This window comes from Scomber scombrus, chromosome 14, assembly GCF_963691925.1.
Source record: "Scomber scombrus chromosome 14, fScoSco1.1, whole genome shotgun sequence".
NCBI lineage: Eukaryota > Metazoa > Chordata > Actinopteri > Scombriformes > Scombridae > Scomber > Scomber scombrus.
Window position 1 is genome coordinate 6,179,876 of NC_084983.1, and position 144,179 is coordinate 6,324,054.

The 144,179-nt window shown below is 41.1% G+C and overlaps 7 protein-coding genes across 15 annotated transcripts in view; 4 read left to right on the plus strand and 3 right to left on the minus strand.

Moving 5' to 3' along the window:
- The first annotated feature begins 842 nt into the window (after nt 1-842).
- ruvbl2 (RuvB-like AAA ATPase 2) lies at nt 843-9,523 on the plus strand. Of its 2 annotated transcripts, none has more exons than XM_062433810.1 (14): nt 843-992; nt 4,134-4,188; nt 4,356-4,411; nt 4,656-4,797; nt 4,980-5,109; nt 5,194-5,260; nt 5,575-5,681; nt 5,783-5,876; nt 6,315-6,533; nt 7,455-7,573; nt 7,779-7,898; nt 8,016-8,145; nt 8,299-8,413; nt 9,130-9,523. In XM_062433810.1, the coding sequence occupies exons 2-14, from the start codon at nt 4,134-4,136 to the stop codon at nt 9,153-9,155; spliced, it is 1,380 nt and encodes a 459-aa protein (XP_062289794.1). In that variant the 5' UTR covers nt 843-992; the 3' UTR covers nt 9,156-9,523. The 2 variants fall into 2 exon arrangements, with proteins under 2 accessions (XP_062289794.1, XP_062289793.1); XM_062433809.1 differs by lacking the exon at nt 843-992 and adding an exon at nt 2,559-2,599.
- Nucleotides 9,524-20,027: 10,504 nt separating this feature from the next.
- spns2 (SPNS lysolipid transporter 2, sphingosine-1-phosphate) lies at nt 20,028-86,970 on the minus strand. Its single transcript, XM_062433808.1, has 13 exons — nt 86,516-86,970; nt 67,140-67,205; nt 52,058-52,194; nt 47,837-47,988; nt 45,319-45,385; nt 42,260-42,402; nt 41,304-41,456; nt 40,860-41,049; nt 35,435-35,500; nt 34,774-34,872; nt 31,241-31,404; nt 28,043-28,089; nt 20,028-23,616 (listed from the first exon to the last, which is right to left on the minus strand). The coding sequence occupies exons 1-12, from the start codon at nt 86,745-86,747 to the stop codon at nt 28,047-28,049; spliced, it is 1,512 nt and encodes a 503-aa protein (XP_062289792.1). The 5' UTR covers nt 86,748-86,970; the 3' UTR covers nt 20,028-23,616; nt 28,043-28,046.
- Nucleotides 86,971-97,855: 10,885 nt separating this feature from the next.
- On the minus strand, nt 97,856-119,937 carry spns3 (SPNS lysolipid transporter 3, sphingosine-1-phosphate (putative)). Of its 7 annotated transcripts, XM_062433803.1 has the most exons (15): nt 119,857-119,937; nt 118,092-118,195; nt 106,182-106,295; nt 105,097-105,337; nt 104,924-104,989; nt 104,423-104,559; nt 103,806-103,957; nt 102,893-102,959; nt 102,662-102,804; nt 102,090-102,242; nt 101,798-101,987; nt 100,407-100,472; nt 100,214-100,312; nt 99,754-99,925; nt 97,856-98,396 (listed from the first exon to the last, which is right to left on the minus strand). In XM_062433803.1, exons 4-15 carry the CDS (start codon nt 105,314-105,316, stop codon nt 98,326-98,328), a joined length of 1,536 nt encoding a protein of 511 aa, XP_062289787.1. In that variant the 5' UTR covers nt 105,317-105,337; nt 106,182-106,295; nt 118,092-118,195; nt 119,857-119,937; the 3' UTR covers nt 97,856-98,325. The 7 variants fall into 7 exon arrangements, with proteins under 7 accessions (XP_062289787.1, XP_062289786.1, XP_062289789.1 ...); XM_062433802.1 differs by lacking the exon at nt 106,182-106,295; XM_062433805.1 differs by lacking the exon at nt 118,092-118,195 and having other exon boundaries at nt 119,857-119,902.
- ube2g1a (ubiquitin-conjugating enzyme E2G 1a (UBC7 homolog, yeast)) lies at nt 110,613-116,441 on the plus strand. The gene is made up of 6 exons (XM_062433819.1): nt 110,613-110,784; nt 113,637-113,739; nt 113,889-113,986; nt 115,060-115,238; nt 115,366-115,485; nt 116,303-116,441. The coding sequence occupies exons 1-5, from the start codon at nt 110,739-110,741 to the stop codon at nt 115,450-115,452; spliced, it is 513 nt and encodes a 170-aa protein (XP_062289803.1). The 5' UTR covers nt 110,613-110,738; the 3' UTR covers nt 115,453-115,485; nt 116,303-116,441.
- Nucleotides 119,116-133,198, plus strand: ankfy1 (ankyrin repeat and FYVE domain containing 1). The gene is made up of 25 exons (XM_062433795.1): nt 119,116-119,193; nt 121,005-121,227; nt 121,458-121,576; nt 122,051-122,186; nt 122,324-122,447; nt 123,102-123,251; nt 123,412-123,577; nt 123,896-124,100; nt 124,216-124,284; nt 124,685-124,887; nt 124,982-125,079; nt 125,647-125,848; nt 126,007-126,105; nt 126,251-126,404; nt 126,851-127,019; nt 128,259-128,377; nt 128,615-128,771; nt 128,922-129,122; nt 129,234-129,410; nt 129,541-129,688; nt 130,414-130,504; nt 130,740-130,864; nt 130,983-131,129; nt 131,243-131,333; nt 131,439-133,198. The coding sequence occupies exons 1-25, from the start codon at nt 119,184-119,186 to the stop codon at nt 131,569-131,571; spliced, it is 3,516 nt and encodes a 1,171-aa protein (XP_062289779.1). The 5' UTR covers nt 119,116-119,183; the 3' UTR covers nt 131,572-133,198.
- Nucleotides 133,199-133,214: 16 nt separating this feature from the next.
- Nucleotides 133,215-135,974, minus strand: LOC133994531 (neuferricin). 2 transcript variants are annotated; one of them, XM_062433815.1, is made up of 4 exons: nt 135,648-135,974; nt 134,296-134,436; nt 133,691-133,877; nt 133,215-133,528 (listed from the first exon to the last, which is right to left on the minus strand). In XM_062433815.1, the coding sequence occupies exons 1-4, from the start codon at nt 135,877-135,879 to the stop codon at nt 133,354-133,356; spliced, it is 735 nt and encodes a 244-aa protein (XP_062289799.1). In that variant the 5' UTR covers nt 135,880-135,974; the 3' UTR covers nt 133,215-133,353. The 2 variants fall into 2 exon arrangements, with proteins under 2 accessions (XP_062289799.1, XP_062289798.1); XM_062433814.1 differs by having other exon boundaries at nt 135,627-135,974.
- Nucleotides 135,975-136,079: 105 nt separating this feature from the next.
- The window catches only part of zzef1 (zinc finger, ZZ-type with EF hand domain 1), a 28,937-nt gene continuing 20,837 nt past the window's right edge, over nt 136,080-144,179 (plus strand). The window contains 17 exon segments of the mRNA XM_062433792.1: nt 136,080-136,607; nt 137,257-137,401; nt 137,530-137,724; nt 137,908-138,091; nt 138,211-138,410; nt 139,125-139,335; nt 139,456-139,572; nt 140,809-140,987; nt 141,208-141,306; nt 141,414-141,505; nt 141,611-141,756; nt 142,081-142,186; nt 142,482-142,700; nt 143,252-143,346; nt 143,512-143,765; nt 143,879-144,012; nt 144,099-144,169. Coding sequence (XP_062289776.1) covers nt 136,194-136,607; nt 137,257-137,401; nt 137,530-137,724; nt 137,908-138,091; nt 138,211-138,410; nt 139,125-139,335; nt 139,456-139,572; nt 140,809-140,987; nt 141,208-141,306; nt 141,414-141,505; nt 141,611-141,756; nt 142,081-142,186; nt 142,482-142,700; nt 143,252-143,346; nt 143,512-143,765; nt 143,879-144,012; nt 144,099-144,169 — 2,861 coding nt within the window. The 5' untranslated portion in view covers nt 136,080-136,193.

Genomic DNA, 144,179 nt, shown 5'->3' on the forward strand with positions numbered 1-144,179 from the left:
TCCTTAAAAAAAACAAAAAAAAAAACAGAACATTATATACCACTTTCCTTGTCGGTAGCAGCATAACCTGCAGATGAAAAATTGTCTTGCGTTACCAACTTTTTTTTTTTTGCATATAAGACAGGAAGAGAGTGAGACAATGAGTATGTGTGTTGGTTTTGTTGGAGAGGGTTGGAGAGGTTGACTGTGGCATTTGCACATGTAAAGGAGTAAGTGAAGTGTGACTGAGGGGCTCTGAGGGTTTACAGATGGCTGCAGTTTTAAATATTGCTGGTATGTTGCACTGATGTGTGGTCCAGTCTGACCTTAATGCATTTCTAAGATCTTTATCATTTTGACCAAGCATGAAAAGCAGTTATACTGTATCACACATGTACTGTAACTGACTTATACTTGTTACCACTCCAGGTAACTAAACATGCAAATCTACCTGTTTCCGTTTTTTCACCTGAATGAATTTTCTTGGCCTGTAATGAAAAATCATTGTTTTCAGTTGGACTTTGATACGTGCATTTTGTCACGAACATCTTACTAGGCTTATCATATCTGATTCTTTTCACCATAATTTAGTTACTCTAGTCGAAGTTACTGTAAAAATGATTGGAATAAAAGACCTTTTAGTGACCTTCATTTGTGATGCTTGAGTGAAGTGAGTAGAGTTTGTGGAATCTGCAGCCTTAAGGGACTTCTAGTGAAGAGAGGATATGAAAAATCCCCCAGAATTTGAGGTTACGGTCTGAGGGAGGGGTTTTCCATTGTTCAGTGATACTGCATCCTCTTGTTTTCTGATATTACAACATTCTTCTCACAATTTCGTTAAACAAGCAGACCAGACTGAAAAATGTTATATTTCACTCAAAGGTTTGTGTTAAAGACTCCAGACTTCAGACTTTGACCATATATTTGAGGGATTGGGTATTTTAGTTGTAATGGGACTCCCTGATGCTGCTTGTATTTTGGACTTTGTCTCTTCAAATGAAATCCTCTAAAAGGTTTGTGTTTTAAGTTTTTGCATGGTTTATACAAATCATTTATCATGCATTTGACCAAAAGCTTATCTATACGATAGGGATATTACATTATTATTATTTGTTAATCCTGCTATTTTACTCACAGAAAACTAGTGACAAGCGGCATATAAAAAGTCAGAGGTTAGGCCAACTGCTGATTAAGGCTCTATTTTTGTCTATGTTTATCTGGTGTACAGTTATCAGTGTCACTTTGTTGCAACTTTGGCCTGTCAGCTGCTTTGCACAGAGATTCCTAAACCTGTAAAATCCCTTGTGAGCTGTGCTACCTCTAGTGGAGAAATATATGCAGCACCAAAACTGTCATCTGTCACTTTTCACCTCATTCTGGGGAAAGCATCTCAAGTCAGAGATGATTTGTTGTTGGAGAACCTGAAACAGTGAAAGTATGCATGTGAATAAATGGTACAAAATATGTTCACTGGCTAGACAATACTGCTCCAGCTTACCTACGGTGTAGACTTTGCAAACACAGACCATACTGTCATTGTGGGATTAGTTACTTCAAACAATATGTCACAGACTACCTCCCTGAACAAATTCATCTTTATTACTGTATTTTCATACTTTGTCCATGTTTGTTTTGTAAGATCCACATTGTGTCAGTTTACGCAAGTTAAACGTAAATGTCTGTGTATTCAAGGACAGGTTGTATTCAGCTTTTAAATACCTGAGCTTACTCTTTTTTGTTAGGACAAAAGGAGCTATTTGGGAGTCATTTGTCAAAATCCTTGAATGACTAAAGTTAAAGTTCCCCTCCACTCAAAAAAGGGTTTTTCTTCTTGTTTCTACACCATACATCAGCCTCACTGTGCAGAGTGATGTATGTTCACATACATAACGTATGTTCACATTCATCTGCCAAAAGTGGAAAGTTTTCCTGTGCTCACTGAATATCTAAATTAAAGGGGCAAGACTGTCAACATGATTTGTGACCACACAAATAGTTTGGGGGCAAATCTGGTCCAATATTCAACTTACACAAGTATGGTGTAGAAATTTGAGAAATTATATATATATATATATATATATATATATATATATATATATATATATATATATATATATATATATATATATATATATATATATATATATATATATATATATATATATATATATATATTTCATATATATTTCATTTCAGAAGTTTAACTGCTCCATATATATATGGAAAAAAACACATTAGACATAAATTATTATTCAAAGTAGAGTATGTTAGGCTATATACATATTAAAACATGTCTGGAGGGAATATTTAAATATCGTTCTTTAGGACACCATGTGGGGATATTGACCAAGCATGTGATCGTTTCAAAACGTAAAAAAACGGGCAATCCCTCACCATAACTTCAGTTTTCAAACACTACAGTATGAATTTAGCTGTCATTTAATAAACAGGTTATAACGTTGTTAACTTGATCATTCTTAACCACCATGTCTATAGAGGGCAGTCAACCTAAGCTTACACATAGAAAAATCAGGACTTGTTTCCCGTCGGACATATTTATCTTGTGCACGTCCAGAAAGAAGCGCCGCATTCTCACATTTTCACAAGTGTGGCTGCACAGGTGAGTTTAGATTCAAACGATACATGTTTACACTAGTTTACACCTGCTGTTTCACACCCTGATACCATAGCATGCGTATTATCTGTCTATCTATTTACCTTAATCGGGGTGTGACAATATTACAGACGAAAACCAATGAATGGAGCTAACCTAACTGGCTAGCTCGCTAACATGACGTTAGCTGGCGTTAGCATGGTATTTCGCTGTGCTAGCCCTGTCGAGAAGATAGTAGGGGAAAGTTGTGGCATGCCATTTGACTCAAGATTGTATAACCGACCTCTGAGATGTGTGTTGTGTTATAAAACACAAATAGTGCAAATAAAAAGCCACACTAAGTTGGCTAATGCTATCGCTCTTTTTCTCTCGTGTTGTGGCATGCGTTGCAACGGTCACTATGACAACCGACTGGACAGACACACTCTGTAATTAAATTCATGTGTTCAAGCTTTGTTAACTAACTTAATATGAACAGTGAGACCGGACACATGATTACTTTTCTTATTATAAAAGGAAACCATTTTTGTAATACGAAATGTATTCATCTATCAACAGACGTGGAAAGTGTACAAGGAAGCAGCTCTCATCTAAGAGACCTTTCCCAAAACTTTTTCTAGATTTTCAGTTAGATACAGAGTTCCTGTCTTTTGGAATCTTTTACCAGATCACATCAGATAATTCCACAAGTATAAAATCATTTAAGAAATGAATCATACACTTTTGCTGGATCAATTAAGTAATGCAACAGCATAACCGCTCTCACTATCATATTCTGTGTTGGTAAATTGTAACCTTTCTTACATACTTGTAACACTTCAGTTTTATTTTTTAATGTTTTTGTTTTATGTTCAGCTGTCCTGTGCTGTGTACAGCAAAGTATACAGCGTAGCTCTTATTAATAGCAATAGACACCTCTCCGAGGTAAAGGGGGCGCTACACAGTATGAATTTGAATGTGATATGGACTGAAGTGGAGTTGGTATGCACGCAGTACCTTATCCAATCATAAGCAAAAGGTTTCCAAGCTGCTATCAGCTCAGCATGTAGAGCATTTCTCTGCCCCGCTGAAACACACACATTGTTGACTCCTGGCTGTGACTTGACACTAAGTGCACTCACCCTTCTGTTGCAAGGCCTGCATGACCCTATAGACTTTGATTATGTTGTTCATCTATTTTTATCCACATTTTTAAAATCACAGTAGAATTCTAGTTTCTGGATACCTTTGCTGTGCTAATCTGTCTGTAAGATGCTATTTCATTCTGTAGAGTTATTGCAGTCAGCATTTTCTTTGTTGTGTGTTCTGAGCTGGTTTACCTGTCATGATGGCTGCTCACTGTGCTCAGATAAATACAAATATTTGTATCTTTTAGGGCAGTCACAAATACTTGTTAATGAAATTTTGCCCATTCTGTAATTGTATCTTGATTCCATTAGTTTCCAACAGCGCCCCCTTTACCTCAGAGAGGTGTCTATTGCCATTAATAAGAGCTGTTATATTTATATTAAAGGTATTTCTGTTTTCTGACTTTTTACAGATGGCGGCTACAAAGGTCCCAGAGGTTCGTGACATCACACGGATTGAGAGAATTGGTAAGAATCCATACTTACACTGCGACCCTCTCTATTCAGCTCTTTGTGCAAATGCATGTTAATGAGTGCTAAATCTGTTTATTGTAGATAAGCTTGATGTACTTTGATGCAAGAGGTACCTTGTCTTCAAATGTGGTCACTTCTAATGTGTTTATTTTAATCTTTAGGTGCACATTCTCACATTCGTGGCCTTGGCTTGGATGATGCTTTGGAACCAAGACAGGTAGAGTTAAGACTTCATTTCATAGACTGTATCTGTGAAAACATTTAAATAATATAACCTTGTCCTGCCTTTCTCTGTCATAAATCCTGTCAAATAATTGTTGATGTTTTCAGTTATCTTCAAAAAGGATTACAGTATACAGAGATAGTATACAACACATCTGTCTCTTATATGGAGCTGCTCAGCATGCTGGAGGTTCAGCTTGAATTTGGGTTCAAGGGTACCTGTTTGTGTTCACCTGCAGGTGTCTCAGGGGATGGTTGGCCAGCTGGCCTCCCGTCGGGCAGCAGGGATCATTCTGGAGATGATCAAAGACGGCCACATTGCTGGCAGAGCAGTACTGATCGCCGGCCAACCTGGCACAGGAAAGACTGCCATCGCTATGGGTAAGGGCCACATTGGAGGCTTTCCAAAACACACTATCATTTCATCAATCTCCCCCGGAGGTGATATTGTTGCCTTACAGTGATGTAATAGGCTAAAGTTATATTTTCATTATTACAAGAGATCCTACTCCTATATTTACTAAACGAATAAAGGTTCAGCTGAGACTTTGCTTTTCATGCAGGTATCGCTCAGTCTCTTGGCCCTGACACACCCTTCACAGCGCTGGCCGGTAGTGAGATCTTCTCTCTGGAGATGAGCAAGACCGAGGCACTCAGCCAAGCTTTTAGAAAAGCCATCGGAGTGAGGATCAAGTGAGTGAACAAACACAATGATATGTGTTTGTAACTGTCATTGTTGGAAATGAATTGTTATTGATGGTTGGCTTTCTTTTGCAGAGAAGAGACAGAGATTATTGAAGGAGAAGTGGTGGAAATCCAGATTGATAGACCAGCTACTGGAACGGTAGGCTGCTACACTCTATCAGCTGCAAGAGCACCCTTAATTTATTGTCTTAACAGACCCATTCTTTATGTCTGCTCTGGGAAATATTTTATACAACACACTATTTGTGTTGTGAAAGAGCAGTCTTTACACATTTGACGTAATGTATAAATATTTGGGGGGTGACATCTCTGAATGCAAACTTTGCTTTATTCCACTTGAGCCCTAAGTCTGTATTATCAATGGAAAGATACTTTGCTTTTACAGTGTAAACAGCACACAGTCTGCTGTCATAAAGACAAACCTTTTATAGCATATTTAACTTTGTCTATCAGGGTGCCAAGGTGGGCAAGCTGACTCTGAAGACTACTGAGATGGAGACAATATATGACCTGGGCAACAAGATGATTGACAGTCTCAGTAAAGAGAAAGTTCAAGCAGGGTAAGTTAATCTCTGTTTATATATGTATACATATATGGTCTGATATCTTTATGTGTGTCAAAGCTTCAATCTCACCTGTCTTTCTCTTTGTTTTCTCCCAGTGATGTTATTACCATTGACAAAGCCACTGGAAAGATCAGCAAGTTGGGTCGCTCCTTCACCAGAGCCAGAGACTATGATGCCATGGGAGCTCAGGTATCCTCCTACTGTCACATTGCTGACACGTCACTGCTGTAGTCATTAACAACCGCAGTTTCTCAAATTAAAGAGTGCTGCAGTCTGAAACTTTTAGCAGTGAAATATATATTTTTTAAATGACTTGCGGTGCAAACAGTATTGTTATATGATTAGAAGGATATGATGGTCCTTGCTATTGTCCTTAAGTTCACAGCCATTTGCCTCCTTACAGATTTAAACAATCATTATTGAGTCAAAAACAACTTACAACACATTACAATTTTTTTCTTTTATTACAATAATATTAGTACAACATTTCAAGCCAAAAATTGCTCCTTGTGGTAAAAAGGGACCAAATAAAATATTTGTATGCCCCACAGATTCTTTGGTTGCCTTGGTTGTTATAACTTACTTTACCAACAGCTGATTTTTCAAACGTGTGTATCATCCTTGTAGACACAGTTCGTACAGTGTCCAGAGGGAGAGCTGCAGAAGAGGAAGGAAGTGGTCCATACTGTGTCCCTCCACGAGATCGACGTCATCAACAGCCGCACACAAGGCTTCCTGGCTCTCTTCTCTGGAGACACCGGGGAGATCAAGTCGGAAGTCCGCGAGCAGATTAATGCCAAAGTGTGTGAGTGGAGGGAAGAAGGCAAGGCCGAGATCATACCAGGGGTAAGTTCAACTCTGTGTGAGTGTATGTTTGGAGAGGTGTTGAAAATAATAGATTCTTAGATGAATCGCAATGCAGACGTGGAGGATTCTGCATCGATTCACAAAAGCAATTTTCTGAACATTAGTTAATAGAGTGATGTTGATGGAACAACAAAACCTTAACTGTGAGCGCAGTGCAGCAGCTGGACAATCTAAAGTGTGCACGCGCTAGAGTTAATCTTTTAGTTCATCTTAAAAAAGGAAGCAGTTGCGAGCATTTCTTTATTATCTTTGCGAGATGAACGTGAAGTATAATGTGAATTTACTACACCACCACACAGCTAACGCTAACGTTAGCAAAATGGAGTTGGGAACGTGACCAGCTGACCAACACACTGCAGTATTAAACAACATAAACCAATTGTGAGGTGAAGAAAATAAGTCGATGCTCAGTCTGTCTCACCTCAACAACGCTGCAACTACCTAGCGTGTTGGACAGTGAACTAACGATGCAGCAGAGACACTGCTCTGCACTGCTGGAGACATGATGTTAATAACACAGTGGAGCAGTCCGCCCTCAGTATGCTACTCTCATACAGGCAGGTGAGATTCACCCATACTAGGTCTATACTATTTACTTATTTTGGTTTACAACTTATTTTAATGTGATGACATTTATTTTTTAACATGTATGTTGAATGTTGACATTCAGTTCAGTTCAGTTCAGGAGTTCATATTTATCTTCTTGTATCATTTGATGAAAAATTAGCCATGCAGCAATATAGAAAACTGAGGATGTGATACGTTGAGATGCATTATAATGCATTGTAGAATTGAATTGTTAACAGGTGAATCGTAATTGAATCATGAGGACAGTGAAGATTCACACCACTACTTATTAGTGCTTTTACATGACTGGTTTTTTTATGTTTGTGGTTTCAGGTGTTATTTATTGATGAAGTTCATATGTTGGACATGGAGTGCTTTTCCTTCCTGAACCGTGCTCTGGAGAGTGACTTGTCCCCAGTTCTCATTATGGCCACCAACAGAGGCATCACTCGGTACTGTTTATATCGACCTTTTTCATGCTTAACATTTTAACGTTTATCTCAAGTAGGAATATACTAATAATGGAATTTTTAATGTCTGATAATTTGCCTACTTAAGACAGCAAAAACTGTCAAATAAATCATACCATATATGATGTGTCACTGAGTATTGAAATTACAACACTGAATATTCAATTCATTCCTTTTTTGCTTTCAGTATCCGCGGCACAAACTATCAGAGCCCTCATGGCATCCCCATCGACCTACTGGATCGACTGCTCATCATCACCACCTCCCCTTACACCGAAAAAGAAACGAGGCAGATCCTCAAGATCCGGTAAAGATCTGCGTCCATGGTCCAGCAAACATTCCTAACAATCCCATGTCAGCAAACATTTCTCCCTTCATCCCCGTGCTGTAAATGTGAAGTGATCCTGTGACATTTTAATTTTAGATGTGAGGAGGAGGACGTGGAGCTGAGCGAGGAGGCTCACACGGTTCTGACCCGCATTGGCATGGAGACGTCGCTGCGCTACGCCATCCAGCTGATCAGCACTGCTGGCTTAGTGTGTCGCAAACGCAAGGTAAGCACAGTGTGAACGAGCAGATAATGTTGCTACAGCTGTTACACAAGTTTAAAATAAGTTTTTCAGTAGTTTAATAATGATTTTCTGTAGCCTCAGTGTTTAGAGAGTGTTCAGTGCTCAGAGGTCATGTGTGTGTTTTGGCTTCTTCAGGGGACAGAAGTCCAGGTGGAGGACATTAAGAGGGTTTACTCTCTTTTCCTGGATGAGGCCAGATCCTCTCAATACATGAAGGAGTATCAGGATTCCTTCCTCTTCAATGAAACACGTGAGTTTGCTGTTTATCCTGTGTGTCTATGGTAGTGGCAGAATTCCTTTGCTTTGTATCCCACAGATCAACAAATCAGGTTCAATCAAAGTAAAACAATGCATAAAAATGCTGGAACAGGTTCTCACCCTGCTGCACGTGCTGTGCTCCCAAAATAACATCATCAGCACTCACAGATAAGTTTCAACTCTAGGCTTTCCTCAGTGTTACCGTCAGTAATGCTGAGGAAGAAATGTGTCTGTTTTATTGCTGCAGTGCATCATTAAATACGTGATGCATACTATACACTATATCTTTGAGTGCTGACACTCCATCTGTTATCTGTGGGATTTTTTTGGGTCAGCACCCATTACTTAAGAGTGTGAGGTAAGCACGCCAGTCCTTTTGTGTAAATGTGCTGTAATCTACCACAGTCATTAGAAGATTTCAGTGTTGACGGACTTAGTAAAACTGCTCTCCACAGTTCTGTTTGTTTGGTAGAGTCATAGCATAGCAGAGAAGAAAGATAATAATTAAAATATCAACTGAAAATGAACAAAAATCCAACTGCATTCGTAGGCTAAACATTCTCATCGTGTCAATTAAAATAAAATGCCTTATTATGTAACACTGATTTGTGCTTTTTAAAAAAGAAGGCAAGTGATTTTTCTAAGCAAAATATATGACTTGTACATTACCCAATGAATAAGGAAGGTAAATCTGTTCTTGTGTTTCAGAAACACCTTCAATGGATACCTCATAATGAAGATGACTGTGTTTTCTAACTGTGAAGTTTTTTTCTGTTGTCGATCCTCCTCTGCAGTTGAAGTCAGTTCAGAATTGGCTGTTATTTAAATTTGATTTCAGAAAATCCAAATTAGATTTAAGATATAATTCAAATGTGAAAAATTCACCTAATTTCCCTTCATTGTTTCATTGTTCATCTTTATCTCTACATTGTTTCAATTACAATTTATTTTCTGAAATGTTCCTTTTTTCTCAATTTGCTGTAATACTGTTCATCACTGAGGCCTTGTGGTAGGAATATCCATTCCTTTTTTGCTTTTTTTTGTTGAGTTATCTTTACATGGTTTATTTTTATGAAAATGATTAAACAGGCTTTTATAAGCACACTGTTCTTTTTCTTTTTTTCTTTTTCACTCAGTCTTTATTGCTACCAAATATTAATTAGAACATGCTTGAACTATGTATAACTCGCCAAGCCAAACTAGTTCAAACAAGCTCACTTAGTTGAGGTTCTTATCATAGTCACCTTAAATGAACCCCTGAATATTGTCATGGCCATGAAATGATCCATTCCTAATGCGATTCAAAGCAAAAGATGGGAGTGCAAAATTCACACTCCTCGTTCTGAACAAACTTTTCTATTATTTAGCTGAAGCTTTAACAGTTTGAATTAAACAAATCAAGTGGCTTACGGGCTTTTTGGTGTGATATTTCTGGACGCTATTGTTACAAGTTGGCTCTTTCTTGCAACAAAAGAGGAAAGTACACAAATGTCACCTTGATGGATTTTGTTTGGCCAAAATACAAACTCACATTAACAGTGAGCAAAACATGGTAATCAGTAGTGCCTGGAGTGTGTGGGTGAGTGTATCTTGTGTGTGTGTGTGTGTGTGTGTGTGTGTGTGTGTGTGTGTGTTTGAACACCAGATTATAACAATAAGGAAAATGCAATGAGTGCCTGCCAGAACCAGAGTAAGTCCAGCAGCCATCATAAGTATAGGTGAGTCACATCACCTCTGATGACCCTGCTCTTCACTCTGCCTCCAAAACCCTGGAACATAACCTAATGATAAAACCACTCTTAACAACAGAAGCTATTTAAATGCCTGTCTTGATGAAAAAGCTTAAATAAATATTAAGACATTCTAGATGAAGAAGTGAGCTTGAGCCTAACGTTTGTAGTAGTTTTATGTTGCTGCCACAAGGTGGAGCACTAACATCTCATACACCTAGTTTCACTAAATACACCTGAAGGTAAAAACATTGCTGAGTACAAATGCGAGCTCCTGCCATGCTTTTCAATAAGTCAGAGAGCATTGCAGACAGCCTAAATATATCTTCTCATTGCATCATTTAGTTGATTAAAGCCATCTTCCTGTATGATGGGTGTGATTTTGTACTGTAAATGACTGCAGCTAGTCCACACCTCCATCTCACACCCAGTCTGATGCACTGTAGTTGCTACCCCGCTGTGACACACACACTCACACACTGTGGAGCTTCCTCACACCTAGATTCCTCTGTCTTTAGATTATTAGATCCCATCCTGATTAGGAGTGTTATTCCATTTTATTTTGTTTAATTCATCTAAAAATGGTTCCCTCTTCATTCTTAAGTGAGAAAATGTTACAGCATTGTAGTTTGAAAATATTGCTGTTTGTATAACTGCCTCAGATGGTAATTCTCACACATCATTCTTACATATACATCAGGTAGTTATCATTGGCTGCTATATGTAATATATTCTAAAAGCAGCATTATAAAGCATGAGTATTATCGCAGTTAGTCGACGTGTCGGTAAATTTACTTGCACATATCAAAGAAACAAGTCTGTATGAGAGTCAGACAGACTTATTACAGCATGCTCCCAGACGAATATTACCTACACTCCTCTACCAAGAAGCTAGATTCCAGAAGATTAATCAATTTTACCTGCATAGAGTATGAGAACAGCGCCGACTGTCTCTTACCTGGAAATGAATATTTAATGTTTAGTGCTGGTGGGAGAGAGTTCTGTGTGGATTACCCTGCAGCCTACATCCCATAAACCCCCCCCCTCCCTTAAGTCCCACGAGACTGCTGTTGGCTGCTGCCTACTACTGCATCTGATAGATTCACTGGTTGGATTTAGGCTGGGATAAGCTTCATGAGGGTTCACTTGTGTGTATGTAAAGCAGGGTGTGCGTGCTACCTCCCTCCTGGGATGAACCATCCTTATTCTTAATATTTACAGCAGCAGTTCTCTGACTGTCCTTCCTATACATATGAAGGCAAATCATTTCATGCTGTGTGGGATTTGGAAATGTCAGATTTCAAGCAAAAAAATGTTTCCACTTCACTGTATATCTGTGTTTAATATTTGAACACACTGGAGCTGAAAACATTTCTTGTTCTTCAGTGTGATTGCGAGTCTAGAGCATTGTTTACAGATCACATTCAGTTCAGCTCCTCTGGGGTGTGAGCGGGTTCCTTGGATTGATTCCCGCTCTCGTCTACACGCCACTGTCCACAGGCTACAAGGCTGCGCAGCATGCTAACATGTTGTGGCATTTTGCCTACCGCACTAGATTTGGGTGGCCTTTTCTCCACCGCAGGCAGGTCATGCTAACATTCTGCAAATGTCCCCACCGCAGAACCCCTCCATCTCTCCATGCAAACATCTGTTATTAACAGTCAATTTAGCTCTATAGAAAAGACAGAAACAAGTGTGGATGGATCACAGAATGACGGACCTTTCAAACAGCAAGGTCTGATGTTATGTGATGATTTTCATCTGGGTCACATGACGGGAAGGAAAGCTTTTCTCACTATTGAGTATGTCAGAGGTCATTGGACATTCTGCTCTAACAAGGCTTTCAGTATGAATGTCATTATCTAAATGTATCCGTTTCAAAATCAATCCCATCATTCATGAAATGTATTGACTCATTGATCAATTGAATTGATCTGGTATATTGTCAGCGGACTAACAAATAGATTCATCTGACAAATTGTATTCAACCATAACAGTCAAACGAGAGTCGAGTCAAAGAGTCAAAGATGTTCCTGATATCTACTAGGGCTGGGTATCGATAAAACAATTATGATACCCGTACCAATCCATGTACCCTTAAAGTGATACTGATATTAATTGAGTACTTCATTTGATACCCATTCCACATTTTCTGTTTTCACTAGCTTATATCCGGTGTAACAGGCGTGAAGTGTAGCCACACTTTAGAGCATTTAGGTGGCATCTTGGTGGTGGCACCACCTCAGATGGGTTGTAGCTGCTGTGGCAGTGGGCCAATTACATGTTGCATTAAATCAAAGAACGCTTGCGTTGATTGGCTCTGATCAAGTCCATACAAATTGTCATATTTTCTATCTCTGGTTGCAAAAAGGATCGATTGCAGGTATCATTATGACGGGTTTAGTCGTCAGATTAGCAGGATTTTGAAGTGAATGCACACAATAACACACCATTGCATTATTATGTTAATTATGTGAATTAATTACACAGTCTCCAATTTGTGTCTTTGTCTAACGTTCAATCTAACCGTTCACATAAGCCTCATTCAGGTGTTTTATAATCACTTGGGATAAGATTTGAAACATAGAACCTGAATTTATCCTTTTTATAAATACAGTGGTTTTGTTGTGGTGACTGAACATGTTATTTTTATTGCTGTGACACCATGATGCGCCTCGCTGAAAAGCAACTCAGCAGGGGAACTGATTACACTGGAGCTCGTTGTGATTCACACTTGTCTCTTCTTGTATTCATTATCTATCTGGACCTTAAAGTTACACTTGACTCCACACTTGACTCAAGTACCCTTCTAGATACGAGTTCATGCAGAGGTTGACTTCTTGAAGCAGAGATGGTCAACTACACTGTGAGAGGGAGGTCAAGACCAGTTAGCTTTCAATACAAGAAGACTCTTTAGAAACACAGTAATGCACATTTAGTTTAAGAATCATGTATGTTAATATGGTATCAACCCCTTTAACATGTACCATACCTTATTGTTATTCTATTACTACATTTTATGTATGGTCTGTACTGTGTTGTCCACATGAAGCACCATTTGGAATGCGGTGCGCATGAACGGTTAGAATCTGAGTCCATTTCCTGAGGTTTCAAAGAAAAAATAAATCTTCATCCCCTTTCTCTTAGTGCCATATGTGAAAAGATGGAGCATGCGATTCCTGTGGTAAAATTAGAGAATGAGGTCACTGGAAGGGCATCATACTGTGTGTGCTTTCACAGAAGGTAGTGGGAATGGAAATGAGAGAGAGGTTTTTATGAATTTCCTTTAGTTTGACGTTAGAGTTTGTAGATTTTATGGACAGTCTTGTATCACAGATGAAACTTTAAAATGAGAAAATGTCTAGGTTGACTGAGCTGTAATAAGACTGGCAACATATTTTCCATCACTGTCTGACAGTATGCATCGATACGTCACCTACCATGACGAATAACCTATCAACCCCATTTATCGGGGTTGATATCCAGGACAGAGGCTCTCATTCATGAGTCCTTAAGGTCTTGTTAAAAGGTTTTTTTAACTAATTTACTTTCTGAAAGCAAACCAGTGATTAGTTACCCAGAGGATGTACTGTAATATATATTCACACTCAGTGTGTAGTTTCAGAACCTCGTATGGAAATGACTTTCCATATACCGGAATAAATACACATTTATGACTTATGAATATTCTAAATCATGCCATTTCTCAACGTATGATAATACATTTGGTTGTGTATTCAAACAAGACAAAGCTCTACAGCAACAGCAGATCTCTCTGAAACTGTACTTCGGCACAGTGTAGTGCTCAGGGTAGCATGCTAATAAGCTCACAATGACAATGCTATCATGCTGGTGTTTACAGTGACAATGTTTACCATCTGAATTTACCATAATAACATTTGCTATTTAACATTAAACACACATGAATAGTTGAAGCTGGAGGGGATGTCATTAAGATGCATGAAAGAGGCGGACATGAATGTTTGCAACAGATTTTTTTTCAATCCAAAATTATACGAGAGAAAAATTCAAAGACATTAAGATTCATCCTCTGGGCATTAGAGATATCTACCCCATACTTTATGACAATCTATGTGAGTGTGATGCTGTCTTGACTGAGAGGTTCTGTTGTGATGATGAATAAAACAATGTGCATTGTAGGTATTCAAATCAATTGCCTTCAGCCCAGTTGGAGAACACTTAATTACCCAGGGTAGTGCAATATTAGCTCTATGTATAATATATTCCCGGAGTGAAGCACTTTTAATTACACAGCACAAAATATCCGAGTGCCCTAGATTTCTTTAACTATCTATATTTAATGGCAGGAAATTATAAAATTAAATCACTTGACCTCTTGTTCTCCTGTAGCAGACTGGTCGCCTGTGTGCATTTTAAGTGATGTGTGTGTTCATGTGGGCTGTTTGATCTATTAGCGTGCATCGGTGTATTTATGGCCTTTTGACTGTGTGCACCTGTGTAACCTGAAAGGGAGGACTATTTGTGGTATGTATGTGTGTGTGTGTGTGTGTGTACATACTGTATGTACACCATATAACTCGCTCCTCCGCTTTCATTCACACCGAGTTGTTGCCATTCATTACCTCAGCCTGCGCTCAAGCCATTCACAAAGCTCCTTCCATGCCTCTTGCTTCACGTGTGTTCGGTGGGTCGCATGAATGCAGATGCTACCATGCACACATGGGCACATACGTAAATAGCCTTTGGCAGTTTTTTTTCGGAATCAGTTTCTGCTGCAGTAGAAACATTAGTTCTAAATATGGAATCACGCGAGCTAAAAATATCAACCAAAGCCAACCGACATCGTTCACTCTTTGCCAAGTTAAGCATAAGCTCATGTTTAATTCAGAAAAACTCTGCAATTCATAACTCACACTTGCTGCACCCGTGACCCCTGAACCCACCGCTGCACATAACAAGCACAGTTGTGGTAACACTATTCCACCGTCAATTTACATTACATCCTTATTAGTAAGCATGCAAATCAAATTAATCCCTCATCGCAGTAGGGACTTCACTGGCACAGTTTGAAATGAAGCCACTGCTGCAAGGCCTGATGGGAGATAAGGAGTGATCATTATAACTAGCTGGAGGGTAATGACGTCTTCTGCTACCGTGGCTCCGCTGACAGCAGGCCTCGCCGTTACTTGCCATTCACGTCTTCTTGAATTGTTGCAGTTGTGCCTTCATTGACATTGCCCAACCCACCATGAAGCACATCTCTTATTCCACATGGGCAGACAGAAAAGAGGAGGAGGGACATCTCATGCTTCCTGTGGAACATGTGTCGGCTTCTGTAATGACACAGTAACGCATGCAGAGCCATGCATTAATGCGGACTCTGACAGCTGAAGGTTAGTTGGCTCCTCGGGCCTGACCGTCCATTGACACATGAAAGCAGTGAAGCTCAAAGAAGTGATGCTCAACAATGGGAGGGAAAAAAGAAAAGGATGGAAATCTTTCAGCTTGTATGAGGTTCAGTGTGGGAAACTCTATGGTACAATAGATTTGTTCATATCTATTATTATTATCCATTCTCTCAGCCAATGTATTAGCTTTGTTACTGCTGTTTTTTTGTTGTTCTACCAGTCGGTGTGTCTCATTCTGCTTTCTTTCAGTCATGACCCCCTTTCCTGCTGTATGGGTGTAAATTAGTTATACCTTCTAGTAACCCATTGATCCCACAGCTGTTTAACTGACGTCCTAATAATTCCTCTCCAACAATGACGAGGCTCCTTCCTGAAACCCTCTTCCGCAACATGTGGTCTCCTTTGTAAGAAGGTGGTATTTTTAGGTGTTTGACTTTGTGACATGAATTTTAGGAGAGATTACTTTTATATTTTTGCCATTAGAAAGGATTTATTTATTATTATTTGTTAAATCTTATATTTGTGGCACCATGATATGTATTTTCTTCTTATTTTGCTCCTTATATGTTTATTTCCTTTAAGCAAATGAGAGGATACACTATACAATGAACCGCAATGTAGTTTGTTAAATTCAGTGGTGGAAGAAGTATTCAATTACTTACAAATAATGTAATATTCCTCTCTGTTTCCATCCATGTTTGCGATGGGAAGTTCGCTCAGTTGTCTTCTTGTAACGACAGTGGTTGAAAACTTGAGCACGTTCCCGCCTCTAGTCAACCTCTATAATGAAGCAAAGAGCTATTTTTGCCTTTTCCCCTCAATTGCACTAACAGGCTGAAGAGTCATTTGTTGGCTTTCGTTCCATTTATCCTTTTAATATCCCTCCAGCTCAGTCCTGTTGGTAGAAAAAGACAAATGTGCCACATAGTTTGTCGGTTTGCATCTTCGTCTTCACACATCGCGGTGTGCCAGACGCGGTTGCTCTTTTATGTTTTATTTCTGTGTAGAATACAAATATGAAGTGCCGTGCAATTTGTAAACCAAACAAATACCCCTAAAATGCCTTTTTAGGCAGAACGGATCAGCCAGTGGAAAATAGATCCTGGATGTCACATTCACACACAGATGACACCATTTCATTTTCATCGAATGAGTCTGGGAACCTGACAAACATTTCCCTAGAGGTGACTTCTGTGGTGTTTCCGCTGCACTTGCTTCAGTGAAGGTAACTGTGTGAAGGTTTCTGCGGTGTTAGGCGGGTTGGAAAAGTCGGTGGGTGCCAACAGAGTGAGGTGAGAGATTCACAGCGGAGGTGTGATGCTGCCGACTGCAGATGCTTCTGTTTCATGTGTTCTTCAACAGAAGTCTATTCTTGTTTGTCGAACACGTCTCCTTTCGACCTTTGGTTGTGCTGCGCTGGGAACTACGTTAATCATCAGATCGGTTTAATTACCGCCTGCAAACAGAAGTATGAAATAATCTGTAAATGCAGACATTCCTGCAGAGTGGCAGCCATTATCTCTGTCTGAAATCCTCTATTCCAGCTCGGGAGGGTGGCAAACCCTCAAGAAGAAACATACAAATCAAATATATCACACATCTTCAATTACACATTCAGTGTATAATGTAAGACCATAGTCAATAGTGAGAAATATGTTTCTTGACAGATGTTTATTGTAAAGCCTCGCCTTAAAGTCACAGAGTAGTTAAATATGACTGTGGTTGATACCGCAACACACTGCCACGATGAACCAGTTTCAGTCCTGATTTATGATGGAAACTGATTTCGGTCTTTAATCTAAACCTTTACATGTCTTTATTCATTTACACCCATTGACTATTTTTTACCCATTTAGATGAATAGGTCATAAAGCTTTCAAGGATTTAGTTAATTGTTGGATTACCACATGGCTTCAAAGGTGGGAAAACACCATATGACTCAGTTGCATACTCCACTGTAGACTGTAACTCTATGAAGTCATGATATCATTGAATCTATAAATACAGCTTTAAATCGATGATTTCATAATTCAGAATTTACTTAAACTGAGTTTCAAAGTCTATAAACTCTATTAACATCGATAAATCTTTTACAGGCTGAGAGGAAAAGAAATATGTTAACTGACCACATTGTCATTTGTCATATCATTTTTTTTATCAAGACAAAGTCAAACTTTAACATTATATTTCATTAAGTTCTTCAAATTATCTGAACACATTCAAGTACAAGATGTGCTTACTTTACTTTTACTTGACTTGCAAACACTGGGTCACTGTGACTCGGTCACACGGTAACATTTTTAAAATGGACGGCCCCGAACAATACTGCTTTTAAATCCAAGAACAAGCTGACATTTTGAAGCTTCACATCCACCGGCGGCTATTTTTCAACCTAAATTTACCTGTGCGTGTATCACAAAGTCTGTCCCTTCTGAGTTTAAGTGGCAAAGTGCAAATGGAAATTCCAGTGCTTGCTAGAATGGCTCCCCTTTTCCTGTCTACGCCCCAGTGTTTCCTGCCCGCTGCATGACTAGGTGTGTTGACTTTTAGATTGGAGTGTCTGACTTTGGGGTACGTCTTTGCCAGACTGTGGGAAAGGGTGTTGGTTTCTCTCGGTCATTCAACAACCGAACACTAATTCTCCACTTTGTGCTTCCTATGGCGGCTATGTAATCTTCCGCCCTTTAAACTGAGCAGAAAAACAGAAAAGAGGGATCACTTCAAAATGTAGCACTGTCTAATTAAAGGCCTCACAGCCATCATCTCTGCTCTTCTTTTGTCACAAATGCAGTGTATACTTACTCTTTGTGTTTGTGCAGCCCTGTCATAGACAAGCCCATTAGTGCTATTAGTTGCCATGTTAGCTAAGTCTGCCCCTTCTAATGAACGTCAACACACAGAAGGGCCTTCAGCTGACGATTTCCTCACTTCCTGTGAAGGTAAATATTATGTTTTCTTTTTCACTGCATCCACACACCACGGATGGAGCCCTGTGTCGTGTCTGTGATGTGTCAGTGCGCCTGTAAACCACTCCGGGGGCTGCGAGATTACTTTACAAACCAGCCTCACAGAGGCCTGCCTGAGTGCACCTGAACAATACAGCAGTTCATTCGTGGACTAACTCAAGCCTTCGCTCACTGTGATAAAAATCAAGCCTTTGTGAGCCTCTGCAAAGATGAGGAGAGGAGGAAAAACATGGGATCCTGTTCTTAAAAGTGGTCTTTATTTTACAAAGAAACAGTGCATGCATTCATGTAATACCTTTGACCTGACTCATCCTCCTCTGGACTCACTGCGATGGAGCTGAACAAGTGTATAAAGTCAGTTCTGACAACGGCAGATGACTTGGTAACAGTTTGCAATAAAATACACAAAATACTGCGTAGTTACTGAGGAGTGAGTAAAGAACAAATAGAATTACTGAATTGTGGACTTTATAGGAGATAATCATGAGTTAATTAGGAGCAGATTTTTAGATACTAGGTTAATTAGTCAATGATTAACACATAGATATAAAATGTAATATGCTGACCACTTTCCTTATGATTTTACTTACTAGAAGTACTTCAAAGTTACCTCACTATTATTTGTGCCCACACATGTAATGCAATGCATCGTCCTACACAACTAACAAGTAACTGCTGAGTTCTTACTAGGGACTCTAAAATTTCTTTCCTGAATAACATACCATGAAACATCATATGATATTAGAGCACATGTTCACATCCATAAGTCATGTACACTCCCACTAGATGATAACCAATGAGCAGTAATGTATTACTGCGATGCACATATTTCTTATTCATGAGCAGATAAGAACATTCAAAATAGCCTGCTTTCCATTAGTAATACCATAGGCAGCTGAGGTTCTTCAGTCCATCAGCTGATTTTTTTTTAAGGTGTCAGCATCATTAATGCTTCAGAGTATGACACCAGTATGGACAGCAATGTTAACAAATATACACTCTTTTCTTAAGAATCCAGCTGTTCCTGGTTTACCATTAAGGAACATGTACAGTATGTGGTGCATAGCAACGTATAATTAAATCTAAGGCTTCTCCCACTCACACTTCTGCAGTGTGATCATTTATTTTTTCAAATTATCACAGGCCAGGCTTATTTTTGCTCGAAAGTGAAGTGAGCTTAATATACAACTCTCCTAGAGTGAAGTAAAATCATTACTTCATTTCTATGAAGTTCGCTTGGATGTTGATTCCCTTAAATCGGGGATGTCCAAACTATTCCATAAAGGGCCATGTGGCTGCAGGTTTTCATTCCAACCAAACAGGAGCACACCAGGCTTGAATCAGTTAATCAACTGATCTCAGTCGGACAGTCGATTGGTGTGCTGAGCTCTTGATTGGTTGGAACAAAAACGTGCAGGCACATGGCCCTTTATAGAATAGTTTGGACTTAAATGTAATGAATTTCTGGCAAAATGAAGAGAAACACAGACAAGGCAATATGAAGTGATTAAATAGTTTTATTTGATTTACAGACATGTACATTTTCTATCAAACCCCAAGGGAGCATCACAGTTCAGTTCTACAATAATATCCTTTGACACATCTCTTGTATTGACTTGCTCTAAAAATAAAAATAACCTCTGTTTTCTGCTCAACATCAGAAATAGGTTTCTTTATACACAATTCTTGTACGACAAGAAATAGCACATTCTCAATACATCACTTCAGTGATTATTAACATAGAATTACTCAATACAACAGACCTATACTAAAGGATTGGTGCTAAAATCAACTAAATTTGGCAAAGTGAAACTCAATTCATGACCCATCTGACCAGAGCCAACGCCCCCTACTGATGATAGATGACAATGTGTCAGCACTTACTGTGAGCATGAAGTGACAGACCTCTGCGACAGAGGCCGCGATGGGATGCTAGGCTATGGTTCAAACAAATCCCTGAACATTAAGTGTGCAAAATGATTTGATCAGTTACTCTGAAAACAAAAAAAAAAACAACACATACAAGAGCTACAAAAAATGAACGCAAAAGTATTGCATCGTAAAGATGAGACCGATACGTTGTCTTCAAATTCAAAAATCACATTGCAATTCCTTTGCGAGTGTAATATGTGTGAGATGTCCAATTCATGATCACAGTAAACAGGATGAATCTTAGTGATGTAAAAAAGGTATTGTGTTGTTTCATGGTGATATAAAAGGATGAACAAACAGTCATTTCTAAACCCAAAAAGACATACAACAAACTGTATTATACTCAAACCTTAAACTTCCCTTTATAGATTATTCTTCATTATGGTAACAAATAAATACATTGCATCCAAGCCATCATTTACAATATATTAAAGTTGCTGCGTGATATAGCTATATATATATATATATATATATTTATATATATCTATTGTAGTAATAATTAAAAAAAACAACTAATTTGGTAACATTAAAAAAAAAGAATCGATAAAAGGAAGGTAAGAAGCTTAGTTCATTAAGAAGATGTAGGTGTGTAAACACGTTGGACAGAATCACATTCAGAGAGCTCCACGCAGTTGGAGAGAAGCTAAAGCTAATGATCTGGCAACAAGGACACAACCCACACAGCACCCCACACACAGCCAGTGAGTCATTCTCACACATCAATGCTACAAGAACCAACTCAACGTCTCCCTTTATTCCTCCGCTGAGGTCAATCCATCCTCCTCTTTCTGTGTTTTCTTGGAGGTGTGCAAAGTGCTTTTTTCCCCCTTTTTATGCACAAGTTTTAAAACCTTAGATTCCATTAGTGGATTAAAGGTTTCAGTAAAATTGTGTCTACTACTACAAAAAAAGGGAGCTTCTAATGACTATATGTTTGTATATACAAAACTAACTTCCTCTCTGAGTTTCTTTTTCTTCGTGGGAGATTACATTTAATTTGCATAATTGCAAATCTGATACGGTAATGAATGCATAGAGTAATCAAATCCAAGCAATCGGTCGAATTGTGGACTCGGGTTTCCTATCTAAATCTCTATGCTGTTCTCTGCTGCTATTAAATGCAGGTATTGAAGGGGACTCTGTTTTTAAGCTCCTGCTGTGACATCTGAAGATATGGCGGTTCGGTTTCAAAGTGGGGGATTCCTCGCTTATCTGTTATCAACGATAAGAGCCAGCCACCTGGGGCCGAAGGATTTCCTCTTCCTGTCTGGGATTTTGATTTCCCTCACTAATAAAACCGATGACTGTGACTCCAGCTCTTTCCAAAAGTCCAGTCTTCTAATCGTGGAATGGGATATCTACAATTGAGAGGGAAAGGTCTTTTTTCACAATGCCTGTTATTGTAACCAGCGTGGAGTGAGTTTGGAATCCATCATTAGTGGTGACTCTGTCTCTGTGTGGGTGTTGTGTCCAGAAATTCAAAACCAACCATCAGAGAACTATACCCTTTAAAGGGAAACCCAGCTCACTGATAAGGCAGTGTGGATACAAAAGGTTGGCTTCCACAAAAAAAAAAAAAGAAAAAAAAAAAGAATAGTATTGCTTCTCATCTACATAAAAAAAAAAAAACACAGGTACTATTCCATTAAAATGGCTCCAAGTCAAAAGAGTAGCATTTCATTTACATTTGGGAAAAAAGCATGTACATTATAAATTATAAAATATATAATCCAGTGTCCTCTTTAAAATTGCCCGGATTGCATCATCATTATCCTTCTGAAACAATCATACGCAGTAACCTCCAGTTTCAAATGCAATGTCACACACATTCGCACACACACACACATTCATACACACACACACAAAGAAAATAAACGAAATATCACAAGAAACCTTGTGAAAAATAATGTGCAGAAATCTCATATCTCTGTCGCGTTCTCTGGCACCATCTACACTGATTTAAGTGCTAAAAGCTAAAAGAAAATAAAATAAAATCAAAACACATGTGGGGGGGTCAAAGTAAAACAGCTGGCTAGCTCTGTTGATGTGAAAGCTCCAATTTTTTTAAGGCTGATTCACTGACCGAAATAGACAGTTACACTTTTTGGCTGTTCGTCTACGGCTATGTTTACATGCACAGCGACAAATTTGATTGTGATGCTATTATGAGAATACTGCATTCATCATGTAAACACTGTATTTATGTATGTTACTTCAATGTGTGTGTTGGTAATACTGCCATTCTGATATTAGTCACATCGTGGGGAGGCTTATTTAAACAGATAAACAAACACTTTGATACTAATTGTTTCCTGCAGCATGTTTTAGTTGCATCACTCGCTCCACATAACTTGAATTTGCAGCTACTTTCTGTTTACAGGCCTTAAAGTCGGATGAAAGGCTGAATAAATTGTGGAAAATGTGTATGGGAGCAAAAAGAGACACCGATGGAGCTCTATGGCTGCACTCTACAAATGATGCTGCTTCTACTGTCTAGCAGATATAAACAGCTCAATTGAACAAATTTCATGGCCTAGAGCTGAATTTAACTGTGCATGTAAACATAGTCAGTGATGATGTCATGAGGGGTTGTTGGTGGTCAGTGCAAAGTCTGAAGGAATGTAGTAACGCTATGGCACTTGGTGCAGATTGACAGCTGATGTAACGGACAGACAGACACGTAGAGACAGACAGGCAGACAGACAGGGCAGGTTCATGGTCAGCATTCAGTAGTATGGCATCAGGAGTCGGAGTGGTCACAGGGGACTTTGCCACCCCCACCTCCTCCCTTTTTTGAAGGGTCAGTGGATCCTCGCAGACAGAGGTGAGGAGGACACCGGCTGTCGGGGTCGGCGGGCTTTCGACACACACCGCCGTGCGCCTTCTCGCCGACCTGTGATTCTCAGAGGCGTATCGAGGAGGGGCAAGACGCTCCCTCGTTCCAGTTATGAGCAGTCTCTCCATGAGCGTGTAAAAAAAAAAAAAAGAAAAAAGGGAAGAACAGCAGGAGCCAAGCGGAGGAGGAAGAGGGAAGGAGGATGATCTGGGCGCGGTGAGGACGAGGAAGAGGACGTGGTTTTAAAGAGGTGGATCAGCTGCCCTCGCTTTTTTATCTCCATGTAGTCACCCATGTTGAGTTTGGCTGCTCCTTCAGATGTCTCCTCATACGCTTGTCACCTGACAGAGAGAGAGGTAGAGAGAGAGAGAGAGGGGTGGGGGTGATAGTGCGGTTAGAGTCTGTCCACACCACAGGACATTCTCATGTAATTAATGTTGAGGTTGAAAGCTCCTGGGCCATCTGTTAGGACCTTCCTGATAACGCCTACACACCAGGACCAGCCTGTGACCTACATATGTGCCCGCACACAGCATACCAACACATACCAGTTTGTTTAATGCAGACCAGCCCACCCTGCCCCCCTCAACAATCTGTACAAGCCATAAGCCACAGAAACGCACAATCACCGTCCTTCCAGATGTGCAGACAGGGGCTTTAAATTGAATGTTGATATTACGGTGTCACATGTTATTAAGCCTATATACACAAAGATTAATGAGGGCAAAGGCTTAATGATGTGAATTGATATTTCTGAAGCTTTCAGAACACAATAATGCAGACTGTGCATATTAAAATACTAGATGACTATACTGTAGCAGTGTGCCTCATTTTCAATCTCATTCAATATTTTGCCGCAGTTTCACCTCTTGTTTACTTGCAGTGCCATTCAGGCAGATGGCATTCATTTATTTATGCACTACAAGCCCATTAAATCTTAATATGGACTAAATAAATTGGCTGATTGATATTACTTGTTTATAACGATTCATTTAGACTCTTTAAATCTCTTCCAGATGCTGAAATGCACAGAAATAAAGCTCATACTTAGGGAAAATGTGGCGCCAGAGGGGAAAACTAAACTCCAGTTGGAGATTAGACTATTAGGCTTTCATGATGCCTTGCTTGTGATCTCTGCAGATTGGGTGAGAGAGATGGCGGTGTGTCCCGCTGTTTGTTCTGGTCTGTCATTACGGAGCCCTGGACGCTCCAGTACACAAGCTACTATTGCTGTCACAATAGGATTAGTGCAGGGAGCTCGGCGGGGCGATGTTCGGAGCTTTCTGTCTTTTGTACCCACATACACACACACACACACACACACACACACACACACGCCCAAACACTCACCCACATGCACAGAAATAGACATATATACATACACAGAGTAAAAGAACAGCTGCACATTATACAAACAAGGTTAATTAACTTAAACAGAGGATTTTAGAAAATAACACGCTGTGGTTTCTGGACACATCCTCACTGGGATGAAACATTTTTCTTCAATTATTAGCGTAGGCTGTTGCTGTGAATAGTTTATGAGCCAAACCTGCAAATTAAAAATGTTCAAATGCCAGTGTGACGATAATGAGAGTCATGAAGTCTTTGATATGTGTGAGACTGGCCTTTCCCTCACAGCTTTACTATAACTGAGCAGGGAGACTGTTGGCTTCTCAAGCAAAGGGGAGGTGTGATTGGTCTGGCGAACGGACAAAACTCTAATCGAACCCACCGGGAGGATGCAAACCGTGACCGAACATGGCTGTGCTGACGTTACTACGCATCTGACGGGCTTTGGCGTTCAAAGTCGGATGTTGAGCTGTTAATGAGCCGGTCAAATAGACCAAAGATACATCAAAGAGAGAGCACTACATCACTTCTTCCTTTACACTTATTCACCGGATTATGAAAGAGGAAGATCTTAAGTCGAGGCCCTTTCTTTCTGAATGTATTGTAAGTTGCACAAGTCCCGTCAGAGCCTGGCTGTACATGCTCTGTGTGTGTGTGTGTGTGTGTTTATGTGTGTAGCTACTGGCCTCACCGGCACCCTCAACCCACTCAGCGCTGCTGACTGAGGACTCAGCGCTTTTTGTTGAATGATAAGAGAATATGAAGAAGGAAAGTGCGTGCCTGCAGCTGTGTAAACACTTTTAACAGTTAAAGTTTGGACAGCAGCGACTAAATCACAGCTTTGCCTCACGATATGAATTTCCTCCCAGAGGTATACGGGCCTTGTGGTCACTGAACAAATGAGTGTGAATCTCACACTGTCAGGTCTCACGCTGATCTTTCGACAAACGGGGATGGCCTCTAGTTAACGCGCGAGCAGGCTCGGGGGTGAATGTGGTCAGCGGACGCCAGTTCCTCCTCTGGAGAAAGTTAATTGGATCTCAGTGTATCTGATCTCCGTCTGGGATTGCATCAGCGGAGATTAATAGCTTGCGATGTATAACAGCTTAGGCGATTACTGCTTCTCTTCATCCTCATTTATACAGCAGTCGTGTGTGTCTTTTCTCTCCTCCTCATTTTCTCCCTCTAAATTCCTCTCCTTCACTTCCACTCCTTGTCACGGCCAAACACTTTTTCTGTAATTTAAATATTATTCTTAAACCCGGCAGAGGGAATGTCTCTCTCTGTATATGTTTCTCACCTCAAGGATCAGCGATAGGTGCTGAGGGGAGTATGAAGGGTGAACTGTGAACTGTATTGATCTATTACTTCAGACCCCAAGGGAGGAAATACTGCCTGTCAATGATTGGATTATCCTCCAAAATAAATCTGTTGAAAATCAATCACTGTCATTGGTTTCACTTCAGAGGAGGAGTGATCAGTTCACATGCACATTCAACTCTGACCTCACATAGTTATAATCACTGTTCTCTATAATTAGCCCCTTTTTGACAGCAGAGAAAAAGCTTTAGATGCTTTAGCTCTGTGTGACAAAGAAGTGATGAAACCCTCTGGCTGAGAGCACAAACTACCACCGAAACCTGATACGAGTGGCAGCCTTGTGGGAGCCTTTCATGTCACCTGTCATTTGCGGTTGACGCTAATCTCACCCTGCTAATGGTAATGACGCCGCGGTGCTTACAGTAAAGGGCTATACCGCTGTATTTGCATATTGTGGATCATTATCCCATAATTGTGCACCCTTTATATTGCTGCGGAATATTTTCCCAAGCATAACAGTGTTTTTAGATTCATTTCCTGCCTTTAAGACCGGTCATTAGCGCAAAATGCTAATCTACTTGAGAAGTTATGACAGTTGCATGTGATGGTAAAGCCATCACAGTAAGCATCTTGTTGCTCATATATATACATAGGGAAAACAACCACATTTACAATGCCTTTCATAACATTAGCTTATTGTTTGTCTTTGGTAATATATGTCCAGAATTCTTATTTACAAAGTAGCTGTTAGTGCTTGTTATTTTTAAGTGTCTACATCATGCAATTGGAATACAATAAGGCAATATAGGTGAACCTTAAGTGCCATATTTTTCATCAGCTAATGCACAAATGTCAGGTGTCAAAGCGATGTTGAATGCACAAACAAGGAAACCGATAGATAGATAAATGATAAACCTAATGGTCACCCGAGAGGTAAAAATACATCTAAAAAGCTCTGTTTGAGAAGATATTCAACAATATTATTCAGAAGTATGAATGGGATCAACATGCACAAACCCGATATGGTCATCCCTCCTCCTCGCCTGCATGAATTGGCACCTTCATACAAATTTCCCCCCGATTCGACTGCTGCCCTCAAATACTACAAGTGGTTGCAATTTTGGCAGATGATCACTCTGCTTCCTGAGCTGAACTCCTACTCCTCCTGACTATCCTGGAACAAATCCTACACACCTCCATTTCCTAGTTTCTACAAGTTGGTGCAATTTTTATCATGAAACATTACTTGTCGGCGAGCTTATGATCCAGCCTTTTTTGTAGACATATCCGCCCGGTGCAAACCAAGAAATGCGGCTTTGCATCTTTGTCCGACCCTTTTCCTTTTTTCACACACACATATTCATGACCTACTGTTTTTTTTTTTTTCAACTTTGTGTACATAAAGTGTATTTTGACAAATGTTTAGAGGGCAAATAATTCCAGACAAGGTTACAAAGAAATGAATAGTGAAGGGTAAAGCCTTGACCTTTTGGCTAAACATGATAACCTTTTACAAATACTTCACAACAGATTCCTTGTCCTTCTAATCAGTGAGTCAGAGTTTAATCTTGTTATTCTTTACTGGCAACTACAGTAGCCCCCCATTGTCCTACTGTGCAGAGTTGGCTGGTATGCTGCCAATTATTGTTTCTTTTTCCCCCCCAAAGTTAATAATTAGAGAGGTTTTGCACCATGTGTGTGAGTCTGATAAAGGCAGGAAGGAGGTAAGGTAGCTCGGGTCTCGATAAGATGCCAGATAGTTGGTCAAATAACCACTCCAAGAATGCCTTGCCACTCCCTAAGTACAATGGGACGGGAAATGGATCATAGATCAATCATGTGTGTATCACCTCTAGTTAACATTGTCATTAAGCTCTGGATTGACTCAGGTCAAAGTGCCTTTTAAGTCTGGAAAATTCTTGTTTTTAGATCTCTGCGTCCCCTAATGAAAGGAGCTTTACATAATGAGAAGAGAGGGCTATAAATGTTAATGTTGCAGGGCAGTCCCTATTATCAACCACCTAAAGTGCTTGTAGAAGTGCTGATGTAAAGAGCAATGAAGTAGAAAAAGCTTCTTCAGTAGAAAAGGTAATTTACCTGGTCATACCTTGACCGCGGAGGGTGATCGTGACAGCTGGTTTAACCTGAGGAGAGAGGAACAAATATAGTTTTAGGAATTAAGAATGCAGAAAACCTTTTAGACAGATCATCTGAAACCACATGCATCATTTAATATTTTGTAAAAACGCCTCTTATCTCATCATCTTTTTTTTCCCAGCATCACTCATCACATGCTAACTATGCAACCTATGTAACCATGCAATCTGTGTCTGTGATCCCTCCAGGCTGCAGTGCTCAGCCTGTATTGACCCCCCCCCCCCCCCCCCCTCCCCTCCTCCCCAAGTAGATCTGTGCTGTGAAGGTGCAGTGGCATGGCAGATGAGACAGCTCCGTTCTCACACATCAGTAAGTGTAAATGTGGACTGGGTGAATGCATGTGTGTGTGTGTGTGTGTGTGTGTGTGTGTGTGTGTGTGTGTGTGTGTGTGTGTGAGGGGAGCATACACTGATCTCGAGCTATTAATGGAAACCCTGCAGCCAAAAAAAGCTAACAACCTAGAAATAATAAAGCAGTCTTTAAGGCTGGAAATAGACAGGCGCGCTCCAGTGAGTAACTTGTTCGGCTCCGCGCCTTTTTATAAATAGTGCAGAGTATCTGAGAACTGAAAGGAGGAAAAAAACAACAACTGCAAAGCGCTCTGTAAAGTCAGGGGGAATTTATAAATTGGGGGCTTTATAGCGTGAATGGAATCTATAAATATCACAGTTATGGAACAACCCCAGTTGTACAAAGTTGTGTATGTTGTCATCTTTCTTGGTCCCCGAGGTGCTGTTCGCAGCCGGTTACATAAGAGCTGCTGCTGTTTAAGTTAGTCTTTTTCTTCATTGTGATGTTTTGTACAAATATGTACTGTAGAGGCCTTTAGTATACAATGCAAGGTAGGTATGCAACATTGTGTTTGCTGTGCTTATATACCTGCATGTAATCCATAACGTTGGTGTATGATTAACCCTACACAGACAAGCACAGGTGGATGTGAACGGGGACAACTGTTCAGAGTTCCTTGGCAGAAACTGATGGAAACTAACTGAGTATAAGGAGGATGATGGAATTGATGTTAAATGAGGATCAAAGTGTATTTTCAGTGCCCCCATATCAAATATCATATGTGCATTTGTTCACTTGCTACTTAAATGTCATTCAAGAAAAGTGTTTTGTACCACTTTCTTATCTAAAGTATCTAGCTATCCGTTTTCATAATAGGTCACTTGGGTTGCCAGGTTGTGGCTGGTGTTAATCTTCCTCTAGCATGACACTTGATTTGTCTCAATTGAACTGTTTCATTTATGAGGAAGAATCCTCGAATATACTGTTTGACCTCTGACCTCCTGGAAAACGGCTGCGCACATCTGGGCTCAAAGGCAGCTGTTAACTTCTAAATTTAATGTACAAAGTTGCAGACTTGGACCATTTCCCTCAATCTCTCATTAATAACTTATTAGCATTAATTACTGCTTATTAGAATGTCTTGACTCTTTATCAGTAACTGTTAATGACTTCATATAAGCCAGCTGGATTTTCCACAATCTGGCAAGCCAAAAGTTTTTCTAATTACTGGCATATAATTGATTCATAAAACATTTGTAAATGACATATTAACAATTAATGAAGCTGTGTCATTAGAACTCATAAAAACTTCATGAAGTCTGACTTACTGAAAAAGAAAATGGATTTGAAAGTGTAGCTTTGGAATATAGTTGTATAAACTCTAAAACATGATTATTCAAAAGCCAACATCCACATAGATTTTACTTATCTCCATAAAGATGTGAAGGATTGTATTTGTGGAAAATGACATACAATTATGACCTTCCAGTGTTTTCAAGTGTGTCTGGTTCACATCAGAGACTTTGACTTTTTGACTCCATCTGCCGCTCCATTAGTCTTGCCCTACAGCATGTTGTGTGAAAGTCAAGTGGTTGTGGTTAGATATAGTTTGAGTGAACGTGTGCCATCTGCCCTCACTGTGCAATAATGTGGTCAGATAGCTTCATCCACATTTCAAAAACCACAAACTCGCATTTATTACTGGCACGAAGGCAAGTGTGACGTTTTTCAAAAGTCATTGTTCTGCATTTCTTCCCTTTTTTTTTCTTCTTTTTTTTTTCCCTGGATGCGACCCAACAAAAGCCACAGCCCGACTTTCTAATGGCAGCCATGAACTGCTGCCTTTGGAAAGACCCCTTTAAAACTGTATATTAACATTACACAGAGGAAATATTAACGGCCTGGATGGTAGCTGGACCCTGGGATTATAAGAAGCAGTAAATCTTAAAGTTGGCGCTTTCAACAAAATTTCCACAAAAACTACATTGATGGCATTTCTGCAAGTTTTTTTACACGATTACAAATATGCTCTCTCTGCTTACGCTACACTCAAATCTCTCTCATCTCCCTTTATGAGGAGCTTCGGCGTGGGAAAGACGAGCGACCGACTCCGCTGGGCGAAGACAAAGCGACTTGCAGACAGACGTCAGACATCAGACTGCCATCCTGTCTAAAAACGTCCTTCATCTTCGACAGGAAGGAAGTCATTTCTGAGAGCGTTGGCACCAGGGGAGTAAGTCAATGTGATAAAAAAGTAGGAAAAAATAAGCAGAAAAGAAACAAGAAGTCATGTCTCACCCTCTTGAAAGACTATGAGTGTATTTATTTTAGCCTTTTAAGGCCATGACCGGCTACTGTGCCCTTGGGGGTTCGCATTTTGGTGTTAGAAAGAGGAAAATATGAATGTATGAGTAAGAAGGGGGCGGTAGCTGGTAGAAGTGTAAGTAGGCACACTTTAACAAATTGATGGCTAGAACAGCTTGTGTCAGCTCTGGAGTACTTTTAGCTGACTGGGACTTTCTATTAGCTCTGGGGGCTTTCTGAGTCTTGCAGGGTTGGCACCATTGTTGGCATTGCTCGCCAGCTTGTCCCTGACACAAGTGTAACCCAAGCACGGGGTAAAAGACTATAGCGTTGACCCGATAGAGCCCCTGACATGTGTGTGGCATTAAAACCCACAATATCACCACTTCCTCTTGCACTCAGGTGTTATTTTGGGAATTTGTTTGGAGCTCTTACTAAGAAAGTCAGTGGAGCACATCTCAACCACGTATGAAATATTTACAAAGGAATTACTCAATAATGAATGAAATAATGAGTTATTCAAACAACGTCTAAGTCACTTACTGTTTGTCGGCCTTCTCTCTGTCATCCAGGAAAAACAGAGCGGTTACCAGGAAAAACATGCCCCCCAGGACGATGATGAAGGGGCACAGCATGAGGGCGTAACCCAGACTGAGGAACTGCCACATCGCCGATGTCGCGTAGCTCTGCTGAAGGCCGTCCGAGATCTGCACCCAGGCACACACAGACAAAAAACAGACACATTAGAAAAGAGATTTTGTTCAAACTAATCATTCACCAAAAGCTCTTAAAAATATCCCTCCATCCTCCATCACACTACATGACTTTATGCTGGTTATACACTCACTCTGAGCACTTTACCAGAGTGAGTTTTGCATGTTTTATCATAGAAACACATCAAACTGACACCCAGCGTGATGTAAGACACCCCGTTTTTTGTTTTAAGCCTTGCAGGATATCAAAGTATATGCTCACACTGTTGTCGAAGGCTCGAAGCATGCAGCGTTCGGCTTGTCATGCGCAGCACATAGGAAAACAACAGCTGGAGGACGGTCGGTGGGAGCGAATGACCACATCTACCGCCGAGTATCACTCATACGGCAGCTCTCAAGCACACATAGATCACCGTACTGACAATCGTGACGGAGGGGAGGCTGCTGATGGTTGCTTTTAGCAGATTAGTGGAGTTGTGTGGAGGTATGTGCGGCAGAAACAAGAGGGGTGGGATGGGGGTGTGGGGCTTCTCGAGTATGTGTGAGTAGGAGTCTGAGCGGCCATAGGTCACCCTGGCTGAAGCACATCGATTATATGTTGGTGTCAGCAGAATGAGATTCTCGACGGGGAAAGCCGGAGAACTGCTGACAGGAGGATGTCAGCGGGAGCGTGCAAGTGTTCATATGTGCGAGGCGAGTGTGTACTTGCATCCACGGAGTGTGGGCTCATTAAAGAAAGAGTAAATAAAATACAATATGCGTACAATACGATGTACTGTGGCCACTGCGGCCTTTAGTTCGTCACGTATATGTGCTCCGCTACAATAAATTGCCTGCAACTTGCACCGTGCAGCTTAACTGGAAATACACAATGAACTGCTGCATGTCTAATTATCGAGCTAGAAGGCGTTTTCTTGGGAGATTGCTGAGAGATTGTTCCTGGTTTTCTAAAATACAACGGTGGTGTATACTGGGAAGACCGCATGTGTTTGTAGAGTTGAGTGCATCAGCTGCAGGCCTGTTTGGTGCACATGTCAAAACCCAATTGTGAACCAAAAAGGATCACTTGTGGTTGCTTAGCAATAACCACCAGTCTATTTTTCTTGAAATTCTCCTCCTTTTGCTCATTCATGGGACTCGTGCCAGTCTGCACGGGTGACTGTATATCTGCCTGCGCTCAGCGTGCGTCACGAAAAGTCCATCGCACTTGCATGCTAAACTTCAGATCAGGAACTGAGGCGCTGAGCGATGACGCACCGAGAGCATTCTGGGCCTCATGGATCGGGGGTTTGTGCAGGAGTGAGAAACCCCCCCAGACATTCAGTTTGTCACTCAGAGGAGAGCCGTGCCCCGGAGGCTGGAGAGCAGAGTGAGTGGCTGTCTGTAGGATCACATCTGGGTTATTCTGGTTTGCAGTGTGTGTGTACTGTATGTAGGCTGCAGTATTCTGACATTAGGGGCTTGTGGAATTCATTTTCCAGTCCTGTAATGTTGAATCAGGTCTCCAACCAACAGTTATTTTAATTATCAATTAATCTGTCAAGTCATTTTATTTATTTAGTAATTTTATTGTTAAGTCAAAGACCAGAAAATGACAAGAAATGGCCACTAAAAGGTTTTAAATAGTCCAAGATGATGTCATCAAATTGTCATGGTCTCATATTTTTGGACTCTTTGTGCTCTCTTGGTTTCCAGTGTGTGTTCAGTCATTTGGTTTTGCTTATTTATATATTTGGGTTTTGTAAATGTGTTTCCTGGGTTTTGATTTTCAGTTTGGTCCGTGTTTTTCTCACGTGCTCTTCTTCACACATGCACTGCATTTCCCTCGTTAGCCCTGCCCTGCTCCTTGGGTCTTCACTAGCCAATCAGCACACAGCCTGCCCTTGTGTTGTGCCACCTCTTCCCTGTTGTTTGATTAGCTTGGTTTGTATTTAAGTCTTTGTTTTGTTCAGTTCTTGTTGGCTCCTTTGTCTTTGTTCATGTCAGTCTCCATCAGTTTTCGTCAGTTTTCGTCTGTTTATGTCTGTTCTTGTCAAATCTCGCCAGTTTACATTTGAGTCCACCTGCTCCACTCTCTCTATTGTGACACAAACACAAATTGTGTTTTTGTCAAAGTAACAGTCCTGCTTGATAAATCACTAACTAAAAATAAATTACTAACTAAAACTCAAACGGACATATTGACATCAGTACAATTAAAGTGGTCCAGACAGTCTCACAGTATTTCAAAGTGTTGTATATCTAAATGTGTCAGTAGGAAGTTTGTAAGATATAGGACACTGGGTTTTATTTGATCTGCACAAACAATACAGCATCAGTCTCTAAGCATTTTTCTTAATGCCAGTTTTGTGGAATCTTTTGTAGAGCTTGTCAGTACTTGGAGCAAACTTACCAGGCTTTGACACTAGTTTAACATTTCTATTCAAGGAAATAACAAAAAACAGGACCCTTTCAATTCAGCTTGACAGCTGCGTCTGTTGCCAGCTTGTCAGGCCCCCGGCAGAGGATCTTGAGGATCAGTTTGATTCTCTAATCAAAGACTTCCACTGCTTTTGTTAGCATGACCTAAGCTGTGAGCCAGAGACTCGACTATAAAACACAATGTAAACACGTAAAACTAAGGCGGTCTATTGTCTCTCAGTAATTTACTGGCACCCAAGTAGATGATATAAAAATCAGATTGAGATATGTAGTATGACCTCGATTTTACTTCAGCGTTTCTGTGTCCACTATGCACTTTTCCTTGCTTCCTGTGTGCTCAAATAAAGCATACAGAATGAGTACCTCCATGAATTTCCTATTTACCATCAGAAATGTTCATTCTGTATTTGGAATGAGAGGAATGCTGGTTGACAGTCTGAGGTGGATCCTGTTTTACACTCCATTGAATAACAAGCAGCACTTGTATTTTGCGCTCCTGAACGCTATTATTTGCGTGCAAGTGTGTGTGTGTGTGTGCGTGCGTGCGCAGTTTAGAGGGTTGGGGGATTGACTGACCTTGAGAGGCCTACCGTCCTAGTAAGAATCACCCTCTCATCTCCTGACCAATCAAATACGCTAACCCCGGCCCCTCCTGGGAACCATGAAATTTACTCGAAAACGCCCTGACAGGCTGAAGAGCAGCGGTGAAATCACAACTCTGTTCGGCGGCCCTCCTGAGACGTGTGCTAAAAGCTCCTCTTGTACCTCACTTTGCACTGGCCCACTTAAAGCGAGGGCTGAACCGGTATCTGAATGCGTCGTGTGTATGAATGGGGAGCGTTTACAGACCGTCTGTATGTTTCGAGCTGGGGCATTCAAAACCAAGGGGTAAGCCTTAAAGATATTCACACTGTGACAGAAGTGCTTCTGAGAGAGTCTTACCAGGCCTATCAGGTACGGACTTCCCGCGTCACCCAGGAGGTGAGAGGTGAAGCTCTGAAATGCCACCGCCGTTGCTCTCCGGGTGGGAATAACCACAAACTGCACAGAGATGGAGAGAGGGTGAAAAATGCATGAGATCATGTAAGGTGTTGAACAGACAAAGGTAGAAAAATTCACTCAGTCGTGTTAAAACAAGCCCAAGAGTTTTCAATTATGCACCCAGAGCCCACCTCATTAGGTCAGGTAACCCCGGACAGAGCTGTCAGTAACGGTTAAAAATGTCAGTAATGGCCTGTCTCTGTCTTGACATACTCACCACAGTCTCCAGGCTAATTACAAATTAAGGAAGTGGTCGGTACACCCACCTTACAGGAAGTCTAAATTCTTTAGGCTCACTGTTTTCATTTTCTGAGGCCAAAACATTGAAATTCCTTCAGAGAAAGGGCTCCTCTCTGTTTGTTTCCATGAGCGGAGTATGAATCAATTTCGGCAGAAGCAGTAATTATCAGCTCCACCCGAGCCGTAGCCTACAAAGCCCGAGCCCACTCAAACTTTTCACAGCTCAAAATAAGATGCGGCGTCTAATGGGAACATTTGGTATATAGTGTGTTGCTGGAATTTCCACTGACCCGGTGGATAAGTATAGGTTTTCAGTTCTTACCATTAAAATGTCCGCTGTTATGGCCCAGTTCAAGAACAGCAGCGTCTCTCCTATGAAGATGCAAACCTAAAATAAAGAGGGAGAAATCGTTACAGTCAGTGGTGCTAATCAACATCGGCCAATTCCGGCTGCGCAAAAAAACTTGGTAACGAGACACAAAGCCAAAAGAGGAGGTTTGTGTTGCAGATCTTGCTACCGTGTGTGGGAATCTGCTGCTGAATAAAAAGTGCTTTGGTTGCTGCGGTTTAAAAACATGTTATTATGCCGTGGCCCAATTATATGTGGATGTGCAGGGCCTTCATTTTGGTCTCCCTGAGCCGAGTATTTAGCCGACGAGCTGAAAAACAGCACGGGATGATAAGGATTGTTTATTCTTGACAGGGCCATAAATTAAATCTGGAAACATTTTAACACTTCCTAAGTTTAGATCCAGCTGCAAGATCTGAATTTATGTCCTACTTCTGGATGGGTGTGGGAGCTGAAAATGTAAACTTTAAATAACATGGTGGAGTTGACATAAAGGATTTTAAATGTACAGTGCATGTGGGCTACTGTATATGCGCACAGGCTGGTACTGTATACTGTATACTGTATACTATATCCTCTCCTTGTACTGCAGCTGGTGTTGCTATTTGGCCGCCTTCTTAAAAACAGACCCAGTGGGATTTGGTTGCAGCGGAATCTCGTGTATCTGTATTAGCTGGTTTTAAGTCTGGCGCAGTTTTAATACGACCGGTTGATGTGTGTTTCCTGCTGGGGAATAACCCTTCTGCCACTTTTGCCAGACCTACACAACAGCTACAGAGAGCTACAGAGGCAGCTCGACAGCGGAAATGTAGACACGTCTGTTGCCAGAGCTGCGAACCAGACACTGTGACCGACGTGTTGCCTCTTAGACCAGAGAAAGCCTTTCTTTCTCCAGATTAGCCGAGCGTTGACGAGACAACAGCTGCGAGGGGTCAATCGGCCTCGACAGCAGAGCCGACCGTTACAACCACATTACGCCTTATAATATGACACATCTGTCGGTGCCTCGCCGTGAAACCTGAGCTGGTCACTTACAACTGCTGCTGTACTGTAAGATGATTTAATATTGTACGGTGGAGCCGTCCTGAGAACACCGGCTTGCGTAAGAATAAGTGAAGTTGAAATTTCAGCCGGTTTCTGTTTAAAGATGATTGTTTTTGTATGTTTTCACACAGCAAAAAACTTAATTCTTGGGAGCTGATCTCAGGTCAAATCCTTGAATCTTTACCCTTTTTGACCTATATAAAGATATAAACCAGAAGTAACTTGAGGGTATCATACAAAGCTCTTTCTGTCACGCAGCATTTAGTGTAAAATCGAGTTGGACAGATGTGTAATCATGTAATTTATGTGGATACTTCCGCACCTCATTGTCTCACCGAATTCATGGCCAGGCAGACGTTTGCCTTGTCAAACATCTGATAAATATGTGACTTTGAATTGATGGAAGTTGATAAACATCACCACTTAGACAAGTAATTATTCATCACTTAGTCATTCATAGTTATTAATATGCTTCTTGAGTATTCTTTTCTGGTTTTAGTGTGTTATCGCACCTTCATACATTTTATAAATACACTCTTGCGTGTTGAGTGTAAACTAAACACACTAACAATCTGATCCAGTAGCAAAATGCCATGAAGTCAGAGGCCAGATTTTGCCGAGGTCGGCCAAGGTCACATATTTAGGATATGGAAGCCTGTTTGTTATGTTTGCTTACACGCATGGGAAATATTTCCTATCTTTTCCCGCTTTTCAGCATTACTAATAGCCAACTTGTTGAGGGTCAGTTCCTATTCCTTCGGCTCTGATAAGAGTGAGATTTGCACGCTCTCTAAGTCCAACTGTATTGTTTTTGGGCAGTGATTGTTAAGTTGCACCCTTCCTGCTTTACAGGGCAATTAGACTCACAAGGTCTCTGCTTATTGGCCTGAGACTCTTAACTTTTGGCTAGATGAGGAATTAACATCAGCAACTTGCAGCAGTTCCTGAGGTCATCTCAATCCAACCTTCAATTCAGGCTGTTCATTACGAGGAGCGACAGCCACATACTACCCTGACACTCTGAAAATGAAGTCTGATTGGCTTTTTACTCGCAAAGCTTCTATTGGACTTGCATAACAAGAGTATTTTTTGTCAGCTCGAGTATTTCGCCTAGTTCAGCGTCTCTCCTCTGCTCCGCTGTAGCGTAGAAGAGAGAAGCGCGACCGTAAATGACAGCAAAACGCAGTAGAGACTCTCACACTGAGCTGAAATGAAATGAGTGCACATAAATTAAAGGGAAATTACATAAATAAATATAGTCTCTACTGCGAACTCAAATTACATGTGGGCTACTGAGCGTCCAGTTTTGTCAAGAGGGTTCCACTTCAATTCAACTCAACTTTTTACAGTCAGTTGGGTTTTTTTGCCTACTGTTTGCTGCCAGACACTTGGCAGCACTTCTTCTCAATCAGCTGAGCTCACAAACCCTCAGTGTGGCTTTAAGATAGACATCACTAAGACATCACTGTATTTTGATTTATTGAAGTTCATGGTGGAGAATAGTTTTTCACAAAAGATGGGTGGTCAGCTTGAACATTTTTGGAAAGCTCCAGGAAGGATGGGGTAATTCTCTCAGAAATTGTCCAAGCGTGTCTGCTTTTCCAGTTGCCTTTCTGAACTTGGCTTTGAGCTCAGAATTGCACTCTAAGTCAATGAGCTCCATTTGCAGCACACTGGGGGGATATTTTGCACATCGAAGGAGAAGTTGTCTGCAAAACTTTGGAAAGTAGCACTGTGTGTCATGAAGTCTGCAAACCGCTGGTCAAATTCCTGCTATAGTTTCTCAATGGGATCAACATATTTCTCACCACTGAATGTTGTGCCCTCCTCCACAAAAGACCTACATGCTGGGAAATAGAAGAGTTTTTTCTCAGAGAGCTGGGTTTTCCATAACTTTGGGTTTTGTGGTGAATTCTTTGACATTTTCAAAAGCTGCAGTAACAAGCTGGCCCGGACCCTGCAACTTCAAATGGAGCGTGTTCAACTTCTGTGTGATGTCAACTAGAAAAACTAGGTCCTTCAGCCATTTGTGATCATCATGCTGAGAACGAGCCATCCTGCTCTTCCATCAACGTCTTTACTTCTGTTCTCAACTCAAAAAACCTCCTCGGGACATTTTCCCCACAGAGCCAATGTACCTCTGAAGTACAGAACATCACATTATGCTGAGCCAATTTCCTCCAAAAAAGGCACGCAACTGGCGGTGCTGTTAGGCCCTGGATCTTATGTAACTGATGCATTTTATGATGACAGACGTCACTTTGTCAAACTTCAAGCACTTGCTGCAAAGTGCATGCTGATGAATAATGCAGTCCAGAGCGATCGCGGAATCTACACCTTACTTCTTCAATTTTCCTTGAAACAGTACCAGTTCGTTTCTCCTGCCTGTCATTGATGTTGTGCCCTCTGTGGTTATTCCTACATGCAACTTGGTGACTACGAGCCATAGAATACGCACTGAAACTTTTGGCTTTGTCACATAACTGATAATAAATGTCACTTGATAACTCAGTAATCCGCTCTGCCACTGTGTTGGCTGATAGACTGATGCTGCTGATTTGACTCCTCTTTTCTGGACAGATAATATTTGCAATGTGGAGCATGCAGTTTTTTATAACATGGACTTTCCCGCTTTGGTCAATCATCTCACTCACCACATAATTTATTTCAGCTGCCACAATCTTCCTTGCTTGCTTCCTTAGCTGTATAGCTTTTTTCTTCCTTACATCTCCCTGGTACTTCACATACTGCTCAATATGTTGAGCTGAATAATGGCACTTGAGGTTATATTCCTTTAGCAGTTTTCTCTTTGCAGTTGAGGGTAGGGGGCATTTCCATTCAACTTAAATTAAAATAATACATCTCTCACTTCTCCTGAAACCGTCTGTGGTCTTCATCAACTTTTCTTTTGGCTTTTGAAAGAGACATCTTGACTGAACATTGAAAGATAATGTTATGAGGATGCCAAATGTTTTTTTCTTTCCACTTGGTTTCACTCGGTGTTCACAATGACTCATTTGCATGAGAGAACTTGTGGGCTGTATTTCGCTATAATTTGATATCAAGTGACAGGCTGTACGAAATTGTGTGTGTGTGTTGGGGGGCGAGGGGGGGGCTGTGACTGGCCCACGTGCTGAGAGTTTGAGACCCTATGCTCTACTGCGCTATGCTGTCATGTATGGGATAGCGTATTGAATTTACAGAAAATGTGCTATATTGTGATATGTATCTGGATATAAAATTGCCTATATTAGGACATTAGATTTTGGTCTGATTGCACAACCCTCAGGCAAGGTGTTCTCTAACTCCTTTATTCCAGATTTAAGCATTAACGCCACCCTGAAGAGCTTTCACTTACTAGATTGATTGTCAGACTTTCCCATTTAATTCTCAGACCCTAAGGCTAATCCATAATTAACATACTAATGTCGCTTTTTGTCAGAAGGACATTTTTCACTGAGGACCTGTTGATTCTTGAAAGTAGGAAAGCAAAATCATGCTTAATTATGACTCCCTCCATTGTTTGATTAACACATAATCAGTGTTGGGAGGGTTACTTTAACAATGTAGTAGCTTAATCCAAGTTTCAAAATATTAAAGTATCTTGATTACTTTTAGATGACCTTAGGCACATTCAGGCAGTAGCCCATAGATCTACAATATGAGTGCTGAACACATGATGTGCGTCACAGAGAACACTCTCAGGGAAAGCCTGTGACGAAACAGCGCTGGGCCCACTGTCTGTGTGGAGGTATCACACAGGCATACTGTATGTCGCAGCGGGGGAAAACCTCCCCCTGCTTTTCATTCCCCCTCTGTGAGAGCTTAGTCCCCCTCCATAGCTCTTCTTATAGGAATGGCAGCGGCAGACATTTGTGTCCTTTTATGCGGTTCTGTCTACGTGATACATCTGACACTTATTATATAACTCTCGTATTGAACATGCTCGGCGACCAGTGACACGCTGTCAGCTCTATGCATGTTAGACACGCACAGTCATCCCGGCGGAGAGCCATGTGTTATGTGCTCTACAAGCTGTCATATACTCAGGAGTCTTTTGGACTGCCACAGTCCGCAAAGACCGTCCCTTCGTGTGTGTGTGTACGTGTACCAGCTGTGAGCACCTGTATGTGCCATGTGGTATCATCCTCTACTCACATCATCATGGATCAGTGAGTTGTTGTTTTGCCTTCATGTTCCTGCTCTGCTTAGTTTTGGGACTTTTTTTCTGCAACTTTAATGGAATACAGTCTTTTTTCCCCTGTATCCTAATTACATAACGCCATTCCATATATTCAGTTACTCCCCAAGCCTGCACATTTTATGCACAAGATTTGCAGGAAATGACCCTTACATAAGCTCCTACGATGCTCCTCTTGGCCACCACGAAGATGAGGCAGATGAAGATGGCTGAGCCCAGCATGCTGACGGCGCACACGAGCGGATCGGCTCGCTCGGTCCTCTGGCGGCACATCCGCGTGGTGACCGCCCCGATGACCACGCCTAACAGCCCGGTCACACAGGTGATCGCCCCGAAGATCAGACTAGACAGGAGAGCAGAGAAGAGAAGAAAGGTTTATTTAACAGAGTTTACAGCTCGGTATATAATGGCATCTATCGTAAGGGGAAGTTAATCCTACTTTAATTAATCTTACTTAATTCTACTTGTGGTACAAAAAGGTTGCTGCTTTCATTCTTTTTGCAAGGTTTCAGGTTACAGCAGTCAAACAGAAGCAGCAGTGACTTCAAAGCCTGCGCTCTTTGTTCAGTCATTAGTTTAGTTTAGTCGACCTCTCACCTGTCTGTGCTACTGCAGATCTCTTTTGTGCAGGGCTCTGCCGTCTTCTGCACCACCTGGGCTCTGGTCAGGTAGATGGGGATCCACATACCGAACGCACCCGTGGCAAAGGACACCGCAGAAGAAGCGAGCGAGGAGAACACGTAGCTCCGACTAGCCGTGAAGGAACACACAAATACACAAAATCAAAACAGGTGATTATGTCAGCTTATGAAAGCCAAAAATAAACAAAGCAGCGTTATCTGTCACGGCAATCTCAAACATCTCACTCGCTCTGACTTTCTCTTTGTGTAAAACCAAATCTGATAACAACTGCAAAAGATAATACAAGAGGATTTTCTGAGATTATCTGGCGGATTAATCTCCCAGGTGAGAAAAAATGAGAAATCAAAGCAGCTCTGACGCTAAACGGCGTGTAAACTGGATGATATGCAGCTCGGGGGCTGACAGTTTTATGTAGGAGACCAAAATAACACACTGTTTAACGTTTTTCGTGTTTCCATTGGTGGTAAATGTGGGGGAGATCGTAAATAGGTAGAAGTCACACTGTGCGCAAGACGAATTAATGTGGTTGCTTTCCAAAAATAGCTCCAATAAACCTGTGTGGCTACATTAACTATAGCATTAACAACATTTTTTAAAAAGAAATGTCGCCCCACAGGTCATATAGTAACAAAAGCACACAGTGTCAGGGATGCAAAGCTCCCCTTCACAGTTCAGCAGCCTTGCAGAGCAGTAGCAAGTGAATGATACTGCTTCACTGTGTCTGGTGTTGATATTTCCATGCCTTTAAGGGCTTCCATAGGCAAACCATGAATAAATGTATGCAAATAAGTGTGTATTTTTATATCCAAAACCAATAAAACTCATTCAAAAGATCTGATATATAATACAGGGTGCCTAGCTGACTCCTAAAAACCTGCTGTTTTCCTTTTTAAGATGAATAGAGGCCTTACTTTTTGGCGAGAGCCTTCATGTCACAGACCCATGAGGTGCGGGTTTTGATGCGTGCTCCCATCTGGTCGACGCAGCCTCTCTTTGGCTCGGGCACGAAGAGCAGGATCAGAGCCCCCGCCGTCATCCCTAAAACCGGGGACACCTATCGAAACATGACAGCTCTGTGAGTCCTCAGATCATGTTAACACATCATCTTGACATGATATTTCAGAGTGGGGTCAGACTTGGGAGTAGTTTGGAGAGGGGGGACACATGAGACAAAGAACAGTGTGTTTGCAATCTGAATGGACGGCCACTGTGTTTGCCAATATGTCTGACAGTCTATATAAGCCCTTCTACAGCTAAGAGCATTCCCTGTGCTTACTCAGTTGGCACTGTGTGTGTGTGTGTGTGTCTGTGTCTGTATGCATACAAGACTCTACAAGAGCCTTTTGGCTTTGAGAGATGCTTTGTGAGTGCTGCATTAAGGTGAAAACCTCATAAGTGCCCATCTGCTATTATATTCACCATCGTCTTTTATGGGTTATGAAGGAGCATGTTTGTGCATGTGTGTGTGTGTGTGTGTCTGTGTCACTGTGTGTGTATATGTGTGTGTGTGTGTGTGTGTGTGTGTGTGTGGGGGGGGGGGCAGAAACAAAGACAAAAGCCAGGGCGGGATGTGCGGTAGAAGATTTGTTCGACTCATATAAATAGCTCACAAAAGCAAAACCAATTTCATCTGTCGGTGGAAATTCATCATATTATATTCTGTAGCTTATAAAAGCCCATTTATATGCATAAGTACTGCGGTACCGTGCAACGTGTGTGTGTGTGTAGACGTGCGCGTGCGAGTGTGCCCTCAAGTTTTTCACGGCGGGAGTAATTCTGAATCTGATATGGCTCATATTGATGCAGCGCAACACTCAAAGATGTAGGGGATTACACCAACGCAGATAATGTTCTTTCTCATATTGTATCTTCTCTGCAATCTTAAGCTTAATTGTATCGACCTTTACATTAATAGCATCTTTTATGACGTGCAGTTAAATGGCAGATTCAGAGATTCACCTCATTTCATAAAGAAAATGACTGTCTTCTTTGTTTGGCGCAACTTTTACACTCAACTCCCCTCATAATTATTCAGGAGACACTTGAAGACTGTGACCTTCGACCTGTGTCTCCCACTGGGCCCATTAGACACTTCCTGCATGGATGGTTAGCAATCAAACAAATTAGCTAGTGCCTTCCCCTACTCCTCCTTTCTGTTCTATTCCCCTTGTTCCTTCTCGCCCTTCACATTTTCTCCAAACAAGGAAGGTGGCTGGAACACGGCGGGCAAAAACAAGCGGAAGTGCTTGCAGTGTTTTTTCCTTAAAGCAGGATACCAGCGTAAAAAAGAATCTGTTTCATGTCTTGGTATTTGTTTTCCTCCACATGCCACACCGGTGATTAATTGGCTTTGAGATTGTTTTATTGGAATGTCGTCGAGACCGCCGTGGAACAAAACCGCCCCGCTCTTTTGTTACATTTAAAAAAAAAAAAGCTCCACTCAAGACGAGAAGAAATGGTCTTCCTGTTTCCTCAAACCCAGCGAGCTGTCATGTCCAGGAATCTCTTCCACAGTGACACACGCTGAGGGAGTGTTTAATGTCTTCCTTTTTGAATGTCAGTCGGTTCATAAGAAGAGTTTAAGGATTTTAAATTTTAAAAGCTGACCCCGACGTCGGCGGCCCCTGTGGAGCCCTGTTAGACCTTTTCATTGGTTTCTCTCCATTACGACTGGTATGCCTTACAGAGCTGTTTTCTTCTAAAACGTTTTGTCTTGCACTCAGTGGAACCCCAGTAAAAAAAAGTGCTATGAAAACAGTGATTTATGCTCCTGATTTAACACCTGTGTCCGCTCCTATAAGCACACATTAAGCAGTCCGGCGAGGGTTTTGAAGCAATGCCCTACGAAGCCGGGACACGTCAGCAAATTTCTACCGATAGATTTCTCAAGAGCTGAAATGAACCTTTTCTTGATAGAGTTCCAGCTTAATGTTCTTGGAGCACCTTTTGGGTATTTTAGCGAGCACATATGTAGAAACAATGAGTCTTTGTGTCAAGTTCAACTGAAACCTTGTCCACTTCGCTATCACAGAGGCTGACATGGAACACATTTCTCACAGATTTTTTAGCTTACTCTCAACAGCAGCTTCTCCTCAAATGCTCATCAGGGCTTGAATGTCTTTCACTTGAATTTCCATTCACTTTCAATTGTTCTCTTTTTGTTATTGTAGAGTAGATGGAAGCTGGTGGTTGTGTCCTTTTTGATGTCAAGACACATTTGATTGACCAAACACAAAAGACGAGCACTCTTGAAAGTACCTGGCACAAGTATCAGATTCAGTTAAAGGAAGTATTTTTGTTTTATCATCCAAAGAATGCAGAGAACAATGAAAAAAAATGTAGATATATTTTTCACGAAATTCCTGTAGTGAAAACACGATACAAAGGTTGAGGAAGCACTGACACCAAGTTACGTCAATGAGGCCAACATCGATCCTGTTTCACCAGAATCCGCCTCTGTGGGTGAAGCGCAATGAAAGATAAATGAGTTGAGAAACAATGAGCTGGCATCAACCTTGAACTCTCATAGAAATCCACTTTCCTTGCTGCAGTCACCAGATCAGAACTCTCATCACTAATGTATACAGCTCCTGAGTTTCAACAAATGAGATGATGTTGACTGAGTTTGATGTTCAAATGTTTTTTTAATTATATACAACATTCTTAAAAGGGGTCCTGAAGGAGGCTAGGGGGGGTTGAGCTGATGCTGATGTTGATGTGTGTGAAAGTTGTTCAGCCGTTAGCTCTCCCTGCTCTGTCACTTCACTGCAACGTCAGCGTCTGGACCGCCTGTTCGACTATGTGTGTCCCATGGTGCTTCTGCCACCACTGACCCCTTTGACCCCAGATCCATGACAGGCCTCACCACTGTGCCCTGCAGGAGGGGCTCTTCATCTGTCTTTGTGAGCGTGTGTGTCTGTGTGTGTGTGTGTGTGTGTGCAGTGCTGGAGGATGATAGTGATGCCCTTACCCTCAGTGCCCAGTGCCAGTCTCCCGCAGCTTCCTTGGCGCTGGAGCCCAGGATGTAACCCAAACCACTGCAGGAAGACAGAAAGACTGCGTATTAGCAACATTATGTACATTAGCCTGCCCACATTTCTATATAAAGCATATGAGTCAGTGTCCTGAGTTGACAGAATGTGTCGTTTCCATCACTTAAGCTTACATCTACATCCTGTTGAGTGTTTGGGTACTTGACGTGGAGAGCTTTTGACAGCGTTGTTGATCAAAGCACCGGTAGCAACTTGGCTAGCTGGTCTATTTGTGGACGTGTGATTTGCGAATGTAGTCATGAAACGCAGGTGCAAAGTCACCGCCCATGAGAAATCAGAACGCGGCACTAACGCCGTTGTCTAATCGAAAGGCTGGGCGTAATTGAATTCTGCTGCAGTTTACGTTGGTTAAAGGGTGTTTTCTGTGTGTCATAAAGGGAAATAACAGTGAAACGCTTTGAGAGAAATGTTTGCTAGATCAGATCAGATCAGATGAAAGGGCCACTATGTTGTAATAAGCCTGCTAGCGCTGTAAGATAGCATCAGCATTTAAAGGACAAACAGGATTCAAGCAGTAACCTGAAGGTATGAGTGACAAAAGGTGCGTTAACTGCCAGTTTAGTATGTGGGTGTTATCTTCAAAACAGTCATGCAACAGTGAACAAATAACCAATTTATCTTTGATATTTGTTTGTGATCACCATGACACTGAACAGCTTCCAGTATAGTAAACTTCTTGAGAATGACACCGCTTTCTATATTTAACACAAATGCTCTCATACAGGACTAATATCTGTCTCATGACACTTGATTTTGGTTTATCCTTTTAATTGTGTCCAATCTGTAGCTAATTGCCATTTTCTAAAACTATAATTAGTAAGTACAAGTCAATCAAACTTCTTGATTACTCCGGGCTCTTTGAATCAGTTTGTCTTCATGTACAAGCACCTCTGGCCAGGAGATGCTGTTTTCAATTAACACCTGATTGGAGCAATAGAGTGATGATCAACTGTAGCCAATGGGGCTCTTATCACTAGTGACTGCCAAAAGGCTGAAACATGTTTAACTGGTTTTACAGCACACACACACACATACTCACACACATACACAGTCAGAGAGTCAGAGCAAAGGGGGAAACGGTCTACGGTTGTGCTTCCATGTGGCCGATTAGTTCTCCAAAAATAACACCACAGTATAACGGGCTCAGACGGCGTATGATATTTCCAGCCAATGACTAACAGCTAATCTTATCAGAGTCCACCCATGGAGTGTTTGGAAAGTTCAACACCAACAATAAACCACAAGCATTAAAAAAAATATGGCCACATCAAACACCGGCGTCACGTAGAACCCTGTCTGTGGAGGGGCCGAGCTGAAAAATTACAGGGGTGAAAAAAGAAAAAGAAAAAAAGGAGGACAGGGGAATCCATTTCCTGTGAATCCGGTCTAATTCCTGAGGTCATTTCCTGGAAACGGTCATAACAAACCTCAGTAAAGACAAACAAGTAGGAGACTGGATAGGATGTTTGACTGCACTTTACTGAGGACCACTCTTTCACCCTCTATTGTCTATGTTGCTGGGCAGTTTAATGTGACCCAGACATTTTGGCAGTTCTTAACACAACCACTCAGAGGGTAGTTAAGTCTTTCCTTTCCTCATTTATCCAACTGTCTTCAAACCTCTTAACTGATATGATAAGTGTACCGTGTCTGTTTTTTTAATGAAAATAACTTACATAACCATTCATCACTATTTTTTTTTTACTCTGAAACAAAACTGAAGTGACATGCTTCATATGCATTATCTTAACCTAATGCTACTGTGTCAAAGACTGCAGCACACTTCTCCTTCCCTCAGCATCTTCTTGATAACTGCGTGCCAGTTGAATGCAACTGAATGCAAGAGCTAGAAAACAGCTCAGGCACATGCTGTTAAGCACTGTACTGTATATAACGATAAACCTCAAGTGGCTCCCGCGCCGCATCCGACGGTACATTCATCTTTTATTACTTGGCTTTGTTTGTTTTCTCCCTGTGGCCCTTTTTCTGATTGAATGAACTGAAAAGCCGGGAGAATTGAGCTTAATAATACCTCCAACTCCCACACCCCCACGCCACATCTCAAAAAAAAGCCTCCCACCCTCCTTTAAGCTTCTCACGGCCAATTGTAAGTTCTGCTTTTCTTTTCTGCAGAGTGCCTGAGCTCTTTGTGTGACTGCGTCAGGGAAAAAAAGAGGCATGCGGGGTGAGCCTGAGCTTTTTCTATGTGAGGATTATTTCAATGATCTATGCTAATTCTCCTGATTCCTTGTGCACCTTTTAACTAGAGAGCAGGGTCTAGTTAGATGAAATGACTGTGATTTTTTAAAATGTCAACACTGAGCTATAACACCTACAGAATAGTCTCTCAAGCATCTGCATCTCCCAGAATAGATCATATATCTTTGTTGTCTCCAGGTGTCTGCTTCCTGAGTGCAGGATCTGTCTGCCTCTTACCTTCCCAGGGGGATGGCCAGGTAGAAGACGGAGAGCATCATGGTGCGGCTGTTATTAGTGAACAGGTCTCCTATGATGGTGGGAGAGATGGAGGAGTAGCTGGACTCGCCGATGCCCACCAGTCCCCTGGAGAGTACAAACAGCCAATAGTACTGCAGAGAGAGAAAGAGAGAAAAAGAGAAAGAGGACTTGTGAGTTTTTTGCGATTAAGCGCTGCAGGACACTTTTTGTCGCAGCATGGCCATTTTTCTTCGTTTTCCTCCCTGACTTTTCATTAGATTACTGTCATTATCATTAAATACAATCAGGCTTGCTAAGCACATACTGTACAAGATATAGTTACTAGCATTCAGCCTCTAAAGTTTGCTGATTCAGCGTCAAAGTGTGCTTTTGTGGGTTCTGACATGTCTAAAAACCAGAAGTGGACACTCCTAAAGTTCATATGTAAGGCTAAACAATGGATTATCACACATGTGAAACACACACCACAATTATATGGCCTTTTGTTAATGAGAAGCAATGAGTTTCACAAGTTCAATCCCATGATTTTAGCTGCTTTGTCGCACAACACACACACACACACACACACACACACACACACACACACACACACACACACACACACACACACACACACACACACACACAGGCTATAAACTGTAGCTTTGAGTTTGAGCTGTGCTTAAACGGTCAGATTTTTCGAGATAGTTGCAGTTATCTTGATCAACCATCAAATCTCACTTAATGTAATTATGAAATAATATCTTAATATGCTTGAGTCCTTTTAGCTTTATTAAATTACCTTGGCCTATTATCTTCTATTACAGGCAATCAACTGATAAATAAAATGATGACTACTTTAAAGGCTTTTATAGGGGCTTTCACGCTGGCACCTGTGTAGGCAGAGGGATTGTTAACTGTTTCCACGGCAACCACAACTCACTGGATACAGAATCCTGTGTCTGCCTGTGATGCTGCAAAGAAATCTGGTTCCCCCGCACACTGTAGTGACGCAAAATGCAAATATTGGCCACTTGTTTGTTTATTGTAGTCCCATGATTTAAAAAGACTGGTGCAAATTACCCATAATGCAATTAACTCACATTAATGGTAACATACAGTAATTTGCAGTTTGTCGTTTTTCGTCCATGTCAGCTTTTCTTATTTACACCTTAAACATTTGCAAGCCCATTGCATAATAATGAGAGTGTGTGTGTGTGTCTGTGTGTGTGTGTGTGTGTCTGTGTATGTGTGATAAGGTTACAGGCCCGTTGTGTTTGTGAGCTGTAAAAAGAGATTAATGAAGCTGCTGTAGGTAGCAAAGGAATAGCTACGGCAGCGACCTCTGAGCTGACCTCAGCTCACAGCCGTCACTCCAGGCTTTCATGCTGTTGGATGAGACATGGTGTCACGAGGTCATACACACAGCCATCAAACATCCCCTGGAGACTACACCACACACACACACACAGACACAAACACACCTCACTGTAAGATAACACTCAAAGGAGGCATCCCACAACTATCTTTACTGTGGCATTCGCCTGTATTATTTTCAGTGATAGGTGTTTGCCTTAACCTGTTTTTTTACCAGCTTTTGGTTTTGAATTATACTCTGCTTTCACTGCTGTATACAAGTACCATTGTGTGTGTTACATTGTTTTGAGCGATTTACAGCTCTTGTCTATTTTCTTCTTTTAATGGCCCCTCTTTTAGTGGGATCATGATGGTAACTCTCCTTCTGTGTGTGGTCAGCAGACTGTCATCGACATCTGGAACAGGAGTGCTACCAGCAATGACAACAACAAGAAAAACTCCAAGTAGCGACGCCAGGAAAGCGCCACAAAAATGAGGTTTAGGCACTGTAAAAGCAGATTGAAGAGTACGAAGAGATAAAAGAGAATAAAGAGGTTTTGGACTGTTTTGAACCTCTTTTCTCACAGTTTTAAGAAATATCTCTGAATATGAATCATGACAATTGACCGCTCTGTGTTTTTCCAAAATATCCAGAAGCAGAGTTTTAATTCAGAATGATCTATCTGCTTAACAAAAAACATTTGGCAACATCCTGAACGGTCATAAAAGATTTAGAAAAAGTGCACTTAGCACTTAATGTTATTCACAATTTATAGCACAGAGTGTCTCCCCTTAATGCACAGAACCAAATTATATCCACGTAATGAGACACAGGATGCTTGACATTAATTATGGAGAGAAATGGCACATTGGATTATTACCTGTTTTTGCATAGTTTCAACTTTTAGATAATATCAGTTTCTTCAGTGCATTCTTCAAGGAGATACTTCATACTAAAAATGCTGTAATTTACAACCCACTTCGCCTCTGCCTGCGTCATCCACTTTTACTTAAGTGATTTCTTACAGTGTTTTTTACAGGTCAGCAGCTGCTAGATTCATTCTATCTTTTGAATGCAATTTGATTAGTGAGAGTATAGTTTTATTCCTATTATGTTTAAACTAAGGCCGTACTATAAGCTACAACCGCTAACAAACTTGACATTTGATAGATTGTGGCTGCACCTCTACTAATACTATAACAGCTGACCGACACAGTCTGAGGTACAGTATAGCTCCAATATTTAGTGGTGGTAATTATAAAATACTACCGTGATAAAGGTGAAAATGGTCATAAAATTGATAAATTGTCATAAAAAAGTAGATCATCTTATTAAAACATTAGCAGTTATTACCCTTGTCTCACCCTCTTTATATTTATGAGATAAGACTAAATCCATGAGTCTTGCTTTCCACTGGATAAAATTATAAATAGAGATGAAGTTGGAGATAAAAGAAACATTATTAAACAATTCCAAAATATTCCACTTTTTGGTGCACCGTTAAGGAACAGTGAGCCACAGTCCACTGCTTATTTGTTTCAAATGTCAAGTGGCCTAGAAGCGATCACTTAATGTTGATAATCTGTGGTAGTCACACAGACAAAAGTAAGAGATTTCACTTCATGACAGCTGTACATAACTGTTACGTAAGAAGGCAAATTCCGCATCCGCTGCAAATCCTTCCAAAATGCCCCAGAGTGTCTTAAATGCGTAATGATAGGACTCACTTGTAAGTGGCTATTAAAATTTCATTACAAGCATGTCTTTCATCTCTCATGGCGACAGCGCCGTAGAGCTGTTACGTAAGAGCCATTTACTCTTGTCCTGTTTGATTGGCACAGTCAGGAACATGTCTTGAGGGCGGAGTTAAAGTTTGAGGGGCGAAGGACTGCGGGTGCTGCGGATCCCTTTTACGTCTCCTCGGCAGCCGTCAGTGGCATTTGTGGCATTTGTCAGAGGGGAAGAAGCCCTTAGCCATAAGCTGCCTGAATGCATTTCCTGCGTGGGCGAATGACTGCCATCTTGTCTCCTAGAGGACGAGTCTATAGGGGGTTGAAGCCAAAGGAACGCCCTCCTGAGACCATCAACGCACACATCTCTGAGCTGTCATTCCCCTCTACAGCTCTGGGCTGAATAGCCTCGGCAGCGGACAGGCTTACTAACTCACTGGAGACACGACACTGTGGAACCTCGTGACATTGCTCTGCAGATATGCCATGCGCCACATAAATTGAACTAGCCTAGCTTTTAATGCGGTATATCCCTGCCAGTCAGGGGGCTTGGGATTGTCAGGTTGTTAGATTTTTTTAATGCAACTGTCCATCAGGATGGATTGGCGTATACACCCACGCACATACATATTGTACAGAGCCTTTTACTGTGATGGTTACTCTCAGCGGGACACCCTTCCCCCATGTCATCGCCCCGCAGAATAATGTCATAGCTTAATGCGTTGTTTAAGCACAGGGGCTTTTAGAGATATCAAATCGAAATCCACTTGTCATGGGGCAGTGAAATGACAGAGTCTTATCTGCTACAGCGTTGTAATTGAGACAACTCGGAGGCATGGGCCTTCATTAGTTGATTGTGTGGTAGCCAGCAAGAGAGACAGAGAGAGAGAGAGAGAGAGAGAGAGAGAGACATAAAGAATGCCTACAAAGCAAAGGCAAGGCGGGTGTCCGACTTAACAAGCGTGTCATTTCATTTCACTAGCCTTAACATCAAGCATATCCAGATTATAACAGCATAATTAGCTCGCCAGTGGAGACCCATATCACAGGCACGACAGCCTAATAGAATAACATTTGAGGTCTTGTACGACGATTATTCTACAGCTCCCCGTCAGAGCGTAAGACATGCCGTACCTCTCTGCTGATGAAGGAGCTCGACAGGGTAACAATGGACCAGAAGAAAATGCCACAGCTCAGGATGACCTTTCTGTTGAAGCGGTCGCCCAGGTAACCGAAGATGGGAGCCGCCACCATGAAGCTGCAGATGAAAACTGCGGAAGAGAGAGGAGAGAAAGGAGAAAACGTTACTTTTGGTGGTAGAAAATGATTGAACTCTTTTACAGTATTGTGTTAGTTCATCCCACTTTTGCTGGAAAGATCCTTGAATTCCTAATGCACTAAGCCAAGTATTTCAGCTCACATCCATTTATTAAGCCGGCTCCGTCCAGATCAACTGTGTGATACCAGCCGTGAGGAAAGAGACACAGTGAAGGACTGCCAGAGGACACCTCCATTCAACTCCAACCAATTAGGATTACATTACACTTCACTTACGCTTACTACAAGAAACCTGACAAAGAATATTAAATACAGATGATACAGTGACTTAGGAAAGGTGGTGGGGGTCGTAAAGGATTCAATTTGTGAAAAAGAGAGGAGAGGAGAGGGAGTTGTGCAAATGTAGCGCTACAGTTTGGAAAATGGCCCGACACAGAAGCTCTTAAAAGAGACAGAGGCAGAGAAAAGAGACCCAGATAGTTTCATATGTCAGTTTGTTTAGATCGAACAAATCCAAAATGTGGTGGAGGGAAAAAAAGTCAGTAGTAAAACATGTTCGGGACAATTGGAAGCAATATATCACACACCAGCACTGATTTCTTTCACACTGTATTCTAGAGAGAGGACCCACAGTGGCTGCCTGGCCATAAATAATTCTTCCATCTTAATTTCTTACAACTGAACTTATGTCCCGTTGAAAGGAACACGAGCGCTTTAAAATGTGTTCCCCCTAATTGCACCGCTGCTGAGTGGACAGCTATGCCTCATTTTCGGAGCTTATAGTCAATATTTATGAGGAGGACCAACCCAAACAGACCTGAATTTTTAATGCTCTCCAACTGAGTTTTGTGTCTTTTTGCAGAGGAGAAAGGGCAGAGATGTTACTCTTGACAGCGACGAGGGGAGCTGGGGAGGCAGGCTGGAGTGTTTTGACACATCATCAGCATAAACATACAGAAGAGGAAGGGAGGAGAGGAGATGAGAGGGAAAAGAGAGGAGCAGGAGCAGGAGGAGGAGGAGGAGGAGGAGGAGGAGGGGGGGTGTTATATAAGTCATCGCAGTCCCACAGCTGCTGAGGCCAACCAACAGGATAAGGGACAGAAATCAGATTATAACATCACTGTAGTTGTGAATAAAATGTGATGTTATTGTATTAAAAAAAGGAAAACATGTCCTTATTTTGGGAAAAGAGTAAAATGATATAGTTATAATGACTTTACTGCAGGTATTCACATGAGCTCTCTGTGTGCAGCTAGTTAAGTCCACTGTGTAACAATCACTGCATGTTTTGATTGAAAATGACTTGAAATTGACACAAAAGGGGGGAAAAACCTGCAAAAACTAAGCAGCAACATGCACATAAAACACATCAAATAGAATAATAGTTCTGACAGAATTTCAGATGAAGTTCTTATGTCAGTACTCATTCTTATAAAGCTGCATTCAACCAGTAGAGATCATGACTGTACCGAACGACTAGTTCATTTCAAAGCTCCTGATGTTCAGCCTCAGAATGAAAATGTATATACTGATATACAGTGCAGTCAGGGTGCCAGTGATTCATACATTTATGTGATATTCAATACATTATTAAACAAGCACTAGCTCATTTTTTAGCATGACAATTAAAAATTAGATTTTAACACCACCACAAAGTCAAAGTGAAAACAGAGGCCCTCTGTTATTTCAGTATTATATCACAAAAAAAAAGGCATTCATTGATTTGATGAATCTTTGCATTTCTTGTTTGATGCAGGTTTGCTTTAGAAAAGATGCACAACTCAATTAAATTATTATGTTTAAAGACAGGAATGAATATTAGAATAATACATGAATGGGTATAATATAAAAACTACTGGCTAAACACTGGAATGCCTCCATCTTGGTAAAATGCAGCTGTTATTCTGTGTGACCTCACTATGTCATATTGAGTGAAAAAAAATCCCATATCATACAAAGTGAAACGTAATTTAAAATCTAATTTAAAACTCATTTGCACTATTACTACGTTTCGCAGGTGCTAGCATTACCCTCCACCTCGCAATCTCACCCCTCTCTCTCACTCCTCTCTCTCACTTCTCTCTCTCTCTCATTTTGCCTGCATTTCCCTCCTCTCTCTCTTTCTGCAGCCTCCATCGTGAGCATTTATGTGGCTAAGTGCTGCAGGTCTATTGTGTAATGTTAAATGACTCTGATGACTGCTCTGTGCAGGTCTGACTCTAAAGAGCTTTACCAACTCGCCCTGCAGCCACAGCACTGCTGGAGAAACCCATGCACACACACACACACACACACACACACGTAGAGAAAACGGGGTGTTCTGCAGTGCACGCTACAGATAAGACCGGGGAGAGGTCCACAATCATCCACCACCAGCTGGGCCATGTGCGTTTTAAAAGCCAGGGGCCAGAAATACATATCCTCACATCATTAACTGGCCTATTTTAAGTCATTAGTGGGACCACACATCACCGTCTCTCTGTGTGTGTCTTTATTTTATGTTATTTTGTGATTTTGTTGATAAGCTGCGGTGTTTTCTAATGGTTAATTATCACCTTTTAGCACCGTCAGCACATGGGAATAAAGTCGGGTCTTGCCTTTGTGTTCACAGTTATTTAGTGTTAACCTTGCTGCTGAGTGAGGGGGAAAGGAGCCTGGTGTTTATACGGGTATAATATCGTGTATGCTTGCTGTGTGTTTAGCTTCAGTGTAAGCAAAGACTAGGAGATATCAGCAACTCCATGGTACAAAAAATGTAATCCAAACAAATATCTGCGATACCATTTTAGAAAGAGACACAATTTTATAATCATCATTCATGTCGACTGAGCAACTCAACAGAGCAAATGTGCCGTGACTGTCAGATAAACATTTTCTCATGCAGCTGCTTTGAGCTCTCACAGAATAATATGATGATGAATTACTGCAACACTTGAGTTGCAAACAGATGCTTTATTTACTTGACAAGAGACAAAGAGGAATTTTATAAGTTTGTTATTTTATGAAAAAAACAGTCACAGAATAACAGAATCAGGGTGCATTAGATTATATATTTCTGCATGCCATTTCATCATATTCTTTCCAATCCGGGTCGACAATGACAAGGTTGTCTGCGACGTAATTTATACTGTTGATCAACAAGAGACTGAAGTATCTGAAATGTTCACAGTGTCAATGAGACGTATCTCCAGCTCCAACACAATATTCAGCATAACATGGATTCACAAAGGAGACACATCCATTCTTTTCATTGTGCAAAAATAAACAGGAGGCTGTCATGGTGTCATTTTTATATAATTAATCCTGTGTTACACTAAATACATTAGCGCACATATAAACAGAGGGATAATCTGCATTATATGCTAAAAACCCCTAGCGACAGTGGGACGGGATGCACATATAACCTTTTAGAGAGGCTAATGTGCTCCCAGGAAATGCTCTGTCACAACAAAGACCGTCTATGAAACGATCACACTGTTCCCGTGTCAGTCTTCATCAAAAGCTGCAAACCTACAGGGGCTCACATTAAGAAAATCTGTCATGCTTGAAAACAATGATTTCCTCCCTCTAGCGCAACACACTTAGACAAATATGGTATGATCTTTTGTCGCTCATTGTCGCATCATATTATTTGAGTTTTAAAAAGCACAATCTGCAGAAGACTGAACGTTAAGCGTGGGACGCAATCTGCAATGCGGACCCGCTCTTTGGATTGATTAACGAGAACGGACACATTGATGAGAAAATAAATGTGTTCGGTCTATTTCAAGACAATACAGGGAGGACAAACAAACCATGACTAACAATAAGTCTCCACCGAAGTAAAGCCACACCCAAATTCTCAGTGCGGGTGGTGTGAATTACAAGCAATGATGGCAAAAGTTCAATTGATTCATAACTCAATCTGCAGAGGATGTGTGTAATTATGCACTCTTACTGTAAATGGCCTTAAATGAACTTGTTGAACAGGCAGTTCTCTAAAGGTTTGATTGGCATACAGTAAACAGCTCTTGAATATCAAACATGTATAAAATGTTGCCCGTCCACACAAGTGACATTCCTCAGCTGACCGCCATTGTTTCTCTTGTTTGTTCTTGTTTATGCAGCGGAACACCGCGATTTCGAATGTTTGTGTGATCTCCGAGTGCCACCGGAGATAAACCCCACGACAAGTCGCCGAAGATGGCGATCTCTCGTGAGATAAAGCGTGTACGGTATGTGACAAAAGATGCAGCAGGAGAGTCCAAAATAGCAAAAAAAAAAGAGTTGATGTCTGGAGCGGACACCGCAGATAAACAGTGTGGAAGTTTACACTGTGGACCAAAGGGGAGGAAAAGTTTTCACAACCTCATTTATAGAACAATGCTCAGCTTTGACTACTTTTTCAGACCCCTCCTTTATTTAAAACTGTTTTCCATGCTGTATTTCTGTAAGTTTGCTTTGTTGGTTTATTCTGTACACACAACATCTAAGTCTGTCCATCGTGGGAGAGAGTTCCTTCCTCTACTGCTTTCTTCCTTTTATTTTTGAGGTAGTTTTTCCTTCATTCCAGGGTGTAGGGACAGAGGACGTGCTGTGCAGATTGTAAAGCCCCCTGAGATGAACTTGTGATTCGTGATAATAGGCTTGACTAGTGGTTTTTATCACCTTTCACAACTGATCCTCTTCTGTTTGAGGCAGAATTTCACATTTGACTGATTAATTGAGATTTCCACAGAAAGCAGCACATAATAAAACCTAACACAGTGAGATCTTTCTTTCTAGCAGATAAGACTTCTTAAAGAAACTTTTATCTGAATTATTTATTGTTGATGTGCAATCACAGTAAGTTACATACCGTAGACATTTATCTCCAAGGGAAGTGACTCAACCTTAGATTCAAAAGCAACTTCAACAAGCCTTACAGTAATCAGCTCTGCCTGACATCCTGCCTTTATCATCAGGCTTATGTAACATTTGCCCCATTATTGGCTTAAAAAACACAGATTCCTTTCCTTTTAAAACCATTGTTCACCTCATACCTCCCTCCTCTTAGACGATGAGTAATTGTCAATTCCACACCGGCAGCAGTAAAGAATTAACGGCAAGGACTTTTGCAACTAAATTATTATGTGTACTCGTAACAATGACGCACAACTCCAAGCAGTGAATATGGAGACGATTCATTATAACCTCACCGAGTCATTATAAGTGTTGCCTCATCTGACCGCAGAGAACCCTTTGAGATGTGTCTAGTAGAAGTGGGTTTGTATTTTAAAGCCTCTATAGAATAGATGCATTAATCATTATTTCTCATTATATATATATCATTTTCTCTCAGCAGGGCTTAAAGCGAAAAAAATTCTCTGTGTACTTCTGACAGAATAGATAACAGCAGTCTGAATAACATTTTTCCCACGTAGAGCGCATTGAATTCTAATGTCAGTCATACATGTGTCTCACGTACTGTAGGAGTGCTGATCCTCTTCCGATGTTATTTAAAATCGCAAATAAGATGCTGTGCATATTTCTCACCGTCTCTAAGAAAGCAAATTACATCAATTACCAAAAGACGCAGGACATTCCATGACACAACAAAGGCTGTGAACACAATAACAGGTAGAGACACTTGGCGTTCGGTATTTAGGTGCAACATTACTGTTTGGCTATAAAGTGCAAGTCACAGGTGAGTCACACTGCGCTTGTCCGATGGTTACCTCGTTCATACGTCACAACGGAAAAGTCAAATGTGTGATCAGTAAACTAATACAGCTCTGTGATATTTACAACCGTCTTATTGTCAAATGGTGCAACTCTTCACCTTTTACTAATGACGGATTTTCATTTAACAATAAGCCATTACGTCTGCAGTAATAAACAATACGGCGAATGTCAGTGAGTCCTGGCTTTATCATTTATCGTTTTATTAACATCACCATCCTAATTTATTCTCCTTAACATTAGTGGCACCTTATGAACCTCTTTGCACTTTATCAAATAAGTTGCATGGTGAATAGGTACACAAGCCTTTTTTTTATTATCTTTAAAGCATCATCCTCTAAAAATTCATTTAAATTGGCCTTTTCTTCATGGTTCAGTTAGGTAGTCTGATGTTAGAAAGTTATCTGTGCAAGACTGTGAAATGACTAAATATGGAAGTATTTAAAGAGAATTGCACAGCATATGAGTAACCCTAAACATCAGTGTGTTCAGTAGAGCCTGTCAGAAGCTTGCTGTTTGCTGCAAAAAGAAAGTAATGACACTGAATATAACTCTACACAGAAAGTGAACACAATGGATTAAGCTGCTTGCTACTACCCCCACTGGGGGACTCCTCACACACACACACACACACACACACACACACACACACACACACACACACACACACACACACACACACACACACATACACATACACACACACACGCTATTCCTGCCACACACACAGAAGGAGACTAGAAACATTGAACATCCAGCTCTTGCTTTGATTGGCCAGTAGAACAACAATACCTCTTGGGATGACTCATCCCGTATGATTCAATGCCACTGTGAATAGAGCATGAGGAGGAGATGCAGACGCACGTATGTTTATACAGTATGAGTGTGTGTACGTGTGTATGCGATTGATATTCACTGAACCCGCGCTGATGCATTTCCCTATGAAACACTAGTTTCCCCCTGAAGAGAGCACCTGTGAGGCTCTGCTGCATCCGGCTGAGGGATAGCAAAAGCTCAGCAGCCCATTTGATCCTTTTTAAAATATTTTTTTTTTTTTTTTTTTTTTACAGAAAGGCATCACAGCACTTGTCTGATTGTATGTGTGATAATTTACATTTCAGTTGAAGGTGATTGGTTTAGTGTGAAAATGAAGAACTGAATGTGCTGAAAGGAATAAAAATACATTACGGCACAAATGCAGATACACACATCAAGTATTATGCTGCTTTCAAGTGCTGCCTATAAACCCCCACCTCAGATCAGACTTTTGAAGAAAATATGATTAGTCACAGATTTTGAGTGCTCCTCCCGGCTAATAAAATCAACTTTTTATTTAATATAGAAATCAAGAGGCACAGAGTTGCTTTTGTTCTGCAGGAGGAGAAAATTAGGAGAAACTATTTCAGGCTCACTTTTGATTCTTAAGGTTATTGAAAATGAAAATGCATCACAACTACAAAGCTTAACAGAGACAAAATAGCGATGTCAAACAGTACTCGTCGCCTGCATGCGTTGCAAAGCAGTAATGTATAGTAATAAATCACATCATCATGTTCTTTACCCCCCCCCTAAAAGCCAGAGCCCAACAGATCCGATTTCAGATAAATTCCTGCGATCCTGTCCTCTTTCTTTTTCAGGGTGTGCAATTTGGGTATTTCCCACAGTAACTGAAGGCACTGTCATCCTTACAGCTGTTAAACCTGACAGTCAGGACAGACAGTCTAACCGGAGGGACAGCAGTTGGAGGAATCTGAATGTCCGTCAGCTGCCAGAGACAGAATTAGAGGAATAGGAGAAGCACATCCTATCCGCAGGTCAGTACATGTCTGCAGGCAAGGCGTTGTCATTCATTGCCATTTACAGCGACGCTTGAGTGCCACTTTGTGACCTGTTCTCTGTGGATGAGGTGTGTATGTAGGTGTCAGCGCTCATCGCATAGCAAACACTTCCATAAATACAGACCCTCTTTTTTTTCCGGTGCCTGTTGACTCTCCTCCACCTTTGTGTCTCTGCTTTTTCCAGTCATTACGAGGTTATCAGCCTGCTGCAACCGGAGGCGTTTGTATGAAGAGTAAACTACGGATGAGTAATGTCTGTCCTCACTCTTGTATCTAAGAAAAATGCTCAAATCTTGCCTAATATGGCCTTTGTTATGACACAGATGAACTCATCTTTTATATTCAGCTGTGCAGGAATAAACTGCTATTCATATATTTCACAGGAAATATGTGTCAATCACGTAAATTACTCCTTCAACAAAGCATTCCTGGGCAGAACCATTTAGTCAAAAACAATGTGAGATTTGCTGTTGCTATTTTTGGGTAACATATATGTGTCATTATGGCATGTTGGTGACTCACCTTTAAAGACAATACTTAAGTCTTTTAATACAATGTGAGAACCGCACTTATAAAAACATGTTCTAGTTTGTGTAGAAGACACTGGCGGTGATGTGAAAATACAACAGGTGAACCAAACCCCGGCATGCAGGATCTCATCACACACAGAACACGTTCAGCTACTCGGACCAGAAAAGGGATATAACACCATGAATAATACATTATAGTTTCAGTCTGCAATGCATAACACAGATGCATGGCCGGTTATGGACATGCGATACACCAAATAAATGAATCCGTCCACAATGTTGAACTGTTTTTAACACGAGCTGCCGGCTGACTCACCTTTGCCAAAACCTCCCACTAAATCAGTGGCAAAACCAGATAATCTTTTCAAGCTTTCTGTTGAGAGGTTGAACCTTTCCGTGAACTTTTTTTTGGTACTTGTTGATATTAGGGCTGCTGTCTGTCTCTACAAGAAAACAAACTAATCAGGTGCAACTGGGGGAAAAGTCCCTGAAGCTTTCCAGTGAGACATGTGAAGCAACACTGATGAATTCCTGAGTAAGCTTACAGGTTGTTTCCAGAAAGGAAGAGATGGTGTAATAATTCAAATATCACTATGAATATGTGAGAGAGATGAAAGTGATTATTGCAATGTGTGTGCAATATATATAGAGAAAATGATTTATTTTTTATTTTTGGTAGCACAGCTCTTCTCTCTGCAATATTATTAAGTGTATTATAGTATTAAATTTGACAGCTCATCATCATAATAATACAGATGTTATATAACACTACACTAAATCTAATACTGTTTACTGGAGATCTGGGCCTCATAAAAGGCTGCTGTGCATCCATATGGAGCGGAGTAGTCATTCTTCCTTCTGCCTGTTCGCTATGATATTCTGATGAAATAGTAATGAGAGAAAAATCAATATACACTACTACAAAGGTCGTATGAGATGTTACATATATTTTATTATCTTCATCTCGCTGCTGATGACTAAAAAAAGGTCTTACAGTGGAAGAAGGAAATAAAAAGTCATCATGTCTTGTGCGCCGTGGCAGCAAAGGTTGTGTGTTATGGTTTCTCTCAGGTGTGAGGTTCTGCTGGGAGCGGCACATTTGTTTCTTCTTCTTCCCTAATGATTAATGGGACTGCCTGCGGAGGGTGCGGCACATAACTTTGGCTTCGGACACCAGAGCCGACCAATGTGTCTTACATTAACTCAGAAGTTCTCATACATCACGTCTCTCCCTCATGGATTCCCCTTCATATGGTGCACCAAACATTTCTGCATTCCTCGCATTTTCTGATCGCCGCTGAATTCTCAGCGAAACCTCTCGGTTCAAACTTCACCAGTGTTGGATTACCAATCTTGTTCGCCGCTCTTTGATAAACACCACATGCAGGCCTGGGAAATACCCGTGCTGCGCTTTCTCGCCCGTTTCTGACAAACTCCTGGGCTAATTCCTGCAGGAGCTGCCGTGGAGCGCTACCGAATGCCAGCTTAAACCCCCTCTCGTTTGATTCAATCGCTCAGCTACTCCGAGAGCTGATAGTTTACGCTTGTCACCGCAGCTGCAGCACATCTCTCCACTACCTGCTCAGTGGGAGAAAGCTGCAGCTGGGGAAAATTACACGCTGCTACAAATACCAGACTGACTGACAGACAAGAGCGCGATGGAACATCATCTTTTGCACATTACCAGCACGTATTAGAAGCAAACACATGTGGTAGGAATAAAGAAATGTGCTTGCACTTTTTTAGAAAAACAAGAAACAGTAGTGAGATGTGCGCTCTGTGAAGTTCCAGACTGCTATCCAAGCTGCAGTATTAATAAAATACATGTTGTTTTTTTTCTCGTTGGGGGGATACTTTCCAGTGGCTGGTGACATGGCACAGAGTGGAGATCCTTGAGCGCAGGGCGAGGAGTTTTTCTTTCCTGCCATATTCAGTAACTGCAGTAACTACAGGAGCAGCTGATTTAATGACAAGCTCTGGTTGAAATGACAGAGAGCCCCGCTTGTCTGTGTTTATGTTCTTCTCTGCTACCCTTCTTATTGGAACTAATGGGATACGAAAACTACGGCACACACGCATGCACATTTCCTCTACGTAACTTAAACATAAACACACACTCTTTTAATGATGACTGAGACGATTGAGTGAACAGCAGCACTATATTTGACCTTGACTGGCCGCTGATGTACGACCTGCGTGAATCAAGCTCAAGTGCTCGGCTGGGAGGGGTGTGGCGGGTGCGTATGTGTGTGTGTGTGCTCCTAATTGATCTGTTGATGTCACTGGGAGCAGCCTCGATCGATTGGCGTTCAGCTTCTTTTTCAAAGGAGCAAGAGAAAATATCCCCGAGAATTTCGTCACCATAAATGCTGGATCGTCCCCATGACGACCGAAAGAAGATGATGAAATAAGAGGCCTATTTTCAAACGTGTGTAACTCTACCGCTCTCTCACTCCCACCTTCCCTTTTGGGTAGTTTCCACGGCGCTTAGAAATAAAGGAGGGCCGGGAATTTGATAGGACATTTAGATTAAAGGGGAGTTGACAACATGCTTGTTTAATTGGCCTTAAAATCCTGATTGGATTTGCAGTCACTCATCAGCGATGCGATTGGTTCGTTTACGGGAAGTGACGGAGAAGAGGACGGGGGGAGAAGGGTGCCAATCATCGCCCGACAGCTGCCCTCCTCCGAGACACGGCCTATAAAAACCGCCTGAGATAGAGACACACACTCACACACACACACACACACACACACACACACACATGTATCATCAGGTCATCGTTCTATTCTGGTCTCAGCATGAGAGGGGTATGGTGATCGACATTGCGATGCAATTATTCGACTTTTGGAGTCAGTAGTGCAGAAGATTAAACCTCGCCGCCATGCATAGCCAGAGGGAGGAAGTCACAGGTGGCTCTTTCTTCTCCCTCCATTACCTTTCATCCCTTCTAACTCTTATAAGGTGCCAGTGGGAGTGACAACAAGGCAACAACAGCTGCCAAACTGCTGAGAGAGAGTGAGAGAGAGAGAGATAGAGAGACAGAGAGAGAGAGAGAGGAGGTACCAAGGGATACCAACGAGGGCAAGAGACAAAGTAGGAGCAGCTGTGAGTGGCCAAAACAGCTGATCAAGCACTGATAGCTCTACCTCCAACTGTGCAGAAGGAAATCAGAGAGGCCTACTATCAACAGTAGAGAATTTTGATTGACACTGACCATAAACCTGACTCACATTAGGCCTGAATAAATAATGATTTCCAAACAGCCACAGCGACAGCACGAGCTTAGCTACAGGATGGAATTAAAGCCTCAATGGCAGAAAAATATGGACCTGATTTCCACTGAGCACAATGCTGACTGCTGGCGGTTTAGGCTCCGAGCTTTTTTTTTGCGCAGTAGCTTTAAGTCTGATGTGTTAGCGGAGCTCAAGTCCTAAGTCTCATACAGCACCTGTGGCCTCATTCCTTACAGCTCACATACTGGCTCAATGGCAAACTGACACCATGTAAAGACTGGGGAGCTGTCAGTTGGTGTGTGTGTGTGTGTGTGTGTGTGTGTGTGTGTGTGTGTGTGTGAGCGTGCATGTGCGAGTGTCGCGTTTCAGACAAGGTGGGCAACCACACACAGAACAGGGCACAGACAGTCTGAGAGCTGTTTTGAGCTCCGGCTCCATATTAAGCCGCCGCCCCTCAGTACATCCAGCCTGACTGATCCCAATAATTCTGCTTCCATGCTAAACCAGTGGAGGATAATTACTATGCCAGATTCCATTATAGAGGATAATTTATCCCATTAAGACTTTTTTTCCCTCTGATATGCCTCAAAGCACTATCAGTACAATAACCTTAGCATGTTAACAGAAGACTTCTCTCAGATTTCTCAGTCTGGTGAACAAAAGAGTTCAAAACTCCCTTCAGCCAAAGGTTATAACATCCAGGTGAACCCCCTCTCCTCTTTCTCTTTTCCATTAACCTTCTGTACCCTTCATACCCTCGGGACGGGTCCAGCTCACAGCTGCATGTGAGTGTCACTCACTTCAGATAGACCTTGCCCGACAGCCATTAGCAGAGAGGCCTGTCATTTCCAGTGGGAGAGCTGAGTTCAGGCAGTCCTGGTGCACAGTACTGACAGGTCTGCTGAGCTCAGGTGAGACACTATCTCTTCAGTGATGGACGGGTCGGAGAGCTCCAGGCTCAAACGACATGCCTTTACCCTGACTTGACTGACAGCTATGCACACCTCATCCTCTTCCACGGAAAGCTGAGGCCTCAACTCCTCAAGCAGTAATGACGCACATGCACACACACGCATGCACAATAGAAATGAGTGCATACCTCTGTCAGTTTGTGTTGTGTACACTGTTTTTGAAAGGGTCAGTGTGGCTAAATAATATAACTAGTGCTGCGGATGCTAAGCTGTGTAGAGGCTGGGCTCAGCTGAGGGTATTTTCCATTTGTTATCTTTTAGCATGATTACATTTATAGCACCAGTTTACATCACCGCACTGCAATAACATTCATCTCCCCAAACTCTTCAATCTCCTTTTATTTTTCTGATTTTATTGTTAATGGGGTGAGACGAAGCTTCTTTTTTTTCTACAACCCAGTGAGAGACACATTGATACGCCATATTAAACAAAATAACACTTAATTTTGGAGAAGTCATGAAAAATAGTGATTTTTATTGGAAACAGATAAAATCATCTATTGCCACTGACTGATTTTTGACTTCTTCAAAGAATATTTAATTTTTAATTTTGATTCTTTAAGGAGCCAAGAATACTTTTCCAGCTTAACAATCAAAATGCAAACACTGCTGCAGGTCTTATTGGCTTCGCTGGAACTCAGTCAGACTAGTATTTCCCTAAAGCAAACAACCTGTCAGTAACATGTAGATATGGGAAATTTTTCATTCCAGTAGTTTTGATGAACAGCCAAAGAAAAGGGTCAAAAGTCTCCTCAAACTGTACCAGTACAGACTTCATAAAGGGATTCTGACTCAGACTGCTCTGTTTGTTCTTTGACTTGGATTGTGCAGTGTGTGGTCAGTGTTGTTTTTTTCAAGGTGTGAGGGTGACCTGGCAGCAGAGAAAGAGAAAAAGCCTCAGCGCACGCAACGCCCACTGCCTGTAAAACACCTACGTTGGCAGTTTGAGTTCCCAGGTGGACGGAAGCTGCCAGGACAGAGGCAGCGAGGAAGGAAAGAAGGCAGAGCCGGCCTGGCCTGCAGGTGCTCACAGAGGCAGGGATTGTTCCTTTTGGAGACAGGAGTGAGGGGGGATGGTGGAGGGGTTGGGGAAAACAGAAGGGACATGTGCCTACTGTAAACACATACATACGCACACGCTGAGATTCTCCCCTCCGACAAAACCATCATTACATCAGCCCTGTAACCTCTATTTCACACCTAGGCTCTCTGTCTGCGGCCACCCGCTCTCGCAGCACAAAGCCCGGACGCTCTGCATTCCTCAGGCCGCTGTGAGAAAGAGGTCGTCTGGGGATCAGGGGCCAAACGGAGTCGAAACCATGACTTGCCAGGACAGGCCAAGCTGCTCACCGGGAGCTTGCTTTTTAGCCTCGACCAGCTGGGTTTCTCTCAGGGAAGTGCAAATGCAGACGGTGCAGAGGGCAAATCAGCTACATATGCCCCTCCACTAACAAACCGTGTGTGTTTAAGTGTATGCGAGTCTGTGCCAGTGCGTCTGTATGCATAAGCCAAATAATGAGCCAATGCAAACAGAATTAAGAGTCAAACACCCTTCACGGCTTCCTGTTTCTTGTTAAGATTTCATACAAATCTGCTGGTGCAGAACGTGCTGGTCAGAGTAGACAACACCTGGGAAGGTCAGAGTGTTTTCATAAATGCAGGCACGCTAAAGATTGAAAAAACACCCCAAAAAAACACCCATAAAACAAATGATGTCGGTTTTTTCACTCTCTTGTTTTGCTTGGGCCAAGCTCCTTGAAGTATATTTATTCCAGACATATGAAATAAAGTTGATGTGGAATTGAGTTCAGACTTATGTTCTGAATTCATTTTTTGACTGCTGCTACCAGAAAAAATTTGGAGATGATGAAATGGCTTATTCACTGAAAAGCAGACAGAAATTACTACAGTTATTTTTTTTCCTGGAGGGTATTTTTGTCCTCAACAGACCATTCACCTCACCTCAAAGTTAGCCTAGGAACTTCAAGTGAAGGAGGAAACACTGGGCTGTATTCTTTCCCCTCACACTCAAACCTGCCTGCTTTGCCCTCAATGGTGCTTTGTGTGAAAAGTTTGTTGCCGTTTGAATGATTCTGAGGGCACACAGAGACACAAGACTGGCTCCTGTCCTCCAATGAGAGAGCTTTAGCAAAGGTATCTCCCTAAAAAGGTGAATTCATTAGGGTTTAGATTGGAGCAGGAAACCCTGCCCTACACCAGAGTGTGCAGACACTCCTGGTACATGCAGGAAAACAGCCTGGCCTGGCTCTCTACTTTGTTTTCTTTTCGATCGACCTGCCCTGCTGCTCCAGAAACTCCCTCACTTCAGCCTCTGACACGGTGCTTTATTTGCATGTTTGCAGACAAATTAGAGGCAGGGTGGATTTTTATGTGTTGACACATCTGACAAAATCTTTGTTTTCATTTCAATTTAAATCCTATGATTACAAAAAAAGCACCTTCATACATCACTTATTTGTCATTGTCATCACTGTTATTGTTACAGTAGGCAGAGTCGGGCCTCTGCCTTCTATTGTTCCATCCATTCTTATCGGACAGAAGATTATCAGAGCATATAATTACCCTCATCACACAGGCTGTGTGTTTAGGTGTTGATCTTAGATTTTTCACACACGTAATTATGGGATAAAAGGAGACTTACCTGTTTGCAACAAGCCAATTCCACTGTCGGATACTTTGTAATGCCGCTGAATGTCAAGCAGAACACCTGCAAAAAAAAAAAAGAGGAGAGGGAAAACATGAATGTGGTTTCGAGACATGATGATAATCATAATTACAGATAATAAAAGACACGGCTCTGGCTTTGTGTTAGTCTTCTGTGGCTTGTGATTATTGTTAGATACAGTATGATGGATAGACAGCACTTGGAAGCTATCATGCACTTAACATCCCAGGAGAGCAATATAATATCTGTGATAAGTGCTCTCTTGGCCGCTGTATATTTTAGTAAAAGATTTTGCTGTTGGGTGTTGTATACCAACAATTTGTGGTGTTAATTCGCTAAATACACCTTCCTCTGAACACACAAAAACACTTCAATAACACACACACACACGTGCACCCACACACACACACACTTTATCCACCATTAGCTTCCCATTGGCTCATGTAAACAGCTCAGGGGAGCGGCTCCGACACGCAGTGACTGGAGTCGATTTGGGTTTTACCAGATGACAGTGCAACCGACTGTGTGAAGTTAAATATATCTGGTGGCTCTCATCCGTCCACAGCACCATAACACCCCTCCGCTGTGAGAAACCACAAGGTCTTTGAAGTCATCTTAATCTTGTTACTGTAACCCAAGAGCAGTAATGCCGGAATGGTGAAAATTCACATAGTACGCATCGCTCCGATTCCATAATGAGACGAATGGCACCTGGCGCTCGGCCAAAGGTACAGGACAGAGAATATGTGGTCATTATAACATGGAGCGTGTGTTCAATGCAGCGAACATGCCGTCGAACCCGTAAAAGTAATCTCATAAACTTTTTAACACGTCGTAAACATCAGAAGATGAAAATGAAGAAGAAGATCAGAGGGCGATAAATTGGAGTTAAAGAAACCCCTTTAAAAAAAAAAAAAAAAACTTAAAGCATCAGTAAACATGAAGCTACAAGAAAACTCATCAAATGGATTCTGCTCCTCTTGAGACCACCGGCTTGGGAAGGGTTCAAAGTCTTGTTTTCTTACTAAAAAAGATAAGAGAAGAGAAATAATGCATCTCTATCTTAGAAACTCTTCGCAGTCCAGATGCAGTGTGGTGTGCTTGGTGGTGCTGGCTGGCTGTCTGTGAAACTGGCAGGCTGGTCTGGGGGATTGCAACACAGCTCATGAAAATGGAACAGCAGCATGACTAACATTTTAAAAAGCTAGCCGCTTCTGATCTGTCTGCTCCTCTCCTCTCCTCTCCTCTCCTCGGAGCCCAGCAGACCGGCATGACCTAGCATAACCTGACCTCCACGGTAGTGCGCTGGAGTCTCTGTAAGTGTCTTTCGGCAGTGACTCATGCATCGTGTCACCTGTGGGGTTTTTTTATGTTGGGGGATGATGGATGGAAAGATCAAAGCCGAACAGGTAAAAAGCTGTACTAAACATGATCGATGCTGTCGATTCTGCTATCTTTGGCATTGGCGTTGCTTTGTCAACAGAGGGACACATGTTTTACAGACGGTGCAATGGAGAGGCAGGTGTGGGTTGGACTGGGAGCTGAGGGGCAGATGCATACATTCCTATCATCTGAGTCGAAACACCTGCTTACATTCTCACACCACAGGCAGCATTCTTGTACAGCCACAACACTCACAACTCTTTTCTCTTGTTTCTGTTTCATAATAACGTGACTTAAAGTCAGTATTGGTATGCCGGTAATCACTCAGTATCAGCGAAACTCGCCCGTTCAGCAAGTCACCTACACTATCAATAATAATGAGGATTAGAATTTCTCAAAAGCACATATCAACTTCTACTTCCTTCAGTTTGCTACATCACCTCTGCTTTAACATGTGGAACTGCATTCCTTGTTAGTATTTCCCACAACAGCCAAAGCACACAATATGGCAATTATACAGCAGCTGCTTCAAGGCAGCGAGGCTCAATTATAACACTTCTGTGCAGGTGAATCTCAGTTCACATCTAGTCCAAGTAAGGCTGAATCGTGGATGAGATCAGCATCTGACAGCATATGTCGCATTTCATTTATACACCTTGGGGATCTAGTTAATTCTCATGCCTGAGGGGACTTTAAATAAGAAAGCAGGTAAGGGTTTGCCGAGCTGAGCTGATTTGATCTGCCACCGCCGCTCACACACTGCCGCTCACACGCGCTCGAAACCCCACGAAATCTCAGAAACACATCAGGTGGTCATCCCTTCACACCCTGGGAAGCCAGGTTGGCTGTGACAGTGACTCTCACCCCTATGTCAAGCCTGTCAACCAGCCACAACAGTGTTTAACGGTGTACGGTACAACTGCAGCTGTACTCTAATTATCCTGGAAGAAGTGCCCCAACACACACACACACGCACACACACACCCTTAACACATACACACAGCCTGCTGGGAGGGGGATTCCTACACCAGATGGTGGAGCGTCCCTCCTGGACACTGTCTGCATTTGTCTGTGCCACACCCGTCTACATTTACCAGACAATCAATAAAAAAAGGTAGAGTTGGCATATTAAGATAAGGAAAACAACCTCATTGATGTTAGATAAAACAGAGCCATAGCCGCTGTGTGATAAAGTCGGGTAGATCCGACAGGATTAGATCTACTAAAAAACTATATGACATTCTGTATTCCAGCAGCTACATGTGTATTCATTTAAATAAGTGGTAGAAGTCAGATCTAAGTAAGTGTTTGTTGTACTGGATTCAAGTGCAATGAGCTGTGTAATGAACTGTGCTAATCTGTAAGGGATTACAGAGAGCCAGCAGCTCTGTGTTTGTGTAGCCGCCTATCAGAACTATCTCCCCTATATCTCAGTGAGGCCTTTTAAAGCCTGCCCTCACTATTTCTCTCACATATTCCTTTCATTTCTCTTCCTCTCTCAGGCAACGTGTTTTTCAGGCAGCGAATGTTAACGACCACGTCTTATTAAGACAGAGAGATTCAGTGATTCAGATGATGAGGTAATACAAAGACAGACCTTCGCCCAAGCCGGCAGCACCCAGTTTAGTTGCCATGGCAATGCTTGTACGGACACTAGAAGAGATAAAGGTCGAGAAACCACAAAGGAACTCGGCTTTACAAATCTCCAAACTGTATTTTTTCTAATATTTCCCTCAAAATTCCTCATTGCAGCTGTGTCCAGTGAACATCAGCCTCTCTGCACCAGGCTTTTGTCTGCTCAGGTGTTTCTAAACAACACAGGTGATTAAACAATGCCAGAAATACCAAGAACAATACCATAGCAACAGTAAAAATAGAGATATTTTACACTATGGCGACACACAGTATCAGTTCCCCACTGTGTTTGTCACAACACTGAAAATTGAACAGCACTGATCCATTCAATTGAACAATGTTAATGAGTTTCTCAAGTCTCGGGCCTCCCGGGGTCTGTGTGCATCTGAGCATGATGCCAAGCAAGAAACATCACAGGAATGTGGATCTTCCTGACAGCAACATAATAACACCTAGCTACTTGCATCTTTATTCAAGGTGACAGCACTCACAGCAATGTACACTAACAGCCACCCTTGTAAGCCACTCCCTCCCTCCCTAAAGTGCCGTACACTCCCTCAGCTCACCTTTACACCCAAAGAAAACAATACGTGAGCTCGAACAAGTAGGTGAACAATGAGCCTGAGGTTTAAAAGTAATTTATTTAATATTCTAACTAAATAACAAAGCTGTCCTTTTACTGCATTTGTTTAGGGCTCGTAAAAACGAGTCGACCGACTTGTTTTTGCGGTATGTAATAGCACAGTCTTATGTACTCTTTGACGCTTAAGCACCCTTTGCATGAATTTTTTGTGATGCTGAACTGTACACACTATGCGGTTGCAGTTGCTCACGGCAGTCCAAACACAGAGTTGACACAAAGTCGGGTGCAGTGTGGAGCTGAGACTTATTCCACCCGCTCATAAAGTCCGCCTTTATGGCCACTTTTTTTTTAGTGTAGCTCAAGAAGAAATGAGTCAAATTGGTGAACATACCACAAATGCTGCATTTACAGCAGTGAATGGTGAATGATCATTCTTCAATATGAATAGCACTTTCATTCACTCGTTGCAGTTTCTATTATAAGGCCACCACTTCACTGTTTATTTACTGTGCGGGCGAGGCTTTTGTAAATCAATGTGGCTCCAGAAATGAAAGGAAAAACATTTTTCTCGTATGGCATCATTCTCGCAGAAAGACAACAACACATTAACAACTCGAAAAACACATATTGATGCCACCACAGATAAAACAACATGACGGCGTGATCCGGAGGAAACCTTTAAATGAGGATACGGCATGCTGTTTTCTGCAAGGCCAGCTTTCGTGCAATGACGCACGCTGCCGGCATCGCTCCTCCGGGACCACCGTACACTCACAATTACACCATAACTGAACAATCACACACACATACACACACCACACCCATACAGAAATACACAGACAGGCACACACACGGACCTCCATCCGCTTGGAGGAGGACAGATTTCATATCAAATCCCCAGCAGAGACGGGTGGATCTCTGGCCCCCTGGTTCTATTTCTGCTCAGAGAAACTAGGCTAAGAGGAAGGAGAGAATAGCAGTCCAATTTAACAGCGGCGAGCGTTAGAGTGAGACACGCACGCACGCACGCTCGCAGGCAGACAGACAGAGATAGACGAGAGGGGCGAAGAAATAGGTGGTAGCTGCATAAGGTCAGACAGAGTTGGATTTTGTAAAGCCATGGTTTCCAGTGTTTGTGTATATAGTATACGTGTGTATGTGTTCCCCTTTCCCCTGATTTCACTGTGTGTGTGTGTGTGTCTGAGTGAAAGGGAGCCAATGGATGGAAGTCATTCATTCTGGCCAGAGTGTGACGGGCAGTGGTGAACCACTTTGCTGATGTGGCCAGATCCTTCCCCTCCATTCCTGCAAAGGGGTGATCTTTTCATGTGTCACCCCTGTCAGTATAAATAGTCTGGGAGAGAGCGAGAGAGAGAGAGAGAGAAGGGGGGGGGGGGTATAATGAGTGAGGAGAAAGTGCATGTTTGGGGTTGTTCTTGTAACCGATTTTTAGGTCTGAGCATGCGAGAGACGGTAAGAAACAGCGCGGGGAGAGAGCAACAGAGTGCAGAGGCACTGTGGCCGGCGGGCTCCTGACCGACTGCTCTCCTCCCTTGCCATGTGGCTGCAGTGGGCGGGGGGGAGAGCTTTTTCCATTCCACTTCCTTTCTCTGCCACACAGAAAGGAAACGTGCTGCAGTGCAGATGTCTGGGAAACAGTGAAGAGCTGCCTGCACGAAGCTTGTACAAGAGCTGGATTGCTCTAGAAAATCAACAAGTCCCAGTCCTGCTTCCTTGTTGGTAGTCTAAAACACAAATTTACTCAAAGTGTTTTAGGGTTAATGTGTAAAAAAAACCCATCTGTCTGTCAGTTAAATCATGTTAATTAAACGCAGCGATTGATGCGGAGGAGAAAACCCCACCTAAATCATAATATGTGTGAAGTAGACACATTCTGGATATTACAGCTAATGATTTTCTTTTCTTTGCACATTCATTCAGTGTAGCATTCAATTTAGTTTTTTGTGTTTTAAATCTTCACTACCTTCATAGCAGTGCTGATGCTAAAAGAGTTTTAGGGTCATGTAGTGGTCTAAAATCGACACAAAAAAGCTCCTCATTCATGAGTAAGCCTTCAAATTTACAGATGTTTAATTTGAACTGGATTTCCCCGATCGTATTTCATCTTCTCATTGATACATGTCCTGTAACAACACGACCACACACCGGCCCCAATTCTACTTTCCGCCACTTAAAATTCTGTCCGAAGCCCCTCGGCTCACTACCATTATGACAGTTGTAGTAACAAGTAAAAGTGTTTCCTAACAACAAGTAACTGTTGAACTCTTTTGGTTTCAGTTCACGTTTCTTTTTAGATTTTGCTGACTGATGTGTGAATGCCATATCAAGGGAGTTTTAGTTTCGTTACAATGCCATTTCTGACAACTTTTGTTTTGTCGGGAGAACCGTTCACTGCCATTCAAACATTTGCATTGACTATAAAAGATCATGCAATATCAAATTAAAGGCCTATAGGTTTTCCAGCCTTAACCACTCTCATTAATAGGCCATTTGTTTTTTTTACCTCATTTTCTTTCACTAAGCAAAAGCTTGAAATCAGCTCAAGAGCCACGGTGCATTAGTCCCAGCCATTACGTGCTAAATATTTGATGGCGGTAGAGTAGGATGCATAGTGAAGCATCAAGGGAACAGACTTAACCTATAGCTCATCAATAATACATCCAGGGGGCTTGCCCACTTGTTAGTATGAGATAATGCATTAGATGGAAAGAGATGCAGCAAAGCGAAGCAAAGGTATTTGAGATGAGATGAGACTGTCTGACTGCCAGGGGATCTCCGTGAACTGCACTTGTTCACGCCAGCGTCTCCCAGGAATACTGAACAGCAATTGAACTCGACCTTGAATGTGGACATGGAGGAGTGTTATTTATGCAGAGTTTTTGAAATAGAGCCACATTAACCGGAGAAAATTGTTGAGAGATGCTCCAACGGTGTCCGGTTTTACGTAAAAGAGAAGCGATATGGACAATGTCCCTTCAGCAAACCCAAGAGTTTATGTTCAGAGTCTTAATCCATTTAAAAATAATCCTATATACACAGTGTCTGAACTATTTATTTCAAGGCAAATAAAACCAGGATGAAATAATGAGCTCTAAAACTGTCAGACAATTATAACCAAACAGCCAAAAGCAAGTTATCTCACTTACACTTTGAGTGCGCTCGGAGCCAATTTGAAGCACTCTGATGCGGCTGCATATGACACAACAAGACAAAGAGCCTACTGCCATGCTAATGGCTCTGTGTCAATGCATTTAAGCAGAATTTATTATTCATGCAAAAGGTAAACAAAGGTTTTGATTGATATAGTTTAGGATCAGATTTATATCATCAGCCCAACACTAGACCAATGTATTGTGTATGTAAATGTAAACTATTGCGTGCAGACATTAATTACAGTGATTCACTGTGATAGAGAGTGGATGAGCAGACTGTTTGGAAATGATGTGCGTTACTGAAAATATATATATCTGAGCTTTTTCAACTTGTTTCAACTGTACATAGAAAGGCAACACCAGCATACTAATGTTTAGTGGATAATGTTTACAATTTTTAAATTATCTTACATTAGTATGTTGCTAACTTTTGCTAATTAGTGGGCTACAAAACAGATACGGATATAGTTGATGGGAATGTTTTTCTGTAATTTACTCAAAAACCAAAGTACTGGACAATATATAATTTTAAACTGATGATGACACAAGAGGAAAATTTAGGGAAGAGCCCAATTCATTTTGAAGTGGACATGAATGTCCAAAAGCATGAAATTTTCATTCCAATGGAACCAGTAGTTGTTAAACTATTTTAGTCTGGACCAAAGTGACTGACCAGCCGACCCACCAACAGACCAGCACACAAACAGACTGACCAACCAACTGACATTGCCATCCTTATACACACACCACTAGTGTGGCTAAAAATACACACAGAGACACACAGACACACACACACACACACACACTACACCCTTGTCCCCATTATTCTGTGCTCTTTTAATTATATAAACGTTGGGTTATGTGAGTGTAGGGACTATTTGTCCATTAGAAGTTGGTAAAAGTTCACTTGTGTTCACATTGTGTGTGTGTGTGTGTGTGTGTGTGTGTGTGTGTGTGTGTGTGTGTGTGTGTGTGTGTGTGTGTGTGTGTGTGCATGTGTGTGCATGTGTGTGTGTGTGTGTGTGTGTGTGTGTGTGTGTGTGTGTGTGTGTGTGTGTGTGTGTGTGTGTGTGTGTGTGTGTGTGTGCAGCACATGGCCAGCATCAGCACATGTGAATCTGGGAAATCCTGACAGTAATCCAAGTGTTTTTTCACATAACAGGGTTGGGGATTAAAGTCATTATGTAGTGTTTTTTAATAAGATTTCACTTCTCCTCTCACCTCGCCTCTGGTGTATCATGTGAGGTTATATTCTTTCTAATATGAGGATGTGGTGAATCCCATCTGGGTGGTATTGAAAAATCCAACATCATTCTTGCAAAATCATCATAAACTGTACAGTAAAAACAAGCTTTGTTACATTAGCTTACTTACTGACAACCATTTACCCAATTCAATTATGTGAAGATTATGTGAATTCTTTATTTCTTTGACACTGTATCTTTCTACCTTTAAAACAATACATTTCTGTGCTTTCTGTTTGACACCTGACTCATACTTCATCTGACTCCCCCCTGATTCAACCACAGTGTGAACTGCAAAGCGTGACTATAAGATGTCCACAGACTGTCAAACTGACTGTCTAGACCCCAGTGCTGTTTGTTGAAAAGACAGGGATCAAAGTGATCCCAAGCCGTGACAAAAAGAGAAGAAAATTGGTTAAGATTTGTATTTTCAGCTCAGTTTAACCTCAACCAGCTATCATCTACGGACAATCACAGTGCTAAAGCTCCATAAAATGGAGAATATAGGAGGACAGCAGGGGCCCATCTTACACGGCTAATATCTATGGCACATTGTTTTTGGCTTTTACTGTTCAAGAAAAAACATCTAATTTAGAACTGACATTTTTAAGGGTTTTAATTGTAATAAAAAAAAACCCATAATAAATAAATATGGGTGCAAAATGAATCTTAAGTTTAAAGGCATGGTAGTTTATGGTGACAGAGAACAAAAGGGACACCCATTAATTAACAGCCTTTAATTGTGCAACATTTTCAGCAGAGCCAAAGTGGACAAAGATATGAACCAAATAACATATGTAATCATTCTACCATGACAATGACAATTAGTAAAGAAAAGAAAAACAGATACTTCAGTGACATGCGGCTCAGATTTGTTGACTCTAGCCCTGGGATGACACCACGTCCCTGCCATGTGACTTATTGTCCGTTTTGTTACGAAGGCTGTTGGACTGGATCGAGCAGAGGGCAAATATGACGGATGAAACAAGGAGGGGCTCTTCTTCTGTTCCTACACATCAATCACAATTCGCTGCGGCGGCCAAAACTACTCCGTTTGGGCCATTACTAATGGGATGTACTGGATCTGTCACTCCCATCCAGTACAATGTATTTGTGTGTGTACATTAATGTCTACACTCTTCTACACCCACTTCGATGCTACGATGACTCCTGGGAGTGTATAGATGTATAAATATGAATCTTCATCTTCAGGCTTCTTCTTGAATTCCCATCAGAGCAGCAGCCAGAGGGAACATCAATCATGTTTATAAAAGGCCTTTTTACTCTGAGATACTGTCAAGGTGACCTCTCTATCGCACACTACCTAAAAGCAATAACTATCTGACCGATGTCCCTCTCTCACTGTGTCTTCATTTGAGGGAGAAGCCGCTAATTTCCAACTCAATTTCTGCCCGGTTATGGGGAGGACAATTTAGCTAAGGCTGTGAGCTTCATCTTTCATTGTCTCATGAATTAGATATGGATCTCATTACTTGCTCGCTGAGAAACCCAAATATGTCTTTTTGCACAAACTTATAAAGGACGACCTCAGATACCATATTAAAATCTCTCTTGGGTCTCGAATGAAAATTAAACACAACCTTATTTCTTTGTCAGTGTGTCTGAACTCATTTTAGTGTTGCCCTGTTTTCTGCTTAACTCTATCCCATTTCAGTCAAACTTCTCAATTGGATAAGGTGTCATCGCATGAGTTGAGTCTGAGTTCTTCTCAGCGTGGGAAAACACACCAAAGCATCTTTTTTGTGCCTCTTCGACTTCCTCTGCATACCGAGCCTGTTTCATTAAAGAGCAGCTCACATACCTACAGCACAGCACACAGCCTCAGGCCTGACACACTTATCAGTCAGCCATTAAACTATACTGAGAAATATGCATTAAGTTTCGCACTGTTGTGCAACCTGAATGACAACATAGTCTTGTCAAGTCAAGTCAAGTCAAGTAAACTTTATTCATGTGGCACCATATCACAGCAGGAGTTATATCAGGGCACTTTAACATATAGCAGGTGTGTAATCTTTAATTCAGAGACCCAACATTCCCCCAATGAGCAACATCAGCAAGGAAAAACTCTCCTTTAATGGGAAGAAACCTTAAAACTGGGTGAGCGGCCATCTGCCTTGATAAGCATGGCAACAACAATAATAACAATATCAACATTAATAATAATAGAAATGTGACTAATAATAGTTGTGGTAGCAGTGGCCAAACATGACTAAAAATAATAGTAGTAACAGGTGGCGTCAAGCTGGTCTAAGGTCACTTGCGAGACAAGAAAAAACAAAAACTTTGGGCCGGATCCAAGTTAATAACCTAGATTAATGGGACAATATGGGCTTGTCTAAGGCAAACCTGGCTGGTCCTGACTATAAGATCTATCAAAAGGGGAAGTTTTAAGCCTAAATGTAGAGAAGGTGTCTGTCTAAGAACCACAAGTAAGCCTGAATTCAGTGAGCGCAGTCTACTAATGGGGTAATGGGGTACTTTGAGCTCTTTAAGCTATGATGGTGCCTGACTATTTAGAGCTTTGTAGGTGAGGAGCAGGATTTTATATTCTATTCTGGATTTGACAGGAAGCCGGTGCAGCGAATCAAAGTCAAAGAAACAATTGCAACAATCACACTGAGCGACAGATTCAGCCAAGATGTATAATGTCAAATGTTCATTGTTATATAAATACATTCATGTCTTTTGTCATTTCTGAAGTGGCGCGGTGACAGCTTGCCTGCAGGGTGATGCTTTTAAACATTAACCGGTAAACATTAATGATGCTGAAGAATCAAAAGAAGGCTGTAATAATCCACTCTGAGCAGTGAAGCGTGACTAACCATTCTGCTGTGCAACAGCAGAAACAAACACCTAAACTCAGCCCGTCATTGTCTCATAAGGAAATTCTCCCACAGCGCAGTCAAAAAAAGACACAGATGTAAAAGTCTGCTTGCCTCATAGTCAAGCTGTGCAATGCAACATTTATCCAGAATTTAAATGAGAGGCTGGACTGATTGGAAAGTATAATGCCAGACTATAGTCCAATATTAGGTTTAATACCTGCTTATTTAGTCCCTGTGACAGCACTGATGTATTGGAAACACAAAACCAACACATTCTCATAGGAATTCAACCCTAAGTGTGATCCTTTTACAGCAGAAAGACACACTAAGGGGCCTGTGTGTGTGCATGTGTGCGTGTGTGTGTGTGTATCCACCTCTGACCCAAGGCATTAGCAGCAAGATCTAAGCCTTTGACAGAGGTCAGCGCCCTCATTCACCCCCCGGTTCTTCCCGCAAACACAATAACGCATACGACAAACACAATAATGAAAATCCTGCTGCGGTCTCATGTAGCTCTGACAGATATCTAACAAATGAAATCAGAAAAAGAGCTGATGAAACATAAGCACAAATATGCGCAAACACACCCAAGTCCTTATCTCCAGCCTGATTGGAGGATATAAAAGATTACATAATCCCACTGCTCTCCCGCTCATTCTATCACAAGTTAATTGGGGAAAAGATTACTTTTTTCTTCAATAAGGAAGGCATTTCAGATATAGAGCTGCTGTAAATAAACACTCTAAATATTATACTAGCAGCTATGGGAACTTCCAGAGGCTGAGAGCTAATATTACTGCTAGCTACAGGTCTGCTTTCACAACTGCAGGGTGTAACGGGGTCAATATTAGATTCCGACCCTCTCAAGAACAACTTGTTAATGTGTCTGAGAAAAAATCCAATTTCAGTGGGTCTCAGGACATTACAATTTCATCACATGTAACAAATTCCAAGCTGCTGTTCTGTTGATCAATATTCAGTGTGTGTGTGTGTGTGTGTGTGTGTCGCAAATATATGAGATAGATCCAGCTGTCTAGCTTCCATTTCTATTCATCCCCCCTCAAATATTGGTGGCCTCCGCCAAAGCACCCGGGCTCATGGGAACATTTGAATATGACCTTCACAACACAGAAATTTCACTTGTTTGTGTTGCTTTGTTTTGGGGATTTTTTTTGTTTTTTTTACCCAGTATTTTTTCTCTTGGTATCTGTGTTGAAATAGATGTGAATGTCACAGAGTGTTTTGGGTAGCTGGAGGAAAGGGTTGTCTGAGCAGCGAAAAGGTCAGCCGTCTGACAAAATCAAGCCTTGTTTTTGACTCTTCTGCTGTAAAATAACACACGATGCTAGCACTGCTCAACGTTATCTACCACATTATTAACATTTTATTTCAACAACATTGCGCCTGTTCAAATTTACAGCCGTAATCACGAGAGATGGAATGCAGGGAGTGAAAGAACAAAAAAATGTTCCTATCGTATTTTTTAAGCAGGGATGAGCCGTTATTTGACAGTGTGTCAGACACACCAAAGCGCACAACGCATCCCATATCTCTCCTCCCTTCCTTTTTTTCTGGCTGGAGAGACGGAGTTCAGCTCCTTCTGCAGGTAAACACACCAATCTTCGTAGATAATGAGGCAGGAAGGGAGGGGCGTCGTTTAAACATGGTTACATATTGAGGATGTGTGTTTGGTAGAAGGTTTGGGAGAATCCCTTTTTGCTTTTGCTGATGATTCATTTAAGTCTCACTCCAACATGTGTCAGAAACTGGACTGAAGCAGATACCGTCTTTATCTCCTGGCTGTAAAACCTAAAGGAAACTCTGTAGGTGGAGGCTACACCAAAGAAAACACACACTCCTCTTGTGATAATGATTATAAGACTGCCACTCACATTCAAGTGCCAAACATTAACAGACAGCTTGAGTAAAACACTGTTGTCTTTTTACAAGCTGACTTGTCAGGCTACTACAAGTTAAACAGATAAGAATTTAAATGATAACAAGAGTCTCTGTGTGTTGAAACAGCCACTCCAGATCCTTGAGCGATATTGGATCTGGTTAAAAAACTTGCTTGCTTTTGTTCCAGTGCTAAATGGATGTGTGTGGATCTATAGCGTGGCCAGCTCTGAGTAAAAATATCCTCTCCAGAATGCAACACATGTAATGGCCTCATAGCTGTGATGAGTGATGGTGGGATACAAGGCTGGGGTGATGCTTAAATAACAGCTGTACAAAAGGGGCGAAGTGTCAAAGAGCCACCCCAAAGTGACCATCAGCGGGGGCCGTGAATCTTAACGTTCCTAACGCTCCGGGGTCACGGGGTGAAAGCTGCTGCGAGGGGAAGTGTGTCTAGCTTGACGGCGAAATCTGGAATAGCCACATGAAAGGGGTCTACACTGGCAGAGGAAGGAGCTCCGTCTAATTCCGCTGGTTACTATTACAGACGTCGGCTAAATCGGAGCCTAAAGAACACACAGACTGTTTTCTCACAGCAGCAGGAATGGCACACCAGGATATAGACATAAAGAGATTACTAGGAGGATCTGTGGGAAACCAGTCTGGAAAAGTCCACTTGGTAGGATATCAAGTAATTGTAAATTAACCCACTTCATAACATCTGTTGAACGGCGTCAATATTTTTGCTGTCAACAGCGAAATAAAAGATGTCAAAGTTTGGAAGGGGGCGGTGTTGACATATAGTGAAAAATGTGTAGAAGCGATGATGTAGAAGGATTTGTACAGTACGGCGCAGTTCGCCTAATTCAGAACAGCTCGACGTCAGATGGAAAAAGCGCTGCAAAAAAAAAAAAAAAAAAGGAGCAGGAACCCTATAAAGTAAATTACTCGAGGGCTCTCCATCTTTTTTAATGCCTCTGCTATTGTTCGTGGACCTTTTAATGTGAACGCTATAAAACGAGGGAGGGTGAAATTGGGAGAAGAGTCAAACAAGTAACAACTAAAGCTTAAAACAACTCTTGCATGGCCCACACAGCCTCTCGCACAGTTTTAAGACATTCTTCATCCTGACATATTCCGCCACATAGTCAAACTCTTGGAAGATTTGTGGTGAGATGTTTCAACCGGCGCCCGTGACACAGTTTTCTATTTCCATATCAGCGTAGAGTTTGATTTAATCCTGAACGTCCCCGTGAGACACCTACAACATCTTCACTTCTCTTCTTTTCTAGCATCTGTGGAACCGAAAGTCCAGCGTCTTCCTGCATTTCGAGTACATAAAAACAGCAGGGAGAGCGTTTTAAGGTTGCGACAACAGACCCAAAGAACAAGTCGAGGGCAGGAAACACACTCAGCATTTACCCCGTGATTGCTTGGAGTGGAAATGGTAATGCAAAGGAATGCTTTTGGTACTGTGCGCGGACAGTGATAATGAGCGGCCACAAAGGAACCAGGCGAAGCTATCAGGAATGAATCTGCATAGCTTGTCAGACAGGATAGATTGCTGCATCTTTCATACTGTGTGACAAAGAGCTTGCCTTAAGAGGATTATTACCACAGGGTCATCTGTGTCTATAATGCAAAGATGCCAAAAGTTCACATGCAAGGGGTCCTGCACTTGTCCAAAAGGATGTGACCCTTGGTTTTTTTTTTTTGGGGGGGGGGGGGGGGGGGGGGGGGGGGGTACTCCTAGAGTGACAGCTTGACTGAGACAACTCAGCTTAAGGTGCCTGGAAGAAGCGCTAATCTGCAGCTCCCCAGCATTCCTGTTCAGATTAAACTGCAGTCGGTACCCCTCAAAATTGGCCCTTTGCTGGCTGAGAAGAGGGTGACTTTGGGTGCACACAGGGGGGTGGCTAGAGTTAACGCAGATCAGGGTTGACTTACTTATGAAGCAAATAACTTTAAGTGCTGAGTGTCTGCCTCACATATCCTCATATTCTCTGAAAAAAAACAGCTAATCCCCTCTTTATGATAAGCTGTCGAGGAGCTTGGACTGTCTGCTGTGGGACTACAGAGAGACCAACAAAGGATTTAAGGTTTCAAAGCCACCTCAAAATTAAATTAAATGTAGTGGTCCTCTAAATCTCAGAGCTCTTATGCACTCTAAAATGTAAATGGCGTATAAGTGGCAGTGGGTTATATTGCTGATTTCAAAAAGGCCGACACAGTGTCCAAGCCGGGGCATCGTAACTCTTCCGACCAGCCGCTCCTGCTCCCAATCCAATCTTGTAGGGTTGGATTTCATTTACCTGCATTCTGCGATTTGGAAATGCCACGAGCAGTAAGTGAGTGATCGACCTCATCAAGCAACCACACATAAAGACACCCTGAAATGTTCCAGACGCTCCTCCTTTCTGCCTTGTCTGCATCAGACAGTCATAAAAAACGAGTAGAAGCTTTTAAAGGAGCACCCCAGGTCAGATCTAACCCACCAGCTGAACAGCTGAGCCTAAAGTCAAACTCGTACTACAGTCATTCACACCTTCTTTCTCTTCAGCACCACTGAAACTCAATAGTGGTGTCCTCTGTGCCTGCTCACACTTGGATCGGTCCCTTAAGTGTGTCTGACAAAAATCAGATCACCTGTTTGTCAATTTCACAACATAGAAATATGAAAACTGCAGATATTTAAACTCTTTTAACCGCTTGATGATCCTGAGCTAAACATACTGCATTACAATAGTGAATAAATATTGAAATTCCTATTAAGATAAGTAAAAAGATCAGTTACTGTGATGGAAGGAAAAGTTTTTTATTAGAGAAAATGCAATGAAAGAAGTGAAAGAAATGAAAGGGAACTCACTGTTAGAAATGTTAAATATGTATGATATTTACAGACATTTTATTACACATGGTTTACTTTTTTTCCTTTGTGATTTAAATGAACCAATATAATAGTGTGTATAAAAGTGTGTTTTCACTCATTCTAAAACCCAAGTAAGATCTAAGACTTGCCTTCCAATATGCAGCAGTCTGAGTCTCATGTAATTACTTTGTTTTGAAGCTGTCCCACCTCGCAAAGTGGTGGTATTAAATATTCAAGTCTTGTATAAAGGATATTGGCAGTAAATCTGTCAAATCCTGAACAAAACAACCTCCCATAAAATTAAAGTAAGAAAAAAAAAAAAAGACATTGTGACTTATTTTGTGGTTCTCACCATCATCTTGGATCAGTCGAGTGTTGGAACCGTAAACTGTAGTTAGTATGAATGCGCTGTGTTTTTAAGTGTGTGTGTGTGGTTTCACCTCTGACACAAGGGATGAACAGAAACATCCAAGCCTGTGACACTGCTGTGCATTGCCGGGTGCAATTTTCCCATCATTGTTGTTGGAGCAGAATAGCTCCGGTGTCTGGAATGGTCACCCTCTGTCTCGGCGACAATGCTTTAGTGATCCACACACACTACAGTAATGGCTGTTGGTACAAAGACCTTTTGACGTTGTGGTGGGGGGGGAAGTGGGGTGTTGGGGAGAAAGAGGGGGGCATCACTCCTTCTCAACGCTGCCTGCATACTGCGTCCAGTTTCCTCTGCCTCTGCAGCAGCCGGCCCCTCCCCTCACAACCCCCCCCCCCCCCTCTCTCTCTCATTCAGCCGCTCTCTTGGAATTGTGGTGGTGGTTGGGAGGGAGAGCCTTTTCTAATGTGTGTGTTTGCTTTCTGTGGGTGTGCGCTCATGCCTGTTTAATTGACATTAGGATCTATGAGTTGAAAGGCTGCACTTTGGGTACCTGCTACTGGAGGAGTTTGAAAAGAGAAGAAGAAAGCAGGAGAAGGAGGAAGCGTGGCGGATAGAAACGAGGAGCACGAAAGGGAAATCGGGTCCCGATGGTGCATGAGGAAGGAGGAGGTGGCAATGGAAAAATCATGGAAAATGACCAACTGCTACTTAATGTCACTTTTAACAGTCTAATAAGCTGATAAATTGAATCAAGAAAAGACTAAATTTAAAACAGACGTCCCACCTGTCAATAACTAAAATCCTCCATGATACGTAGTCCCAGTGCACAATATTGATATTATATTGATGTATCACACAGCTCTGCCTCCACACACACACAATGTGCTGCCAACACAGAGGCGCTGCTTCCACAACCTAATTACTACTGCAATGTAGCTCACACAGCAGGCGAAGAGAGATAGAAGGAGACGGAGAAAGAGGGAGGACGGCAGATAAGCTCAAGCTGTATGTTTTAGTTGCGTTGGCTGCACATGGTTACTGCTCCTCGTTCTGTGCGAGGGTCCGGCACACATGCTGCCCATGCATAATGCAAAACAGTTGAGCAGCGTTCAGGTGCAAGGGATTGGATTGGGACCCCTCTGCGCCGCATGCACTCAGCACAGCCCCTCCCCACGAGGGTTAGCCCAAGCTGCTGCATCCCACCCCCCACCCCCCCCTTTTCCTCAAACACCATCATCCAGCGCTCCCTATTTCCACTTTCTCCCCATCTCTCTTCAGTCGCTCTTCCTCCTGTCACTGCACAGCATGTGCTTGGAGGTCTGGCAAAGTGAACAGCTTAGCAGAGGATTTTTAAGCACTGCCATTCATGAGATATTATAAAGAGGCAGAGGCAGTTTAGAGGGATTGTGATGGAGAGGACAGAGGAGGAAATAGTAATTTTTGAGACACTTAACGAGGGATTTCCTCTGATCAAAGAATTAAGAGGTGTAGGGAGACTGACTCATACATGTCTGAGGAGGAGGAGGATGTGGCTTTTTAAAGCTATCTGCTCTGACTGAGTGGTGCTTGAAGATGTTAAGATAAGATAATGCCACTGTACATCAACGCATTCATAGCCCGGCTGTAGTCAGAGCAATTAAAGTCTCCCGATGCAATGATCATTCAGTGCAACGCCCAAGTCTTTGTGGTTCAACTCTTTACAGTGGACGGACTGGACCACAGGCCTTGGGGATGATGAGCTGTAGGCATGTGGCTACTTAAGTGAACACATTGTTCTGTATGAATTAGCCACTCCTTTCTGCCAGGGGCCACAGAGGGAAATTCACCAGTGTAGCCAGATTTCTTAATTTCAGATGCATGTCTGATATGATATGCATCTACAAATAAACGAAGAGGTAAAAGGATACTATAAATATAAGTGAGATAAGTGAGATTTTTTAACTGTGTAGATTTTGTGACTGTAACAAGTGAGTGAGGGATTGTATCAATAGAAAGCTGACTTTTACTCAGGAAGGCATCTCTGTACAGATGAACCTACTCTCCACATGAACACACTTCCCTCCATTCTCCATGCTGCTGCAATATTTTAACCTATTCAGTGCCACAGTCCAATGTTCAAGCCTTGATAAGTAACTACACAATCCAGTTAACTACATATTGAGATTAGGATCAAAGTCTAAGTCATTAACTGTAAAAATGGCTTATAAAACTCTTTGTGTATAATTACCATTATGTGAACAGACCTCCTTACTGGCAACATGATGTGAGAAGTGGACTCTTTTAATGATTTGTTTGTTTCTATTTTAAAATCATTTCCTTCTGATACAGACTGAAAAACATTTTGCTTTTAAAAATCAGCCCTTCATCTTACTAACTTTTCTTTTTAACATCTCTAATTAGCAGTCTTTGTCACAATTAGTTATCCATTTCATAACCAAATCCATTTGTAAACTCTCTTAATAGCACATGTTTCATTTTCTATCAGTAAAGCAGGGTGTTTGGCTCATTAGACATATCTCAGTGAGGAAATGCAGGACGCTTGAGGAGGATTAACACCACATGGCCTCATCACAGCATCTCACAGCGAGCAAAACACAGGCTATTAGAAGCTGGACTAATATCGCCTCCAGAAACGGCGAGGAACTAATGACTGATTCCTCTATAGTGATACGCTCTCTCTCTCTCTCTCTCTCTCTCTCTCTCTCTCTCTCTCTCTCTCTCTCTCTCTCTCTCTCTCTCTCTCTCTCTCTCTCTCTGTTTATCTCTTTCTGTCATTTTGCAGTCACTGAAACCGGTCTCACAGATGAGCCCAGAGCGACATCTCACACACACACACACACACACACACACACACACACACACACACACACACACACACACACACACACACACACACACACACACACACACACGTATAATGCAAAAGCATGCAGTCAGGTTCTGGGATGGAGAGTCGATCGCCTTAATTGATCGATCTGCAATTATCTACCAGCCCGGGGTTAAAAAACAACACTGTTAAGCCTGTGATAACGAAGACGTGTATCTGTTTGATTTAATCACAGCTCACACATTGTACACATCGGTGAAAACACATCACTGCTTGGTGTTTTTTTTAAACAGATTGTCCACTGCGCTTAGGCAAACCCATTGTTCTGCCCGTCTGAGCTATAAGGTGAGCTGATGGCAGCTCTTCAAGAATGAACAAGCAATTAATGCATGTACACACTGTTCAGAAAATGAAGAAAGATGCTCTATTTGTTCTATTTCTTTGCTGGAGCCCTTCTTATAAATATATAAATATCCTGTTCTAGCTGTGACAAAAAAAAAGGAGAAGTCAGCTTTCTTACCGGCTACAGTGTATCTATCCATATAATTGAGGACGTTCCCAAAGCTGAGGATCCCGGCAGCAGCAGCCGGTGAACGGCATCTGAGCAGCGCGGCGCGGAATTTCTGGCCGGGTTTGCAGGGGTGAAGGTCCGGGTTGGATTTCAGTGCGGGACTCATGCTGCCCGACAGCGTGCGCACCTCATCCGAACTGCTGCAGCCTTCTATCTCACATCCATCGCTCTCCACACACATTTTTTGGCACGAAAGATCCAGCGCAAAAAAATAAAAGATTTTTTTTACAAATAAAAGAAATAGAGAAAGAAAAAAAAGGATGGAGAAGAGAAAAAGAGTTCAACAAGGAGCAGACTGGTGAATGGGTTTGAGATTTCTATTGAAATGAGTCGCGGTGAAATTGTTGTCTTGAGTATTGAAACGCAGGAGCCGCTCTTCTCGGGATCATATTTTTCTACCAGTGTGTGCAGTGACGGACGGGTTGTGCGCTCCTTAGTTTTTTTTCTTTTTTTTTTCTTCTAAGGACTAAGTGCTGTAGGGGGGGGGTGTGACCTGCGTGGCTGTAACTCCTCCCCTGTAAAACCCTGCAGCGAATGATGGAGCCGCACCTGATATACTGCTGCAGATGCCGGTGAAATGCAACCGGAGTGTGGTGTAGTTGGAAAAAAATCTTCTCTGTTATTTCTAAAGGAGGCTGGCGGCGGTGGGAAACGTGTGGGTGGGTGTGACTTCATTTATTTATTTAATTGTAATCACATTTGTAAGGGATCAATGACTGCAGAAAATGGCCATCAGAGGTCTACTATACTACTGAATAATTAGGCTGATATAAGTAGGTCGCTCTCTGGTCTCATAGCTATTATTAGTGCAGGATCCCAAATAGATCTGTGGGTTAATTTGTGTATTTTATATATATATATACATTTTATATTAGGCTATGTTAAATGCCAGTTTTTGATGGATTTAGTTCAGGTCTCTAAGGCTCTAAGGATGTGTATTAAACCTTCACATAATCATGGTGGTGACCTACTCCAACAGTTAGTGTATATCAGCATAGGCTTAGTGTAATATATATATAGATTAATGATAATATTAGTCATCAGATTTTGTTGTTGTTATTTATTTGTGGGTGTGCAGAACGTACCAATCCACTAATAGCAGGTTAAAGTGAGAACACTTAGTTCCACCATTGTCCCAGATAGCCTATGTTTAGATAGCCTATATAAAATAGGGGCAATGAAAATAGCATTGCAAACTTAACCCTAAATAGAGCATGCATGCAAATATACTTAACAACAAAAGCAGATGAATAAGTGAATAACACATGTTATTAATAATCTGTCACTGTACTACTCCATAAATAAAATCTAACCTGAGCTCTGTGTCCTTGTTATTTTGCCAGCAGTGCACCACCAGTATGAAAAATAAAAGATCTTCTGCCTACATTATTTACTGAAGCCACGTTTATATGAACACACACTGGCACGAGTATGGACCATTGTAAGCATGCCCACTGATAATACCATACATGTGATGTAGCGTCTGTTGTTCTACCCTGAGCTGTATGAGCAGCAGTCCCAACACATCTTACTTAAATACATCAATACCAGCATGAGCTTGTGGAGGTGCATTTGCAGTAGTAAATACTGCATGGTGTTATTTTACATCACGAGGCAATTTGTGCAAATTGCCTCATTCTACAAAGCAGGAGATAAAATGTCTCTTGAATAGAATTCTAGCAACAACCGATTCACAGGAGAGTGACTAGTTCAATATCATCTCTAAATATGTAACGCATGTTAGAGATACAATTTCACTTCTGCTACATATAAAAGTCAACCTGTTTGACTCAGTTTAACCCAACTGTGTGGAAAATGTATTCTCTTACGTATCCCAACTCTTTACTAAGAGTGAAATGAAATGAAACGTCACATTTCATTATTTAAAGCCCCCACTGGTTATTGGGCTTTCTCCCACAAACAATAGGCAGAAGTGCAACTGATATTCAGAAGTTTCAGATCTACATAGCTGGCGTCATATACTCAATACATGGAATTGAACTGTGTAACCCACTTTAAGGTGAAACCCGAAGTATATCACTATGATGCACTGAATACATGGAAAGTAGAATTGGTCTTCTCCTACTCCTTTCCTTCTGCTTTGAAGGGACTACTTTTATTAATAGTAATTAAGAGTACAGATTTCATCACATTACACTCTCATTTCATCTCATCGCTTAGTATCAACCAAGTGATTTAAATACCAACGAAAGAAGAAGTAAAGATTTGCGATATTCTGCCTCCCCCAGCATCCACAGAGATGTGCTGAGCAAGTAGGTCATTGGCTCCTGGGGAGCTACTAGTGTAACCTTGAGCCCACAGCAAAGACTGATTCCACACTGCGAAAAAAAAACCCATTTAAGTTTAAGTTTAAGTCTACCTACTACTACAGTACATCTCATATCAAATGATTAGCTTCCCACTAAGGATGTTGAGATTGATAAACAGTTTGGGCTCAGACAGGTTCTAAACTGTTTATCAATCTCAACATCCTTTTCATCTGTTTTGTTTCCTGTACTGCACACGTTTGGGAGATATTTACACAGAAGACAACAGCAGAGGTTTAAACAGACAGTGACAAGACAGTGAAAATAACTGATTATTATAACTGCAGTACTGCATTTTAAATTTCAATTTTTTCATCCAGCAGCATAGCAGCCTAATTAGACCGCTGTTTTTTCACTCTGACTCAAATGTCACCTTGTCTGTAAAGCTCTCACTGATTGTATTACAGATGATTAAGATCTGCATAAGGAATGTCCCCCTAAATTACTATTTGTAAGATGAAAGAGATGAAAATTTAAAAAAAAAAAAAACACTTAATCATGTGCATCTTCAGCATGGCCAAAATGAACCTCCTATGCGGCCTGGGGGCAAAAGTTTGTTGTTGGGCCCCAGCCACCATACATTGAACTACTGTACAGCTGAAATTATTCAAATTAATTTAATGGCAGGAAATGCTGTTTCATACTTTAAGTCATTTAAATGCAAATCTCCTCAATTTACTGGTAGCATTTTTTTTAAATATGAGTATTTGCTCATTTTCAGTTTTCCATGAGAGTAAACTCAACATCTTTAGTCTTTTGACTGTCAGTCAGACAAAACAGGTCATTTGAATATGTTAACTTGGGCTTCAGTGAATATATAGTAATATAATAATTGCTCGTTGAAGTGTTCCTACCTTTACCTTACTTTTGTGTGTGGAACTTGATAACACACAGCTTCACTATAAAGGAGTGCGATATGAACCAAAACAAAAGAGTCATAGTTGATATTGTAGTTCAAGGGTGCAAATTTCCAACAAATTTCTAATCAATAAAATGTTGTAAACTCAAATGATACGGAGCCAGCCTGAGCCATGGGTGTGTGGGGGCACTGCACAGCTGCCCTCTTTGCCTGGTTGGTTATCCAACCTTGTTTTTGAGACACCATGTTTTTGTAAGTCACATTTACTTACACTAAACCACAAGCTGTTCCAGGCACAGCGGTCGGTGGAGGCAGCAGTAACGCTGGATGATTCCTACTGTTGGACGTGTTTGTCTGTGGCATTCCTGGTGGTTACAGAATAAACCTAGAAGGAGGAAAATCATCTGGAAAGACGAGTGCAAAGCAATTGGCTCGGTCACTTTTACTTGTTCCTGCACTCATCTGATAGCCACTGTATATCCTGACAATGAAGGTACAGGAAGCCGTAAATGACTTTGGTCTCCACTGGTCCCAAACTAAATCTGGATATAACTCCTTTAGTTGATGCTGCTATAATACAGTTAAGTTTTTATTAAATTTCACTGATGGCTTGAACTGAAAAAGGACCCCGTAACACGGTACATCATGTTGTCTGATGTGAAACACTGCCAAGCACTTACATCTCAAGTAACTTTTTAGCAGAGTGTCTACACATTTTCCAGAAGATGAGCTTCTGAAACAAGCTGTGAGGATTGCGGCACCAGAGTTGTTGGATGACTGAGCGCCTGAACAGGAAAATTACCTGTTTCAGAATGGCTGGGTAACGTCCAATCCTGCATGCGGATGAGTGTTGCTGTGCCATCTGTGTTCTGTCAGAAAGCAGCCAAAACATCTTCAGTTAATTGTTAGACTAGTCCAATGTGCACACAGAGCTATTTTGACTTTGCCAAAATGGGAACCCCAAATCATCTGCTCAGTTGTAAGCCACAGAAAGTGGATTGTAGGACATTTTATTATTCTGAATACAGGATACTGAACATCAACAGAAGGGTGAGAGGCAGAGAAATAAAAGTGGCGATGCTGTTGATTTAGCATGAGTGCAGAGTTCAGTTTGTGAGTGAGAGGTGGGCGTGTGAGGAGGCATTCCTGACAAGTGGAGCTTGATTTCTCTGAAAGCCAGAGGGGACACTAGCCAATAGGCTTTCTTCCTGATGAACACAGTCTCGCAATGACTGTGTAACAAACACCCTTGCATCTTTTATTTTATCATACACTTCACCGTAGAAGTATAACCAAAAAGTGAAATACGATCAAGCTTTTTGAGAGGGAGGTGGGTATACGTGGAAGAAGAGGGAGGCTAAATCCTGGCATCAGTCAGAGAGAAGGCTGGGTGCTTGCCTGGCTCTGCTCTGCAGGCGTTTGGCAATGTAAGGGTATCAGAGTTGAGGTCTGAATTCATTCTCATGCACTGAGCTTAACTGTATTGTGTCATTCTCTTACTCTGAAATGAAGAGGTTCTGCTGGCTAAAACCTAAAGCCCCTGGTGGTATTTGTTTTGCAGAACTAGTTATAAAACAATCATCCACTCATTTCCCGATGCTTTGTTTGATGAGTGAAAATCCCCTTCATTTGACTCTGGAAAGTATGATGCAAACAGTGCAGCCTGGCAGGCAACGCAGAAAATGATCAAGCCATACTGACAAGAATTGCTTTTGTAACTCAGTAGACTGACATCCAGGATAACAGAGGATGCAGGAAAAGAGAAGAGGGCCAAAGCCGCCCAAGGGCTCATGCAGAGAGCTTAGGAGGGAGCCCCAGTAAACAGTTGTTCCTGTCTCCCTCTCCGGACCCCCTGCCTCCCCTCCTCTTTCTTTTGGATGTGCTTGATATGCTGGTCATGTCTGTGGGATCCTGTGTGTTTTTCCATCGCTCAGAAAGGCTTGGTGGACCTGGACCTATCTCTCGCGTTATACTGCACTGTGGCCCGGAGCCATTGAGTCACTGCCCCAGCCTTCCTTCCTGTCTCAGCTCAGGGCCAAGCCTGCAGTGCAGGATGGGAGATAAACCCGCTAATCGCCGGGCCCAGCGCCTGCAGGACGATAAGACGGGCTCTTTCTGCACTCTAACATGTGGCTGCCAATAAAGTTTAAATGTCCCACTGACACGTGTGTCTATCAACAGTGCGACAATCAGCTGTGCTTCTGGTATGTCTCCACCTCTTTTTGCTCATGAAATTCTAAGGAACATACAGTGTTCATGCTGTCATGATATTCTAAGTTTCTTTTAAAAAACAGCAACAAAAACCTAATAAATATGCAGATTTAATGGAGCTCTAACTGACTCTATTAGCTCATTAATGGGATTAGACAAAATAGGGTATTATCTCCATTCTTGTTTAACTTGTATGACTTGTCCAGGCAGGCTTGTACAACTGGTTGTGTTTTTTGATTATCTCAGCATTTTTCTTTATGATGATTTGGTATTTTCCCCCTGCAGTTACGCTTAGTTAATCCCACACCATAAACTGCTGTTTTAATACATGTAAATATCTATTTTATTCTCTATCTCTTGGCTTTTTCTTCTGTGAACTGTGATTCTCCAAATAAAGTACTTTGAAGCAATCTGCTGAGCAATTAAATCAAGCAAGCAATCAAAGGCTTTTTTTTTTTGTGAATACAGTAATCACATGACAGTTTGCGATTCTCCCATTGTTGCCTCGATTGGCCATGTTTACATCCAGTTAAATACGCATATTTCCCCTTCCTGTACTCAGGAACAAGCCGTGGAACAATTGGCCTAGTTTCCTTGAGTACACTGTGTACGTTAAAGCTCCTGAAGGAGAGAATGAACACACTTTCCTGATGTTTTGTTCACCTAACGTCACACATATATGTTTTTCTTCCTCTTATAATTAGAGTTCCATAGTCACAGCTTTGATCACGGAAGCTGTCACCTCTTCGGCTCATGAAAAGCATTGAAAAGTGTTCAACCCTAATATTGAAGCATCTCTTCCGTCAAATAATACAATCATATATATGTATCCTGTTGTGTGGGCCCCATTTCAGTCCAACTCTTCTGTAATTGATCTATTCTTAGAAGAGAACTGTAGTTCTATTTGACCCATGTCGTCCATTCATACAATTGGTAGGACTGGTTGACTCAATGATCAGGCAGTGAAGCATCTAACTGGACTCATTTCACCCAGGCCAGTGAGCAAGAGGCTAGGAAAGGTCTTACTCCATTCATAAGTTGTGTAACTGATAGCATTAACATAGTCCCTTCAATGGACTGATGCAGTTATATTGCCAGAATGTTTGTGTGGGACCAACAGGATGGGTCTAAATTGGTCTTCATTAAGAAACCCATAAGAGCTCTGCAGCAGTGAGACAGCAAGTCAGTCAGCAAGATTGCATAGCTTACTGTACGGCTAGGCCCTTATCATCGACACATGTTTGAAACTATGACTTTTGAGTAATGCCTGGTGGCATTAGACCACCCCACTTCTGTTCTCTTCAGATGCATATTTGTTTTTGGAGCCGGAGCCGTCTGGACTTCAGTCAATCTTGAGGTGTGGGCTCTGCCATTCTGACCTTCTCTCATCCACTGTGACCTTGCTGACCCCTGCACTGTCCGTGCCTGATTGTGGCTTGCAAGAACAACCGCACCCCCGGCCCTCCTGCCATGCGCTTCCAAACTCAAGCAACAGAGCGTCTGGCAGCGGAGCAGCTGAGGATTTGAATAGATCTGGGCTGATGTCTCCGCTCCTCGCAAGTCTGATCTTGGGGCTGTACTGTACAGCGCAGCAGCAGCAGGAGGCAGAGAGACAGCAGCGACTAAATATAGTGCTCAGGGGCAGAGACAGCGACTTTTATCTGCCCTTTTAATTATTTATTCGACAGCTCCATCCAAGCTGGACTCCTTGGGCCTGGGTCATCAGTCTCAGTTGATCTGTCTGTGACGTAAAAACCAGCCCAGACTCCACTGTCTGCCTCAATATCATCATGTTTGTCTCCTTTTGTTTGAATCATTTTCCTCCGACTGCATTCCTTACTAAAAAACTTGCATCCAGCTTTGCCTAATTGGAGAAATTTGAGCCGCTATACTGCTGAGGTTGACTTCCAGTGTGACCAGATCCATGTGGTGCTGTAGTTCATATTTATAGACTTTGTAATTATCCCATTGCCATGGCTGTGTCTGTGAATCAGTTCTCTTCAGCCCAGTGGCCAGCAAACCTCTGAAACAGGAATGCTAAATACATAGGACCAGAATGTGCATGTGCCATTATAGGACAAACCACAGATTTGGCTGGATTTCCGTTGTAGTCCATATTTGTTCTCTTTGGTCCAAACAAAGTCATTTGCTTGACAGTGAGACACGGTTTGATTGATTTGCGGTGCAGCCTTTATCAAAAACGTAATCATACGCAAACTGCAAAAATAATTCATAAAATCTAAAACTCATTTTTCAAATCAAGCTGAAAACAAATAACAGAGCCGTCATTATTTTTTTAACCAACACTTTTCCCCACTGTTATTTCCAGTAGCGTTTCATTCTTTGACTGCAACTGGCTTATTTGCATTTACAATCACCAAATACCCATGTTAATCAACACGGGCCATTTAAATAAACGTGCCTGTGTGCATGCCTGTATGAATCATCATCTCCAACATAAACACATTTGTTCTTGTACAGTATCACCCATCAAATACACACAGAAATGTGCACTTTTTCTATGGTAACACTTTGAAATTCATAATATATTTGTCTACGTGTTTGTTTTTCTGATGAGGTATTCTGTTCTCTCTTTTTTTTGTATAACCAACTCTGATGTTTTTTATCCTGTCACTGAGGTGTAAAGATTAGAAGGCGCATGATGTAATTTTCCAAATAAAGATCCGTACAGAGGGTGGAGACAGCTCTTCCTCAGTATGATGTCATGTCACGGCAGCAGTTTTCTGGCGATAAGGAAAAAGTCTAAATTCACATCCACAACTGCGGTTTGACTCCCCTTATCACAGTCCTGCGGCATGTCCATGGTACGATGACAAAAGAACACACATGGAGAAGATAAATATGTATGCTACTGTAAATATGTATGTGTGATGCACATGAACCATTTTTTCTGGTTAATTTTGATATCATGACGATATTTTGATTGAACACTACGCCCATTTATAGGAGCATCCTTCTTGCATCCGAGGCACGGCTGTTTTCACGACTAAAATGTTCCCCATCCTTGAGTAAACACTGACAGTATCCGCTCACCCCCCTGCCTCCTGGCTCCTGGCTCCCTCATTGATCGGCCTGGACAATTTATTAGCCATTGTGACAGTTTCCTGTACAGCCAGGGTCGACAGGGGAAACGGAGAGGTATGCAGATAAAGTGCTCAGAAACATGGTGCACAATACCTATTGTGTTTTAATTGCAGGTTGAACTGTTACCTCTAGAATGTTTTCCACATGCCTTTTAGTGTGCGTGTGTGTTTGCTTGTTATCCCCCATACATGTTCCTGTGCCCAATCTATTCCCTCAGCATACTGACTAATCACAACTTCTGGAAAATCACAAGCATAAGTCTGAAATGTTCAAAAACAAAAGGAAATACCAGTCAATTCCACAATAAGGCAATGAAACCTGTAACAATGGCTTCGTGTCCTTGAACTACAGCTTTCATTCATTTGTAAATGTTAAGATCGGTCAACAGTTTCAACACTTATACAGGAAATATTTACTCAGAAATGTCACAAATCAGCAAAAAAAAAAAAAAAATTCTTGCATTCTTGTACAAGATCCACCTTGTTTTTCTGTGCAGCAGTCACTGAGACTAACCAATAACATGATGATGGTGCAGCCCAGTTATTGCTTGACATTGTACCTGACAGCAACCAGGGTACTGAACTTTGACCTCCCTGCATGGTTTACTCCAGTACAAAACAATAGGGACTTGCAATGACATGCAGCTGTTAGGATTTTCCAAGGAGTGTTAGACTCACAGACCGCTTCAGCAGCTGTCTGGACAGTTTAGAAATTGATTGACAAGCTGCTGTCATACCAGGGCATGTAAATATGTCCTGTTGGTCTGCTGTGTGTGAGGCTTTTCTGAGAGCAGCAATGCTGAAGTCGATGAATGTCAACACCTATCATGTTCCATGAACTCAGCAGAGGTCACAGATTTGAACTCGCAGTTTAGGGTTCAGTGAATAAACACTCAAACGGAGTGCAAGTGTCAGAGGTAAACGCTCGTGCGGTTGCTTTAACATACTGTATCTCACACAACTGTTGGAGGCAGTTTTATTTATTAGATTCTCTGGCATCTGAGAGAAATAGGTGTCATGGTTACAGTAATGAGTGACAGGCCTGTGAAAAAGTCCCAAACTGCTGCATTTTAGTCTGTACTGTGTGTGTGTTGCCTGCCTTTACCATACAATATGAAATGTGATAATGCTATGTGATATTGAAGGCTAACTCTTACAGTAAAAAACACTGTAAGGACAAACACTGTGTCTCCCTCCCTTTATTACCTTATGACATGGGGTAAAAGTAATTGCTTGCCAGGCAGTTAATAACAACTTCCAAAAACACATGTTTACAAGTTAAGTCAGAGGTTTTCAAAGTGGGATGTGGCTTAGAGCCCCCCACTGGGTCTCCCATGAAACTGTTTGGAGAAACTGTTTCAAACTGTGAAAAAAAAGTTATTAATTAGTTAATACATTAGTTATAGAATAGCATAGAAAAGCCTAAATGTGTGATTTGGTTAAAGAGACACCGTAGTTTTGGGAAGTGTTATTGTTTTTCTCAAATCCCCAGAGTCAGATACTAATAAATGCCTTTAGACAGACATTTTTATGTGTTGGGTGTAGTCTGAAGTCTTGTCAAACAGCAAATCAGGCTATCTTGGCTCAATTGTTGCGAGTCTATGGGATCAAATAACTTAATCATGATCCCATAGGCGTCTAGGAATTGAGCGAGGGTGGCAGGGTGCTTTCTTCCAAGATTTGCAGCAGTGTAGGCCAAAAGTCTCAGACTTTGAAAACCCCTGACTTAAGTCATATCATTAGAGTGAGGTCATTACATGTAATAGTGCTTTTCAAGAGGGACATTATAAAGGCCATTCTGCACAATTGCTGCCAAGAAAACGCTTAGGTCAGCTCAACAGGCAGTCCCTAAACAGTAAACATCTGGCAGATCCACTGCACCTCTCCAATACTACACAACCGGCATCCTCATAATAGCATCTATTTACAGTAATGCAGCTGCGCCATCTAGTGGACACTTTAAAAAACTGGAAGAATATGCTTTGAATTTGAGATGAGATAGAAATGGTGAGATAGACACTTTCGGGGTGGATCGACTGAAATATGTACTGAGATAGAATTTATGTGATGCATTTCCAACACACAGTAATGCAGCTGTGCCATCTAGTGGACACTTTAAAAAACTGGAAGAATATGCTTTGATCTTGAGGTGAGATAGAAATGGTGAGATAGACACTTTCAGGGTGGATATACTGAAATATGTACTGAGATGGAATTTATTGGATGCATTTCCAACACACAGTTACTGTAAGAACAGAAAGTAGAGAATGGACATCTTTAACTCCACTATAATGTGGTCCAGCCTGAGGCCCCTCTGCTCCTCATTAGGAGGCAGCAGCTGCATTCTGGCTGGGACTTTCATAGATGGAGAGGTTAATCTGATGATTCTCAATACGGATACATGGGCAAAATCAGCATATTCTGCCCAGGGTTTATGAACTAGATTGAGTAACAGAAAGGGGGATCTTCAGCTGGCTATCTCGGTATAGATGGGTGTCAGCAAAATTCGGGAGAAAAACAAGTAAATTATCGTCATTCAGACCTGAAATTCTCATGTCAGCAAAGTAATTCTAATTTAGGCTGAACTATCACCTGCAGAATGCATAATGTTTATTTAGCTATATATTTTTTATGGATGTAGAGTCAGCTTATGCATTGTTTCTTTGATGAAAGATACATAGATATTGTGGTGTCATCAATGAAACTGACATATTCAGCAAAAACAGCGAGAGGTATGGTTTAAAGTAATACGGTTTGATGATGAAACACAATAAAAATAATTCATGAATTACAAATGCTATTACAAATTTATTGAAAAGTTAAAAAAACCCATTTCAATTAAGAAAATATAAGCATTTCATTTTCAAGTACAGTACAGTACACACATACACTGAGGCAAATGAGATGCACGTTGTTTTACAAAATTAAGTAAAAAATGACAGTATTTACATGTTTACTTTTTTTTAACACTTTTTTGCAAGGGGGCTCATTCTTATCTAATTTGAGGGTCTAAGAATAGAGGGTGACATATATAAAATGTAAACGTCTTTAAAGCCTTTATTAAGTACATTTACACAATATGGTAGCAGACTATTTGGTCTGACATTGAGAATTAACACAAATGTATCTGTCATCAGTGTGTGCCTGTAAAATGATGAAAAAGGCAGCTTCAACATCCCGGTCTCCACACCGGCATTTTTTATACTCAACTTCACATATTAACAAATACTTTTATTGCATGTTTGCTCTTGTTTAGCTTCACTTGTTACTCTCATTGTTCACTTCCAAAGGGGGCTCAGATACAGGACTGTTCTCTGGTGGGGGATCTCCTGTTAAAGCACACACACACACACACACACACACACACACACACACACACACACACACACACACACACACACACACACACACACACACACACACACACACACACACACACACACACACACACACACAAACATGTGAAATTAAAGGAGGGAGGTTTTAGGAGAATGACTTGGAAACCAAATTTTATTTTATCTATTAATTAGTAGTTAAAATATCAGAAATTGGTGAACAATGTCAATCACTGCTTCCCAAACGCTTAAAATGTCTTGTTTTGTCCTTGTGTTCACAACCCAAATATATACAGTTTATTATCATAGAAGACTAAAGCACAAGAAAACATTCATATTTAAGAATCTGGAACCACCATAAAAATATCTCAAAATGATTAACTGACTATCAAAATAGTTGATTCTTTTTTTGTTAATTGAATAATAAATGAATAGACTAATCCATGCAGCTCTAGATCAGAAAACAATGCGTCAGACCATGTTAGGAGAGAACCAGTTCCTATCTACTAAGTAGGCCTCTCGGTGCAGCTGTGATGCACACTGATAAACAGTCCAGCAGAATGGAGAGTATGTAGTCAACTCAGATCCAAACTACAAAAGACAATGTTGTCTTTATAAAGTTTGGCCCATCTCTGGCTTTCACTTGTTAGAGAACCTACAAGACTGCTAGTGTTAGTGTGTCATGTGTGCAGAAAATGGGAATTTGTTCTTAACTGCATAAGGAGGATTACTATTTAGTAATACGTGAGTTGAATAAAGATTATTGTTCAGGAAGGGCTAGGCTGACACTGCAGCATGAGTGTTACATTAAGAAACACATTTATTGGTGGTTAATACTCAATCATGTGCCTGCACAAAAAGCCTGATGAGTATAACTGCATGAGTGAAAACTACTGCTGAATGCAGAGTGTGATAAATTGCCTGTGATGTCTGTTGGGGCTGAAGACGTAAGTCTAAGTTAATAAAGTAAAATGAATCTGAGCGTACAATTAGAAAGAAGTGAGGATACCAGACGTCTGTAAACCGCTGCTCATCTCTGCTCAAGGCTATATTAGCCACAACTAGCATAACACACTTGAATCTGATGGTTGAGTTGCATTGTGGGTAATATAGGTGTCAGGCTTTGGGAAGGAGGGAGAATGCATGAAATAAAAAAAAGATATTGGGCTATTTATTGTTCTGCCACATGATTTTCTTAAACTGTCCATGTTATAGTGGATTACTTCTCAGAATATTATATGTTAATATGTAACCAGAGCTCAAAAGAACAGTAGAATTTGCAGACAATTGTTCTGTTTGGGCCTTGGTTGATGTTCACAAGAGAATCAAAGAACAGTAACTGTCCATTTACCTTCAACCAATTGCTGGGCTGCCTTCTTGTCTTCAGTAATGTAGAGGGAAGTCATGAGGAAAAACAATCCGCCCAGGATTCCGATGAATGGGCAGATCAGGAAACTGTACTTCAGACTGCGGAAGCTCCACTGAGGAGTTGCAGGGTTAGAATTGCGTATAGCATCAGAAACCTACTGGCACAAGTGTAAACACAGCATTAGTGTTCAGTCATACACAAACAAAGTAGTTTACTCCTGTGGTTCTCATAGTGGGGTTATTTCTGTAATAAAACATCTAAAAGAATAAATCTTCTCAGATGGGGAACACTGGAGCAAAATCTAATCAAATGGGGGTCTGTGGTTTAATTTGTGTCAGCTTAAGGGTCCTTGGCGTGAAAACATTTGAGTACCACTGGTTTACTCAAGCTGTCAGAGGTGCTGTGATGAAACAAAATGTGGGTAATTGGAACTATTTCTCACCGCTCCAATTAGATAAGGACTCCCAGCGTCACCCAGAAGATGGCAGACTGAAATCTGGAGAGCCTCAGCTGTGGACCTTCTGGTCGGTACAACAACATACTGAAGAGAAAAGGAACACAAACCACCAATTGAATTCCAAGGTTCAGCAGATTTTTTCATGTTTTTTATTTCCAAGTGCATCATTCACACTCACCAGCAGTATATCTGCCAGGAGGGACCAGTTCAGTGACAACAGCAGCTCAGCCAAGAAAACGAATATCTGAAATGACACATGAGACATTAATTAGGGGCATATTTAAGACAATCATTAAGCAATAGATCAACTTATAAATTCATCAATTCTTCACTCATCTCTTAATGAATAAATTAGCAGCTTGATTTTTGATTTTCACTTTTTTACATTATCACATATTCTTCTTAAGCTAGCTTCAGCATTTATTTGAAGCTGTAATACTTATACTGATTGAGCAAAAACTCCACATGCCATAACTGCACTAATATATGATTTTAAAAAATTGTTACATTTGATTTTGTGCATCGTTGTATGTACATTATGGACTAAAATAAATAAATATATAAAAAGATATATAATATAATAATATAATATAATAAAATATTGCAAAATAAATCAAATAAATAACATTAAAATTATTAATAATGACATGTTTGATTTATTAAGTACTTTTAAAATTATGTTCTGTAATATATTTAATACGAGTTAAAGGGGCAAACATCCCTCTCACAAACAAACACATCGACTTTAAAGTGCTAATGTCTGTTGGGTGATGAAACTGTTTTATATTGACACTTTAACACTTGGAAGAAATTTAAAAGGTGCTGTTGCAGATTCCAGATGGTAGAGAAGCTGTCACTGGTCTCAGCTGGATAATTGGCTGCTGATTAGAGTTAATTGATTAGATCACTGAGTGACATAAATCGGCTCTTCATAATCAGAATCACAAGGAGAGAGTTTGAACATGTACATGTGGCAACATGTTGTGAGTATTAAAGGATAGGTTCACATTTGCTAAAATGTTTCTTAACACAATCCTCATATTCTCATATGTATAGTGAAACAGTCATTGGTTGCTGTAATCATACTTCCTGGCCATAGTAACTGTGAAGAGATCTCCTCTTAATGTTGGACAAAATGCCCTGTCACACATCAGCCAACCCTAATGTGAGGCTCCAGAAGTCTCAGTAAGTCAAATGCCTAACTTCTTAGAGTCTTTTTAGTGTGAATGTCCCTCTTTGTGTTTCCACACACAGTGTTTCTGTGCTGAGCTGTCGCATGGGGAATGTCATACCAAAAAGACTCCTTTTGGAAGGTACTCACTTACACTGTCTGAGAGTGTTGAAGATTTGGAGTTGGAATCCTGTCTAGTAAGGATTTCTCCAGTGATAACAGCGACTAATAACTTTTCTAACATACATACGAGCGTTGAATGTGAATTTACGCTTTAAGTTTTGTCCTGCTTCCAACACTGCAGAAACTGTAGCACAGACTTTCAAGTAACTAAATCCATTGTTTCAAATAAATATTTAACTTGAGGCCACCAGCAAAGACACAAGTTTGTCTCTTACATAAGTAACTGGAATGCTAGTTGATGCCAAAAAGATGACAGCAAATAGGCAGGGGGTCGATCCCAGCATGCCCACAGCGCAGATGAGTGGGTCCGCATAAGACACTTTGTTCCTAAAATATCTGGATAAACTGGTGCCAAGAACCACTCCCAGAATGCCCGATGCCACCGTCACACCGCCGAAGATAAGACTGTAAAGGGAGCAGAGGAAAGCGGCATTGTCAAAACTTCCTAGACGTTTTGAAGGACGTGAAGTGAATGAATGGGGGTGCAGGTTAAAGGTCACACTGCACCTGTCTTGGGCGTTGCAGGGCTCTTTGATACACACCGGCCGGACTCCCGCACTGACCTGAGCTCTGGCCAAAAAAGTAGGCACCCAGAAAGCCAGAGCTCCAGTGAGGAAGGCCATAGCTGTCACTCCCATCGATGACCACACATAACTTTTACTAGAGTCAGAGTAACAAAACAAGAGGATTAGAAAATATAATATCTCTGTAAATGTTAGGGTTAATGTAAAATACCACAGCATTAATTCATGTCTGATCAATAAATCAGTTGTGACAATATATCCACCAATATTAGCTTATTGCAATTATATCAGTATATACCAATACCTTAATACTTTGGAGATTAAGAAACTTAAATTAAAACTTAAGTTAAATCATTTAGAGACAGTGATGCCATTACATAGTTTATCCACCAGAGGGCACTGACATAATTATTTGTGTGAATGTCCTGCTCAGCACATAATATCTTGTTCAAAATTCTTTAATAACCAAAATAACTGATAACTGATTTTACTCTTAAAATATAGCTGTATCTGTGAGGCTATAGTATTAATCTATTATTCATTTCAATGTCCTACTTTTTCAAAAGATACTTGACATCCTCTTGGTAAGAGCTCTTCCCTGTGACTCCGACTCCGTGGGTTTCTGCAGCACCTCTGGGTGGGTTTGGGCATAAGAGCACCAACAACAAAAGTCCCAGTAAGCCCAAGATGGGAGTGACCTGATAATACAAAACAAAATATTAACGATGTCTATTATGGACAGTGCTCGACGTATATTTACATGACTGATTATGCAACAGTTCTCACCCTGAGAGCCCAGTGCCAGTCCCCTGTGAGATGAGTAACTGATGACCCCACTATGTATCCAAGACCGCTGAAAACACATAAAAGGGTAAAATATGAAAGAATGACAATAATAAACAAGCTTAATAATGTGGTAGCCTGTCCCCTGGTATTTACAGAATAATTCAACCTCTTTACATATTGATATAACTTTGAACAGTTTAAATCACCATATTTTGGATTTGGCTAGTAGTTGATATGCTAAAAACTCATTTTCCAACTAATTTCACAGCTTACCAAGTGAATGTTTTCAGCAAAATTAACTTGCAAAATGAGATTTGAAGTAGGTTTTTTTCTTGCCATGGGTTGTTATCTCTGCTTGGTAATGCATTTGAAAGCACATATTGTTTTTGAAGGAAGAAATCCCATAATCCTTTTCACACTGTTCATGGTTTTTTATTGTCCATCTTCCTGATTAGATTTTTCAGCAGCACTGTTTGTGAATGTTCAGGCGCCGGAGTTTCCCACCATCAGTAAATGTAGCGCTCACATGGAATGTCTGAACAATCCATGCTTTCAGTTACATTCCCACACAACAGCAACACATTGTAACTTTGCCTCAAAAAGCAGATAAATCAAATCCAATTATTGTGACGTAATATATTTCAATACTGTACTGACATGACCCCAAACTAGTAGTTCTTGTTTCACAGCTGACATTTTGTTTAGTCATTGCAGAAAAACCTCTGGTGTTACTCAAGTGTCCCACTAAGCCTTGACAGTGTGGTAATGAGCTAACCTGTGTTTTGCCAGAGTTCTGACACCATCAGTTGTCTTTTCCCATGTAAAAACGCCTATTGCTGTTTGAAAAGAAAATGTGCCTGAAAAAAGGTGAACATGTATAGTTAATGGGTTAAAATGTGATGTTGTTTCAAACCTTCCAACAGGGATAAAGATGTAGAAGGCAGAGATCATGATGAGTCGCTTAGGCCCAGTGAAGAGGTCACCAATGATGGTGGGGGCAATGGTGGAGTAGCTGGCCTCTCCTACCCCGACCAAAGATCTCAGCAGCACCAGAAGCCAGAAGTTCTGCAGAGATCAAGACAACGTTTAATCCCAAAGACCACAGAGACCCTCTCACAGTTTGACATAATGCTGCTCTTAAAGCCGATTAATCATTAATACATATTTATTTTTTTTCCTAAAGAAACTGCAGGATTGCTCTTTTCTACTTCATGTTCATGTTGACTTCATGTAGTGCACTAAACAAATTTACAACAGTTGATAGATACTATGTTGACTCATACAATATTTGCTTGAGCATCTATTTATGGTTTTTCTAGTTGCAGGCCTAAGAATGAGTATCCTAAAAAAGAAACAAACTCATCAAAAACTTCCTGTCTGAACTGCCCTGACATTCAGGGGCATCTGTGTGAGAACTGATCATGTCCTCAGATGAGAGAGGAAGAAGAACTAACACACAGTACCAGGAAACAGCACCTCCTGATCTTGCTGCTGATTATTTGTTGTAATAATAGTAATTTTGTCACTTACCGACTTATTGACAAAAGAGCTGCCGGCCGCTGTCACAAGCCACACACTCAAACCACCAGCCATGATGTATATCCGGTTGTAGCGGTCACCAAGGTAACCGAAGAAAGGGGCCAAAAGTAAGAAACTGCAGATGAAAACTGTAAGTACATTAGTATTTAATGCTCAGAAGAAATTCTGACTTTATAATTTAACAATGAATGAAAACACACCGGAAACCCTGCAAGAGCAAGGGCTAACAAAGTACATTTATAAAAGCATTGATGAATAATCTGACTAATCTAATTTTGAACCACTAAGGGTCTTGCAATAACCAACCGTGCAGCAAGTGCAATTTACTTGCAGCACATGTTGCAAAATTCTATCTTAGGTAAGAACGTGTCAGTAAGAGATCTACAACACACCCTATATATATATATATATAGTTTTTTTTAGAGTTTTGAACATTCATCTCTCAAAAGGACAGTGTGTGAGTGTGTGAATGTGATTCATCGACCGTCATACCTGTCTGTAGAAGTCCAGCTGTACTGTCACTTATGTCAAAGTATTTCTGAATGATGGGAAGGACACCTACATAAAAATAAAGACAATTCATATGTAAAACCACCAAATTAAAAGCAGTACATGGTGTTTGTTGTGAGGTGGTGTTGTTGTGTGTACACAAGATCTCATCTAACCTGCTATTGTGTACCGCTCCATGTAGTTGAGCAAGTTGACGTAGCAAAGCACAGCTACAGCTATGTAGGCCCGTCTATTTGATATAGGTGGTTTGTCCACCAGCTCTGGTGCAAGGGATGTAACGCTGTTAACAAGAGAACCATAGCGTAGACCAGAGCTGGTGCTCAGACTCCGTTGAGGTTTGTCCTTGGGGGACGTGATGGATCCCTTTGGTTCCATAGTGAGCAGCTTTTTCTTTACCTGGAAATGGAGAATGCAGGACTTAGTTTTAGAGTAATATTTTCCTCTACACTCATGTTACAGCATGCACACAGTAGTTTGGAAACAAGTCTTATATAGCTCAGACAGGATTGATTCATTTGATTATACAGTATATAGAGTGGGTTAAATTATTTTATCAAGTGGCTACGAATTGTAGCTCCCGCTTTCATCTTTAAAATAAGGTCTTATTGCTTCACAGAACAATAAAGAACTGTTTCTATCCCATTGTACATTAATCCAACTCATGACTCACTGTGAGAAGTGTTCAGGTTATATTCCAATGGGTTTCTTTTGGGTTTCTTTTTGACTCCTGTGCTCCTGAGAGTAATCTAGTTTAGACGAAATCAGATAATGTGGTTTGTGGTACCACTTTCGAAATAGTCCTTATGACACAAAAGGTGACTACACAACTGAGAACCAACCATCGCAACTATGCAAGAAAGGAGAAGGAAGATTCTCAGTCTTTCAGCTTTTTCCTCCACTAGTTTCACAACACCACATGATAGCTTTGTAACCAACCACTAGACAATTATTATGTGATTATAGGAGTTCAGAGTTATATGTCTGAGAGAGGTATAAGACACTGGGTGTACAATGTAGAATCCTAACAAATGTTATCTAGTTAAAACTATAAAATAATAACAGAAAAAGACATGTAAAGGTCATGCATTACAATATATGAGCATAAATGAGCTGACAAGAATTCAACATTTTTTCACTATGAGTTAAAGCTTTCAGGTACTTATTAGATTATCATACTTGTACAACCCCTCAGCTATCAGAACAGTCTCTATAAATATAAATGATAAATAGCCCCACGTACGTGTTGATGATGTCTACTTTATGCAATCTTCTCCATTCATTCCATAGTTGCAGTTGTCAGATTACAGTGTTGTTTCCAGTGTGTCTCTGAGGCTTGAAGACAACAGGAACATGCCTAAAGAGATATTAGGTTAGCAGGGGACCAGCCCCTTTTGGGTTGGTCATATGTTTTCACACAGGCTTTCACTGTGATGCAATGCAGTAAACAAGCCAAATAATCATTTTCATTCTCTTGTCTGTTTTTACTTTTTCTTTCATTCTTTCTTATAATAAACAACAATTTTAAAGAATATTAAAGCTACTGGCCTGATTCATTAAAAGAAAAAAACTTTAGCAGGTTTATACACACAACTCACACAACAGCAGATGTGGGTGTTAGATGGTAAACTATAGATGAATGTGTCGTGACTTTCATCAGTGGTGCAAGCTCTGTGATTGAAGCAGGAATTGCTTAGATACATACAGTATTTGGATGTTTAAAGGGAGATACTGCCTCTGATACATTAGTGTGTGTTAGTCCAAAGGATGATGATGGTCTTTTCCACCACCGCTAACAAAACACTTGTGATGTCTTTGTTTAAAATGCCTGTCTTCAAAATCTTACTGATGTATATAAAATTGAATTTTCTGATTGCGTTGAGGATATAATATTTTATTCAGGGCAATAAACTGCTGCTTTATTGTTAACTTTACTTAAGTCTCAGCAAGGCTGTGGTCTGAAGCCCTGCTGCTGTTTAATTGGTGGCGTGCTACCACTGCACTGGTAATTTATGTCGTCTGTGATATTACATTCCTGTGCATAAAAATACTGAAAGTGTAAAAATAAATATTTAATTTCAGTAACATGAAGTTGTGACCTTAGAAAATGAATCTTCAGTACCTACTCTTCCATATAAACCCCTTTCTTTCTAATTTGAATGTTCAAAACAGATGCTTAAGTGAAATTAATCTGCTACGTGAAAGATTTCCACATATATGTTTCATATGATCATTCCTTCCTTACGTGAATCCTTATAACTGCTGCCAAAACCCATTCACTATTCATATGGATGTTCAATAGTAATATTAACTATTCAAATGAATTCTAGGCTCACTATTGAGCAGCCCTAATATGAACCAATTTTATCCAGAATATCACTATTTTCAACATATCCTTCAAATGTTTTCTGTTTTCTGTCAAGGTGACCTTAAAATGATTGCTTCAACTAAGATAGCAAAGCTTCTAATCTTTAACAGGACATTGTGAAAGAATTGCCTCTGTCTCAAGAGTTAAGCCTAGAGATTTGATTGTTTTTGTCGACAGATTAAGGCATGTCAAAACGATTCTACAAAGGGCCATGTGTCTGCCAGTTTGAAGACCATCTGAAGACTTGGATCAGTTGATTAAATGATTCAAGGCTGAATGAAAACCTGCAGCCGCACGGCCCTTTGTGGAATACTTTGGACATTCCTACTTGAGATAATGAATCTCTACATATCATGAGCCTCACAAATGTATCTCGGTGGCCCACAGTAAGAACATCAAGTTCATTCCCATGAAATAGACAAGAGTCAGTAGCTCTATATAAGTCTACATTGCTATGTACATGGTAAACCTTTGATCCAATTATAGACTCTTCAGATAGGTCACAGGGCCACTTAGTCAGATAGTTCAATGGCTTTCCTTTATCAAAAATGACTCCGTGACAAGAGCAGAGACACACATTGACCACCACAGAGCTAACTGCATTTGTGGTCACTGTTTGTGAGAATCTGCAGTTAAAATCTACCAATTAACTTCCTCCTTAACTCTTAACACAAGTGAGATCATTTTCTCATTTGAAGAAGTAACCAAACTGAGCTGTACTCACACTGTACTGTTAGAGCTGCAGGGGGAAAAAAGGGTTTCCCTGAAAAAAGTAAAATAATCTAAAAACATTTATTAGATGATATTATGCTTATCTATTTGTATGGGGGTTATTTCCACCTGCTGTTACAACTCTATGAACTTAATATTGTGATGATAATTTTTTATTATTGGTATTATCAATCGTCATGAAAGTAGCATAGGGGAGGGGAACAACAAAAGTTAATGGTCATAGTAAATTTTGTAATCATTTTGTTGAGCTCTGTTAGCGCCACAGCAGTTGCTGCCATCTAGTGTTTACTGTGATGTAGTACAGCTGACACTGGGTTGATTAAATTAAAAATTAAAATTAGATGAGATTAAGATGAGATTAAACTGGTTTGATGGTGAAGCTGAAAAGCTTAATAGAGGGCTTTGTGTGTTCAAGTGGCCTTTCAGAGTTAGTCTCATCTTGTGGGTTAACTGATTAGATGGGGAATTGTAATGCAAGCAAGGTACTGAAGCCCAGAACGGATGTGCAATTTTTAAAAAGCATTTACGTCAAGATCAAGAGTTCATTATTTCATTATCTCAAAATGAGCTTTGTTATCTACATCGAGATATTTAACCCATTACCACTAGAAAACAGAAGGTTATTTCCTCTTATTACTTACTGTTTATAGTTAAGAGATCAAGAGTTCCATAGATGGCATCTTGACAACTGTACCAACTGATTTAAGTCAAAAATGTCACATCAAAAAGTATATAAGAAAGTAAATAAATAGGACAGTGTGAGGGAGACATGGAGAGGAGAAGACAGGAATAAACAAATGACAATGAGCTCCACCCACGATAAATCTTGTGATAAATGATCTCATTATCTTGGGAAATGAGCCTTTTGTTTCCTTGAGACAATGAGATAAATTAACTCATGATCTCGAGACAATGGGTTTAAAAAAATAAATAATTGAAAGCATGGCTGTTCACGACTTCCAGAGCAAGAAAACACTGTGTTTACATTTAATTTTTACACATAAGGGAAGCTATTATAATTTGCCACAAGAAATGCCATGAAAGTGGTCGAATGATCTTGAAAATACTACTACTACTATTGAATTTAGTATATTTATTTAGCCTTTATTTAACCAGGTTCGTCCCACTGAGATCTCTTTTACAAGAGAGACCTGGTCAAATAGCAGCAACACATTAAGTTAATATAAAAGCACTTAGATTTGAGTGACATTAAAATGGTCAGATAAAACATTTGCACACAGACAACCTGGACTCCACAAATTTCACTGTAGTTTTACAATAGTTTAGGGATACTATGTTTTGACGTTTAAGATCAGTCTATAGATTGTTCCATGCAGCAGTGGCAGGAAGCCTAAAAGCTGTCTTACACAGTTCTCTTCAGACTTCCGGAACAACTCAGCAAATCACATGGGAACAAAGACTGTAATTTCCATATTTGAAATTTAAAAGAGAAGATAAGTAAGTAGGGGTTTTGACAGGAATGGCTTTGTAAATCAAAACATATCAATGACTGAGGCAGCGTGAACATAGAATAATACACAATAGTGAGTTTGTATGTGTCTCAGAGCCCCATGATACACACTATCCAGCAGAGGCATCCATGTACAACACGTCCCCATAATCAGTGACAGGTAAAAAGGTAGACTCCATCAATTTCTGTTTCACATAAAAAAAAGCAAGACTTGTTTCTATAGTACATCCCAGTAAAAGCTTCAACTTCTTTCTAACATACTGGATACATGCCTTGAAAGACAAGAGATTATCAGTTTTATGACACTATACTACTCTATATCGACAATAACAAATCTTTCACATAAAAGCATCTATGAGTCAAAATGACATCCAATGTGAGTCTATGACAGAATAATCTTGCACATAGCCAGAAGCAGGACATTAGTATGTTTGTAGTAGTAGTTTGTTTGGGGGTTTGCGATAGGGGAAATATTTACAAAGCATTGGCCTTCTGTGACCTCCGTTATTGTATATGGCTGCTTTGTGTGGTTGCGTTTAATTCAGGACAGGATAACCCGCACAACTCAAACTGAAGACATATTCAGAAGATGGCAGTAATGCATCAATAAGGATATCAACAGCAGTAGATGTTGCAGCAGCAGAAGGACCAAAACTACTACAGCATTTCAAGAAAAGTAGGAGAAATGAGAGAAAACAATATAATTCGAAAGGAGGAGAATATTATATCAAGGATGAGGTGTGATCACACTGGCCTGAACAGTACATTAAACATGATGAATTGGCTACAGTCAGATGTGAACACTGTGGACTACAGGAAATGTATTTTTATACTGTCCTGGATATCAGCAAGAGAGACAGACACTTAAAAAGTTACAAAGTTAAAGATACACTACAAAGGATTTGAGAAATATTGCAGAGGAGTTCAGGTGATGTAGGACAGGGTTATTTTCAGATTTTTTTAAAAGAAGAAAATATAATGCAATAATAACTGTTAATCCAGAAGGTGGCGGTAATGCTCCTATAGGCTGTTTGCCAACCGCCATTAAACAACAAAAAAAAGAAGAAGAAAAGAAGACGCTGCAGCAGGAGAAGGTGACGACGAAGAAGAATGACGAGAACGCTTAACTGAAAATAGAGGGGACGGAGGACTGTTTAACGACCGTTCATTTTACGCTGTTACCTCGAAACATTCACCATTGAACACAGCGGCATTACACTTGCTAAATTATGACAGAGCCTCAGTCAGCGCTGTTACTCAGGAGACAGCTTGCAGGTAATTTAAACCTTGGTGTTAACTGATGCTAACGGTGCATTTTTCGCGGACGCTGCCGTTAGCTGTGATTGAAACTGTTTTCTTGAACCTTCCACATCAACGTTACGGCTCCGTGACAAATAAACTGCGGGGGTATTACAGCAGAGGATGTTGGTATAAACTCCTGACAAACTCACAATCATACGTTTCGACGTTGTTTACTGATTCCAGTAGAAAGCCACTGTCACAAGTCCCAACGACTTTCCACAGCCGGGCTAGCAGCAATCAGTTAGCCGAGCGTTAGCCTGTAGCCGACTCAATGTGTTTACATCTATTTTAACCGACATAACATGTTGTTTGACATTTTTGGACACGCTTTTTTGGTAGTTATATGTGATTAACGTGATGATAATGACTGTTTTATGCATAACACGTAAGTGACGTTACACAAGTTGACCCGTTTTCTTTCGCAAACCATATAAGAGTTGGTATATTTAGCTGCTGTCACTGTGGTTAGCTGCAACACGCAGAGCTAACCAGCTAATGTTAATCTTACATTGCCACTATTCGCTATTTTAGCAGTTTAATGCGAAGTTAATTTAGCCACCTTTAGTACTAGTCACTTTATAAAAGTAGTCGTATCCTTTTGGGCTCATTGCTCAAGCTAATGTCAGGGTTTGTTTTAAGATTGTGAATCTCTTATGCAAACTGTCAGGGACATAATGTGCTCCTTTGTAGTCTTTCAGATATTGTCTCTGTGGGTATTAATCTGGACCTGATTTATTTTTAGAGTAGGATTTGATTGAAATGAATAATTTATGTCTAAATTCCTTAATTACAGTTAGCATTTTTTGCCTTCTCTATTTTTTAAACTGACCACTAAAACCTGAACTTAAAAAAATGACACACACTTAATGTTGTACAGTTAATAAGGAAAGATTTCATTTGACAGAAACTGCTCATACTTCTGTTGTACAGGCCGCTGAAATAAATACAAATGAGCTTTTTTTTCATGTCCTTTGTTGTAGAAAAATAATACAGAGCTTAAAGTCTAAAATTAGTGGCATTGAAACCCACCAAAGCCTTCACCCATGCCACGTTTGCTTCCAAGACATCAAGTATTACCTCAAAAGATCTCAGACTTAACTTGTAACACAGGGACAGCTGCTCTAAAAATATGACAATAATTGAATGTACAAAACAAAGGGTGAATAGCAGTTAGTTTGCCAACTGACCAAATGATATATAGCTGGGAAGCGCTCAGAGAGGACATACTGTCACATTTGCCAGGGCTGCCCAATAAATCAAAACACACATATAAATAGATACAGCCATACAGATTGTTGGACAGTTCTTAAAACTAGTTAATGGTGCATAATGTTAAACTTGAGAAAGACTCAAGATTACATGTTTATGTTTAAATTGGTCATGTTGTTGAAGTGACAGCAGTTTTTTGCTGGACTGATTGGAGTTTATGTGGATGTGATCTGTGTGTTTATAGTTGAATGCTGCATTCAAGAATGACAATACTTTATGGCAACTTTATGGAGTTTCAGCAAAATGGGATGGTCATCCAGATATGTTACATACCATCAAATCTGATGACAATTGAATGAGATATGTGAGAAGACTTGTGACAAAAGTGTCTTTAAAATAATGGAAAATAATTGTTTTCATTAGATTTCTAGAAACTAAGAAAAAACAAAGTTTAATTTATGGGCTCAGTTCAGAAATCATAAGTGGAAGATCCTCTCTAAATGACCACATATTGGTACATCTTATCAGTTCATCCTTAAACCATTGTGTAACCTACCACTAAGCCTAACTGAAATCATGCAAATGGTGGGTCTATTATGACTTTTTAAATATTATATATATTTTAAGGTTTTTATATCATACTTTTTATATCTACTATTTCAGCATCAAAATGACTCCCATGTGACCTGATGTAGGTTTCTGCATGATGACATTGCTACTTATAACCAATATCCACCTCTTAGCCCACTTTGCCATTATTCATATTCGTTATTCATATAAACTGTGGCTCTGCTCCTGCCTCTTCAGTGACCAGTGCCTCAGAGCTCTGAGCACTCAGCAGCTAACCACCATACACCAAGTGAGTATGGTAGGACGACACTGTTGGTAAACTGTATGTGTCTGCTTTTTGGTAACGGCTGAGTGGACGTTTCCATTTCAACAAGCCAGAAAAAAGGTGGAGTCGTTCTCTTAGTAGTATTTTAAATGTCATGTTAAACAGAGACAAATGAGCACTGTGGTGCAAGAGATACAAAACAAACACCTACTTACAGAAGAAGCCGAAGACAGAAGAATAGGTATTTTAACATCGCCTATATAAAGGCTGCAGCTATTTTGAGTTTGTAATTATTATATAATTAATAATTCAAAATAAAATGATGTTTAAATGTAGTAATTACAAAGTGCAGTATATACCTGAAGAACTGCAGTGTGGCCTTGTGAGCAGGGTGCAAAATTAACTTTTTTGTCCACCAGCCAAATAGTTAGTGAATGTTCAGATTTGACCAGCCACTCAGTAGATTATCATTGTGGGGTTTTTTTTCTGGTGAGTGATGTAAATCTACCAGCCACTTGCATATTTGACCAGCATGTGTCTGGTGGCTGCTTCTAATTTTGTGCCCTGCTTGTGAGTGAATATGAGGTGGCTGCGGACTATTGGTGTGGTGTGTGGTTTCAGCAACACGCTGCTCTTTACTCAACCCTCAAGCGAGATGTGGGTTATGGTGTCCCCTCAGTGGTCTTTAGAAACACACATCCGCTTAGTTAACATACTGTGGGTACTGTGACATGAACCAGCGACTGTTTGACATACCTGTGCTTTTTGTTTTTCTATCTAGAGCTGAATAAAAACCCAGTGGAGGGATTCTCAGCAGGCCTGATTGAGGATAGCGATCTCTACAGATGGGAAGTCCTTATCATTGGGCCTCCAGACACACTGTAGTAAGTCTATCACTCTCTTACATACGGGGTATAACAGGAGAGCTGCTTTTGTTGTGTTCTGAGCAATGCTTATCACTTTTACTGATCTGCATGCTCAGTATTTACAGAATATTATGTTGATCTTTCTCTTCTATCTTTCTGATCTACAGTGAAGGTGGTGTGTTTAAAGCTCATCTGACATTTCCCAAAGACTACCCTCTCAGGCCTCCTAAAATGAAATTTATCACAGATATCTGGCACCCTAACGGTAAGTATAGGTGTTTTACACTGTGGATGATATTTGCTCTTTCCCCCCACACAACCTTTTTTCATTTCATGCTTGATTCATAATCTTCAGCTGCCTCTTTTTAAATTAAAGAAACATCCAGAGGAATACTTTTCCACAGCAGACTACCAGAGCCTACTTTTATCAGTCATATCAGATTATTAAAGAATTTGGATTTAAATTAAATTGATGTAACAAAAATAAATTACCATTGTCACTTAGGAGAAAACTAAGTAGCTGTAGGTTTGATATAAATAGTATTTAAGTCACTACTCTTTATAAAATATGCTAATGTATTTATCACAGTATGTGTGACAGGATATGTTTTGTTGCCTATGAAATAAAATAAACCATCATTGCTTAATCATTTATAAACGTAGTATAAACAGTCCATTCAACTATTTTCTGTGACACTGGTAAGTAACTTAAGTAATCAGAAAATCTTTATGTAATTAATATATTTCAAATATGAGGGGAATAAGTTTCAGAGTGTTACAAGGTTTGGCTGGAATTTTTGGTATTTTTCTCTTCCTACTCTTCCTACTTATAAGTATTGTGTGTGTGTGTGTGTATCCTGCACAGTCGTTATTGTTACTATCTTATCATTGTTTTTGCTTTTTTGGGCTGTTTCCAAACAAGCTACGGGAACTACCGTCTTCAGGGATGAAGGCACATGTGACAAAGTGCAACGATGTGACTCATTGACATGTTTTTAATAGTTTTTGGACAACAACAGAGGAAAAATATAGAAAATCACCAGCCAAATCCTTTAATATCCTGATGTGGTCAAGTCAAAATCCAGACCTCAGTCCAATGCAGGGTTTGTGGCAGGATTACTATTTAACTGAGCTTGAGTATTGAGGAAGAATGGAAAGTAATTGGACTGTCCTGATGTGCACAGCTGATACAAATCTATCCATTTACTGTACACTCAAGCCTGTAACTGCTACCAAAAGCGCCTCTGCTAAAAATAGTTGGAAAAGAGAGTTATGGGGAAAGAGAAAGCATTTTCTGCTTCATAAGTTTTATTCCCCTTCATGTTTTTTTTTCTCTAGTTGACAAGAATGGAGATGTATGTATTTCAATTTTGCACGAGCCCGGGGAGGACAAGTACGGCTACGAGAAACCAGAGGAGCGCTGGCTGCCTATCCACACAGTGGAAACCATCATGATAAGTGTTATCTCTATGCTGGCAGACCCAAATGGTGACTCGCCAGCCAATGTGGACGCTGCGGTAAGTTTACTTGTTTAAGAAAGATGATTAGAAATAGCTTTTGAATAAACTGATGTGCCTTTCTTACTGAATTGTCTTTTTTTTCTTTTTCTTTTTTCTATTTTTTCTATTCCCTTCCCCTCTGCAGAAAGAGTGGAGGGAGGACAGACACGGCGCATTCAAAAGGAAAGTTGCACGTTGTGTACGAAAAAGCCAAGAGACTGCGTTTGAGTGATGTTTAGCGAAGATCTAGCTTCATGTTTTCAGGGCAAGTATTCTCAACTCTTTTCAAACCTCAGCTACTCTTTAGATTCACAACTAACTTCACCTATGAAAATATGTTCCATCAGGTAAATTTAAGTACAAATGTCATCCAGTTCAGATGTCAACGGCAGTGAGAATTTGATCTTTCGTTCTGGTAACATTTGGGAAGTCTAGAAGAGCTGCACCATTACATTTTCCACAGGAATATCACCACTGACACCAGATTTTAAAACTGTGTATACTGTGAAATAGAGAGATTTGTCTGGTGGTGATAGGCTTAGTCAGCAATGTGTGAACTCGTTCAGCAAGGACTTAAATGTTAGAGACGTTTATTTATATGTGAAAGTTCCACACTGCAGGTTTAGCGCATTATCAAAATTTCATCAGTACAATATTGTTCAATTTAAAACTTAAATCTACCCATTCTTCCTCTCTTTAGCCCATAAACTAAAACTTAAATGACCATTGAGTTCAGTCATAAACTTCTTTAAAATTTTACATAAGTATAAATGTAAAAAAAGCAGACAGGTGTTGCTGATACTGTGTTCATCCCTTTTACTGTAGATTTGTTGGTGGCATTAGTTTGAAGTAGTCTCCCTATACTGTGTTCTCTAACCCAACAGTGCAGCTCAACAAGAAATGTCAAATATAGTACTGTTTAAGTAGAAATCATAGCAGCATTCACAGCCTGGTACACTAACTGGATGTGTGATCAATCTTTCGTTAATTGTTCGTGCCTCTATTTGAAGATATTGTGACTTTGCTGATTGGTCTTTCTTCTTTCTTACTTTGTTTGTATGCGTGTGTGTGCTTTCTCATAGGTCTCCAATTGAAAATCAACATGGCACTGTTTCCTGCACTCTTCCACCCTGTTGCCAGGCTTGTCCTCCTTTTTTTGTTCTGGCAGGAACAGACTGGCTACTGTAGGCTGCAATAGAACATAACAGTGACTACCAAGGCTGACAGAAAACCGCCAAGCAAGTGCCAACTCAAAAATAACAAAAAAAACAACAAAAAAACAAACAAACAGAAGATGATTAAAAAAACAAACATTTTTCAAGTCTATGAACTGCTTCAACATTCAGGAAGATATTGTAAAGACATGTATATAGCACAGACTAAACCGGATAATATATAAGCTCCCTCTCCATCCATCAAGACACTTAGACCAAATGAATAGCGCTGGTTCAGATAGATTTATTTTTTGTCCATTTTTCCCTCTTCTCAACTCCAGCATGCATTTGTTGTCTTTAGATTGTTCGAACAGGTCTTAAATAGAGAGAGGAAAGTGTGACGCTGTCGGAGGAATGTCACTTGTGAAGAGCTCAATTTGATTCAAGCGAGATGAATGATGTGACTGAAGGCTTTTTTTTTTCTCCATGGAATACCGCCATATTAAAATACACAGCTGTTTCTCGTGGATTCTTTAACACTTTCAGAACTCCACATCATCTGTGTGTGTACCCTGAATGGTTTAGTTTTTCTTTATCAATTATAAGTCTTATCATCCCACTCAAGTTGACTTATGAAAAGCAACGTATACCTGTTCATTTTTTGTGCATGCGAAAATTTTGTTTATCTTTTTTCAAAAGTGCCTCCTAATAAAATGCTTGGCCACTTCACCCTGCATTGAACAAGTGTTGAAAAATATTGGAAAAAAAGATGCAGATATTGTGTATCACCCATGTATGAATTTATTTAATAGCCAGTCCACAAGGGAATCTTGTATAATTAGGGTATTGGAAACAATTTGGTATAGCAATAACTTCCCTAGTATGAAGTGTACACGTTTAATTTTTGATATCCTGATACAATTTGAACTCCTCTTCTCCAGTATTCTGTTATTTTAGCAGCCGCTCTTTTCCTCGTCTGTGTTGTCCTCGGTAGGAATTGTTATGCATGCTTTACCTTACTTTTTTTATTTTTTTATTTTTTTTGCTGAATGTTTCTGGAATTTTTGTTTGCGAATGTTTGAGTGTTTGTGTGTACAGTATGTGTGCCCATTTTGTTTCGTTGCTCTTTTTTCCCCCCCCTGATCCACAATCTCATGATTATTCTGCTCACTGAACTATTGCAGTTTTGCCTAATGTACAAAGACAAAATACTGATGTATATTTTTCATGTTATGAAACCTGTCACCTGTAGTGAGTTCTTCTAAAATATGACTTTTTTTTCAATATTTACTTGTGTATTTCATTCAGGTGTGTTTTGGATACAACATGAAGTACATATCGCTCATGATGAAGACGACAGAAACCTCATGTGCACAAAGTATTTTCAATCATTTTAGAATGGTATTTTTAAGATCTGGCATTTTCCAGTATATCAAAAATCAAACATGATTTAAATATTACAGAATTTGACAGATAAGACCAATCATATATCATAAAACATATATTATGGTATGTTATTCTTTACAGTAATCATTTATTATGGATCGAGGGGATTGTGCCTCTTTTTCTGCTTATCTGAACTCTGCTAGTCAGTAATTGTTTTTAATGAATAGATTTTGACTTCCTTTTTCGGTTACAGTCACTAAATGAATCCACTGTGGTTGATGAAGGCTCACTGCCAAATATTTGAATAATCCGAGGTAACAATTACTCTTACCTGTATACAAAATATGCTTTTAGTTGTGGTTCACAGGCACCTGTAAGTGTGTACACAGTTTCTCTTGTTCAGTCTTGCCTCTCCACAAACACATCGCTGTCAGCCTGAAATGTGAAAATCACACAAACTGAGTACCACAAGATTTTCCAGTCTTATTGCATTCACTGTCCTTGGCCAAATACAATATACTTAATGCTCTGAAAGTAATGCAAAGTGAGCTTCAGCTATGTTTGATTATAGCTTAGCAAACAACAGCAGTACTATTTCCACCATACGGTTCTTTGATAAATATATCTGCATGGATTTGAGAGTTTAATTGTTACAGGCTGCAAAATCCTACATACTGCAGGGGATTTTAATAGAAGAGTCAGATAAATAGGATGTGTCAGTCTTTGCATTGTTATTATGGTGAAAAAAATCAAGCGTTGGTGACAAAATGGAAAACCAACAGAGGTCTAATATGTAAATTTAGCTTGGGGTTAATATGTCTGTAGTTTTCACTGAGTATGCAGTAACTTCCTAACCATCATTTGTCATATTTCCACCCTGATACTGAACCCTGTACAAAAGTAAGTTGAGCAATGAAGTATGGGGCTTTCAGTGGAATCCAGTCTTCACTGTTCACTGTTATTACGACTTCTCATCTGAGTGACAGGACTGTAACACGAGCACCTGAAGGCAACATGACCGGTGTTCAGGATGATCTGGATGTACATGCTGTCTTTTTAAAAACTCGCCATTGGAGATAATCCTCCGTACTCTCATGCGCACAATCAAATCGTAAGAGGCTGTATAAAATGTCATCAACTTCTATTTTTATGGGAGAAAAATCCATGTATAAACACATTTTAGTTTTTAGCAGCCTATGGAAAAGCATCCACTTTAGCACTGTTATCAACTTCCTACACGCCTCAAATTATACCTTAATTATACAGTTAATTCACTGCAGGAATGATAATGGTCATCATGTGATTAGCGGTCAGTAAACGTGATTTTGAGCAGCACTTGAACGCAGCAGCACTCTCTCCTTTTTCTGCCTGCTCGTCTTATCGCGATAGAGACAGTCAGGCCACGGAGCTAACGCTGAGCAACATGGCGGAAGGTATGAGATAGATTTTTTTTTACTATTTGGTACACCACCCTTTATCTTGGTATGCTTGCTATTCTATTATGCGTAATCAACTAGTGTCCTGGCTGTTTAATGACCCGTACGCTGTCTGTAGTTGAAAATACGAAGCACTGCGACAGTCGTCTTGTCTCTGTGAGCAACCTCTGCCGTTAGCTCTCGTTGATGTTGCTAGCTGGATTTCACAGCTTCGACTAGCCCAACCGGGCAAGAGATGTTGATGGGTTGGACTGCGGAGAATCATTTTTTTGTTATGTCAGGTTTCTTTTTAGCTACTTAAGAAAAAATAAAGCCTATTTTATCTTACGTAATGTGTAATTTATCTCGGCTAGCTCCAGTTTTTTTCGCTTAACGTCAGCGTTACTGAACGCATCATATTGTCAACATTAGTTTCAATTAGTGAGTGAACGTTAACTGTCGCTGTGTTGCTCTTGAAGACATGCTTTGTAAACACAATTAGACGCCTGTCCCGTTAAATAGAGGGTTAGCAGCGGGACGGGAGGCTTCACGGGGCAGGGAGGGTGTCACTCCCTGACAGGTATCATTTGCACCACCTGGTAGAAGTGCCATGGCCAAGGACACCACCCAGACATAAGGGAACGTCTGCTGTGTGTTCCTCCTTAAGGGAAATCTACTTACCAACTTGAATCCAGAGAACAAACAGTCCGATCTGTGCCATCAGTGTTGAGTGTCCAGCTGCTCTGTTGTTACTGACTAGAAAAAAAAAACAGTTATTTGGACATTTGAACCTTCACTTACACTAATCAATAATACACGAAGAAGTGATGGCATGTTTTTGTGTAAAAAAATGTCCCTGCTGTTCCAGAATTGTCTTGTCATAAGTTTCATAGTATTTTCACAGTGTTCTTTCTATTTTTTAAGTAGAAGTTTCAAGTGTAGAAGAGACTGTATAATGTTCACAAGTCCTGATAAAATAGACTGTATTGAAAGTTTGGGGTGCATTGTTTATTGTGTCTCTGTTTTGGTAGGAATTATCCAGAAGCTGGAGTTGTGTATTTGCTTTGCAGATTAATTAGGGATGCCTGCTAAATTATGCATAACGTAGGTGGGTTGTATAAGAATTTGTCCAGCGGCTGGTCAGTTGGTGTTAAGCTGCTGCTCCAGCAGTATCGCCCTTCCTGCGTTGAGCTGATCAGGTGGTTTGCAGAGACACCCCCCTCCTGTTCCTCATGACCAGTAGCTGTGCCAGTAACGGTTTACAAGGGAGGCCAAAGTAACGTGCTGTCTCAGCATTCTCTCTTCACTAAAACTTTACTGGTTTAGAGGAAGGAAGTGGGCCTCAGTGAAACTTTGTGGACTCTTGGCTGAGACATGACACTGTAAAAAAGGGAATTGAACTAAGAGTAATAGGGAATGGTTTATCTTTCAGTTCTGCTGTAGTTGTGTGTCAACAATTTGCTTCATGCATGCTTTACACAGGAAATAGTGAGAATCTAGGAAAAGGAAAGTAATCATGGCTCTCATCACATTTCTTAAACCCTTACTGTGTGTGGAAACACAGTTCACATCCTTAATAGTATGTTTCTTCTCTGCTATATAATCAGTGATGTAAGAATCATCTTTAAACAGCAGTAATGTTTTGGTAAAAACACATTTTGGTGGAAATAAATGTGTAAAATAAATCCCAAACACAGGAAACAGGAAAAGTGCTTCGGAGAGTCCAGTTCTAACCTGTGTTCATAAATAGACCTCTCTAACCTACTTGTTTGTAATCTTGCGTCTTGTTTTGTCCTCTCGTCTGTCTTCTTTACCTTGATATGGGACAGAGGAGGTGGCCAAGCTGCAGAAGCACCTGGCCCTGCTCAGGCAAGAGTATGTGAAGATGCAGCAGAAGCTGGCCGACACAGAGAGGCGCTGTGCCGTGCTCGCTGCTCAAACCTCCGGCCAGGGTACCTCCGGCCAGGGTGCTCCCAGCCCCGCAGCTGAAGACACCTTCATCAGCCGTCTGCTGGACATCGTGGCCGACCTCTATCAGCAGGAGCAGTACAGGTGAGGATCACTTTTGCTGAAACGAATAAGTACATGTTTTATTTGAGATTTTGCAGATCCACCAGTACTGCTAATGTTATTGTTATTTCTGCTCTGGTGTCTGTTGATGTTAGAGCCGGTCTATGCTGCTACATTTGCTGAGTGTTCTTGGCAACGTAGATGTTTTTGAAAACCTAGAATATTTATAATATATACTTGGTCTCTCAGTGATGACTGTGTTGGTTTTGCAGTGATCTGAATGTGAACGTCGCAGGGGAGAAGCTCCGTGCCCATAAGTTTGTGTTGGCTGCTCGTAGTGATGTCTGGAGTCTGGCCAACCTGGCCTCCACCTCTGAACTGGACCTATCTGGTGCGCAACCATGTCATGACATCACTGTGTCAATGTAGTAGCTTAAATCATAGTGAAAATCCAGTATTATCCACTCACCCCTGTGTCAGTCAACACACTTAACGGTTAATAGATGACAACTGAATATTTATTTTGGAGTGAATTGTGCAAACTGTCAAAGTCCAACATTGGACACAGTTCAGCTCAGGGTAGGTTTTGGCCTCCATGCAGATTTTGCAGTAAGGGAATCAGTAATGTTTGTGTTCATGTGAATGTGAGCAAATGACTGCTCCAGAAATGTGAACTTAGCTTTAAACAAGTGTTTTCATAGAGCGTATCCTAGTTTTTCAAAATAAAGCAGTAAATGGATGTCATTTTGCTTGTTATCTTTAATTTGATTGTTTTAGACTGAAAACAATTTATCCTCAGTAATCTTGCAGCTTTGTAATTAATCACTTTGTTAATTCCTGACTGTGGTACACGATGAATTTCCAGATTGCAAGCCTGAGGTTGCTATGGCGATGTTGCGCTGGGCATACACCGACGAGTTGGAACTTAGTCAGGACGACGCCTTTCTTATTGACTTGATGAAGCTGGCCAACCGCTTCCAGCTCCAGCTTCTCCGAGAGAGGTCAGGACAAGTCATACACATACTCAGTTTTGCTCTGCAGGCTTCAACTGTTGCTAGCCACTGCATCACATTTTATAGTGTGACATATGTGGCAGCGTAATGGTCTGAAAAAACATTTCCTTTCCTCTCTGGGACAGGTGTGAAAAAGGCGTGATGTCCTCAGTGAATGTCAGGAATTGCATTCGCTTCTACCAAACAGCTGAGGAGCTAAACGCTACCACCCTGATGAACTACTGTGGGGAGATCATAGCCAGTCACTGGGTGAGTACCTTCAGATAATGTTTGTGTGTGGCCAACTGGACAACTTACAGGGTGTGCTTTGGCATAGATGTGAAGGATGGATGAACAGTTGAGATTGTTTTTCACTGACGTATTCGCAGAGCTGCCGGCGTGGAAATTGTTGCGTCACCAAACCTTATTATCAGATTGCTCTCTGCAAGCAGCTGTGTGGATTATGCGATCAACAGTTTTCATTAAAATGTCTTTGTTTCACTAGTATGCCACCTTTGAACCCACCAACGATTCTTTTTAACCTTACCTTGTGTTTCTCTGCGGGTTAATCTCCTCACATTTACTGCCTTTTTGTCACATTAAAAAGTTGTCATCTCATCATTTCTGACACAATAAATCCAGACTGGCCACAGCTTGACACTTGTCAAGGTTGTCTTTTATGACTCAGAGTAACAAAATGGCTGTTAACTGGCAGTAGCTTTTCACACCTCAGTCTCTTTTTTCTACTGTTATCATTTCTCACAAAAGAGAGGAACTCTCTCTCTCCCCCTCTTGTCTATACAGAATTATTTCACGGCTTCTATCTTTAGAAAATAGGTGATGCTTGTCTTGTTGTCTTGTGGTCCAGTTGTGATATTTTAAACTGACACTGCGTTGTGGTTTATTGACCCCTCTTTTTATTAGGATGATCTGAGGAAAGAAGACTTCAGCACCATGAGTGCCCAACTTCTCTACAAGATGATCAAGTCTAAAACAGAGTATCCTCTCCACAAAGCCATCAAAGTCGAGAGAGAAGATGTGGTGTTTCTCTATCTCATTGAGATGGACTCACAGGTCAGTTCCCCACAGATATCCTTTCAATAACTGCTTATTAACTAGTGTCCCCCCCCCCCCCCCATTTGTCACAGTGTAACCAGCAGGGTAGAATAAACATTTGTCATTATGCTATAAACGGGTTTAACATGTTGTTTTTGATGATATCTCTCGGTTTTAGTTACCTGCCAAGCTGAATGAACTGGACAACAATGGTGATCTGGCACTAGACCTGGCCCTCTCTCGAAAACTGGAAAGCATCGCCACCACTCTGGTCAACAACAAAGCTGATGTGGACATGGTGGACCAGAGTGGCTGGAGTCTTCTGCATAAGGCCATCCAAAGAGGTGCGTGGTCACTACTTCAGTAAAGCTCTTTCTCACCCATGTGTGTATATGTATCTTGTTTCCTGTGTGTTTCCAAAAATATACGTGTGCCCAAGTTGTCGAGGGTCTTCACTTAGAAATACATCAGCCAAGATAAAAAACTTCATCAAATCAAATAAAACTTTACCCATTTTCAAGTTTGTGTCTTGTCCAGACTTGGCTGATGTGTCCATAACAGATTTTTCAAGTTAATACATGAAAGCAGCAAATCCACTAGATTAACTTTCTGTCTTTAATTACTGTTTTTTTCGTTTGTTTTTTTTCTTCCTCTCCTTCCAGGCGACGAATTTGCTTCCATCTTCCTGATTCGCCACTCGGCTCAGGTGAACGCAGCGACAGTCGGGGCGGTGGAAACCCCACTGCACCTTGTCTGTTCTTTCAGCCCAAAGAAACACTCGGTGGAGGTGATGAGCGGCATGGCACGCATCGCAGAGGCTCTGCTCAAAACCGGAGCCAACCCCAACATGCAGAACAGCAAGGGCAGGTAGGTCATGTGACTCTTGGTTAATGGACTTTCATGAGATTGGCAAAGGTGGTCAAAGGTGGGCTTTTTTTAAATACATGTTTTGTCTTTTGTCTTCTTTTTTTTTTTTTTTTAGAACTCCATTGCATGAAGCTGTGGCTTCAGGAAATGAGCCAGTGTTCAACCAGCTACTACAGTGCAAACAGTGAGTTTTGTTCTGCCTTTTAATGGAATTAGTGAGTTTGTTTCTGATATAGAAAGTCACACACACAGCGTGTGTGTGTTAGATGAAGTCATAAGATCACCATAGCTTGGTAATTGTCTAAAATGCACAATGTATGATCCTTTCTTATTTCCTATTGAATTTATGTTTTTTTAATGCAATATGAACAAATGGCAAATGTAACATAGTGTCAAAGGCCGAGTCATTTTTAAGGACATCAGTATACACCAGAACTTGTGAACTTAAAGCTATCATCAGGCAATTTTAATTTCCAAATTTATTTTGGACACATTATTTGAAGGCACCAATATTTCAGAACACATAATGTGTAAGTAGTAAAACTCTAATGATAATCCTGCATGTAATCTGTCCATCTTGTCAGGCTTGACCTGGAACTTAAAGACCATGAGGGCAGCACAGCTCTGTGGCTGGCCCTGCAGTACATCACTGTGTCTTCAGACAACTCAGTAAACCCGTTTGAGGATGATGCTCCAGTGGTGAACGGCACCTCATTCGATGAGAACAGCTTTGCAGCCCTGCTTATCCAGAGAGGAAGCAACCCTGATGCCCCTGACTCCACTACAGGTGCTGTGTGTTAACTTCACTGTGCTGAATGGTACGGTGTCTTTTTTTTATTGCCATTTTTATCTTCATCTCCTTTCATTTTTATCTCCTGTAGAAAATTGCCTCATGCAGAGAGCAGCACGGGCAGGCAATGAGGCAGCTGCTCTCTTCCTAGCCACACATGGGGCAAAGGTCAACCATATCAACAAATGGGTATGTATGACAGTTACATAACACGTAACAGCCTAACGTAACATGACATAGGTTTGATTAATATTTCACAGGTGAGATTTGTACTAGTTACTAGTCATTACCTAAAACAATAATAGTATGTGTGGGTATCCAGTGGACCAGTTAGTAGTGTAAGGCTTCCAAATAAAAACAGACCAGGTAGTTTGTCCTTTTTAACAGTTTGGGAAATAATAGTGATTGGCCTGAGGACACAGTAGTAAGTGTCAGCTCACAGTGACAAAATGCATCAACCTTTCTTAGTTTAGTCAAAATTGTACCAGCTGGAGAAAATGACAAATGCAGCTTTGTTCTCCATCCTCCTTATTTTATTCATGGGTTCAAGAGAGAAAATTAGATTGTATTCCTCGTGTAAATGAGGATATGTGATTATACACATCAGTTTCATGCAGTGGAATGCGGTCATACATTGGCATTCATTTGTATGAAATTGCCTTTAAAAAATGAGCTTAATAACTTAGATCACCAGATGAAGATGAAATTCTTATGTTACAAATAAAAGATGTTATTTATCCCTTTACCTTCTTCCAGGGTGAGAGCCCGCTTCACACAGCATGTCGCTGTGGCCTGGCGAGCCTCACAGCAGAGCTGCTCCAGCAGGGCGCCAACCCCAACCTGCAGACCGAGAAATCTCTCTCTGACGACACCCTTGATGTGGCCTTGCAGACCCCCCTCCACATGGCTATTGCTCACAACCACCCAGACGTGGTCTCTGTCATCCTCGAGCAAAAAGGTGAGCATATGTTTTATACATTTGAATACCTGTAACTGAATTGCAAACAAATGGCAGGTGTGTTAAGTGACGTCTGCTTGACCTCACTACATGTTATAACTGTCCTCGCATGTCCTGAAATGGATCCACTTATATCTATCTTGTTGACTCTATTTCAGCAAATGCACTTCATGCCACCAACAACTTCCAGATCATTCCAGACTTTGGCCTCAAAGACTCCGTGGACCAGACAGTGCTAGGCTTGGCCCTCTGGACAGGTACACAGCAGTACATGTTCACGGGAAAGATGTAATCCAGTTGATCCTGCATTATCAAAACAATCACTGGAGGGCGTAGTCTTGTTGCTAGTCTGTGTGGTGGTCTGTGTATGTCATCTTTACATGTATAATCTGTTCCTGTCAGGAATGCACACCATAGCGGCTCAGCTGCTAGGCTCAGGGGCTTCTATCAATGACACTATGTCCAATGGACAAACTCTGCTTCACATGGCCATCCTAAGACAGGACAGCAAGAGTGCCCTCTTCCTGCTTGAACACCAGGCAGACATCAATGTCAGGTAACGCCTGGGTTATGCTGCAGCCACGAGTATATTTTGTTTGTTGCCTTTATTAGTCAACAGACAGTAGAGAGATTGTCAGGAAATATGAGAGCAGAGAGATGGAGAATGATGAGCAACAAAAGTCTCTGGCCAGACACAAAGTGATATTGACACCGACATTGAAGTTATTGCTGCTCAGCCGTGGAGCCTTGTGCCTCTATCTTTTGTTTGAAGCAGATACAGTGACACTGTAATTGAAACACAAAACTGCTGTACTGGATTGATGCATGAGTAATGTGCAGTTATTTTAAAAGGATATACACTGTCTCTGATTATGTTACAATTAAGGGTCTTTAATGTGACGCGATCTTAGGGCATGATTTTATCCTGCCAGAACCCACAACAACTGATACATATACTGATTCTGTATCTTATGCCTGCATTTTTTTTCTCCCTGCTACCAGGACCCAGGAGGGACAAACGGCACTACAGTTGGCCATCAGTAACCAGCTGCCCCTGGTGGTGGATGCCATTTGCACACGAGGAGCTGACATGTCTGTGGTGGATGACAAAGGGGATCCTCCTCTGTGGCTGGCTCTGGAGAACGGCCTGGAAGATATCGCATCCACGCTGGTGAGACAAATGCATGCACTGCAGCCAATTTAGAGATCATAGTTCCATCCTAGTTTCTCATTGCTTAACTGCCTGTTGTGAACCGCCATGAAACTGTACTTGAGATAAAATGAAACCTTAATGAGATGTCAGCCAAGGGTGAGATGCGTGTGGTTATCTTGCTGGCAGCAGTTGTCCCTGGAATCCTCTGCAATTCTAAGGGCTTTTATATTGATAGGGTACTTTATTAAGTCGAAAGGGAAATTGCAGCATTATAATTACATTTGTAAGGAATTCTAATGGCAGGAATACTTTGTCCAAACAGGAAATAGGCCTGTCACAATAATTACGTTATCGACTCAATGTACAATAATGTAATTATCAACATTATCGTATGATACATGGACATGACCCTGATTATTTGTGTTACCTCAATTGTGCCACACTTAACATTAGCAGCTAAGAGGCTAGTGATGTCACATTGGCAAAGCGAGTAGTTGCCTCCATTCTCACTGTGACGTTTTGAGTGGAGAGTGAAGAAGGGTGCAGCAGAGGATTGCAAAGGATGACTGGCAGGAACAGTGATGTAGAGCTGGTAGTCAGCGCTAACCAGCCACGCCACTGTCAGACTCTCAGTGCCTGCCTATTCATTGCCCTTTGTAAACATGCCTGTATTGTATCTGAGCTAGCGGCACAGAGAGGCTGAGAGGCTCTTCAGTGTCTGTAGGGTCTGTATGTAGCTGTTGCTGCTGTTTATCATCATACTGTTGTCAGCCCTGAATGTTTTGTAAAGCTCTGAATAGCACAGCTGGTTATCGATAGTACCGTGTGTTCTGTGTTCTACCTCAGTAAAGAAATACATCTTATGGTGATTTGCCTAACCATGGTTCTCTGAGTAGCACAAAATGTCACTGCTGTGTTATCTCTTATCACATTTATTTTAAGGCTTCTGCTTTTTAGAAAATGGGTGTTACTTGTTTATTGTTTGTGGGTCCAGCTGAACTGAATTTTAAAAATCCAAACAGACAGAAATAAAGGAAAATTTGAGGAAAAAAGTAGTTTTTAAACACAATATGTGTATCACTGGAAAATCTCCTGTATTAACATCATATGCCAACAGAGACCTGTATGGTTATGTGTACAGTGTTTAAAAAACAAAAAACAAAGCGATTCATTGTAATTACTCTTTAGAGATTTCTGCCCGGTCAATCAATAATATTGTCTTGCATTTTGACCATGACCCCTATTTGTCCCAATTAGGTCCGCCATGGCTGTGATGCAACTTGTTGGAACATAGGCCCGTCCGGCTGCCAGCAGACCCTCCTGCACAGAGCTGTTGATGAAAACAATGAGGTCACTGCTTGCTTCCTCATCCGCAGGTGTGTCAGCTCTCCTTCTCATCAGGGGTTTGGGATACACATATTACACAAGCTTCGACTCTTTTGCATATCAGCAAACTCCTTATGTAAAAAAATTCAAAGTTGCTAAACAAATGTTCATATGTTAATATTTGAACATTTGCATTTTTTTCTATCAACATTAATTGTTGACGTTTTCTTAGTAAAGATCTTTCACTGGCTGTTTTGACTCACTCTCTGTGTCTCGTGTCTGTGCAGCGGTTGTGACGTGAACAGCCCCAGACAGCCAGGCCCTAACGGAGAAGGAGACGAAGAAGCCCGAGATGGACAAACACCCCTCCACCTGGCTAGCAGCTGGGGATTGGAGGAAGTGGTGCAGTGCCTTCTGGAGTTTGGAGCCAATGTTAATACACAGGTCAGTCCCATCACAGCCACTTTTGTCTGATCCTGCTTGCACATTTTTTTTCCTTTTACTTAAGCATACAGCTAATGAAAGATGAATAAATGAGTTGTAATGTGTTGCATTTTAACACTTTTTTCTCTTGTGTTTGTCACTTTTTACCAGGATGCAGAGGGCAGAGCTCCCATCCACCCTGCCATTAGCAATCAGCACAATGTCATTATACAGCTCCTCATTTCCCATCCGGACATTCGTCTTAACATCCGTGATCGTCAAGGAATGACACCCTTCGCCTGCGCCATGACGCACAAGAACAATAAGGCAGCAGAGGCTATCCTCAAGAGGGAGTCGGGTGCTGCTGAACAGGTAGCACAGACATAAATTAACCAGTTTGTCTGCATCTGTTCATGTGTAGCAGGATGGACTGTCGCAGCATTAAATCTCTCCTCACTTTAAACTTCTTCTTTTTTTGTTTAGGTCGACAACAAAGGGCGCAATTTTCTCCACGTGGCAGTGCAAAATTCGGATATTGAAAGCGTCTTGTTTCTCATCAGCGTCCAAGCTAATGTTAACTCCAGGGTTCAGGACGCAGCCAAACTCACCCCCCTTCACCTGGCTGTGCAGGCTGGGTCTGAGATCATTGTCCGCAACCTGGTACAAACCTTTTTTTCCCCTTCTTTTAAAAAAAAATAATTCTCTGCATTTACTATTCCAGCCAATTTAAGTTAAATTAAAAGAACTGCGTGGTTGATATTGTTTCTATTTTATATTTTTCTGTCCGCAGCTGCTTGCCGGTGCCAAAGTCAACGAGGTGACCAAACACAGACAGACAGCCCTACATTTGGCTGCCCAGCAGGACCTGGCCACTATTTGTTCTGTTTTGTTGGAGAATGGAGTCGACTTCGCTGCTGAGGATGAGAACGGCAATAATGGTACCTTTTTTAAAATCTGTATCATAAAGCTTTTTCTTTTCTTTGTAATCCGCGATTCTCCCATTAAACAAATTACCAATCTGAACAAATATCAGATTGTCAATTAGCTGAGAGGCTGGTCTGTGTTTCAGTCTCTCATTCACCTCTCAAAAAAAGAAACAGTTATCAGTCCATACTCATCTCATCATAGAGCGGGTTGCCTTTCGAATATTAATATATTACACAAGCAGTACAGAATGTGTCGTAACTATTTCAAAGTAAGGACTGTCATTTATTTCACGACAGTTACATTTTTATAAATGTGTCATCAGTGATAAGAAGAAGTGAAACTCATGTCCGTTAAGTTCAGAGTATCATTTGTTCCAGATAACAGCTGTCACATATTAAAGCAGTGACTCAACAAGAGACCCAGTGTCATGTAAGCATTACAGCAGTGTTACAGCTGACCACGCAAACATCATTGATTTGAACAACTGTCAGAGGTGGATGCTCCTTCCTGCGGATGTTTCATTTACACCAGAGATGTCTAGCTGTATTAATAACCTGATTATTGTTGTAATTTAACTAGAATGTTTCTTAACATAATGTTTTTTTTAAATTATTGTTTTACACAAGATGGATGAGATTACAGTAAATTTTGCTTTCAGTTCTATATAGTTGACAGTTTATTATTACCACCATGTTGCATCATTTTATCCTTTTCTCTCGTCTTGTTTTCTCCTCAGCTTTGCACCTGGCTGTGATGCAGGGCCGCCTTAATAATGTCAGAACCCTTCTCACAGAGTCCAACATTGATGCAGAGGCCTTCAATCTCAGGTAAACTCTGCTCCTTCAAAGTCCTCGACAGCAAAAAGACTTTAATGATACCTTTCGGGAAATTGGGTCATTACAGCAGGAACATTAACATGATCCAATGCAGAAAAATAGAATATTTTCAAACATGAATGCAACAATTAAACATGTTAGAATATAACAAATAACTGTCTGTAGACTAGTGTTGACTCACCAGCTTCTTTTTCATATAATTATGTCTTTTTATCTCTTTTTTTAGGGGTCAGTCACCAATGCACGTACTGGGGCATTACGGGAAAGAGAACGCCGCTGCCATTTTTGAGTTGTTCCTGGAGTGTATGCCTGAATACCCTCTGGACAAACCAGATAATGAAGGGAACACAGGTACTGCATCTTGCCTCATTATAACTGCAGTTAACAGCGTATTCATTCTGGCAGTATACTTATGATATATATGATACTTGTGATATGATGGTGGTGACCTGTTTGTGTTTTATCACAGTTCTGCTCCTGGCCTACATGAAAGGAAACGCAAACCTGTGCCGTGCCATTGTGAGGGCTGGGGCTCGACTGGGCGTCAATAATAATCAGGGCATTAACATTTTCAACTACCAAGTTGCAACTAAACAGTTGCTCTTCCGCCTTCTAGGTAAGCTTTGACATTCAGCACCACATTAAATGATATGCTACAACGCTTTTGGCAGCCACAGTGATGTATGGGTCGATAACGAGTTAATAAAGGATTTTTTTTTTTTGGATTAGATATGCTGTCCAAAGAGCCCCCTTGGTGTGATGGGTCCAACTGCTACGAATGTGTTGCCAAGTTTGGTGTTACAACACGGAAACATCACTGGTGAGTAGTGTGGCTTTTTTAATATGTACAATAAATCAGATCTATTTATTAATTTCACTAAGTGATTAATCCTTCCTCCTCCTCCTCCTCATCTGTTCATTTCAGCCGCCACTGTGGGCGCCTGTTGTGCCACAAGTGCTCTATAAAGGAGATCCCCATCATCAAGTTTGACTTGAACAAGCCGGTGAGGGTGTGCGACATCTGCTTTGATGTACTAACTCTGGGTGGGGTGTCGTAATTGCAGTGGCCTGGATATCCTCCACCCTCTAACGCTGACCATGCCGGGCCCAGCTTGGCACAGTTATTCAGGCACACTATGAGAAGGGACATCAGTAGCAGGACATACGAACGGAGAGATTCCCCGACACTTACGGACCATTTATACTATTCCAGTGAAAAACTATTAATGTCTAGAGGGACGTTCCAAATAGAAAGTGAAACATTGTCTTTTTTTGTTTTGTTTCTGTTTTTGATCAAAGTATCTTGAAGTGGATAGGAGCAGCTCTCCAGCTCGGTGACGGCTAGACTGAGTTGTCAATCAATTTCCCAAGCTTGATGTTTGTAATGATTAGCTCTTATTATCACACGCAGGTAGCTGCTGTATACGGTCATTTCAAATCAGTGATACAGATTGGAATTATCAAATCACCTTTTTGGAAGGGAGGAGGGTGGGTGGTGGGTTGTTTCCTTTTCTTTGTTGGGATATTTCACCATCGGCAGCCTTCAAGCTATGTGACCTGCCCAAAGACAAAAATAATTCAATGCTACAAAAATGAATACTTGTATTCATAGAAGAGGCTGCTACCAACCAAGAGCAGAGTAACTGTAAATCACCCCCCAGAAATCACAGGACCTGCAAGGACAGAACTGTCAGCATGTTCTCTGTACTATTTCATCTTTCACTCTTCTGTCAACCCCATTCTGTACTTACTGGATAAAGTGGGACAGACGAGGAGGATTTAAAGGGAACACAACCTACTTTTTAAAATGAACATCATATCCAAATGAGATCTAATCCATTTAGTTAGATTCAGAATTATAACACTGACACTGTATTACTTCACCATGAGAGGTGAAAGATGGCACAACTGTTTTTCCTCTACAGCTGGTACATAGTGTATGTATCCATTATGGGCAGCAGCCACGTGAAATGGAGACGCTCGCTTCTTTTTTAACAAGGCAAGTTTTGGACAATGTGACCTGAGAAAGCATATTCTATCACCAGAAGAATAAAAATCCCCACAACAATCCTCCTCAGTTACAGAGATGCTTATTATGCCTATGCATGTCATTATGATTTGTAGCCTTTTTACGTGTCTTTGTCATAATCATGAATCGTATTTTTAAAAAATCAGTCACCAAACGAATACATTCCATTTTTGACCTGCCGCGAGCTCCTCGCAGGAAGTTGTGATCATTAAGACCCCCCCACGATGTTGCCTCAAGTCAAGTCGTTGTCTTGACCCATCACATTTAACGCTTCTTGATTTTCTAAGCCTAACAGGTGCACTTTATCAAGATCACATGACATGTCTGATCATTTTTTTTGGGAGAATGTGGAGGAGAGAGAGAGAGAGGGGGGAAGGGGGTGTGGCCATGTAATGGGGCCTCTTTAAGTATTGTTAAATTGTACAGATAAATGTGTGATATTTTTGACCACTACAACTGTTTTGTACTTTAATGCAGTTTGTGCTTGTCATTGTGACAAACCTAAATCTTGCCTCTGTTAATCTTTTATGCACATTGTTTAATCTTTTATGCACATTGTATTGTATCTGTATGCTCAGATATCTAGCCTGTCTCTTCCTGGTGTATCCTTTTAGAGAAAGGGAGGACAACTTTACATAAAGGTCATCGAAAACCAACGCATTGAGTTTTTTTTATTTTACTTTTTTATTATTATGTGAAAGTTCAGTGCTGTGATTTATTGGCAGGAGCCATATAGTGTTTGTCCTTAGTTTTGTGCTGCTACAAAAAAAGCAAGTCATGAATGGGTCCATTTTCTTGGCTGGATCGGGAACTAGTAATCTCCAACGATGCAAGAGTCAGCATGTGGAGGACAGCCGTCATATTTCTGCAGGTTGGGGTCTTCCTCTGCTGCGGACGGGTCTTCCACACAGACGCAACGAGCACTACTGGAGCCTGGAGAGAAGACTTTCCGCGGCACCCCCGTCCAGCCTCTTTCTACTCCACCGCTGGAAAGAACAAAAACACATCAATCCTGTAAATCCTGATATATACCAATTACCCCCACTAGTGTAAGGCATGCTCCATTACAGGTAAGTAGTACATCACGATTGCAATAATATGTCATGTAGGCTTCTTAGTATTTGATAAGTTCAGAATGATATCCATACCTCTTAGTGGAGCACCAGACTCTTCCTCCACTAGCAGCGCTCCACTCTGAGTTACAGGATGGGAAGCGAACCTTCTCAGCATTAGACTGGGCTTTGATTCGTTGACCCTCCGCTAATGATGCTCGTACCTGCAGCAGGACCTCTGTGGGCTGTCCAGTCTCTGTATAGAACCGGCCTTCTACCACACCTGAAATTCAACAAAGAGGAGGCTGGTGTTTTAGTGAGGAATATGGATGTCAACTGATGTGAAATATTTAAGTCAGCTGTTACTGTGTTGAGCTTCTAGACAGACTGTAGTTCTCTGGGATGTTTCCATTTATAGATCAAGCTCATCTGTTCAAAGATTGGTAATGCTGGTTTAAAAAATCAAGTCTTCATCTGACTTAAAGAGAGAACTCCTTGATTAAAACCATTCACTGCTATTTCTGATGTGAGACCCCTTCATTTAGTGCTGCAGAGAAATCAAATGATCTGATGAGGGATTCTAACCATCAGCTAGAAAAGAAAATATAATTGTAGCAATCCGCACAGCAAGTCAACCATTTAAAAATGATTTATGATGCTTGAAGAGTGTTTAAAAGAGTTGAGGAACAAATATCACATACCCACAGGTTGGTAGTCCCTCTGATAGAAGGTCAGCCAGTCATACAGGGCCACTATCTGCAGTGGGGACAGACTGGACACGTCATCTGTCGCACCACTTTCTGTGAAATCCCCAGTGATGAAGGCCAGTGAAGCATCTCTACCTGGAAATACAGACACATACAACATGTGTATACTAATGCAATATGGCTGTTTATGTGTCATTGTTAGTTTATTTTAAATGTATGTCCCTGGTTTAGGTTTCAGCTCTAGTGTTAAAAATAACAACACACATTCAGTTCAAAAGACCCTGAAAAACAGGTTTCTCAGTCTGAATGCAGCAACAAAACCCCACCCTATAAGATTAAGTTAGGGACCATGTGTAGCCTAAATAACTGTCTGACTGAAATATCACATGCTACCAATCAACTGATTTGCATGAGAAATTCATTTTAATTGTTTTTATTCTCTAAATTAAACATGAAGGTTAAAGTTTCAATGCACACACGATTAAAGGTATATTAATGCTTTGTCTAATATTTGAAATAAAATAGTCATTTTTAATACCTTCCATCATGTCATATGAGAAAATGGTTCAAAGTCTATTGTAAATTGTGTAATCACATGGTTCACAGAGGGCACGCCTTTTTATATTGAACGTTGTCAATTGATTTAAAAATATTTACCAGAACAGTCATTTATCTAGATAAACTTTTCCTGCTTTGAATTTGTTCATCTCTATCACCTGATGACCAGACTGCTTATGTGTTTCTCTCCCCCACCTTACACTTTTTCTTCAATCTTAAAACAGTTGACTTTCTTCCTTCTTAAATCGGATCTCTACTTTCTCTTCACTCAGTCTGGAAAAGTAAAAACTTTCTTTTAAAAGTCCAGTGAGCATGAAGCAGAACTTTAAATTGCATGGTGTTAATTACAGTACTTATTATATTGTATATAATTCATTTTGACTCTGATTCACGGTCTGTCTCATGACAGCGGCTCCAGTCTGCCTGTTGACTCAAACACGGAGGGTTCGTTTGTTTTAATTAACTGAGTAGCACGGCTGGGCGGTGGCTTGTTAGCCACTATTTGTAAATAGCTGTTTCCGTGTCTCATATGTTTCAATGTTGAAACAAAAACGAGCGTTCCTAGAAGCTCCAACAGAAACTGCTTAGGGAACCAGTCTGAACTAACAGCTGTGTGAATGCCATTTCAGAATTTGAGAGGTAGTTAAACCGCGTTTAGTCACCACTAACTTACAAGTTACAACCCTGTATAACTGCAGAAAAATAAAAATGGAAATAGGGGAGATTTACGGGGGGAAATACGAAATGGGGGCACGGCGGGAAATCACCTGCCATAGCATGATAAGCACCTCCAGGTCCGTAGTGCCTGTATCCCTTGTGGACATCAAAAACTTGGCCCAGAATGGCCAGGTAAACGCCCCTGCTGTCTTTCTCCCCGTCGTACAGAGAGAGTTCCTGCCTGCTCAGGAGCCTCTGGGTTGATTCATTCCCAACACTGAGGGGCCATTCTCTAGGCATGAACCACACCGCTAATAACACAGAGAAAAACGCGACCAACACATAGCCAAACATACTGTTCATTCAAGCTTTGTTAAAACATTTCTCTCATTTCCATCACATCACCTCCCTTATTTAAAAAAAGAATGTGACACAGCAGGTGCTTCCGTTGTTATGACGGTCTGTTCCCAACATCAGAGCGCGTGCGCAGACTACTAACGCAAAGGGACGTTCCAGCCTGGTTGACGTACAGTACGTCAATGCGGTAGTAGAGTGAACAGCAGAGCTCTAGCTGTAGGTTAGAGAGGTCTGTGTACAGACCGGTACTACCGTTTCAAAACTGAATCCCTGCAGGCCGCAGAGACTGTGTGGAGAAGCCTGAGGTTGGTGAAACAAACATGGGGAACGCAGAGAGTGGCTGCGGTGGAGCCAGCGGCGACGAGGAGGACGTAGAAACGGAGAGCCCCGGCTTCGCGGAAGACAGTCCGGCCTCTGCGGCCACAGGCGTCGGAGTCGGAGGCGGTGGAGGCTCCGGGTCTGGCAGAAGCGGAAGAGGATCGAATAGCCTGCCGGTACACACCGGTGGACCACCCAGCCCCGGCGTCCTCTTAGAACAAGTGAAACTAAGAGAAGCAGCGGCTCGCATTAGCGACTCGGGGGTCGCCATTCAGGAGTCTGTCCTGGCCGGGAATGAGGGAGTCTTGGTCCGGTGGCTGGAGGACCGGTTAAACCGAGGAGAAGAGTCTGTCAATGTGGAACAGTTTTGTGAAATGTTGGAGAGCAGAGATGCGCCTAGAGATGAGTGTGAAGAGGTATACAATGTGGAAGTTAGGAAAAAATCAAACCTACAAGTGTTTAAATGTCTATCCTTGTCATGTTTGTCACAGGCAGGATAGTTTATAACTGTTATCTTGATTTATGATGACTGATTAGTGATATCATGAGAGGGACAGGCGTGATCATATGTAATCTATTTATTATTCCTAGTGATGTACAGTGAATCATTCAATGTCAGATTTGCTTTTGAGCATTATTGTCCTCAGAATTTCACTTTTGGCCTCTTGTGGAACAAACATGCTCCTTTTGTTGTCTGTTGGCTGACATTTGTTGTTTAACCAAAGGTCGCAGATGAATGGGTTAACCAATGAATGTGCACTTTAGTCTGCATTTGGCTTTGTGTGGGTCAACATGGAATGCCACAGCTTCGCTTTAGATACCACACATAACATTAGTTTATTAAATATCCAGCCCACAAGAGCAGCAAGACTTTGACCTATCAGCTGCCCTTTTCTGTTCAGAAATTGTTAAAAGGACATATATAGTATAACTTAATAATAAGCACTAGAGGGAGAGAATATTCTGCCTACCAACTGTTGCCCCATTTGTGTAAATGTTTGTAATGGTGTGCAGGCCAGGGCCCATAACATGTCACAATGTGTACTGTCTTTGTCCCCATGTCAGGCCTTTGGACAGTTTGATGCAGAGGGGGACGGGGTGGTGGATGTAGAGAGCATGCTCGTTGCTCTGAAGAACTCCAATGGAGCTAATCTACAGGGAGAGCTGAGTCATGTGATAAGACAGCTACAGGCGTGCTCCTTAACCCCAGGTATGAGATGTGTTTTCTGTACACAGGAATGAACAAGGGTAACTTTATTTGAGTAGGTATTGTCAACAGGTGTCCGAGGAGTTTACCCTTAATATCAATATTGCACTTTGCTCTTATTGTTTCCACAGGTTTTGTTGACATATTCTCCAAGACCAAAGACCGGTTAGGGGCGCATGCCTCTAAGATCCTCAAATACTTACACAGGAATCGTATTCCCAGCAGTGCCATCCCTTTCCCTATTTTAGAGGGCTACAACAGTATCTGCACCATGAGGTCCAGCGTGGTCCAGGACTTTTTGGAATTCCTCTTGCAGAAGGAGAAAGGTGAGCACCGCAGCTTCAGATGTGGAGCCTAAGTGGTTTGAACCGTAAACTTCTGAATGTTCTCCATTAGATTTTAAGCGCACAGGCAAAAACTGAACAATGAAGACATACTAAGCAGCATCTGTCTCCTACTGTCACACAACTTTCAGACAGTTGCCCTAACTTTGCATTTTTATCTTTCAGATTTAGATATTCAGTACAGAGCCGAGCTGGACCGCGATCCAGAGGTGGACAAAGTCAAGGTGGTCACCCAGTGCTACAGCACAATAGAAGCTTCATCCAATGTTGCCGATATTTACAAGATGACAAACGGTGAAACTGCATCTTTCTGGCAGTCGGACGGCAGTGCACGCTCACACTGGATAAGGCAAGGGCATCTCCTCCGGAATATGTGACTCAAGGCTTTGCAACTGATTGTCATGTGTGCCTGATCCCTGCGTATATGATCAATCTTAAGGTGGAACCATGTCTCTTTTCTGTTTCCAGATTAAAAATGAAGCCAGACGTGGTTTTGAGACGTCTAGCCATCGCTGTGGCGTCCAATGACCACAGCTACATGCCTCAACTGGTCTCGGTTGCTGTGGGGAAAAACCGACGTTCCTTGCAGGAGATCAGAGATATCCGTATCCCCAGCAATGTCACAGGCTATGTAGCACTCCTGGAGAATGCCAACATCACACACCCCTGTGAGTCACCATCTGCCAGTCTGTCTGATTAGTTGAGCGTCCATTTATCCTTAAGCATCACTGTAGAGTTCATAGATGTTTGACTTTCACTGTTGGATTCACATGCAAGCTGTCAGGAGCTCAGAAATAAATCCAGCTAGCATCCAGGGATCCAATCCAAGAACTGGTGTGTGGGTTGTTGTTGCTGACAAGGGTTTAAACCTTGGTTTTCCATCTTCCGCCTCAGGTCTTAAAGGACCATCTGTTTAGCCAATTGGCCACACATCCACCTAATCAGAAGTTATATAACCACTCAGAAGCTGGGCTACACCTCACAAGCTGTGTTTATTCTCGGCGTTTTATCAGTGAGAATGACATCAAGTGAGAATCCACTGAGGCAAGCAAGAACAGACAGCCAAATATTAGCAGAGGTTTAGACAATGGCGACAGATGCAGCACTGTATTATGGTTTGTGGCTCTAACTACAGGCTGCATCAGTCTTAGCCTTGTATTATTTTTAAATGATAATGTGCTTTTTGACTGAATGATTCTTCTAGATCTCAATGAGCGTAGAGAAATTCATCATCCAGCTTCTAATGACTATAAGTAAAACTTATTTTGTTCGTGGCTCCGTTAATCAACATCAATTGTTACGTAATTCTTGGAGGGCTGTGGCATTTTTTGCATGTATTCCATCACTCTGCTAACGACATTACCTCGTCTCCAAACCCCCAGACATCCAAATCAACATCAAGCGGTGCCTGAGCGATGGATGTGACACACGGATTCACGGCTTGAAGACGCTGGGCTATCAGATTACCAAGAGTAAAGAGGTGTCTGTTTCGGATGCTTCGGCCATCTGGTACCTGTCTCTCCTCACCTCCTTGGTCACTGCCTCCATGGAGACCAACCCTGCACTGGCTCACACTGTCCTTCAGAGCACACAGTAAGATACGCTACTACTATCATATTTTTTAATACTAATAACATTGAGTCAGTTGTGGTGATTTGACCAGTGCTCGGGTTCTGAGAGGTGCTTTTTTTTTGTGTGTTGCTCTCTTTCTAGAAAAGCCTTACGTCACATGCCACCGTTGTCCCTAACGCCGTCATCCACAGAGTTCCCCAAGTTCTTCTCTTTGAATATCCTGGAGGAGGTGGATGGATTTCTTCTCAGGATAGCAGAGTAAGGACCTGCCGGGATTACATCAGCACGCTCGCCCATCACTGCCACACTGAGCTCATAATGCTGACATCATCGAAACGAAAACAGGCTAAAATCAAAGTATTGATTCAGTGCGGTGATGCCACACTAATTCCATTCCATTTGATGTATTGTATTTCCTTCAGTCGTTGTCAGGACATTTAAACAGCAGCAACAACCCAACTGAAATAACCCTATCAAACAATTCATTCTCAAAACTATTACTGTAGATGTTTATTTTATGCATTCAGCATTGTCAGAGATACAGTACTGTGCAAAGGTTTGAGGCTCTAAAAGTAACCCTCTTCATGTAACCCCCAGACTGACTCCATGATGTTGAGTTCAGGGCTCTGTGGGGGTCATACCATCTGTTGCAGGACCCCTTGTTCTTGTAGCTGAAGATAGTTCAGTTCAAGATAGTTTGGGGTCATTGTGATGCTGCAGAATACATTTGGTACCGGTCAGATGCCTCCCTGATGGTGTTGCATTATGCATAAGAATCGAAACATTTGAAGTGCCAAAAACTTTTGCACAGTATTGTACATTCTGCCCAGTATTTATCTAAAAAAAAAAAAGCATTTGACTAGTGAGGCTTTAAGCGTTACTGCTAAATACAGTATGTAATGTGCACACAAGCTATTTTTGGTACAATAATGTGGTTGTTTGAAATCTAACAAAGTAACACCAGAATTGGCTGTGGGTTTGTTAGAGTCAGGCTATGTATGCCATATTTTCCTCCTACTGCTAGAAACAGGAATATACTGTGAATTATGACAATATTAAATTGGATATTGGAATTAATCTGCGTTAACCCAGCTTTAAATTGCGATGTTCCTGCGGGAAAACTTATAGACTGAGATGTAACTTTTCGCTATGTTTTTAATTCCCTTATATTGGAGAACTGAAAGAGAAAAACCAAATGCTAAATTAGTACATGCTAGTTCTGAAGCTCAGGCGGTGTGAACTATTTCAGGATGGGTCACATTCAACAAGTTAATATGCTCTGTATTGATTGCACTTTAAAACCAAGTGTAGTCACAGATATATTCTCACAGTTCATTCATGCTTTATGTCTGGACCACAGCTTTAGGATATGGAATTATATTAGAAAACTATGACCATGTATGAAAAAACCCCCCCAAAAAACAAAAACCAATGGCACTCTTTTGCTAAAACACCCCAAAACTAACTTGTGTTTGTGTTTTTGTTTCTGTGTAGCTGCTGTGTGAGCCCTGACGCAGAGCTGACCCTCCTGGCCTTCGCTCTGGCCAGAGGCAGTGTGTCAAAAGTGCTCCAAGCCCTGTCCTGCATCAGTGACCATTTAGAGGCAGAATACAAGGCCTCCCCCCTCATCACCTCTATGGCCTCAGTTAGGCTACGACTACTCTATCGCAATGGTAATGTGACCAGCCCTCCTTTTAACATTTTTTCCTAGGAGAGAAAGAGCTTAGCCTACAGAGAGAGATGCTTTATTTGAGGTGATAAATTTGTTACAAAGCTGCTGTGCAGTGTGGTGATTTTTGCCACCCAGTATAAGAATGTGATTATAGCCCGCATGGCAAATGATGAAATAGTGGTGTCATAGAAAATGTCATAATTATTTACGTCTCATTACAGGGAAGTCCCTCCAGCTGCATTTACAGGCCTGTGATGTAAAGAGTAAAGAGGAGAAATCAGGACCGGAAAACATGCTCACAGAATCCTCCACCGGAGACGGTACCAATCAAACAGTCCTCACTCAACAAGAAAATAACAAGGCAGCTTTAGCTTAAAAGTATGAAAATGCCCTCGAGTGTAACAGGATGTTTTTTGCTCCTCCGAAGGTTTTCTCACCGAAAGCGGCAGGAAGAAAGCCAGCGTGATCCTGTCCACAGAAGACCAGAGCAACTTCCAGGTCACTCAGATGAAGATCAAAGTGAGGCTCCATTTGATTTCACCATTTTTACCAACAATGCTGATATCAGTGCCAGAGATAGATCATTACTGTATGTAACCCTTATTCACTGTTTTGTGTGATAAGGTGCGAAAAGGAGCCATAGGAGCAAAATGTGGTTTGGTGTTCGCGTACAAGGAGGAAGATGCTTTTGATGCAGAGAAACATTTCAAGAGGTTCAAAAAGTATGACGCGTGGGACCACAAGGACTACAAAGAGTTTATACAAGACAAGTAAGTGTTCATCTGAGATGTATTACTCCTGATATTTTATTTCAAAGTGCACTTGTGCTCATGATCTTTATAAACAAGCCAGTGAGACCTTAATAACAGATGACAGCTATGATAAAAGTATTGGTGTTGAAGTGTACATGTGGCTAAATGTAGTTCATGCAGGGTAATGTAGCACCCCAATTAAGCATGCACCTTAATAAGACAACACCGGACAGTAGTATAGTTAGTTTTTCTGTGTTATGGATACCCCTCAGCAGTGTGGGGGTCTGCCTCAGTGCTTTATGTAAAATGGCTGTCACACCATGCCTGTCACCTGACCCGCAGTGTGAGGATTCCAGCACAGTCCGAGGATGAGCCGATTGGCTGGTTCGAGCTTGAGGACGACTGGAATGATGTGGAGATCAAGCTGCAACAGTGTCGCGTTGCAAAGGTAAACACTGCATCCACTTAAAACTAAAAAACCCTTTTTCCCCCTTCTTTATTCTCTTTATACATTCGAACCTCGTTTTTTTAGCTTTAGTGTTTTGTATCTCATCTAATGACTCAATATTACTGTGCTGTGTTACCTAAATTATGCTTTGATGCCACCAGACATTTTGCTATTTAATATTCAGGGCTTCCGTGAAAAAAACAGAAAGAAAAAAAGCTACTGCTTCGTACTAAATAGCTAAAGGACATTAACAAGTCAGCATAACTTTTCTTCCTGTGCGTCCTTGTCTTCCCAGTTCCTGATGGTGAAATTCCTGTGCACCAGGCAGGACTCTGCTGAACGCCTTGGGGTGCAGTCCCTCAGCTTCAGCGGCTACCTGTGCCCTGGGGCAGAGAGGCTGGGAGACCTGGATGATCTGAGTCCAGAGGGAGAGAGCTACGACCGTGATGCTGTCACCGGCCTTTGTCTACTAAACAAGACACTTTTCTTCATCCAACAGCTCACACGCGACATGGTAGCCAATCATTAAAATATCTTATATATATATATATATATATATATAAAAAATAATACTAATGTATATGAAGTATACATTAATATGATTGTCTCAATTCTATACATTGCATTGTACAGTATATTGTGTGTCAGCATGCTTTAAATGAATTGTTTTATGGCCGCCACACTGAACAATGGTGGCAGCAGCTGATGGTGGAATAAAAGGAAGATCAATCACTTTAAAATGCTGTCACATTAAATATCAACAGCAAGACAGATGGAGAACAAGTAGACACATCTGTTTTGTGAAATTTGTACATTTGAGAATGATTAGTACTTAACATACTAATCTCTGGCCTGGCATGAGATAGACTATACCAGTATCTTCAATATGGATTTGTTTTCTTAATTTGCTCACTTACTTATATTTGTTTTATTTACATCATTCATTCATTTATTTATTTATTTATGGCTAGTACGTCTGACCACTAGCAAGAACATAACATTGGTTGTACTGTTTTAGTTTTGTTGAAGACTGTCTTTGAGTTTTTCCTCTCTTCATTTCTGCAGGACGCCTCTCACTTCAAGCAGAAGTTTCTTCTTGACTTCAGTGGTGGTCTCAACTTGAACCTCTTCTGGAACTTTTACAGTAAACTCCGGACAATGTGAGTACTTGTACAGTCACTACTGTTTTTTTTTTGTATGCACACGCTCACTGCAGCCATTACTACAGCAATATTTACCATTTTTGGCGCGATCAGGCTAAGTGGTCCGTGAGTGGGAAACATCCAGACATATGAAAGTCTCACCTGTAATTGTCTGTGTCTCAGTGAGGGAGAGGACGTGTTGAAGAGCAGAGTTCTTCTGCTCCAGTTGATGCAGAACTGTTTCCCCATGCTGCCCAACCCACTGGAGATAGGCGGGGCAGAAGAGAGTAAAGGGCCAAATGAAGGAGCAGCAGCAGCAGCAGCAGCAGCAGCAGCAGCAGCAGCCGCCACAGCTTGCCCATCCACCTCCAGCAGTGCAGAGCCTGTGAATGATTCTGTTAGAGCCGTCTGGGAACTCTACACTCACCTGTGCCACGGTAAAAGCCATTCAGCTTTTCATAGAGACTTCTTGGGCAGGTCTTGGTTGATTTGTAACATTTTTTTTGTGAAGATCTATGTAATGACAGTATAAGTAATGTTTGTGTTTCAGTTGTGGATGGTCCAGAGGGTGAGACATTAGTGGAAAAAGCTTTGCGCAAGGAAGCAGTCAAGGCCATTCTCAATGGAGCAGCTGTTTTCTTCCCTGATAAACACATCAGACGGGACAAGCTCTTCAACATGATGGTGAGTGCATTGATATTTTAGTTTCAGTTTTAATTTTATTTTTAATTTCAGTTCATTTTAATATCAATTTTAATTATCTTTTACAGAAAAACATTACAGAAGAGGATCAGCCAGAGTCAGTGAAAGTGACATTCGAATCACTTTGCAATTACTTCAGGTAAGCACAC

Bases quoted from the DNA above. Each gene is read 5' to 3' on its own strand.
- ube2g1a (XM_062433819.1), top strand. From the start codon at position 110,739: ATGACAGAGCCTCAGTCAGCGCTGTTACTCAGGAGACAGCTTGCAG. The intron at 110,785-113,636 runs GTAATTTAAACC...TTTTCTATCTAG, and splicing joins ACTCAGGAGACAGCTTGCAG to AGCTGAATAAAAACCCAGTG. The intron at 113,740-113,888 runs GTAAGTCTATCA...TCTGATCTACAG, and splicing joins GGGCCTCCAGACACACTGTA to TGAAGGTGGTGTGTTTAAAG.
- spns3 (XM_062433800.1), bottom strand. From the start codon at position 116,324: ATGTTGATTTTCAATTGGAGACCT. The intron at 102,243-102,661 runs GTAGGACATTGA...CTCTGACTCTAG, and splicing joins GTCAAGTATCTTTTGAAAAA to TAAAAGTTATGTGTGGTCAT. The intron at 101,988-102,089 runs GTGCAGTGTGAC...CTCCCTTTACAG, and splicing joins CCCTGCAACGCCCAAGACAG to TCTTATCTTCGGCGGTGTGA.
- ruvbl2 (XM_062433810.1), top strand. From the start codon at position 4,134: ATGGCGGCTACAAAGGTCCCAGAGGTTCGTGACATCACACGGATTGAG. The intron at 5,261-5,574 runs GTAGGCTGCTAC...TTTGTCTATCAG, and splicing joins ATAGACCAGCTACTGGAACG to GGTGCCAAGGTGGGCAAGCT. The intron at 6,534-7,454 runs GTAAGTTCAACT...TTGTGGTTTCAG, and splicing joins AGGCCGAGATCATACCAGGG to GTGTTATTTATTGATGAAGT.
- spns2 (XM_062433808.1), bottom strand. From the start codon at position 86,747: ATGTGTGTGGAGAGCGATGGATGTGAGATAGAAGGCTGCAGCAGTTCG. The intron at 67,206-86,515 runs GTAAGAAAGCTG...TTTTTTTTGCAG, and splicing joins GGATAGATACACTGTAGCCG to GTGTTCTGCTTGACATTCAG. The intron at 34,873-35,434 runs GTAAGAACTGAA...ATCTCTGTGCAG, and splicing joins TAACAGCGGACATTTTAATG to TTTGTGGTTATTCCCACCCG.
- LOC133994531 (XM_062433814.1), bottom strand. From the start codon at position 135,879: ATGAACAGTATGTTTGGCTATGTGTTGGTCGCGTTTTTCTCTGTGTTA. The intron at 134,437-135,626 runs GTGATTTCCCGC...CTGTATTTCCAG, and splicing joins TGCTTATCATGCTATGGCAG to GTAGAGATGCTTCACTGGCC. The intron at 133,529-133,690 runs GTATGGATATCA...TGTTCTTTCCAG, and splicing joins GTCTGGTGCTCCACTAAGAG to CGGTGGAGTAGAAAGAGGCT.
- ankfy1 (XM_062433795.1), top strand. The intron at 123,252-123,411 runs GTCAGTTCCCCA...TCTCGGTTTTAG, and splicing joins TCATTGAGATGGACTCACAG to TTACCTGCCAAGCTGAATGA. The intron at 126,405-126,850 runs GTAACGCCTGGG...CCCTGCTACCAG, and splicing joins CAGGCAGACATCAATGTCAG to GACCCAGGAGGGACAAACGG.